Here is a 144,179-nt window from a genome sequence, read left to right on the forward strand (position 1 = left end):
ACTTGTGCTCGGGTATTGGCCAACCTCCTTCTCCAACCTTGATGCCAATCTCTTCTAGCCCATATCTCTCTTTTATACCATTTTATTGATCTTAAAATTTTTATACATATAGAAAAATAAGTCTAATATCTTCTCACATAAATTTTACTTCAATCCAACTAGTAGATTGCAAGAAATCTTGAAAACCCTCATTGAACCCAAAATTCTACTTTCTGAGAACTTGACTCACTTAAACCTTAATAATCCTCAATTCAACAATTAGATCGAGTTAAGATTCATAATACATATTAAGCACACCTATGAACATTAACCTACAAAATTTCACCTGTAGATCTATTACAAAACTCTTGAAATCACTAGAAACATCAATCCTATTTTATTTCACAAAACCCCAAGTCATCTGAAAACAACCTTGACTTTGTAAAGCTCTTACAAAGTCATAACAACTCTAAATCGTCCAAAACTTAAATTCATAGAAATATTATCTAGTCTACTATCAAATTCCACTCTCTGATTTGCCAAAGAGTCCTTGAGTTGCTGTAGGTACTCGGTTTTGTGCCTCAAGGTCTGATTTCGACCCAGGTTGATAACTAGCCCTCTTTGGGTATCAACATCTAGTTTTTCTAGATAATTTTTTCTAAAATTTACTCTTAACTTCCTCCTAAAGTTGTCTGTATTATGTATTTTTCCAATCTACCTTATTTTGCCTTATTTTTGGCCCTACAAAGTCTGTAGAAGCTACTTTTTTTTTAAAAGAGCAGTATTACTATTAAAAGTTTTATTACCTTCCTATCTTTTATCCATATTTTTCTACTTTTTTTTTAACTTGGCTCTTCTATAATAAGATCCATATTATTATCTTTCACCATATCGTCGTGTTACAACACGACAGCGGTAAGCGATCATATAACTAGTGTAGCTCCATTACCTACTTTTAGAAGGTTGCCGAGTTTAGATCTAGATCAATATTTATCACGATTCTTGACTGCATATATAGCCAATAATGGTAGAACTGAAGATATTTGGTTGAGATGGCTAGTAGCGACCTTGAAAGATACAATGTTTGAATGGTATAATGGCCAACTTGTGGACCAATTTCTTAATGGAAGGCATTAAAAAATATATTTCTAATCCATTTTTGATCCATTCGATTTGAAGAATGTCTTAAGAGAAGGTTAATGAATAGTAGAATGATATCAAAAGAAGTGATATAGTCATATTATGGACGAGTAGCAAATATCCTTTGTAAATGGCCAAATAACCAAATGTCAAAATCGTTTATTTTATCTATATTGGATAATGGATTACATCTATTATAATTGAAGATGTTTGTAAAAAAGGCACAATCGGCTATTATTGCTTCCTCATTTGAGCAAGCTAAGGTATAGGAAGAATGTCATTATGATCAATTCTTAACAACATGATCCTTTAATAATTCCAACTTAGGCAAGTTATCAAATGCCAGCTTGGAATGAAGCAGTGAACAGTTACTCAAGAATGATTGATTATGGTACAAATCTTAGTTCTAATCCATAGTGAATAGTTAATGTTGTCTCATTGTAGGTTGTACCATCAATAGCAATAGTTTTATATTTGTCATACTACTCATATCAAAACTAGTACGTACAAAAGAATAATCTAATGAAATAGTATCGAAGGATTCAAATGAGGCTTTATTATTAACTTTGAGAAAAAAATAGATAAATTTGAGACGGATCATTTGAAATATCTTGGTAAGTGTTTAGATCACTATAGCTATTATGGAATCTCTTTAAATTAAAATAAATGTTAATTTGGAACACCGATTCGTAAATTATTAAGCCACATTATCTCATTGGTTAATATAGCTACTAACTTGGATAAAGTTACTCATATATTGGCTTTATCAAAACCAAAAATAATATCGGGTGTTTGTGGTTTTGTTGGCCATGTCAGTTATTATCAACAATTTATTTATTCATTTGTAATCATATATCACCCTTTAACTAATATTTTAAAGAAACCACTATCAAATAGGTCTAGTCCAATTTTGATTAAAAAATGTATGATTGCATGTAAAGAATTGAAATGAAAATTGATATTTGCACAAGTATTAGTTGTATCTTATTAGACAAAATTACTTTATTTTTATGTTGATGCATCTAATGTTACTATTGGATCTGTATTAAGTTAAAAAAGATGAAAAGAGTTTGGATCATCTAATATATTATACTAGTTGATAATTGGTTACAATTGAACAAAATTATACTACGACCGAATGGGAAGCTTTAGAAATAATTTATTCTATTCAAAAAATTTGACATTATTTGCTTGGTTATGCATTTGTGTTTTATATTGATCACAATGCTCTTAAGTATATGGTTAATAAAACTCAATTGAATAGACACAATGCTTGATGGGTGTTATTACTTCATAAATTTACCTTTAGTATCAATATAAGACCAAGAAAGAAACATGCCAATGCGGACCACATGTCCCATTTATCCAATATATTGGATAATGAACCTATCAATGATGCCCTACTTGATGCAAAATTATTTATCATTGATGTGATTACATCCAAATATAGTGAATTGATTCAATATCTGATATTTCAAATATTTCTACTTATATATAGTAAAACATTTAAAAAAAATACTTGATTTTAAAAAATGTGTCATATACAATGATTGGTGATGACTTATATAGGTAAGAGTGGAATAGAATTTTATGCCGTTGTAGCTTTTAAAGTGAAGTGTATAGCATATTAGAAGGCTGTCATTTGAATAGTTGTGGTGGGTATTTTATTAATGATAGTACTACTCATAAAGCTTTAATTGGTGGATATTGGTGGCCAAGAATATTTTTGGATGCACTCCAATATGTCGGATGTTATGATCCTTGTCAACGAATTAGTTGTCCTATTTGAACTTTTGCCATACAATTGGTACCAATTTTGGCTCAAGCACCATTTGAGAAATGGAGTATTGATTTTGAAGGACCAATTGTACTAACCTTACATAATAGATAGAATAGATATATTTTGATAGCGACCAATTATATAACTAAATGGGTTGAGGCAGTAGCAATAAAAATTGATAATGCCAAAATAATAGCTACGTTTTTATATGAGAATATTATTTCCTAGATTTGGATGTTCTAAAAAATAAGTTAATGATCAAGAAATCCATTTTATTAATTCTATGATTGTAGCCTTAATAGATAAATATGAGGTCAAATATTAAAAAATAACTCTATATCATCCTCGAACCAATCGGTAGACTGAAAAGACAAACAATATTGTATACAAAGTTTTAACTAAGATCAAGTCTAGTACAAGAATGGATTGAGATACGAAATTATTTGCAGCTTTGTGGATGTATTAAATTGCGTATAAAGAGAATACCAATTTTACACCATTCCAATTGATGTACAAGAAAGAAGCAATATTACCAATTAAATTGGAAGTTTATAGTTTGAGAATTACATTAAATGAACATCTTGGAAATAAAAAATCCTTCCAATATTAATTCATAAATTTAAAAAAATTAGATAAAATTATGGTTATGGCTCTATTGACTATGGAAGCTACACAGCATCGTCATAAAAATTATTATAATAGTAAGTTATATCTCAAATCTTTTCATCTTAATGATCTAGTGTTTCTTTATGATAGTTAATTTCACAATTTTTTTGAGAAATTTTAAGTCCGTTGTCATATTATGTGCTTTCCTACTCAAGAACGCACTGGGTGTCTGGCTATAGAAGGTAGTATGGAGATTCGCTAATATTCAAGCAGCCTATCAATTTTTGACTGTTGGAATATAAACAATTACAAGAATATATCGTGAATCTATACGGATGTCCTTCAATTGCTCACCAAAATCCTTTTTGCCCCAGCTGATAAGTCTCTAGACGTTACAATGAACCTCAAACAATCCAATCTGCTAATTTCCGATACCGCTTTATACTCACGACCTTGTATCCACTGACTGTCTTGTTAGATTAATCCAAAAATTTTCATTCACTCCGCATATTCAATCCTATACACACTCTTTTAATTCTTCAACCACAGACGTAACTTCAATTTCACAAAAAAATCAAGAGTATTCACACCCACTTCATTAAAACCCTGATTCATCAGTACAACACTGACTTCAGCAACGATTGCCTCAGTCTTTTCAAAACCCTATGAAGAAAAAAAACCCCAATTCTCTAAATTTTTTTCCCTCCCAAAGCATGAAACTAGCTCTCCGACCCTTGAAAAATCCTGATTCTCTCCTGTCCTCATTCTTTAACCTCTGAATTTCTTCAATCTTCCGTCTTAGATCCGGAATTGGCTCCCATCGTCAGAGCTTTCTCTTCTGTTTTTTGCCTTTTAAAAGGTTTTTTTTTTGAAACAACGTTCCCTGAAACGGCACAGAGAACAAGACAGCCTGAAACAAAATCGAAACCCCCGTAATCGGGACCACATTGAGTCGCCCGACCAAATCAGGTCTCATATTGGCTAAGAGACCTATAGTAAAACCTGGATGTTCCCGTAATTGGGTCAAATTGGTCCTTCGCGTAAGGCTCGCTCAATCATCGATTTAGTTCTTTCGATTCTGTTGACTCCCACTATTTGACTCGAATGGAGCATTTCGTTACTAGTAAGTATGCCCTGACCGACTGTGACAGGGTGTTTGAATTGGCCCCTGAATATTGGCACTGGAATCGGTCGTTGCTCCCAATATTTGAGGTAACTGAACATTAATAAAAGTCCCCTTTCTATATATTTTCACGGTATACTCGTGTTACAACACGACATCCACCCCCTCTGAACTTGTGCATCCTCTGGTATGTACCAATTTACGCAATTACTGTTTGATTTATACTATATTCTCTACATCTTTGTCCAGTTTGTCTTTGTCACCTTCATTATTCAAATCACTTTCATCTTCCTGCTACGGAATCTCTATACCTTCATTAAGGTCTTCCATATTCATCTCCGCATGTTTTCGTTTAAATATTTTTACTCGCTTCCCTGTAATTGGTATTTTCAATTTTGTATCATCTAACTCCCGTAGTGAGTAAGTCGCATTATCATGAACAGTTGTTACTACATATGGTCCAAACCAACATTTTAAAAATTTCCGCAAAGTACTATGTTGATTATCCAGACTATTGTCATAAACAAGTACCCAATCACCTTCTTCAATTGCTTTAGGTCTCAATCGATGTTGCTTATCGAATTGTGCCTTGTTTTGTAACCTTGCTCTTTTTAACCTTTCCAATGTTATTTGCACATCTTCCGATCTTTGCTCCAATTGTCAAATCCTAATAGCTAGAAGTTCTTTTCTTGTCAATCCATCTTTCCATGGTAGCATACTCCAAGTAAGTACCTTTTCTTCAATCGGCATAATTGGTTTTCGACATGTCATAAGTTCTACTGGCATAAATCCTGTCACCAAACTATGTGTTATTCGATAAGCCCATAATGCAAATGGCAAAAGCCGTGGCCACTCTCTAACTTTTCCATTACAAGCTTTAACTAATGCTTTCACAATCGGTGGGTGACCACGTTCGCTTTTTACATTTCCTTCCAGATTATAAGCAGTAGTTAGTGATAGTTTAACTCCACATCTTTCGTAGGATGAAGACCATCTCGATGTCGGATATTAGAATATGATTGACAGATTTTACATGACTCTATAAATGAGAAAACATCTTGATACATATTTTTCCACCATTATCGTTCCTTGAGTTTAGCAAAAGTAGCCCAGATTCCTCTATGCCCTGTCCATAAACTATCATGAAACTCCTTTTAATAATTTTAGTTTTTCTTCCTTTTTGCCTATCACTCGTTGTGGCATCCCAATTCCTTTCTTCGGTCTCTTCTATAAGAATCCATCTCGAAGAAAAAATCCATATGCTTTTTTTCTTAATTGTTTGAATTTTTCTGTAGACCAATTTCACTGTAAACCAATTTCCCTACTTAGTCAAGGTATTCAAGTAATGATCAATATTCAATAATTCTCCTTCATAAGATTCTTCAAGAAATAGCTTGTCTTCTTTGTTGAGATTTGATATTGAATAAAATTTCAATCCTAGGTCATCAATGTCTTCAACCATTTCATCTTCCTTTTCGTATCTTGCTCGAGATAGCATGTCTGCTACTAAATTGTCCTTTCTAGTAACATGCTTAAATTCTGGATTTAGTGACTTAATATAAGCAATCCATCTCAACATTGCAATATCTGGCATTGAACAGTTAATAATCATTCCAAGCAATGGCAAGCAATCTGTTTCAATTACTACTACTGTCCCAATCAAATAGTCTTTTTCAGCTTTCATAGCTGAACAACTCCCCAAAGTTCTCTTTTGACTTGCGAATATACACGCTGACGAATACTTAAAACTTTAGCTCCAAATCAAAGTGCAAATCTATTCCCACTTGAATCATCTTCACCCACAACCCATCCAATGGCAATTGGACTAGTGTCCACAGTAAGAATCACTGGTCTATTGCACTTATAATCAACCTCCCTCAATATTAGAGGTGATATCAATAATTTCTTCAATCTTTGCATTACCTGAATATACCTTTCTTTCCATTTAAATTGATAGTCCTTGCATAATAGTTCATATAATGGATCTGCTATATGAGCATAATGAGGGATCCAGATTTGATAAAATACACATGCACCTAAAAACCTGCGAACCTCTGTTAAAGAATCACAATCCTCTTTCCTCCTTCCAATTGCATCAATTTTAGTCGGATCTGGTTTTCTTCCGTAAGATCCACATAAATGTCCAACAATCATAACCTCTTGTACTCCAAATACAGACTTCATACTCGATAATGTAAGATGAACTTCTCCAAGCTGAGTTAAAATCTTTTCACAATCTTGTAGATGATCAACAACATATTTGCGACACCCCCTCATATCTAAAGTTTCATCCTTGTCTCCTTCTCTGCACCCTTTTATAAGAACATCATCCAGAAAAGGCATAGTCTTCACGGGAATAAAATCTCTCAATACCTTATTCATCCCATTCATCATATGTATAATTGAGTTGGTCGCGCTTTGAGGAAGAGTGCACATTCTAACCAATCCAAGTTGTGTCTTCATCGTTGTCATATCTCTACTTCCTTCAGTAAGTTGAAATTGATCATAACCTGAATACAAGTCACCGATTGAATAGATCGCCCTTCCTGTAAACGCCTCAGCAAATTCATCCATAATAGGCCCAATTCCTACATTCCTGACAGTTACTGCATTCACCGGTTGCATATCTTGAATAAACCGTAGTGACCCATTCTTCTTAGGTACCGTAAACCATCGACTAGAATACGGTGCAAATGAGGGTTTCAATATTTTCATCTTCATCTTTTCTTTTAATAGTTCCACCAATTTAGATAAATGTGCCCTCGATACTGGAATCCATCTTAGATTCCAAGGTACATGCGGTACAGTGAAGATAACCATAGGTGTTATAATATTCGGATCTACACACCCAATTTCATAAGATTTGAAAGCAAACGATCTATCTTGTTTAGCCAACATCTTTTTGAAGCAAGTAATTTCCTCCGACGATAAATAACCATCAGAACCAATCTTCAATTCTTCAAAAGTCTCTTTAGTAAACTGATGTCCAATACTCATTAGATCTCTTAAACTTGCTTCTTTTGATGCTTCTCCCATTTGTCCCTTAGAATCTTCTGATAATGGTCCGATAACAGGCTTTACTTTCTTATTTGTCATTTTATATATCGTCACTACAGTGACTTCTGGTGCTTGAAAAGATTCAAGTATGGTATAAACTTCTCTCGAATGAATCTCAACAATCTTATCATTATCCTCTAACTCAATAGATGTAATCAATTCCAATGAATCTTCCAGTCAATTTTCTTCATAAATACCTAAAATCCTCTCATCATCTTGCAATGTACCTAACTTACGTAATTCTCCTTCAATATTATATAATCTTTTTCTTTCTTTTCTTTTAAAATCATTAATTTTCTTATACATAATATTTCCATTCTCCAAAATACCAATAAAACTCGCATCAAAGGCACCTTCATCTCGCAAGAGTACCTTTTCTTTTGTACCTCCATAATCTCGCTTTGCAGTGGTGCCTCCCCAAAATCCTTAAATCCTTCAACAATCTTTGGCAATGGTTTCTCCCTCAACCTATCTCGATTCCGTTCATGGTTAGGAGGTACTGTTAGAAATTGTACAACTTTCCTCTCATCTTCACTACGTACCCTTGCATAAGCAGAACCATTATCAAGTACTTTTGTTTCCATCTATGTTGCCATAATATAAGGTTGTCCTAAAATCAACGGATAAGACGTTCTATCTTGAACAAAGAAATGTTGCTCTGTCACAACATCTCTAATCCGAATTTTGACATCTGGAGAAGCTCCATATAATTCGCCCTATGTGTTATTAGTTGCTCGTATTGCCCATCCATGTTCCATATCAATTGGCCATTTTTACTTCTTATAAAGATCTTTAGACATGAGATTTATTTCAGAACCATAGTCGACTAAAGCAACAATTGGTTCTTCTATATCTCCTACTTTCACCAATACCTCAGTAGTTGCCCTTGCCCAATGCTTTCGAGTATAATGGCTCAAAGTTTCCATTTCCTTATCACTATAATCTTCGAAACGTACTCATTGATTATACCCAATCTTTTCATTTGTTGGTTGCTTGTAACCAATATCAATCTCTTCTTCATCTTTATATATTCTTGCATCAATAGCATGACTCATTCCAGTTTCGCCCATTAATTGCCTCTTTCGCTTAATGCTGTCAATGATAACATCATGAAATTCCTTCTTTGTAATTCCTAAAACTTCTTTCAATGTGAATTCCACCTTAGCGTTTAATATACGTTCTTCCAACACTCCTTTCAAATTTATTGCTGCTTCAATGTCAAAAAGTAGCTTATAAGCAATTGATTTGTCCTTATCTTTTGTCTCCCTTGTTTTTTCTTCCAATGATGCTCAGATATCCTTCATAGGTAATTCTTGTGAAGCTCCCTCCCAAGCCTTGTCTCCTCGAGTTTGCCTCTTAGAAGAATCTCCTTCTCTCGTATCATCAAAATTTCCTCATCTCTTTTCTTCCATCAAAGCTTCATATTGGTTCTTAGCAATATATGCATGAACTGAAAGAGACTCAACAGGATCCTCCCAACCTGTTGCACCTCGTATTGTAGCTGCAGTCCTCAATAATGCTTCTCGAGGTAATTTTCCTTCTTGCATCGTAGAAATGGCAAAAGCCCAAAACTCACTAGTTTTCGTACTTCCACCAAGGTCATCATCTACTCTAGCACCATAACTTGCACTTTCTCGTGATATTGATTCATGCTCTTTTAAGTAATTTTGAAACAATGCTCTCATTCTTCCCTTACGAAAATTGGTTTGAAGAAGATCCTCCCTATCTTTTAATGCTATCTTCTCATCTTTCCAGCAAATAATTTTTTACCATATCATATTATTAAATTCATTGCAATCTTTTCTACTGTGTGAAGCGTCATCACACCAAATGCATCTTTGTACATATCTTCGTTTTGAAACATTCTTCAAATTGTTTGTAGAAGTATTCTCTTCAAGTCTTGCCAATTTGATTTGAAGATCTCACATTCCTCGTATAATTTCTTCCATCCACATATCTTTCTTCTTTAATAAGGATATCGAAGGTTGAACTGTAGGCATTGTTGGTGGTGCTGTACGTACTGGAGCTTTGGGTGCTTGTACTGTCTTTGGAATATTGCTCCTATCCTTCCTCCTTTCTCTTTTTGTAAGCAACTCCACCGCATCTTCAACGTTCTTCCACTTTGTTGTCAATCCTTCATCTTCTTCTTTGTCTTCAAGAAGGAGTTCTAATTTTCCTTGCAATTCTCCATCAGCAGCTTGAAGAAATAGATCAACTTTGTCCGGCTCCAATGTCAATTTTTCTACCTTCGACAATTGAGAGTACTGCCTCTCAAATTCCCTTAGTAGCTCTGTTGCTTGTAAATTCTTATTGGGCCGTTCAATCCATTCCAAAAACAGCTTCTTAGTAACGCGATCAGCATCTTCCAAGAAATATTTGTCTTTCAATGCATGTGAATAAACCTCCCATGAATTTCCATAACGATCCGTAATCGATGTAATATGGTCTCTTATCTCTGGTATCATGACAAGTCCAAATAATTCAACCATTTTCTTCTCAGAAACCCGATTTAATTCCATTTCACGAACATAACATCTTAAATACCTTGAAATATTCTTTCTATCAAATTGATCAATTTTATTGACCACTGCTTGCAATGCTTTGGTTTTTGACTGTTGGAATATAAACGAATGCAAGAATATACTATAAATTTATACGAATGTCCTTCGACTACTCGCCGAAATCCTTTTTGCCCAAGTCGGTAGGTCTCTAGACGTTACAAAGAACCTCGAACAGTCCAAACTGCTAATCTTTGATACCACTTTATACTCACGATCTTGTATCCACTGACTGTCTCGTTAGATTAACCCAACAAATTTCATTCACTTCGCATACTCAATCCTATAGATACCTTTTTAATTCTTCAATCATAGACCTAACTCGATTTCACAAAACAGTTAAGAGTAATCACACCCACTTCATTAAAACCCCGATTCACTAGTACAACACTGACTTTAGCAACGATTGCCTCAGTCTTCTCAAAACCCTATAAAGAAAAAAAAAAACCTGATTCTTTGTCTTTTCTTTTCCGAAGCATGAAGCTAGCTCTCCGATTCTTCTCCAACCTTATTCTCTCCCCCCTCCCATTTCTTAACCTATCCTCTCCTTTAACCCTAATTCTCCCTCTCTCATACCTTAGCCTCTGAATTTCTTCAATCTTCCGTCTTAGATCCTGAATTGGCTCCGCCGTTAGAGCTTTCTCCTCCGTTTTTACCTTTAAGAGATCCTTTTACCTAAAGGACGTTTCCGGAACGACACAAAGGAAAGGACAGCCTGAAACGGAATCAGAGCCTCGTAATCGGGACCACATTGAGTCGCCCGACCAATTCAGGTCTCTTATTAACTAAGAGGCCTGTAGTAAGACCTGGATGTCCCCGTAATTGGATCGCATTGGGTTGCCCGACCAAGTCAGGTCTCATATTGGATAAGAGGACCTGGATTGGATGTCTTGAAATTGGATCCAATTGGCTCTTCGAACCAGGCTCATCCATCGTTGAATTGGTCCTTTACTTTTCTACTGACTCTCGTTATTGGAATCGAGTGGAGCATTTCAGTATGTCCCGGCTAACTGACCCTGGCCTCTCAGTATTTGTACTAGAACTGGTCGTTGCTCCCAATATTCGAGGTAACTGAATATTAATAAAAGTCCCTTTTCTTTATATTTTCACAGTATACTCGTGTTACAATATGACAGCGTTTGGCTGTAGAAGGTAGTATGGAGATTCGCTAATATTCAAGCAGCCTATCGATTTTTGACTGTTGGAATATAAACGATTGTAAGAATATATCGTAAATCTATACGGATGTCCTTCGACTGCTCACCGAAATCTTTTTTGTCCTAGCCGGTAAGTCTCTAGGCATTACAGAGAACCTCGAACAATCCAATCTACTAATCTCCGATACCGCTTTATACTCACGACCTTGTATCCACTGATTGTCTTGCTAGATTAATCCAAAAATTTTCATTCACTCCGCATACTCAATCCTATAGACACCCTTTTAATTCTTCAACCACAGACGTAACTTTGATTTCACAAAACAGTCAAGAGTATTCACACCCACTTCATTAAAACCCCGATTCACCAGTACAACACTGACTTCAGCAACGATTGCCTCAGTCTTTCCAAAACCCTATGAAGAAAAAAATCCCAATTCTCTATCTTTTTTCCCCTCCCGAAGCATGAAGCTAGCTCTCCAACCCTTGAAAAATCCTGATTCTCTCCTCTCCTCATTCCTTAACCTCTGAATTTCTTCAATCTTCCGTCTTAGATCCAGAATTGGCTCCCATCGTCACAGCTTTCTCCTCTGTTTTTTGCCTTTTAAAAGGTTTTTTTTTCGGAAACAATGTTCCCTGAAATGGCACAGAGAACAGGACAGCCTGAAACAAAATCGAAACCCCCGTAATCGGGACCACATTGAGTCGCCCGACCAAATCAGGTCTCATATTGGCTAAAAGGCCCATAATAAGACCTGGATGTTCCCGTAATTGGGTCAAATTGGTCCTTCGCGTCAGGCTCACTCAGTCATCGATTTAGATCTTTCAATTCTATTGACTCCCACTATTTGACTCAAACGGAGCATTTCGTTACTGGTAAGTATGCCCTGACCAACTATGACAGGGTGTCTGAACTGGCCCCTGAATATTGGCACTGGAATCGATCGTTGCTCCCAATATTCGAGATAACTGAACACTAATAAAAATCCCCTTTCTTTATATTTTCACGATATACTCGTGTTACAACACGTCATTGTTAGTATAGATTGTATCATATACTAGAAGATTTTCCTAATGGTTCAATTCAATTGGAAGATTTTATGGATATCCAATTTACAACACGTTGTTGTATGGCATGATTTACTATCTGGAAATACACTAGGTATCTAGCTGTAGAGAGTGTAGCTTAAACCTTTATATTAATCTTGTGTTAGCCTCCCAAAACTCCTTTATTTTACATAAAACTCAAAATATAACAAAATCCTTTCAAAACATAATCTTTCCACGAAGGATTATCTTGTCCCGAACTTTAGAAAATCATAACTCTTGATCTAACTATTTAGTTTATTTCAAATTTATAGGATAAGTAGAATTTATCTTTAAATTTAATCACAAAAAAAACCAACTACAAATTCACTCCCAAACTTTTGGCATCTAAGAAATCCTAGAAGATGCTCTAAATCCTAATTTATAAGCAACTAAACACCATTTTCATAATATCTCAAGAATCCAATACTCAAATATCATAAAACTTATGCATAAAGTTTATTAATATGAAATTACACATTTTCTGAAATTTTGAGCTACAACCTTATCATATTGCTCAAGATATAGCTCAAGAGACAACCACTTAGCAAATCGGGTTACTTACTACCCTTAGATTGCATATGCTGACTTCAAAATCCAATAACTCCTTTAGTTCAACTTAGAATCCAGCAAGTAATATGTAAAAAGTGTTGCGGCAAAAGTGCTCTCTTCAATAGCTATTGTTGATCCTCAATTGCTATTTGTACGCATGCGTTATGCCAAAAAGAGTGATAATAGCTCCCAAATCAACACCTTAACTTTGAGCGCTTGTATCTCCTTCATATAAACTCCAAACTATACAAAACTTGTACCAAAATCATAGCCAAAAACCTAAATCTTTTGGTCTTGGCCTTCAATCCTTGAATGGCTCCATGAAACTAATCCTAATCCTTAATATGGCCTCGGGTAGCCTCCTCAAAGTCCATTGGTCATTATTTTTGACCAATAAGAATAGAGATTTTCATTATTCAACTTCATTCATTTATATTGATGCCCTAATTACTCCCTTTGCTATCAAAATCCTTCTTCAATCTTTTTTTTTATAAGATTTATATAATTTATACTCTAAACATCAAATATAAGAACCAAAATAAGTTTTCAAAGGTCACCAATGTCTAACAAGGGTGATTCTAAATATTTAGAAGTTACTATCAACCAAAACCAATCTTAAAAGCCACTATCAAAAAGAAATTAAAATTATACAAATTCTATAGTAATCTTTTTAAACAACCTCTCAACAAAGTAATAATCAAATTATATTCTATAATCAACTAAAATCTACTAACATGGCTCTCACCATGTTAATAAATAAATTATATATTAAGTACATAATTATATTATTTTCATATAGTAGCGAAACCACAATACAACAACGTATCAATAGAAATCAACTATAACTTTATTATACATAAACTGGGGATGGATTTCAAAAATTAGAAAGAAGAAGACTTACCTATTAATGATAGATTGCTTATACTCATAGGTATATAAAAGGTACTAAAGACGGCTAATGGTTGGTTTTGGATACTAATACTAATTAGTGAAGAAAATCAGAAGTGAAGTTAGAATAAACTTCATAAGGGATTGTTGATTCATACCCAAATAAAAGATAAAGAGCGAGGCATTTAGTAGAAGTTTTCTTCAGCATTTCAAACATTGTTGTTTGGGATATAACTATTGGAGTATAGGATTTACTTCAGTAAGCAAGGGAGTAGTGTTAGTGTGAGTAAGGAGTGAGAAGCAAGTATTCTACAATGTCAATGGAAAGAATGAAGAGAGCTATGGACAGAGAAGAAAGTTGTCAAAATATGAGAGCTAAGAACAATTTGAGATTGCCATCTCTAGTGGTTATTATCAATATGGAACTAATAAAGTTCAAAATCTCTTTGTCTCCAAAAAAGCAAAGATATTTTAAAAATATGTAGTTATATTAGTTTTTGCAAGGGTCACATAACTTGTTGTCAATTGATGTGGAATTGGTGGAAGAGTATATAACAAATTATGATCCAGAAGGTGGTTCGAGTGTTGTCATAGGGAGCATTATTGGGATTGATGAGACTACCTTACAAAAGGTATTGTACTTCTCAATTGGTGAACTTGCATTGGATACTGAAGTGTCTAGTGATTTCAGATTGAGAAGTTATTTTAAAGGTGGCATGTCGTCATTTGAGAAGGATTAAAGTTGGTGAATGGTGGAGGTACTCACACTAAAGCTTATGGAGTAGATGTATTTCATTTAGAAAGCTCTTAAGCTTGAATTTACATACCATATATATATCCAAACAGTTATTTTTTATTATAATAGGAACACTTGAAGGTATAGTATTTAATTGGGTAGCTTTTGTAGCAACTAGAATCCATATGGTGATGGAAGCTAAGCGGTATCATATGGTGTGAATTACTATCTGGGAATACAGTGGGTACCTAGCTCTACAGAGTATAGCTTAAATCTTTATATGAATCTTATCTTAGCTTCCAAAAATTCCTTTATTTTCCATAAAACTCAAATTATAACAAAATTCCTTCAAAACATATTTTTTCTACAAAGGATTTGCTTGTCCCAAACTTTAAAAATTCATAACTCTTGATCTAGCAGTTTAATTTGTCTCAAAATTATAAGATAAGTAGAATTCACCCTTAACTTTTATCACAAAAAAAACCAACTATAAATTCACTTTAATCTTATGATATCTTAGAAATCCTAGCAAACGCTCTAAACCCTAATTTACAAGTACCTGAGCACTATTTTCTTAATATCTCAAGAACACAATATTCAAATGTCATAAAACTTATGCAAAAAGTTTATTAACATGAAATTACACATTTTTTGAAATTTTGAGCCAAAACCTTATCAAATTGCTCAAGATATAGCTCAAGATACAACTACTAATAAATCAGGTCACTTACTACCCTTAGATTGAATGTGCTGACTTCAAAATCCAATAACTCCTTCACTTCAACTTGGAATCTAGCAAGTAGTATACAAACAATGTAGCGGCAAAAATACTCTCTTCAATAGCTATTGCTGATCTTCAATTGCTATCTGTACGCATGCATTATGCCAAAAAGTGTGACAGTAGCTCCCAAATCAACACCTTAACTTTGAGCCCTTGTATTTCTTTCATGTAAACTCCAAACCATACAAAATTTGCACCAAAATTATAGCTAAAAACCAAAACTTGCTAACTTTGGCCTTCAAATCTTGAATGGCTCTGTGAAACTAATCCTAATTCCTAATATGGTCTCGGGCAGCCTCCTCAAAGTCCATTGGTCATTATTTTTGACCAATAGGAATGGAGATTTTCATCATTCATCTCCATTCATCTATATTGGTGTCCTAATTACTCCCTTTGCTACCAAAATCCTTCTTCAATCTTTTTTCTTATAAGATTTACATAATTTATGCTCTAAACATCAAATATAAGAACCAAAATAAGTTTCTAAAGATTACTAATGTCTAACAAAGGTCACTCTAAATATTTAGAAGTTACTATTAACCAAAACCAATTTTAAAAGCCACTATCAAAAAGAAATTAAAGTTATATAAATTCTATAGTAATCTTTTTAAACAACCTCTTCTCAAGGTAATAATCAAATTATATTCTACAACCAACTAAAATCTACTAACGTGGCTCTCACCATGTTACTTAGTAAATTATATGTTAAGTACATAATTATATTATTTTTATATTATAGCCAAATCACAACACGACATCCATCCCCTCTAAATCTGTGCATCCTTCGGTATGCACCAAGAAGAACTAAAGTTGTGGTCGGCATCATATTATCTCTTCAGTAATGTCTTCTTCAAAATCCAATTTTTCTTCCTCATACCTAGATAGATCAAATTCTTCTTCAACATCTTTGAGGACTAGTTCTTGATCCTATTGTTTGAAAAGTTTTATACGTTTTCATGTAATTAGAATTTTGAATCTTCTTCCATCTAATTCTCTTAACGTATATGTAGTATTATCCAAAATATGTACAACTACATAAGGTCTAAACTAACACTTAGAGAACTTTTTAAGAGCACTATGTTGGTTATCCAAGTCGTTGTCATATACCAAAATTTAATCATCTTCTTCAATATCTTTTGGCCTCAACCTGTGTCGCTTATCAAATCTATCTTTATTCTTCAAGCGCAACACCCTCAGCCTTATAATTATTTTTTTTACATCTTCAGGTCTTCTTTCTAGTTGACGAATTTGAAATACAAGTTCTTCTTTAGATATATTATCTTGCTAAGGCAAGATGCTCCAAGTAGGTATTTACTCTTCAATTGGCATAATGGACTTCTGTCCTTGCATTAACTCTGTTGGCACATATCCTATAATTGAACAGTGAGTAGTACGATCAATTAAAAGAACAAATGGTAATAATCTTGGCTATTCTCTTGCTCTTCTTTTGCAAGCTTTAACAATGGCCCTTATAATAAGAGGATGACCTCGCTCACTCTTAGCATTGCCTTCCAGATTATAAGATGTAGTAAGTGCTAGCTTGACTCGACATCTCTTAAAGAATTTTCTAGCCTCATGTGCATCTAGTTTCCCATGATCAGCAATAATTTTTCTAATACATCCATATCTACAAATTACATCTTCCAGTAAAAATCTACAAACTCCTTCAGTGGATTTTGTTCATAGAGCTCTTCCTTCTACTTGGTTAGATAAATCTTCTCGTACAAGAGCCAAGTATTGCATTTACTATATCTCCATAAGCATAGTAACTAGGTCCATAATCTATTTATAATATATTATAAGTAGATATATAGGATGCAATCCATTTCTATGTCGAATCTTTGAGTATATCTGAAAGGTTTGGCATGATTCTACAAACTTCACCACATTTCTATACATGTTACGCTACCAATATTTTTCTTTGAGCTTGTTAAAGGTGGCATATATACCTCTATGTCCAACCCACAAATTATCATGGAATTCATGGATTAACTGTTCTTGCATCTCTTTCTTGCAAACTATTCTTTATGGCATTCCACTATCCTGTTTGCATTGCTTCCATAGGTAACCACGTTATAAGAAGTAGTTACAAGCCTTCCATCTAATTTGTTTGAAATAAATATCACTCCATCTTGATTGTCTTGATAATATCTTTAAATAGCATCTAATATCAATCCATTCTTCTTCATATAATTCTTCTATAAATGATCTTGCATATTCATCCTCTCCTTATTGTGCCCTAAAATAGAAGGTAGTACCTATATCTTTAGTATCTTCAATCAAATCTTCTTCTTATTCATATCTACTCGGGATAGCATATCTACTACAAGATTATCTTTGCCTACTATATGCCTAAATTTAAGATTCAAAGATTTAATATATGCAATCTATCTTAGTATAGCAATATTAGAGGTGTTATAGTTAATAATCATTTTCAATAATAGCAAACAATTTGTTTCTACAATCATTGGTATCTCAATTAAATAATCTCTTTTGTTTTTCATAGTTGTAATCATTCCCCATAGCTCTCATTTCACCTATGGATAGTTTCTTTCTCATTCACTTAATACTTTAGCTCCAAATCTAATAGAAAATCTATTACCTTCTTCATCATTTTGTCCTAAAGTCCAACCAATAGCTATTGGATTAGTATCAACTGTAAGTATCACCAATATGCCATCTTCATAACTTATCCTTCGTAATACAGGTGGAAAAGATAGTAATTGCTTTAGCTTTTGAATTATTTTTGTGTGCTTCTTCTTCCATTTAAATCTCTTTTCTTTTTGTAACAAACTATAAAGAGGATCAGCTACATGTACATAATGAGAAATCCATATATAATAAAATATGCAAGCTCCTAAAATCCTCCGTACCTCTGTTTGTGAGCTACAAATATCTTTCATTCGTTGTATGGCATCCACCTTATTAAGATCAGGTTTGCAACCAAATCATCCAGATAAATGTCCCGCAATAACAACTTTTTGAACTCCAAAGGTAGATTTAGCTTCTGATAGTGTCAAATGAACCTCCTCAAGTCAAGATAAAATTTTGTCACAGTCTGAAATATAATTAGATACAAATTTATGGTACCCCTTTTGATCCATTGTTTCATTTTTCTCTTCTTCTACACACCCTTTTTATTGGAATATCATCCAAAAAGGGCATAGTCTTTTCTGAAATGAAATCACAAAGAATCTTATTCATCCCATTCATCATGTGAGCTACAGAGTTTGTTGCTCCTTGTGGCAATGTACACATCTTATCCAACCCTAAAAATGTCTTCATACTAGTAATATCTTTGCTTCTTTCAGCTAGTTGAAATTGATCATATCCAAAATAAAGATCTCCAATAGAGTAAATAGCCCTATCAGCAAATGCCTCAGCAAATTCTCCAATAATTGGTCCAACTCCAATATTTCTAATAGTTACTTGATTCACTCATTGCATATCTCGAATGAACCATAGTGTTTTATTTTTCTTTGGTACTATAAATCAACGACTGGAATATGGTGCAAATGATGGCTCTAGGATCTTCATTTGCATCTTTTCTTTTACAAGCTCCATAAGTTTAGGTAGATGTGCTTTAGGCACTGAAATTCCTTAAATCTCAAGGAACATGCAGAATTGTAAATATAATCATTGGTGCCATAATACTTGGATCGACACATTCAATTTCTAAAGGTTCAAAAGTAAAAGTCTTTCCATGCATACTTAATATATTTCTAAATTCCATTTCTTCAACACGCAATAAAAAATTTGTAGATCCTATTTTTAACTCATTGAGTGTGTTTTTCATAAACTTATGGCCAATTTTTTTAGGATCCCATAAGCCCTTCTCTTTCAGAGCTTGTTGAACTTGATGATTGGAATCACTAGGTAATGATATAGCTACAGGTTTTATTTTCTTCTCTACAATCTTGTACCTAGTTTCAACTTTGACTTCATAATCTTCAAATGCTTGTATAGTTGAGTAGAACTCTCTTGAATGTACTTGCACCACTTAATCTTCATTTCTTTATTCAACCTCTAAAAGTTCTTCCATAAAATCTTCTAAACCAATCTCCATATATACACCTACTATCTTATCATCTCCATCAAGCACACCCACTCTTTTTAGGTCTTTTTCAGATTTTTGCACAACCTTTTTCTCTCACTTTGGTAGATCAATAAGTTGTGTATAGATAGCAAATCCATTCTTAGATAATTCTACAATATCTATAAAATAGGTACTTTCTTTTTCATGCAAGAGTACCTTCTTTGATGTACTACTACATTCTTGCTCTATAGTGGTACTCTGCAAAAATCCGTTAACTCTTTAGTAATCCTTCGTAATAAATCACTTCGTAAATAATTCTAATTGTGCTCATGGTTTGTAGGTACTATTAGAAATTGCACTATCTTTTTTCTATCTTGACTTCTAATATGGGCATATATTGATCTGTCATTCAAAACCTTGGTCTCTATCCTCATAGTTGTAATATATGGTTGACTAAGAATCACTAGGTATGAAATAGTGTCTTGAACAAAAAAAATTTGTTCTATGGTTACATCTCTAATTTTTACCTTCACATTTCGGCAAGCACCATAAAGATCTCCTCGTGTATTATTTGCTGCCCGAATCACCTATCCATGGTTAATATCAATGAACCACCTTCTACATTTATAGACTTCTTTTGACATAATATTAATTTCAGATCCATGGTCAATGAGAGCAATTACTTGTTCTACCAAGTCTTCCATTTTTACTAAAGTCTCTGTGGTGGCTCTTATCCAATGTCCCTTGGTATAATGTCCAGGGCCCTTGTCATCATCCTTGTATTCATCCAAATCAAATTGTCTCTTTTTATTAATACAACATTCTGCCAATCCATGTTTCTCTTCTTCAGTCAAGATTGTATCCAAAGCACTAGATACAATAGATTCTCCTATCAATTGCCTCTTTTGCTTAATGTTGTCTATGATGACTTCATGAAACTTTCTCTTTGCAATGCCTAAAATTTTTCATAGAGTAAATTCAATTTTGGCATTTAATATTCTTTCTTCTAATACTCCTTTCAAATTTGTAGATGCCTCAATATCTGATTGAAGCTTATAAGTAACATGCTTATTCTTCCTTTTGTCTTTATCAACTTCCATCCTTTCTTCTCATTTCTTTTTTGGTAGTGGTGCTTTTTCAAAGTGCGATGTCCATGGTTCAACCTTGGATGGTCTATTAGCCTATAATATAGGTATTTCTTTATTTTGTGATATTTCTACATGCCTTTGAGATCTCTTCTTGTTGTTTGGCTCTTCAAAATTTTCTTCTATTTCATTTCTTCTCCTTTTTACCTCCATTAGAGCTTCATGTTGGAACTTTACCAAATAAGCATGTACAAATATAGTATCTATAGGGTCATCCTATCTTGTGGCATTTCTAATTATTATGACTATATTAAGTAATTCCTATCTTATTATTTTTTCTTTATTCATATTAATAATAGCATAATTCTATAAATTCTCTATATTTACATGCTTATCAAAACCATCCTCCTTCTCCCTTACAGCCTCAATGTTATAAGTAATAGCTTCTCTTGATGCCATAGCCTGTTGAGATAAATGCTCTTGTAAAACCTTCTTCATCCTTCCCTTTTTAAAATTGGTTTTGAAAAACTCACTTGTATCTTGCAACGCAATTTTTCCATCCTTCCATAAAATTACTCCCTGTCGTAGAATATCAGCAAAACCTCCACACTCTCTTCGAGGATGCTCCATACTATTGTATCAAATACATCTTTGTATGTATCCTAGCTTTGATACAAATTTGCTCTCAAGTAATCTTTCTTTCTCCTCTAGCTTTGCCAGTTTGATTTATAAGTCTTTCATTCCTTTTACCAACTCATCAATTGTACCTTTCTGTTGTGCAACTATAGACATAGGAATTGAAATAGTAATTATTAGTTTAATAGGTTCTGGCAGTTGCCTAGAAGATGTTGTAGTTGGTGGAGGTTTAGTCTCTTGCCTTACTACTACCTTACCCCTCCGATCCTCTCTTTTAGCAAATATGCCCACAACTTTAGAGACTTTCTTCCAATCAGTAATAAGTCCGTTGTTCTGTATATTATCCTCTAATAATAATTTCAACTCTCTTTATAAATCATTGCCAGCTGATTGAAGAAATAACTCTTCTTTATCATTTTCAAGTGTAAGCTTTTTCACTCGAGATAATTGAAAAAATTCTCTTTCAAATTCTCGAATAACTCTGTTACAACCAACCCCTTGTTGGATTTATTGATCCATTCCATAAATGATTTTCTTGTCACTCTTTTTGCATCTTCTAAAGAATACTCTTCTTTTAACTGAAAGATAAAATCCTCCCATTTCTCTCTATGAGTTTTAATAATTTTTTTTATATACTGAAAAAGCTCTAATACAATTGTAAGCTCAAATGTTAGGATCATATCTTTCTCCAGCACTTTATTGAGCTCTATCTCTCAAAAATAATATTTAAGTTACTTGGAAATATTTCTTCCATCAAATTGATCCAATAAACCAACAACATATTTTAAGGCTTTAGTAGCCATTGCTTCCTTGCATTCCACTATTTGCTGTTGTTGCATAATAAGTGCAAATGCTTGAAATATTTGAGTTGTAGTAGGATTAAGTTGCAATGGAGATTTTCCAGTGCAAATCTTACTACCACTTCCTTGCCTCCCTTCCATAATAGAAAGCCAAAAATATTTCTTCAAAACTCTCTACCCTATAAATTTTCACATTGGGTTCATCAGATCTATCATATGGTGTGATTTGCTATCTAGGAATATAGTTGGTATCTAGCTATAGAGAGTGTAGCTTAAATCTTTATATGAATCTTGTCTTAGCTTCCAAAAACTCCTTTTATTATGCATAAAATTTAAATTATAACAAAATCCCTTCAAAATATATTTTTCTCGCAAAGGATTTGCTTGTCCCAAATTTAGAAATTTATAACTCTTGATGTAGTAATTTAATTTGTCTCAAAATTATAAAATAAGTAGAATTCACTCTTAACTTTCATCACAAAAAAAATCAACTACAAATTCACTTCCAATCTTTTGATATCTTAGAAACCCTAGCAAACACTCTAAACCCTAATTTACAAGCACTTGAGCACTATTTTCTTAATATCTCAAGAATCCAATATTCAAATATCATAAAACTTATGTAAAAAGTTTATTAACATAAAATTTCACATTCTCTAAAATTTTGAGCTAAAACCTTGTCAAACTACTCAAGATATAGCTCAAGACACAACTACTAGTAAATCGGGTCACTTACTACCCTTAGATTGCATGTGTTGACTTCAAAATCCAATAACTCCTTCATTTTAACTTCGAATCCAGTAAGTACTATGCAAATAATTTAGCAGCAAAAGTACTCTCTCCAGTAGCAATCGCCGATCCTCAATTGCTATCTGTATGCATACATTATACCAAAAAGAGTGACAGTAGCTCCCAAATCAACACCTTAACTTTGAGCGCTTGTATCTCCTTCATATAAACTCCAAACCATACAAAACTTGCACCAAATCAATTGAACAATAAAAACAAGAGATATTAGCTCTACGAGATTGGCATCAAGATTGAAAAAAGAGACCGACTAATACCCAAGCACGTTTTTGAGGTTATCATCTATTTAACAATTTCGATCCTTTTCAAAAATTTTGTGCTTGTTTTCAACTTAGTTTTTAAGAATTGTAAAAAATTTGAGTTAAAATCAATGGTTCAATCATCAATTATTGAGGTTTAAATCTATTATAGAAATTACTAGGATTTAGTTAGGATTTGATTTAGTGTTAAGATTTGGTTAGGATTTGATTTAGAATTAGGGTTGATTTAGGATTAGGATTTGATTTAGGTTTTAGGATTTGATTTAGGATTTGATTTAGGATTTAGGATTTGATTTAAGATTAGGATTTGATTTAGGTTTGATTTAGGATTAGGATTTGGTTTAAAGTTTAGAATTTGGTTAGGATTTGATTTAGGGTTTAGAGTTTGGTTAGGATTTTATTTAGGATTTGGTTAGGATTTGATTTAAGGTTTGATTAGGATTTGGTTTAGGATCTAGGGTTTGGTTTAGGATTTAAAATTTAGTTAGGATTTGATTTAGGATTTAGAATTTGTTTAAGATTTGGTTTAGAGTTTAGGGTTTGATTAGGGTTTGGTTTAGGATTTAAGATTTGATTTAGGATTTAGGGTTTGATTTAGGATTTAAGATTTTATTAAGGTTTGTTTAAGGTTTAAAATTTAATTAGTTTTGGACTAAAGTTTGAATGAAGTCTAATAGGATTTTAACTAGGATTAAATTAAGATTGAATTGAGATGTATTTGAGAGATATTTGTGATTATTCTAATATTTCTTTAAGATTTTTTATTATTTCTTTGAAATTACTTTGAGGTTTCTTTGAATTTGATTAAAGCTTACTTAGCATTATTATGCTCTAATTAGAGAATTATTAGTATTCTATTAGAATTAGGATTTTGTTGTTACAATTTTCATTCTACCTTCCACAGCCAAGCGTCCGAAGCATTTTCAAGCAAGATTTCACATATTTCGACAACGGTAGGCTATACCAGAGATTTCACTAGGGTAGGTTCTAATTTATTTGGTATTTGAAATAGAAATTAAAGTTCTAGTTTTCATGGACATCAATCAATTAGCATTTCTACAAGATAAAATATCAAGAGGAATGAATCTCAACGAAGTTATATTGGCTCAGATTTCTCAATTATAGCTCACAATGAGTAAATTGGATGAGGGAGAGGGGAAAAATTTAAGGTAGCAATTGGAGGTAAGTAAAATAGAGATATTGGAGCAAATCCACCAAATTAAAGAACAGAATTAAATTGTCAAAGAAAATGTAAAATCCAAGTTGTTAATGGAGCATAAATTTGGAAAAAAATATGAAGCATGGAGAAAAAAAAAAAAAAAAAAAAAAAAAAACACTCAACATCTTCTAGAAGGCCAAAGATAAGAACATTTACAGAATTGCAGGACATGGGATTTGGAACAAGAAGAGGTGAAGTATAAATTGAAAGTGGAACTATGTCAAGTTCTGACACGATTATATAATAAAAATATAATTTAAAATAATTTTTTAATTAATATTCTATTATATTAGCTCAATAATAATTCAAATAAATTTAATAACACGTTTATGAAAGCCTCTTAGCCTATTTTTTATGTTAATAGCAAGTAGATAAAAATTAGTCAGTATTTTTACCTTTCAGGATATAGAAATTCTTTTACTACCTTAGAAAGGCCATAAATTGATAAAATCAGGTTAGAAGACCCAAATAGTCAGTATGATTCATACTAGGGTCAAATTGAGGGTAGGATTGGGCTAAAAAATCCTTAGGATAGATTAGATTGATATCCGAGGATCAACCATTTGTGAGACATGGTCAAAAATCAGACCTCTAGTCGCAAAAATGACCGCCTAGGGCAAATTAGGGATTTATTTGAAGATCAAAGGATAGGATTTGAGAGCTAGCTTGATGTTCTTTTTAGAGGCATAAGGATTGTTTATGGAAGATTTTTGAAGACTTAACAATTGTTATTGAAAGTCAGGGTTTGTATTAGTGATTTGGATTTTATATAATATAACTAGGGCTAGTAATTTTGGCTAGTTCATATAATAGATGTAGCATCTATGGTTCAAAATTTGATATTATTTGGATTATTGGGTGTACTAAGTATATACAAAAATTTATAATAATCTAATAAAGTAATTTAGAGATGTTTGGTTTTTAGCACAAGAGGGTTTTGAAAGTTGGTAATTTGGAGTTGGATAGGATTTTTGTGATATCTATAGATCTACTAGTCAGATCAAGGTGAAATTTGGCTTGGTATTGAAAGACTTGAAGATCAAGGTACACACCAATTTTGAGTTACAGTTAATAGTTGGAAAAGGAGAAATGACTATTGGGATTTTTACAAATACTATATTAATTAGTGGTCCTCCTATTTTTTTAAAATAAAGTTATTTTATTTTTATTTTTATTTTTATTATAATATTTAAAAATATCTATTAGCTTAAAAATCTTGTGAGGTCTTTAAATATTTATCAATTTCTTCAAAATGACCTTACAAGATCACAAAATCATTCTTATCAAAGTCTTATAAAAGACTTTAGAATCTATTTTATATTTTTGTGATACTTAAAATTCATTTAAATAAAAGTTTTATAGGTATTTTAGAGATTTTTTTATTATTTTTAATATTTTAGTTTTTCTCAAAGATAGTAATTTAGCTACTTAACAAATTTAATACTTTCCATGTGCATTTGGACTCTTTGATTCTTCTTTGATAGAGTAAGAAACACTTGATTTGTATTGTAATTTTTTATTTTTTATTTTTTTATTTTTTTATTTTGAAATTGTTTCAAAGAGTGATGAGGAGGTAAAAAAGTGTTGTAGGCTTTGGATTTGAAGTAAAAATACATTTGATAGAAAATACAACAATCTTTATAATATGGTACAAGATTAGTTAAAATATTTTAAGAAATTTGTAGAAGTATGTGGTTGGTGGCTTAAGAGCTATGCTATGTTATGTGATTTTCTATGAAGCTTTCAAAATAGTTTAGAAATTAAGCCATATAATATAACTTAGACTACAAATCTTTTCAAGAAGCTTCTTGAATGACTTCTTGAGACTTCTCTAATAAGTCATAAATTAGCTTATGTAGTAAGACATGAAAAGCTTCAATTCTAAGCCTTTGCTCTTCCAAGTATTATAAATAAAGACAAGAATACAACCTTCTTTAGTCTTATCAATCCATCTCTTTGATTAGTTTATTTTGTAATCTTTAGGCCCTATTGATGTTTTGATTGTCTCTCTAATATTTTGTCAAGAAATGTTTCTTCATTGTATTTTTAAAACTTAGCAAGATGAGATCATGTGTTGAATAAAAAATAATAAAATAAATGATAAATCTAACAATACAAAGTAACATAGTAAAATATAAGCTAATTTATTATACCACAAATCTAATGTGACTTAGCATCCAATTTTGCATATCATAATATTGTTGGCTTTTCTAAGTTGTTCTGTTAAAATGTATTTATAATATCTAATGCTAACTTGCAATTGATTTCTTATTCCACTTAGTCTTTCTTTTAAAGGATTAGTCATAATGCATATTGTGGTTGTAGCGATAATTTGTTTGATTAATTATTGCCACTCTTTGTATTAATTCACATTACATGTGCTTGAGGTAGCAATGCCATGTGTGTATTCTTAAATAATTAAGCAATGTAAATAAAATATTATATATAATAAGTATTACAAAATACATTGGATTTTATTAATATTTTGAATTAGTTTTGACCATATTAAAGGATATTTGTTAGAATATCATAAATCAAATATTATTTAGAATAAAAATATTAATTAAAAAAAATATATGTAGACCAAAAATATGAGAGACATCAACAAAATGATCGATTTTATTTTATTTTTTAAAAGATTTTTGCAAAAAATATATAACTTTGAAGGTTTTTAAAAGTGTATATCTTTTATTATATTTAGATTCTATATTTTATACATGTAGTACATCCATTTTTTTTCCTTTTTAAAATAATAATAATAAAAATAATAAAACAAAATATACTTATAATTATGTTTTTAAAATTACTTACTTTATTATTATTATTATTATTAAAATAGATTAATTATGATATAAAAAAGAAAATGATACTAATTATTTATGTTTATGTTTATTTTATTTGAATTTATTATTAGAAAAAATAATAATAGAAATATGCATGTAATTAGGTTCAAAAACAATATATAATTTACAATTTTTAGGATTATGTACAACTTAAGATTGAATCATAGGATGGAGTTATTGATTTAAAAGAATACAATTTCTTAGATATTATAGTGGTTGTTAAAATAGATTGTTCACTTCTATTCAATATAATTTCTATTTTTTTTACTAAAATATTTTATATTAAGAATTATGCTAAAAATTATTATAATAAATGTATAATATTAAATTTTAAGAATAATGTATAAAAGAAACAAAAAAGTTGTATGTATATATATATATATATATATATATGGATACTAAAAAATCACAATGATAAAAATATTATAACTCATAGCAAGATATAAATACCAAATATTAATTGGATTTTAGTTTTAAGAATTGAAAGGTTATAGTTGGCTATGCTTTTTAGATTGTTTTTATAATATATTTACGATGGTGGATTGTTTCAAATAATAATATATTTAAATTTATTCTAAAAACTAAATAATAAAAAAGAATGTAGATTTAAGAAGATTCAAATAAAAACATATAGATGTTTTTTTTCATAAGTAGAGTTTTATAGAAGTATCTTAAGCAAAGGAACAAAATACTAAAACTGTTTGTAAGTAACATTTAAATTCAATAAGAGCTTATTAAAGAATTTTACAAGAGGTGGTGGATTACACATTAGGAATTTTCTTAAGAAATTACCAAACTATACATGGTAGAAGAGCATTAAAAAAAATTAAATTTTGTAATTTCTTATTATTCTTACTAAACATATTTAAACGAAAAACAAACTCATATTACTTAACCAATAGAAATTTATTTCAAGTAGATTACTTTCTTGACAGCAATAGATCTTTGCCAAAAATATATATATATATATATATATATATATATATCACTTGTTAAAAATGATGTATTTATTATAAAAAAAAAAAAAAAAAAAAAAAAAAAAAAGGAATCATAATTAAACAATGATTTTAGAAGGATTGTTCTATGATTTTTAAAAGATGTTATTTTTTTCTAAATCTTTATTAAACATGATTCTGAAGTAACAAGTGGGATATCTAAAAATATATATGTTGAACTTGTGTTGATTTAAAATAACGATCCAAAAGCTAACAATAAGTGTAAACAAAAATAATAACTAATTTTAGAAATATCAATGAAAGTATATAAGTGCAAAGTAAGTAAATGGACTTGATATTTTTAGTCAAATTTATGTATTTTCTCTAATCAATATTTATGTTGGTTGTGATGATAAAATAAAATAAACATATTTCAAGTAATAATTTATTTTCTTCGTGCATTTGTGACATGGTGTTTATAATTATTATTTATTTATATTTACTTGAATATATATATATAGATATATATATATATATATATATATATATATATATATATATATATGAGATCTTTAGTATATCAAAATTCATACAAAAATTAAAATGAATGAATATTAGAAAATTTCAAAAATCAGTATAATGGAGACTATCATTTTCAATAAATACAGTTGCAACCTCTAGATTTCTTTGACGATTTAAAATTAACCAGTCTGGGCTTTTTTGGATTAAAAAGAACTTTCATATCATATTTGTTATTTTTTTCCAAGTATCAATATTTGAATTAAGAAAAAATTATGGTTAAATAATCTACATATGTGTAAGCAATACATAAATTATTTATAAAATTTAGACAAGTAAAGAATCGGCACAAAGATATAAATAAAAATATATATTCTTTACTGGATACAAAATTGCAAAAAATATTTTATAAAAATCAAAGTAAATAAACTTCAATAACCTTACAATCATACAAAAATCACTTAATATTGTAAGTTACAATAAGAACTCATAAATCTTCAAACTGAATAAGTAAAATACAATATTATATATTTATCATAAGATTTTATTGACACATTTATAAAAAAAAAAAATCCTCTAAAATTAGTTATAAAGGTTTATATTTATCTTCATACTAACATTAGTTTATCACAAGTTAAATAAAACAAAATATTTAATTTATGTGACTTTTAGTCCAATTTATTTGATATATTTAAATGTGTTTATCTTTAAATCTAAATACAAAAATAAGCAAAAAAATCACCTTTATATTCTATAAATTATTCAAATCTTATTCCACCTCTTGAAGTTTCCAATGCTTCATCTCAATAGCGAAAAAAAAAAAAAAAAAAAAAAAAAAAAAAACTTCAAAAATTATTGTATAGAATTTAATATTTTTTATTATATCATTAGATTTTTAAATATATGTATATATATAGGGATATTTTTTGGTCTTTTTTAATTTTATCTTTTAAAATAATAAAATTTTATATTTTTTTAGTTTTTTTAAATTTTAATACCTTTCAAATAACTAGTAACGTTTTTAGGATCTTTCTTTCTATGCAATGTTATTTTGTTAAAATGCTTAGTAGTTTTTTTTTCATTTGGTAAAATTTCAAGATCTATATAAATTAATAAGAAATACCAAATACATCAATTTATATAGAAATTTCTGATATGTGCACAACAATTTTAAAACACTTTTAATTCACTTAAAAAACTAAAATTCTAGTAAAGTTTCATATAAATTATTATTAAAAATTTAAAAATAGCCATAATTTTAAAAATAAACTTAAATTTAAAATTATTATCATCAAATTAAATATTATTAATTATTTTATATAAATTAATTAAATTATAAATTTCAATTTAGATTGTACATTTATTTATAAAAAATTTTAATTAGTTACAATATATAATATATAAATATACTATTAACTATGATCAATTATAATATGTAAATATATTATCAAAAACAATTATAATATATAAATATTATTATCAAAAACAATTTTGTATATTTATATATTATAAAAAAACAGACAAATATAAAAAAATACAATTTGCAAAAGTTGTGCTATTACAGAAGCTTTTTTTACACAAATAACAGACAAAATAGTCTTTCTCATTAAGATCTGGTTACTAGTTACAAACAAGCAATAAAACTGAACATACATAAAAAAGTCAAAAAGGATTTGTGTATGTGTCTGTATATATATATATATATATATATATACTTACATGCTTGTGTTTTTGTGTGTATGTATAACATGATATATAATAAATTATAACATTTACTTTTGTTTTGTTTTGTTTTGTTTTGTTTTTTTTTTATGTCATAATTCTAAAAGTTTAAAAATCTAAATAAACTACTCAAGTGTCACTTTAGTTAAAACACGAGGTCACAACACTACAATGTTCAAATAGAATAAAATTTTATGGATCATGGAATGAGTTGTAACAATAAAATGAAGGAGCAGCGATTATCGATTATTTATTTTGATTTCTTCCTAAACCACCGTCGATATCTTACCAGTGGCTTATACAGGGGATCAAAGGAGGTGCACCACTGAGCCATCACAATACAGGGTCCTGGATGGAGCGATATCGGAATTAGGTCTCGCAAGCACCCTAGCAGGCGGTCATAGGGCCCAGGCCTCTCTCCCCTGGCAATCTCCCAAGTCAAACTTGTTTGCCGCAGCCATTGATTTGAAGCTCCGAGGAATTGAGTAATCGAATCGATTCATCGATCGAGTGCAATGCTCGCCATAGGTGCTGAATCGTACTCTTTCACGCGACAATCTGCTCCGATTACGCCGCTGTATCGAATGCAGTAAGTACGCTGGAGTGTATGTATCTGTTGACACCTTTTTTGCGAATTCTATTGCTTTGATCGTAGCTGATGTGATTTGAATGCTTAGTCGTAGTGGAATAGAACGATTTTTTTATTTTTTTATTTTTTTTTTGTGCGAGAGTGGCCGAGGTTGAGATTCGAGGCTCATTTTAGAAAGCTTGTTGAAGTTTGCTCTGTTTTTGCTATGTTAGGGTTTTAGAAATTTGTTAGGATTTTCGTAGGTGCATGCATCTATGATGCGATGAGTTTAACTTTTGTTTTGACAATTCTCTTGCGAATTCGTTGAATGACAGGGAAAGAATTCAGATTGGTAGTCTAATCAATTAGAGCTCTTCTCTCGCTTGTGGATTAAGAAGGCGAAGAGCTTTGACCGCTTGTGAGAGAAGATCTGTCGTCTAAGGTTTTCAAAGAAGCTGAAGAAAAGGAGTGCAGGATAGGCTTTGGTGGTATCCAGTTGCAATGGATTTGGAGCTTGAAGAGCTGCAGAAGCTTTTTGAGCAAACTCAGAATGCCAAGGCCAAGGTTCGTCTCTCGGAACGAAATGTGGTGGAACTTGTGTCCAAGCTCCAGGCGCTCAAGCTCTTGGATAACGACCTGCTTCATACAGTCTCTGGAAAAGAGTACATTACTCAGGTTAGAGGATTACCTTTCCCCAATTCCATCATCGCGACAACTAGTATGGCGTTGCGAGACACTCTCACCATCGAGTCACAGATTGTCGATTGTAGGATATACTTTAGGTCTTTAGCAAGGGCCTTACCGTACAGAGTTCTTGCCACTTCTGTGAGGTGATTTTGTGAAACACAAGCATTCTGACGTATGTTCTCTTAACCATTCTCTTAGCGACTTGTATGGATCAATGCAGGACGAATTGAAGCGTGAGATTGAATCGGAAATCCAGCGGCTTGGTCGAGTTTCACTAGTGGACCTATCTGGCACTCTTGGTGTAGAATTGGTACATTGTGAAAGACAAGCTCAGCAGATTGTGCAAAACAATCCCTCGTTATCTTTGATGCAAGGAGAAATTCTTTCTTCCGGTTATTGGGATTCCATTGCAGAAGAAATCAATGAGTCGCTGGAAGTCGCTGGCCAGATTTCAATAGTAGAGCTTGCGCGTCGGTTTACAGTCGGAGCTGAGCTGATGACCAATGTTTTGTCTGCTCGTTTGGGGACATCGGTAAGTGGTTGCATTTGAGATAGCAAATTGGGTGCTCATTGGCATCAATTTTGGTTGCCGCAGAGACCACTTTTTGTGCAAAATGCTCAGGTAGATATGTGTTGCCCCACGTCATGCTTTAGTATTGTTGAATTGAGCACATTATACACTGAGAGTCATTGCTGCATATCACAGATCCATGGAAAGCTGGAAGGGGGTCAGCTATACACTCCTGCATTTGTTGCACGGATTCGGGCGACTGTTCGAGGCGCTGTTCGGGCTATAATGGTTCCAACATCAGTCTCTACTCTCTCCAGCTTTCTTCAACAGCAAATGCGAGAGGTTGACGAAGGACCTATTACTAAAGTGACTGCAGATGGAGGTCTTTTCCAGTCAGTTCTTAATCAGCTCATAGCGGATGGAGAAGTGAAGGGCTCACTTCGAGGTGGAAACGCTGTCTATACGCCTGCGGTATGTGGCTTTTTTGGCCACGTTTTCTGAAATTTATTTTCATACTTGAAGATCCTTTTTTAAATCCTATGAGTTAACTAAGTTTATATAATAGAATTTAAACGATGTCTTTTGTAAAATTAGTCTTGTGCTCTCTGATCTTCTTCGTTTTGTTTAATGTGCCCTACGACGCGCCCCCCTCCTACCCGCCGGTGGAACAGATTTATCTTGGCAGTAGAATTTTGCATGTTTTGAAATGAAACTGGATTATCCGACTTAAACCTATAAATAACTTGGTCCAAGCTGTTGATCTCAAGTCTCACCAGCAAATAAACACTGGTCAGATCTGAATACCTTTGGTTCGTTACCCAGGTGTTTGCAGGAGCACAGAGGGGTAGTGTGGAAGCATTCTTCTCGCAGGTTTGTTCCTCTTTCTTTCAAGACATCAACAATTTTATGATGTTAGACATCAACAAGTATTTAACTTCAGTAGAAAGCTTCTTGCTATGTTATCTTTAGTTTGATTTGTGTTGTCCAGAAGTGCTACTGATTAACTTGAGGATTTGAACAGAACGGCTACATTACTTTTGATACACTGCGGAAGCTGAATGTGCCTCAACCGAAGCAATATCTACAGGTTTTCGCTTTATCATATGGTTTGACATCATGTTTTGACTAGAAAAATTCTCGTTTTTCATGTGACTAATCTTCAATTGCTTGTATTTCCAAGTTAGGTTTTTGATCTTACAAAATCTACTTCCAGGGAATTGTTAGTTTCTGATGTTTAATAATGTTATCAAGACAAGCGGTTTAAATCCTTCTTTATTGACTTGCAGGAAATGTACAAGGATGGGGTTGCTCTGGAGGATGTCTTCGTTCACTCTTCACTCATCAGCCAGTTGGATGCGGCGGCAGAGGAGGCTATTGCTGGAAAGTCATGGTAAATGATTTTTCAGCTTCGTTTTGTTGGAAAAGTGGACAGAAGAAGTGTTGGAGGTTCCAGCAGGAGCAGAGCAATTTCTCGTCAAAAAAGATGGGCTATTTAATTAAGCTATTTATGATGTTCACGACTTGATCCTTGTTCACGTCGTGTTAAGTTAGCTTTACATATTTTATTGTGATATTTGTGGATTGGGATTCACTCATACAATTTATACCTGCAGGTTTGACGTTTTGCCACTGGTACCTTCATCCATTGGACCTTCAGATGCAGAAAAACTGGTGGTACTCTGTCCTACTGTTCAGAAAGCCCTTAAGGTAAGAACATCTAACAATTTGCATCAAATCTTATGAATGTTTACTAATGAGTACTAGTAATTTCTTAGAAACTATTGTGGTTAATAGAGAAGACGCCACAGGTGGTCAGCCTTTTGTCTCGTCTTAGCTTGTTATTAATACTAAGGTTATTAGAATTGTTACTTGCTACTCATCTGTTGCCTTTAGTTTTGAGTTTGCATGGAACTGTAGATTTCGCAGCTTCGATTTTCCTTTGACTTAAACAATGATTTTTGGAGTGAATTGCTTTGTACATTTGTCACGGAGAGTTACTGTATTCAACATTTGCTTTTCCATGTTGTTCCAGGATGGAACCGCTGTTATTCTGGCTGATACTTGTGTCCTAAGTGCTACGTTCGTTAAGGTATAGTAGATTTCATTCATACCTTAGTCACTGTTCTGTTTTCGTCACCCTACAATTTATACTGTTTCTATTTTTAGATCTGTCGCTTTTGTTTCCACTTTTCATTTCAAAGTGTAGTGCTATTTGTGAAAATATTTGGATCCCAACCTGGATCACCAGGACCTAACAATCTCTTCTTTTGGTCAGGATCTTCTTGAGAAATTAGAGAATCTGGCTCGTGATCTGACCAAGAAAAGGGTGGAAAACAAGAAGTTTAACAAAGTAAGTACTCAGTCTCTTTCTGAAGGAGTCACTGGAATTTCTACAACAGATACTGGTACAGAAGATGCCTCTGGACAGCTCAAAGGAGGAAGACGAAAGAAAGGCAATCAAAGCAACGGAGCAACTCGACCAGCACCAGAGATTGAGGCGGTTGTCCCAAAAGAGGGGAAGGGCAAAAGACGGGCTGGTAAATCAAAGGGAGAGAAGGTTTCTGGAGAAGCGGTCGCTGGTGTGTCGAAGGGGTTCAAAAGCGGAACAGGACCAAACTCAGCAAATGATGAGGACAACATATTTACTGTGGAGTTTCTGACTTCTAAAATTCTGGAGTGGTTTCCAGACTTGGAAAGTGCGGGAATCGGTAATGATCTTTTCCAGTCTGGACATCTCATTGCCGAGTCCTGTGGGAGATGTGGTGCTTGTACTTGTGTGGGATAGCTTATGAGGACAAAGCACTGATTCTATAAGTATCAATACTGTGTGTCAAATTTTGAAAGAGCTATATTTTAATTTCCAGCGCAGGGATGTTTCAGGTCGAATTCCTAATATCCATGTTTGTTTTCTGCAGCAGAAGAAGAAGTAGAAGAAGGCATTCTTGTAAAAGCCTTAGCAGATTTGCTCAAACCCAAGGTGATGGCTGCAGCAATACATGCAAAACAGGCATTGTTCTCAGCCCAGGCAGAAGACCGTCGACGTCGCCTGGACACCTTGCAGCATAAAATCGACGAGGCAAGTACTCCATTTTTTTGCTTGCCATGGGTGAGGGTCGTGAATGTGATACAGTTGCATCTTTGTTACGATATGATGTTAGTTAATTTGCTGAGCTCAGCAGCTGATCATGCTTTGATCAATCTTGCAGATCTATTCGAATTTCCAGCTGTTTTCCAAGGCACTTAACCTTTTCGAAGACAATGAAAAAACTGGAGTAAGTACCATTTAATTTTATGAGCAGATAGGAAGTGCAGGTGACAATCATACAATGAAGGTTTTGATTTGTTGGAAGTGATAGAGACATGGATCTATCCTCATTTTTTTGTATTAGTTTGTTCTGTGCTTCATCACATACCAATAACTTTACATGATTCATTGGGTTCCTTTGCACATTCACATTGGTATTTTTTGTAACTGGTACAACTGCTGTCATTGCAGAAGTATCTCTTTAACTTAATTTGCCTTCACTGTTCTTCCTCAGGTGTTGCTGCATCGACATCTCTTGCGGACAACAGGAGCTGAATTAGTAGATTTATTTCTGATTGCCCAGGTAGGCCTTTTATGCACATGTCGATGTTCTATTTGATTGCAAATGACGGTGAGAGCTTTAGCTGGTTCTGATTGTTGTATTTGTCATGCGAGGATGCAGGCAGAAGACGATATAGATGATAAAGAAGTGGGCATAACAGCTACCAAAGAAACAGAGCTCTTGAACACCTCTCAGAGAACGGCCATGGTATGATGTCGTTAGTACTTTTAGGCGAGAAATTTGGGTCGATTTCAAGTTTCAATGGTGATACTAACAGATACTTTTTAAAGTAAATTTGATGGTATCAAACGCTCAGGACATCATGGCATTAGCGTGAAAACTATTATTTTCTCCATGTACGACAGTCGCTAAACAATTCTTTGTCGCGAAGCTCAAGTCTTTCAAGTAAATTACTTTATTACTTGCTCCATGTATGCATCAGACAACTTAATAGTTCATGTGAAGGGTCTTTGTAATACTGAAGCCTTGTACATAATTTTTACTGCTTGTTAACAGTTTTTTGATATGTTTTCTGTTGACGACAATGCAGGCTAAGTCTCTGCCAGCGCGCAATTTATCTTCGAAGGCTTTGGAGCTCGTTGAAAGTTTGGAAGCGAAGGTGTCCATATTTGTTAGAGTTTGTTTAGAGAAATCTAAAAAAGGAAATAATTTATCAGAATTAAATGATGATGCTTGATTTATGTGCCACATCCATGTTTAATTATCTTGGCTTGTATTTCAATATTAAGAATGTAAGGGTGTATTTATGCAGAATGTGGATGCTTTTGAAAGGACATTCGAAGCTGCTGTGACTGAGAGGTACTGTTTCAATCGTTGGCCATCCGTCGAAATGGGTGCAGGAAGCTGAGCTGGTCGAACATATTATTTTCGTGTCAGTTTCAAGTGATTATAGAAGCAATAAGTTACTTTTGCGAAGGAAAAAAAGAGAAAGACTAATTGTTCTTATGTCACGTGTTGGATTACAGTGGCTTGCGGGTGAAGAAGCTTGACAAAAAATCTGAGAGGGCCTTGATGTTCTCCTATCGTAAGGTAAAATTTGACGTGAGTTGGGTTTGGCTGTGCCTTCTCACGTCTCTTGCACTTTTGTGCGTATTAGAATCTTCTATTTCTTGAATCAATGTTAAGTTATCAATAGCACTTGCACAACCTATGGAGATGTAGTGTTAAGCGTGTAACAAGGGATGCTTGGTGGTGATACAGGGTCTGACATCACAAGTTGGGGATGAGACTGATTCTGTAGCATTGTTACCAAAAGTTGTGGGCCTTCTATTTGTTCAGGTGAATATCTCCTTTCCATTCTCTATTTCAATTATAAGTTTTGATCTTCTTACATTTCTTTGTCATTTATTGTTCGTTACAGTGCTGTATTTATCCTCGATGCACTGTGACTGGTTATAATCCTCTTGAATTGCCACAGGTTCATAGTCGTGCTCTCCAGGCACCAGGCAGGGCTATGTTAGCAGCTATCATGCGACTAAAGGTTTGTATTCCACAATTTTCCACATTATTTTTATTCAAAGCAGTTCAGGGCCATCTTCTGAGAGTCTCTTGGTTAACTTAAACCTCGGGTACTACCATATAAGGTGGATACGAGAAGGATGCCAGCTGGTTACTTGTGTGCCAAGTTGTTACAAATTGTGCGTTGAGGCCTCGAGTTCTTATGTCCCTACTTGTATCTAAGAGTGCCATGGTTCCTGGACAATACTTCCGAGTTGATGTAGACAATTCTTCTGCTTGGGTCAATCAATTTTTATATAGTGTGTGGCTCCAAAGAACCAGGCGTTACAATGCGCCTAGAAAATCGAGTATGCAATTCATATCACGTCTGTGTTTTCTGAGGTCACCCATAGCAAGTGACGGGTTAAGGAATCTTAGGAGAGCTACTCAAGTATAAGCATACATGATGCGCCAACTTAAGATGTATATGTGTTCGTGATGCTTTCTGAGTACAGGGATCGATTCCTGATGAATTGTTTGAGGTCTTAATGGCGTATCACAACGGCACCGTGCAGCTTCTATCTTTGCAGACCTCGGCCAACTTAGAGGTTCACCCCTTTCCCTTTCACGCAATGGTTTCCTTTGTTCCTATGTAGATATAATTATCTTTTATGCCATTTCTTTCTAATCTTCAAAGAGATCATTGTTAACTTGAAACAGGAAACTGATGCTTCTAATGAGACTATCACGAAACAAGAGGAGTTAAAGACGCTTATTCCTCAGTTAAAGTCGATGGTATTACCATCTTCGTCATCTGCTTCGACCACTAACGACAAGCAACAACAATGACGCTCTGCCTTAAGAGCTCATCTGTATCTGGATCAAAGTATACTTCTTCGGGAGAGGAACAAAAGAAAAAAGGCCTGCTTCTACACGGTACAGCTAGCCTCTGATAGCAAATTGCATGGTATATCTGAATCAAACTGGTTACATGGGTTCATACTGCGGTATAAACCTACGTCAAAATCTGCTTTCTCGACTTATAATAATAAGTTGATGTCTACTCTCTGGTATCTTTGTGTGCGGGGCAAATGGTTTAGGGACATTTGACTTATAAGTGATTGTAATGCAGACCATCGGGGAACTAAAATTCATGCGCCATTCATATTAGCTGAACACAGAAAGGTATGCTAGCTAAAGAATGGCTGATGCAGGATCCTTCACTTTCCTGCTAGAATAAGTTCTGACGGGAGGCTCCGTAGATATGACAATTCAGTGTGAGAGGGCATTGTGTGCTTGTCGTCGCTATCGAGATTTTCCATGTAAACGGTTTGAACCTTTCGAAGAATGTAGGCTGGAGAGCCAGATTTCGTCACATGATTCGCTGCATAGGAAAAATTAAGCCACTCCTCTGCTGTTCCTGCAGGTACCATAGAAAATGATCGTTTGCTGCTGGAGTGCGAAGTCGTTTTAAAGACATCTCGTGAAGCGGGTCTCCGTGGTCGCCACTAGCACTTCATTTAAACTGGCATGCATACCTTTCGCAGATGACATGGCTTTTTCTTGCTTGCTGGGACTTTTACTGGGTTGATTATACCCTCGATCAACACATCCTTAAACTTCATCCATTAATCCTAAGTGTTTTTCTTCTTCTTTCTTCCCCTTGTTCATTCAATTTTTTCTTTTATTTCCCTTCGTGACTAGACGTTGTTTTGTGTGGATCAAATGTTTTGGACCAAAGATACTGCATCTATTCTTCTACTTCCAATTGATCTCAGAGATAACTGTCCTGGTTTTGAAAACTTCTCTCATTAGTCTAAGTCAAAAGCTCCCAAATATAGGTGGACATTAGTCTCAGTTTCCTTTGGTCCTCTACATGGAATCATCGCTGCCCATGTAAGTTATTTGGCCTACATTCTTCAGCTTTTCACGTAGCATGTCTTAACAGAAAAATCAGACACTGTTGGGGGCTTATCTGGAGTTGAAACTAATTACCTCGACTTTTCTGCTATTGAAGGAGAACCCTTTCTCATGTACCTAAAGTTACTGGTAATTTTGACATGTACTTATTGGCACAATCCAGTGTCATGTCATCCTACAGGTCATCTGGGGGCCCCCTTCATGCATCATTCATTTGATCCATCGGTTCGTTCACCCTGCTACCCCTCTTTGCCTCAAAAGGCTCTTAGCTGAATGGGCACCAGGGTGAATCAAGCCTCAACAGGTCAGGTACCAGAAACAGTTGTATGCAAGACTGTCATGAGATATTGACAGTACATACTAGCCACCAGTGCAGCAGCAGCAGCACACAATAATCTAGTCAGGAGAAACTTTTATCCACATTTCCAGGTGTAAAGAAGAATAATTATGGTAATCTTGGTGTACACTCAAGAACACCAATAAACCTGCATCTGTGTACTCAATCTCCCCCTTGAAGATGGCCAACAACAGAAAAAACTACAGGGGCCATACACTGCTACAATACCTTGGCCTTACTGGCTCAACACTTCACCTGGGAGTGGAACACTTTTCCCCCTTCTTTCCAACTCTTGCATACAAAGAGGGGTCAAAAGCTAAAACTACAACATAATTTCCACCATTCCTCACAACGAATGGCTTCAATACAGCACTCTGAACCATCCAAAAATTGCCCAACATTACCTTGAAAAGAGTGAAAGCTAAGAAGCAAGAAGAGAGTCAGTGAATGAGTGAGTCTGTCTGTCTGTCTTGCAATTAACAGGGAAAAGGAGCTATGCATTGAAAGAGGGAAAGAGGAAGGCATGATGCGTGGGAGTGAGGATGATTGTGTGATTTTCTTTTTCTTTTTCTTTTCTTTATGGGGGGGGGGTGTTTATCTGCAAAATTGTTGATTGATTCATTGATTGTATTGGCATGTGGATTGTATGATAATCATACCATCATGGGATAAGAAAGAGGGTGCCACCAACTAAACATGATTCATGCTGGTGGGGATATGTATTGCAGTCTCCATTATGAGAGCCAGCCCCTCACCACAGCCTCATTTGAATGCATGCATCCCCCCCCCCAAAATACCCACAAAACCCACAAAAACCTGTCCTAATTTTGTCTTTACTTTTAGGAATTCTGCACGACTTTTTAGTAAAATCAGCTAAACTTTCACTTGTTGGGGGGGGGGGGTATTGAATATGGTTACCTTTGCAACCCTAACTCAAGATTTTTTATTTTTTATTTTATTTTTATTTTTTCTCTTCCCATTTTGTTTCTTTTTGTTTATGCATGCATAAAATTGATGTGGAAGATTAGATGATAATTCATCACAGGTCAGCTCAGAGTTGATGTTGATCTATTGGATCCTTCACAAGTGAATGAAGAGTTTCTGAAAATGTATTGGATAATGCAAGTTTGGTGTTGTGCACTAGAATATTAGTGCCTTTGGATGAAAGTAGGGGTCTTGTTCAACATCCTTCTGTAAAAGGATGTTTAACATAATTTAATAGTAATAATAAATTGATGCTCCAAACATGAGTTTCTTTTTCTTTTTCTTTTTCCATTAGAATTTAGAGATTTGATGTTCTAGAAGATGCTTAGAGGAAAACTAAGGTTGCTTGGTTAATTAATTTGAAGACCAAGTTGATAAGTTTTTAAATGAATATGCTAGATCCATCAAATAAAATAAATAAACTGAATGAATGAATGAATGCAATTCAGAACATGCCCTGATAATTGCAGTGGCAAGTATTTATTTTTTTTTAAATACTGTTGCAAATCAGCAATTTGGTGTGCTATAGGAAACATTAGTAAGGATAACATATTTAGAAAATGAAATTGATTTAATTATTTTCCTTTGAGGTAAATTTACTGAAAGGAAGATATTTCAAAATACAAACTTTATATATATATATATATATATATATGTGTGTGTGTGTGTGTGTGTGTGTTTCAAATCAGAAAATACAGATTACTTCAACTACAACATCTTGAAATTATTTTATTAAAAAATAATGATCATTTCTTTATTTAACCAACTCGAAAGTTATTATGAGAATTATAGTCAGTATTGAATTATGGTCAAATTTGACCTTTCATCTTTTAAGTCCAGTGCTTGCAATGAACAATTTTAGTATACTCTTACTTTTCAAATAGTTAGTCAAAAATCTAAATTCAAACATTAATTTAATAATAAGTTGGTTCATGTTTGTATTCTTCTAAATAAAACGGGAAGACATTTCATGAACCAAAACTACTTTCAATTTCATTAAATTATTTTTTAGGTTTGTATTTAAAAGGAATGTTATTTGATGCAAGTGTTCTTCTCTAAAACATGAAATTGAAGTCCATGCTTCTTGTTACTATTTTTTGTTGATGGTCAATCATCAAAAAGATGTCTCAATTAGATTCTAAATTTTCATTCTCATTTTTAATCTTTAAAAGAATATCATTCAACATATATATACTCAAGAAACAATTACACATCAACTTTTTTAAAAAACGCAATCTAGTTTTTCACATTTTCCAGCAGACTAATGGAAACACAACTAAAATCGCATAAAAATATATGTACCTTAAACCTAAATTCAATTTATTCAGAATTATATATATATATATATATATATATATATAAGAAAATAATGCTTCACTAAATCATCAAAACAAATATCACAGTAAAAAGAAAGTGTGTAATTCCTTATACATAGAAATGTTGAATATCTAACCACAAAATTCATGTCAAATGTAAAAACATTTAATTTCATTTCCTCAAAAACCAGTTTTGCCAGCACTCAGATTAAAACCAAGTCTTATTGCAAATGTAACTGTCACATCATGTAGTGTGGCAATGAATTTGAATTTGATTTGCTTCCACTCATATTGTTTCAAAGCACATCTTCCAAAAGATTTCTTTTATGTTGCTCGAGAAAATGATAAATAATAAAGGAGGTAATAAATAAATATATATATATATATATATATATGATTTTTAGCAACAAAATATAGGGCCATATGTCCATAGAGCAAAGGAATTCCCACATTGCTTGTAAACACCTCTTCTTACATTAAATCAAATACTTTAAAATTTTACATCTAAGCCAATATTGTCAATTTTTAGAAAACATATGTTAACCACCATACATGTAATTATCTTTACAACTAAAAGCATGGCTAACATTGGCATTGTTTGATAGTATCAAAAAGATCAAGTCCATGGGATGCATCCTTCTATAAACAAAACATACCTCTAAATGCCCAAAATGTCTTTACAAGAAAAATATCCAATAAAATTCTCTCTCTCTCTCTCTCTCTCTCTATATATATATATATATATATATATATATATATTCACACACACACACACACACAAATGTGAAAGAAAATATTTATTTATTTATTTGTTTGTTTGTTTGTTTGTTTTCAAGATATGCAAAGAAAGGTGAAATTTGTGCATGGAGTTCATTTGGAATTTTCTTTGTTGAAAGAATACTTTCATTTAGAGAAAAATCTCTAAGTGGACCAAGGTGTAGGTGAATTTTAAATGACTTCCCTACATTTTAAAGGCCAAATGAAGTATCACATTGTGTCTCTAAGTCATCTCCCTGCACTTAATGTGTGCTCCAACTTAATAATTGAACTTGTATTTCTATGAAGTCCATTTCTATAATAGAGATATTATTGGTATTGAGATTCAAATATATGATTATATATATGTATGTGTATATATATATATATATATATATATATTATAAATCCTTGTTTAACCCATCTCCTGATGAAGTTACTGCAATCCCAAATTCATGTCAAACTAAATATCACTTGAAGTGCCACTTGAACAGTACCAGAATTAAATTAAGTCGTTTTTTAATATTTAGATGAAAGAGCTGGGTTCCAGAAAAGTCGATAAGATTGGTTGAACACAAAAAAAGTTATACTTCACAAGAGGATTGAGAATGAAAAAATTAAAATATGTAAAAATTGTCTGACCAATCATATTCAAATTCTAAGATATTTTGAATTCTTGAAATATAATTTGGTTTCAGAACCAGAATACTTCGTAAGTTTTAAGTTTTAAAAAATGAACAAAACAAATTCCAAGGTAAATATTAAAAGATTATATATATATTTTCCTATTGCCAGTGAATATCTGGGTCGCGTGGCCTAATGGATAAGGCGCTCGCCTCCGGAGCGGGAGATTGTGGGTTCGAGTCCCACCGTGATCGGGTTGCCTCTATAAGAATTTAAGATCATAGGAAATCTTTTGAAAGAAAGCGTAGGGGGGGGGAGGGTGCGTCCGAGGGGGAGTTGCATTGATGTAAGGCAGCAGCATTTAATTGTTGTTGATTCCCTTCCTTCTGCTCTTCGGTCATATCATCTTCCTCTTCTTATTTCTCTTTGTTTCCTTTTTCCCCCATTTAAGCATTACACAGTTGATACAGTTCCAGTCCAGGTGGGTTTGGAAGGCAGAGGAATCATGGAGAAGAACTAACAGGGTTCGGGGGGATATAATAATAATAAGAAGAATTAAACAATAAATAAGCCATGTAAACCCCTCGGAAGAACTACTTTCATCACAAGGGCTCCAATGCATGAAGAGGACAGTATGATATATGAAAATATAGAATGTATATATATATATATATATATATATATACACAATAAAACTTATTCTCATCTTTCCAGCTCAAATGATGCCCTGCCTGCCTGCACAAATATAGGTGTGAGCCTTTGTGGCTGTGTAAGCCTGTCTGTGCAGAATCAAATGGATGAACAGAATAATGTTGGGGGGGGCACTCTTTTTGCACCCTTTCATTTTAGTTCCACCCATGCTCCTCCTTGTTTGTGTGCTTAATAAATAGTCCTCCTGGAGCTTCACCGTATGCTTGGGGACAGACATCTATTGCTAAAATGAAAAATATAAAAAAAAACAAACAGTTTAACTCTCAAAAAGTGAAAGATTCAGGTCTCCAGCAAAGAAAACACACTTTACCACAAGTCTCCTCCTCTCTCTTTCCTCCTTTTTTGCATTCTTACTTTCTTAATTTTTCACCACTATACTAATGAAATGGACAGCATTTTAGTAGTTTGAGGTAATTATTTCGTCATGACTAGCATTTCTTGGGTGTGGTTGAATAGATGGATGGTTCACTTTTGCAAGACTTCAAGTCACCCACTTCAATGGCGGGATGGATGGAAGGCTGAATGGACGGATGATAACATTCGTCGTTCAAACCAAACCCCCTTCCATCCATCAATTCCCCCATAAACCAAATGGGGCAAACTGGATGGTAGGGTCATATTTGAACAGCCAATGCCACGTCCACACACACACACACACATATGTATATATGGATGAACTTATGAATATTTTCATCCTTTGTTAGTTGACCCACCATTGTCCTCTTCCTCAACCACCACACAACCACACAAACTAAATAAATAAATAAATAAATAGAATAAAAACATCTCAGTTAATGGGGTGTCTTCTCCTCCTCCTCAATGCCTACCAGAGCATACACCCCCCTACCATGATCCTTCAATTTGATGAACAACATATGCATTGTTTTGGACAGGATGTACACATACACACACTTTACTCACAATATAATGAAAGAAAGAAATAAAATTAATTAATTGACAGAATTAAAAGTTTAACAAGTGGAGGGATAGAAAGATAGATAAATGTATGATGATAGGGGAGAAGGGAGTAGTAGAGTAGTAGTACAGTAGGGGGGAGGGGGGGGGGGTCACTCAAATGGAGCCTTAGGTCTTCTTGGAAGTCATTATCTTCCCGAAGGAATGGAATGGACTGAGTAACAAAAGAGGGGACAGAAGCCAATCCTCATGACTCTACCACTACTTCTCACTACTACGACTAGGAATGAAGCAACAAAAAGAAAAAGAAAAAGGGACAAGCAAACCATGGTACCACCACCACATCACCTAAAGTGTAGTAGTGGTGGTGGTTGATGTTGTTGTTGTTACCACTTGGGACACTTTCCCAAACACACACCCAGTCTCTAACTCTACATGCATATATACATATATATATATATATATAAGAAGAAAGAAGGAGGAGGACGAAGTAGGAAGAAAAAAAAATTAACTAAACTTTAAAAAAACTAAAAATAAAGTAATAAAATAATAATTTTTGTTATTATTATTATTATTCTCTGAAAGGTGGAGAAATATTTATGAATTGTAATTGTAAGAAGAGGAGGAGGAAGTAAAAAGGTAGTTGTTGTTGCTGTTCAAAAAGTGACCCCTCAAAGGCAAGAAGAACCACAAAGAAGGAGCATACATACTTTGGTAAAAGAATATTAAAGAAGAAATGATGTGTTCATTCATCGGAAGTGGATGGATGATAACTGGATGAACAGAAGCATGAATGGCATGGTCCCAGTTGCCAGTGCCAAGTGTTGCCCTAAGGCCACGTCGGCTGACCTGGTGAGCCCTGACATCGTGGCCCTAAAAACTAGGTCTTCTTCGTTTGCCCCTTCCCTCGAGGGATGCTGTGACCGGGCCCTACTAACACTGCAAAGTCCTTCCTCTCCGTTTGTTTGGCTATGGTTTTCCAGGCTTTAGGATACTGTGAGGAAAAATTAGCACTTCTGTTTCCAATAGTGGGGAACCATCTCTTTGTATGATTGAGCCCTAACGCTGCTGCACATTCTTATGGAGGAAAATAGAAGTGGGCACAACAAGTGGGGTGATGAGAAATAGTTGTTTCTGGATTCATAATTATAACACGTAAGTAGCAGATGATTAACCTCCAGAGCATGTATTATACACCCCCCCCCCCGCCCCTTGCAGACAATCACGGAAATCCTAATTTCAGAACTTATCCTTTCCCAACCTTGGTTATCTTGATACCAATTCCATTCTATATATATATATATATATATAATTATTGTCATCTCTGTCTAAATATACAATGTATTAACACCTCCGATTCCATTCTATAAACCATTTTGGAACAGAATGGATTTTCTACACTATCCTTTAGTGGCAACATCCCCCCCCCCTCTTTATTTATATATATGTTAACTCATCTCCTTATCCTTTAAGGGAATCTGACTGTGAGCAAACTTCTGTTATTTCACAAATCGGCCTACATTAGAGTTGATTTAGGATCAAGATAGCTGCAAAATCCTTGAAAACCCAAACGGCAATAGATGGCTTTAAAAAGGGGGTGAATTGGCTCGAAAGGGAAGTCAATTTATTGATTTCGCATTGGCTTGCAAACCAAGGTTACCCAGTGACGCATTTTTTTTCTTTTACTCTTAAAATGTGTACAAAAGTTGGCACAACTGGAATGAACACAATCGACCTAGAAGTAGAAGCTTTTTATCTTAGAAGTTGATATATTAATATCTACAGTATATACACACAAAAAAAAACACACAAACACCTCTTGAAATTCAATTAGGAGGCATCTGATCACTCACGCCCAGTTTTTTTTCTTCTTTAATTCGGGTATTGCTTTATTTATTCATTTATTTATTTATTTTCCCGTTGTTCAACGACAATCGAACGTTCATCTTCGTCATTGAAGTATCATCCAAAAATTAATCAATCAAAACCAAGCACACGGTGCGTGAGGAAGAGGATATTTTGGACTTTCGAGGGGGGGTGACACCCAACGTAGGGGTTTTGATACCTAGGCAAGGGAAGCACATAGGGTAGGTATCTCTGGGGGTATTAAATGATCCCTTGCTCACCCTTGGACCTTGTGCTTGCAACCCCAAGTGCCCTCTTGAGCTTTTTTTTATGATTTGCCCAATCTAACTCTGGATATGGTTGAGAGTAATTAGTAATTACCCTTTTAACCTATTTATAGCTGTCCGTGAACCCCTTGTTCTCACCACTAACTGTTTGGGCTGGGAATATATATATATATATATATAGGGTCTGCTTGGGAAGCCCCAACGAGTATTGTATTGTATTGTATGTACTTACGTAATATTGAATTCCCTTAAGGTTTAGTTGGAATTGGCTTGCATGAGGTTTATTTTTACTTTTATTTTTTGAGGCTATGTAGATCTTCTGTTAAGTTTGTGCAGGGATAACTGCAGTCACACTTCTAGTGTTCATTTCACTATTTGCAATTAAAAATGTAAATATATCTATGCTGCATTTGTTCTGGATCGGACGTATTTAATGATTATCCATCAAATTAATAGAAACATTTAAACATTTATTTATAGAATATATGCAGAATCAACATCATGACTCTTCTTTGCAACAGAAGTTTTACTTCATATAATTGATCTGAGTAAATGATCACATCCAAACTAAATGATAAATTAAAGATAAAACTTTGAAAGGATAGAGAGCTTCAAAAAAGGTCCTACAAATCAGCACACTTGGGTCATATTATCCACAATTATGAACAACAAATTCGCTGCACATTCAAAAAGTCTCTACATCTGAGATGTTCCCAATAGTGGGATCGGATTGGGATTGTGAGGGGAACATGAAAGTGGAGCAAGTTTTCATGGGCCATGCCAATTTCATGCATTTGTATACATACATACATACATACATACATACATACACATATGTATGTATGTATGTAGATTGAAAACATGTCTAATACTAAGTGGAATTAAAATGCAAAAAAATGCAAAAAGCACAAACACACAAACTTGTTATTACTTGTAGTATGCACCCAACTTTTATTCAAGAGTGACTTGGTCTTTGTGAAATGATTTTTTCAAACATAGCAGTGACAAGTAAGCAACCTGAGTGCTTGTTTGCTATTTGAAATCAGCAGTAAAAAGAAAAAGAAAAAGAAAAAGAAAAAAAGTGTACATAATCATTGAACAGCAATTTGACTATTGTTTAGTTCCTTTGTCATCAAAAACTTAATATAGTGCACTCAACAACAGAAGCAATTACATACAACCCATGGGATTCTACAGCAAATAGGAAGATTCTAATAAAGAGTGTGGGTTTTCATTTTGAGTGTGTTTGTGCATGCACGTTTTTGTAAGTTATGTATACATATATTTATATTTATATTTACACACACATGCACTAGCGTGGAATGTTCTTCATGAACGGTCTCTTGATGAAGTTGGATGACTGCACAAAAATCTGTTCGAAAAGAGAAAGTATTACCATTCAGTGGATAAAGTGAGATTATATTCTCTCATCATCCCTCTTTGGTGTTTTTAATAAATATAAACGACCCTTAACTAAGAAGGAGGAAAAAGTCTAGAGTGTTTTTTAATCACTTTTGTGCCAAGTGTACACTGGGTGTTGAATGCAAAGGGAGCTGGAGAGATACTCTTGTTGAATAAATGGGCTGCACAAGCTTTAGTAATTCCAAAGTAATTTTGAACTGGGTTCTCAGCTAATTATTTTTTCTTGATGTTTTAATTGTTGTTGTTCCTCGGGAAACCAGGAAACAGATCGTACTTGGAATTTGTGGCACCTGGGCACAAATTGTGAGGCAGTGATTCTCTTTGAATTTTTTGCTTGATCATGTTCCTCACCTTGAAACACACATGCTTTTTTGGAGCCACACATGTTTCATTTTATCTGATTATTTGTCCTTGTTTGTGTCTGTGTGTGTGTATTTATTTATTTGTTGCCATGTAAGCATTTGGGACTATGCAAACAAGGACATACACTTGGCTTTTGCTGCTTAAATCACAGTCCTAAAACCAAGAAGTATCTGGGCAATACATATCCATGGCATTGGACTACAATATGTCTGAGTCATCAAAATACAACAAGACTAGTTGTGTGCCTTGCTCAGCCATCACACACACACACATGAACATTGGTGAGAAATGTTGCCATGCATGTTGAGCATCTTTCTGAAACACAGATAATTTAATTTGTTTTATCATATCTGATTTTCTTATTCTTTTTCTTCACAGATTGCTCTAGTTGCTTCCCCCTCACACACACATCCAAAATATCTTGAAGCCAGTTCTCTGATGCAAAGAGGCACCACCTTCTTCTCTTTCCAGCTCTCTCCTTTGACCTAAATTCCATGTATTGCATCCAAAGCAATTCACAACTGAACACCTGTTGCTTTGGTGACCACATCCTGTCACACACACACACACACACACACAAACACCAAAAATATCATTCCTATTCATCCCCCAACCTGTTTCGTCTGTCTACTCATCTGTCCATCCATATTGTGAAGAAAGGGGTAGCAATATCCATCCACAAAGTGACTCACTTTGTGAAGCCCAAGGAAGCCCACTTTCAACAAAATGGATCATTTCAGGAACATGCAGTCCCAACACACAGAATGCAGTTAATTTGTTTGTTCCTTTTGAGTTATGTGTGTAGGTGCCATAATCAGAGGTTTGGGGTGTGTTTTGTGTGTGATTAGGACACACTTTGTGATTCTCATTCCACAGTGGAAGAATATATAGATTTTTAATGGTAGTGGGGGGTGTGTGGGTATGTAGAATGGCAGAAGATTTAGAACAAATTCCAAAGCAGATTCCAAACAACATTCCACTGCCCAGTGACTCAGTTGGGTCCATAACCCAACTGCTCTTCAATTCAAGACAAGTAATCTGTACAAGCCCAGTTACCATGACATGCGCCTGACTGTAGGAAAAGTCATTTCACAACAAAAAACCAAAAATCAATAAAGTACACATTGTGTGAATAAGAATCAGTTTACATCATTCATTACATTCTTGGTTTGATTTGGAATGAAGTTTGACTTGTCCACTTACTGATATTTGGTAGACAACAAATGTCATATAAATATATACATGTATTTTTATTTGTTTTATTTATGTTATTGAATACTGTGGGTAAATGGGTATTTACAAACTGTGTTCAATGAGTCTTCCTCCATCTCCTTCATTCTGACACATGAATTTCTTTGTGTAGTCTCTTGGCTGAAGGGAAGGGGCATGATCTTTCTTCATCCATTATAGCTCCTCTTTAAAAACAGCACCCCCCCCCACCTTCCCCTTTAATTTCTACAAGTATACCTGATCTGTTTGGCATTATCTTCTGTGGGATCCTTTACAAATGTGGATTTCATTTGTCTTGTTAATGGATCCAATAATGGGGGCTGAGTGACTGTGGCTAGGAAAGAGAGGGCCCCTTTGAATGGATATGTTTGTTGTGTAAAGTTTGACAGAAAAAAGATGAGAAAAGCTCTAAAAAAAAGGCAAAGAAATAATAATAAAAAACAGGCAAAGAAGTAATGACAAATTTCTGATTTTGGTTGGTAAGAACAAAGACTTTGAAGCATAGAGTTGAATATCATGTTATGGATATGATCATTAGAATTCTTATGACCATTTCATAAGTGGAAGAATCCCACACCCAAAAAACCCATTAAAAAATAAATAAACAAAACACTAAACACATCACACATATATTCGAACCACCCAAAACGACAGTAACAAAAAACAAAAAAAGAAAAAAAAAGAAAAAAGAGAGAGTGAGAGAGAGAGAGAGAGAGAGAGAAAAGAGGTAAAATCACCATCATCTGTAGAATGCACACACAATCCCAACACAGAGAAATGGAAAATCGTTTTAACCAGGCAAGCAAAGGCAAAGGCAAAGGCAAAGCAACATCATCATCAACAACAACATCAACAAGAGGAGGAGGAGGCAGGGGCCCAGAAATAACCCAAACTGGACCCTCATACGGAATACTACAACAATAACAACAACAATACAAACAGAGTAGTATATACGAGATACGGATACGTATAACGGAAGCAAGTATATGGAGGTAAGCTGAGGCAGAAGAGGCAGTGAACGAACACCAGTTGCAGCTCCATCCGTGGTTTTGTAGTGTAGTGTTGTAGTGTAGTTAGTGTGGCAAGGCGTCGTCGTCGTCGTCGTCAAGTGCCCCACCATGGCACCTCCAGCTCCAGCTTTAGCTCCAGCTTCTTCACCATAACCATAAGGGAGGGTGCCCCACTTCGGTGCCATGCTGTTGTGTGCCTCTCCTCGAGAACCATTAGCCACGGCACTAGCCATCCATCCATGCCCTTAGGTGCTCATGTTCCTTGTGTAGTAGATGCAAGAAGAAGAAGAACAACCATCGTCCAAAACCACCTCGTCGTTGTTGAGATCAGCATCCCTCCCTGTCTGAGAAACAGGGTTGAGAGAGAGTTCGTTGGTTGTTGGGCGATTTTGTGTAATATAAGCCGGTGTTGGAAGCTGTATTCGTGCAGTGAATGAGAAGAAGAGGAAAGCCCTTGGCAATGATTTTTGATCTTGTGAAGGTCGGGTGTTGTTGTTGTTGAAGAGGACGAGGTTTTTATTTGGTTTTGGTTTTGGTTTATTTTTTGGGTTCGAAGTGGAGAGCCTCATGACCTATCGTGCTGTTACTGTCGCTTGTGTTGTGATTCTCCTCTTGTTTCTGCCGGTTCCGTTTCATGAAGCAGAACCTGCTGAGTGTAAGTGTAGTGTATATCATCGGCCATTTACTTGGAGAGTGATCGAGAGAGAGCGAGAGAGAGAGCGTGGGAGTTTGTGCGGTTTGTGAAGAAGAGTGGGGTAAGTTTTGTCATGCAGAGGAGTTTTTGACGGCAAGCGATCTGATTGTTTGTCACGGAGGTTTGGGAGTGATAGAGAGATGGTGTTTGATTAGATACGAAGGATCACTGAGGGGGTTGAGAATCGAAAGGGTTAGTTGTGCGGAGGGATTCTTCTTCTTCTTCTTCTTCTTCTATATCTTTCTCTCTTTATCACATTCAACGAAGGAAAGAGTGCGTGGTCAAGCAACAGGATGCCAGGTCTTCGATACCAGCTAGGCATGAGTCCCTTCACAGATTTTCTGGAGTGCGGTGACGTGAACATGCCTGCGTCGCGATACATGGGAGGGATCTCTCGGGATCGGGAGATGGCGCGGCCGCAGAACGTACCGCAGTCCACGAAGGCAGTGCGTCGCGCTCAGCCACAGTGGTTGAAGCCGATCAGGGAGGATTCCAGGGTTAATTTTCTAGGGACCAAACATTGGGGCTCGCCGACCGTGGTCCCGGATACGAGCTACGAAAGCGATGATCTACAAGCCATGGTACATGATTTCATCGAGAATGACTCCGCCGACTGCATGGATGGGGTAGAGGGCGATGGCGGTTCTCCCGTCCTGACGCTCACCGAAAACCTGCAGGTATTCAGATTTGATTGAGCTTGGATTCAATTTCCCAACCATTGCATGCAGCGAAATCGTGCTACTGTTTCATAGTCGGTCTTCATCAGAATGTAGTGGATCATTGGGATGGCTGTAGAGACTCCAAGCCCCACCAGGGGGTATTAATCGAGGGTTTGATCCTTCGACGATGATCTGGTCCCTCTGACCTGGTTCTTCATGTGTTGGTTACCCCCCAGATTTTAACTCAGCCGCAGAGCTCATTAGAACGGGAGCTACTGACCGACGTGCAGCGCCTATTGCTGAATCTCAACGAGGACACCGACCTAATCTGCGACACCAATGACGCCGATTGCAAAGGGACGTGTATAAAGCGCCTCGTGGTGAAGCACCTGAAGATGGCGAGTTACAGCGCCTCGGTGTGCAAATCCAAGTGGCTTAGCTCGGGGCGCGTGCCGGGCGGCGAGTACGAGTACATCGACGTGGTTTTCGAAGGGACGGACCGTCTGATCGTGGACATTCATTTCCAGACCCAGTTCGAAATTGCGAGGCCGACCTCCCAATACTCTGCAGCTCTCATGAGCCTGCCGACTGTGTTTGTCGGCACAATCGCCAAGCTCGAGCAGGTATTGCGTCTCATGTCGGAGGCTGCCAAAGTCTCTCTGGTCCAGAACGACATGCATCTACCGCCATGGCGCACGCTCGACTACATGCGTGTCAAGTGGTTGTCAGATTACGAAACCCTTGCACCGACTCCTTACAGAGGCTCTGCAAGACTTCAATGGAGGGATAAGAGATCCTCAGCTGCAACCTCCGAGGCAAGGCAGTGTGGGGACGAGCTTCGACGCACGAAGCACTCCCTGAGATTGGAGACCAAGGGATTGGGATTGTTCAATCTCTCCCGAGAACGAAGCTCCCGTGCAAACTTGCTGCTGAGATCTGCTGCTTAGGATCTCTCTGTAGATGGAAATGGCAACCCTCGTAAGGCTTCTTCCACACCATTACTCTCAATGGTGCCATAGCAGTGGGTCACAGCCATCTAGAGGCTAACCATGAAGTGTGGGTTTTTTTACTTTTTGCAATACAGAAAAATCTTTGCAGCTGCAGAGTATATTGTGGAGAGACCCCTTGCAGTAGCAAGCGATCGAGTGAGCGGCGATTAGAGTTGGATTGGATTGTCTCCCTCACGGAAACGGAGGAGCGTGTTCTGGTTCAGTCTGGCTGAGGAGTTTTTGTTTTGTGCAGAAGGCCTTTTTCAACATTTTGACGCCATTCTCTGGTACATAGTTAGATTTAATAGACTGATGTGACAGTGAGATACCTTTTTTCTCTTCTTCTTCTTCTTCTTCTCACTTGCACCACCATGCCTACACACGGGTAGTCATGCATGTTGACATCTAATACTCGGAAGAGGTAGAGGAAAGTTTTATTTATTTTTCATGTTTTTTAGAATCTAGGAATCAACCGATCAACCCCTGACGGATCAAACGATATTGTAATGAGACTCTGTAACGACGGACCCCACATAGTTTTGGAGGAGTAGCGAGCTAGGCTTCGCGGAGCCCACCGTTAGAGTGTAGTGGCTACTGTGAGCAGCAGCTATTTTGTTTGCAGATGGGTTTCTGGGATATGCTGGACCACTTTAGCTGAAAGCAAAAGCTTACCCCTTTGGCCATGTATAGACCAAGGATCCTTCCCTCAACTCTTCACGAGAAACCGAAGGAATAATTTGATTTATTACACTAAATGTGATGTTTCTTTTTTTACTAATAAACTGGAGTTTCTATTCCCCACAAGATGCCGATTCCCATTGTTTTTATTATCATTTATTATTATTATTATTTTTTTGCTGTGCTTGTGTCTGCAGAGCTCTTGCTGATGTCAAGAGATGGCATTTGTTTGTTTCTTGTTTGTTTGTGGGTGTGATTGTCGAACAGTGCTGCTGCTGCCATGGCTGCTCCGTTGTGCATAACTATGGTGAGAATCTTGTTATTTATAGTTTCGTGTTTCCTGTCAGAAGAAGCCTTCCTCCAGTCGAGATTCCTGTACAGGCCCCACCAATGCTCATACTCGGCAAGCTCTGCAGGAAACTGTTATTGTGTGTTGGCTGCAGGCAGGGTTTACGAATATAGAACTCATCCATACCGTTTTGTTTGTCAGAACTCTAGCTTTTGCTGCAAGGATATAGCATGTTGATTTCCTATCAACCTACTCTTGATTTGGAATATTTACCGTATAAAAATGTAAAAAGAAGTTAATTTATATATGTAAAGAAGAAAAATAGTTTAATGTAATATAGCAATGCAACTATATGTGCATGTACATACATATACACTCATGATTAGTAAATTCCAGGATTTAATATTTGGATATTAATGTAAATATTTTGGCAATAAATTTCTTGTACAGTTATCTATTTAGAAGTGTTGCATTGGTGGTGAGTGCAGTAAAAGCTTCAGTGGGTTGTTAAAACAAATATGTACTTTAAAACATTGTCAAATTATAGTTTTATTAGTAGGATCATGAACTATACTGATACATACTAACATTGATGGGTTGTTTATTTAATTGGAAAATATTTTCCAATTACCTACACAAAGAATCAAGGAAGGAACTGCCTTTACAATATAGTTTTTATTTATCTCATTTGTAATAAATAAATATAAAGTATATATGAGATACTTTACTATAATCAGGAAATGAAATAATATTTTCTAAATATTTTTTTTTATTATTCTTTCATTTATGAATGATTTGTGGTTAAAATTCAGAGAAAATAAATAGTACAGATCACACCTATATAATGGATGCATTTCTTCTAATTTGTCTCACCATCCTGAAATAAGTGGAGAATTAAGGGTTTGAAAACAATATAGTATATTTTAGAAGGTATTTCTTAATAAATAATGTTGTTAAAAATATATGCAAGCTAAGCAAACTAGTATATGCATGCATTATATGTATTTCTGGTTGGACACATAAAAGATGTATAAATCAATATTTCTACATTCATGTCATTAATATGTAATACATATTTTTACATCTCTGGAATTTATGATTCATCAACAAGTAAAATTTCAATACTGAAAAATGCAACTAATGTTGACAGCTATTTTGGTACCATTATTATTATTATTATTATTATTATTTATTTATTTAAAATTATCTCTATTTAATTGAAATTGTTAAACAATAGTTATGTAACATTTCACAAAAGTAAATGACTGAATAAAACTGTTTGTGAAAAGCAATAACGAAATGTATTGAATTATATATATATATATATATATATATAGAGAGAGAGAGAGAGAGAGAGAGAGAGAAAATATAGATTGAAAACTTTTAAGACTTGAAACCAATTATGTTTTTTTATTAATAATAATATTATTATTATTCATCCATCTATACAGAAAATTAAAATAATCATAATCTATAGTTCATACAATTAAGATGTATAATATAGAACATCAAGAATATATTCTCTAAAAAAAAGAAATATAAGTATTCAATTGTATGTTTTCATTTATTTTTAAGGTGGTTCAGAAAAAAACTAATTTGTCTATTCATCATACCAACAAGGCACTTTCAATGAAAAAAGTCACCAACTTATATTCATTGGAAACCATATATTAAAAGTAAACAACTTTGCCATTAAATTCAGTTCTAATATAAGTAAATAAACTAATTCATGTTTCAAGTTCAAAAAGAATAAAAAAATTGTGGAAAAATCCTCATGAAAATATATACATAGTTTTATCTTAGGGTTTTAAACATGGAAGGTTATGTAAATATGAAGGTTATGTAAATATGAATTCTAAGAATATTAACTTCCAATAGAAATAGTTATATGTCTGCAAATACCATAGAAAAATATTTATCTAAAACTTACAAATATATGATACATGTAAGATTCTTATTTTAATATATAGATATGCAATAAAAACATATTTGTATTAAATTAAGGTAAATAATATATATATATATATATATATATATACACACTAGTGAAAATCAATGCACTTGGCCACAAAAAACGTTTTAAAATCTTAATTTGTGATTGTTATGCTGTAAATTGACCACTCCTAAAAAAATATAAAAAAAAAAAGTAAAAAAAAAATATAAGAAAAAGAATATATGTCTAAGGATAAAACAATTAATGTTCCTTCATTTTAATTTACAAACATACTTTTTCATATTTCATATAAACAACAACTAAAATAACTAAGTTGAAAGAACTTCAAGATAAATTACATTCACTATGGTATTTTTGTCTTCATTATTTTTTAGATATAAGATCTTGATCATATTTGGAGATGTGCAGCACAATAGGACAACATATAATTGTATATGTACAAATACTGAGATTCTAAGATCTATTCCTACATTCTTCAATGATTGCCATTGAGATTTGTTGATAGTCATTACAAATTCTACCTTTATTGGAAACTGCCTTTGCTGCAATTTAGATAGAATCTCTTCAAATGATGGACATAATATAATTCTTGGAAGAAAAGCCAATTGTCCTTTGTAGTCTCCATATAATAGCCTTTTATAACTCAATCAATCAACTATATAATGACTAGTTGTGATCAATTACAAAGTCCTTAATGAAGAGGAATGTTTTGGAATAATATAATAAGACATCCAATCTTGAGTTCTAACCTAAATGGTAGCAATTCAAATAGATTAAAAGTATTCAAATATTTGGTTGGATAATAATTATTATTATTGGCATCATCTTCCATAATTGCTACATCTGCATTGAGATAAATACATAAATTCTAAGAAGTCTTTACATAGCATGCTTGTTTAAATCATCAATATCATAATTTTGAGCACATAAAATAGACCTATTGGTGAAATAATCATCTCCAAGTGTCCCATTATCATCCAATTTCAAATAAATAGTTTAAATTAAATCATTTGATATTGGATATACTTTCATATGTTTTAGAAGAATCATGATATTTTTCAATGGATTTACAATTGTTGATTCATTTTTGATCTACAAATAAAAAATAATAATAGATATATTAAAATAAATATTATATCATAAAAAATACTTAAAAAAGTAACAATCTTATATAATACATACCTTCAAAATTTCTTCAAAAAATAATCAATTTTTATTATAAACACCTTCTAAATATATATTTCTGGTTAACTTGCATAATTTAATATCAAACCAGATATTTTATTGTTGCAAAGAAGCATCAACAATCTCTTCTCTTGAGCCTTTAATAACAATAAGAAGAATTTGCCAAAAATATCTACCAAAGATTAGTAATTTTGCCAAATAATTTATTAGTGTTATTTATGTCTTGGAGAGTTCTATGAACTGTCGTAGTATAATGGCAATGTTGTATTGGTACTTCATCCCAAATGATAAGAATTGTCATTTTTAGCATATTTATATGTGATGCATTCTTTACAATACTACAAAACAAATCTTTATGAAGATTGAGTGTACAATCTATCTACTACTTTAAAGTTGTCCTATAATTTCTAAGGAAAAAATATACAAAATAATTTATCCATTACTTTGGAACTTCTTTGTTGATATATAATAAAAAAATGTTTTTCTACTTCATGCTAATTCTTTCAAAAAATATACTTTTTCAAGATTGTTATCCATTGAAAAAAAGATATCAAAGTATATAGTGCATTGTTCATTACTTAACTTTGGCACATGTTCTTCTATTGTTCTTTTTAGCTCGTCACAATTCCATGCCATATGCTCCATAAATATTCAATTTGCAACATTTTCATTCCAATTTCTTTCTTATAAAGGCATCAATAGAAAATTAACAAATATTTTGTTTGATTCTTGAAGAATTTCATCAAGAAGAAATAGTTCATAATCTAACATATCTCTTTGCGTAGGTCTTTTAATTCCATAATTTTGAGTTAATAAAAAATCCAAATCATTACAACAAATTTCTTTAAACTTCTTCCATAGCTCTTTTTTATGTGTAAGTGAAAATTGAAGAAAAATAATAACAAACAATGTTTTTAATTGTTTTTCCATTTTCATTACAAAGGCTTCTTTTAAGCATTTATTTCATTCTTGATCATCTCCGAATAATTCTATTTGTAAATATGAATTCTTAAAATTTGGTTAAAATATTCTATTTACAGTACTTAAATCTTCAAATAAACATGGTTTCCATACCATCATTAAAAGAAATCAAAGATAAAATCTTTCTTCCACAATAAGATTAGCAAAATATAACCTTTTAATTACAAATCTATGTTGCCTTAATGTCCATATTTTTGAGGTCTTATTCCATACAAAATATTGTCAAAACTCTTGTTATTTGTATTTCCGAGCAATCTCCATTAATTCACATTTCAAAAATTGTTATTAAAGTTATTTTTTACTACTTTCTATGGGCTAAGTTTTCAATTGTATCATCATTTGGATCAAAATTTACTTGGTGTATTCTAAGAAGAGGTAATACTAATCAAATTTGATTACTTTGATTAATCAAAGAAATTAGTACTTTCATTCTAAACAAATACTATGTTGATTCAAAAGCTCCAATATATTGCTTGACCTCATTCCGCTCATTTTCAATTTGCATTGTTGTACAATCATGCTTTATGAATATACTTGTGAATATATTTTACAACACAAATAGAAGCATAAACTTCAATATGAATATGGTAGTTATATTTTTTACTAAAAATAAGATTGTAAGGAACAATATTTCAATTGTCTACAATATGATTGCCAACATTAAAATTCATTCCAATATTTTTTCTTTGATATTGAAGATATCCATCACCATCCATTAATATTACTTTTTGATAAACTTTTAGATATTTCTTTTAGCATATTTCATCATTCATACATAGAACTTGCATATTTCAAGGTCTAAATAGACTATAAACCATGCAAGTAATAATTATTTCAAATAATAATAAAAAATTATACAAAAATAATCTTATCAAAATTATCCAAATCTCTTATTTTATTTTTTTTAATCAAAAAAGAATAAGAAGTACATGTGCAAAAGACCTTGTTTTTGAAACACAATAATATGTTCTATTTCAAGTGCATGTTCTAAAATGAAATGCTTAAAAATATCTTCAATCAATGTATGACACTTCAATTCAAATACTAACATCACCATGTTAAGACAAGCTTTGGAATATAGTCTTAGAAGGAGTGCACTTGAAATTTCTAGCTACCACATATTTGCAGTTATTATATCAAATATATTTTGATGATGAAAGTATGAAGTAATGGCTATAGATTTTTGAAAAATATCAAATAAGTTTCTTGTACTTTCAATGTGAAACAATAAAAGAATTATTCTTTATCCTAAATTTTACATATTAACTTCTTGATTTTGCATATTTCTAATAATGTTTTCTAATCTTTGATATATATATCCGCACATAATCTATTTTGATTCATACTGAAATATCTCAACCGACTTTATTTTGTTACTACCCAAACATCCACAATAAATTCTTATAAAAGCTTTCCACCTTGTAAGATAGTTGAATACTTATTATATTGTAAAAATAATCAATATGATAAGAAAACTATTTGAGTAACATATGCAATCTGCATATTATTACCTCCAAATTCATTGGCATTCATATCTTTGTATCTCATTTGGTCATGCCATCTAAATTCTCTTGAAGAAAAAAAATAATAATACCATAGTGGAGTGGCAAATATATAAGATGACCATGCATTTGTTGCAATGCATCTCCTTTCTATTGAAGTATAATATCTCTCATCACTTCTTTTTTTGTTCCATTGCTTGGCATATTAATAACAACTTCATTAGAAGTTAGAAGATTATAACACCTTCTATCAACATCTTTATTAAAGTGTAGATGTATGCATATATCATCATTGCTCTCTTCTCATTCTCTTGCTTCAGACAATATTTCACAAGCTTGTTGACAAAGTAGAAAAAATACATGTTGTTTTCTTAAATATTCTTGAAGCTCCTACATTATTTGAACTTATAAATTTCTATTACATGCTATCCTTGCTTCATGTGTAATATCAGGATCATAAATATAAAGTTGCATAAAACTTGCTTCTATACCTTATTCCAATAAAAAGATATCCATTTAATGTCAAAACTCTCCACATATGCAAAAGTTGTACAGACCATATCCTTATAATATAATATTATCAAATTTTGCACCAACAGATATAAATGCATGTGTACAATTATGTCAGCAAATAGTCTTCTGAAACTTCTTACTTTATTCATCTTATCCATCAAGTAATTATCTAATTAATAATGAGAGATTTTGAAGAAGCAAAAGTTCAATCTTTCTATAAAGAAAATATGTATCAAATCATGGATTTAATTTTGTCAATGGTATAGTTCACTCATTCATCCAATAGAGTGCATAATAATGTAGACATTGAACATCCACATTTCTAATATTATGACGGCCTTCCAATCTTTCTCTTTCATTATGATTTTCATGACAAATTTATTCCACTTGTTCACTAACTTTTCCTGCTATATCATGGTCCATTGCTTCTTCTTCTTCTTATTCTTCTTGTATATGTAAAATTGATTGATCACGTTATCATGTTGTGGTTTGGCTACTATATGAAAATAATGTAATTATATACTTAATATATAATTTACTAAGTAACATGGTGAGAGCCATGTTAGTAGATTTTAGTTGATTATAGAATATAATTTGATTATTACCTTGAAAAGAGGTTGTTTAAAAAGATTACTATAGAATTTGTATAACTTTAATTTTCTTTTGATAATGGCTTTTAAGATTGGTTTTGGTTGATAGTAACTTCTAAATATTTAGAGTCACCTTTGTTAGACAGTGGTGACCTTTGGAAACTTATTTTGGTTCTTATATTTGGTATTTAGAGTATAAATTATATAAATCTCATAAGAAAAAGGATTGAAGAAGGTTTTTGGTAGCAAAAAGAGTAATTAGGGCACTAATATAGATGAAAGGAGATGGATGATGAAAATCTCCATCCCTATTGGTCAAAAATCATGACCAATAGGCTTCGAGGAGGCTGCTCGGGGCCATATTAGAGATTAGGATTAGTTTTTCGGGGCCATTTGAGCTTTGAAGGCTAAGGTCAGCAAGTTTAGGTTTTTGGCTATGGTTTTGGTAAAACTTTTGTATGGTTTGGAGTTTATATGAAGGAGATACAAGTGCTCAAAGTTAAGGTGTTGATTTGGGAGCTACTGTCATTCTTTTTGGCATAACGCACGTGTATGGACAACAATTGAGAATCGGCGACTGCAACTAAAGAGAGCACTTTTGCGGCTACACTTTTGATGTATTGCTTACTGGATTCCAAGTTGAACTGAAGGAGTTATTGGATTTTGAAGTCAGCACATGCAATCTAAGGGTAGTAAGTGACCCGATTTACTAGTGGTTGTGTCTTGAGCTATATCTTGAGCAATTTGATAATGTTTTTGCTCAAAATTTCAGGGAATGTGTAATTTCATATTAATAAACTTTGTACATAAGTTTTATAACATTTGAATATTGGATTCTTATGATATTAAGAAAATAGTGCTCGAGTGCTTGTAAATTAGGGTTTAGAGCATCTGCTAGGGTTTCTTAGATGTTAGAAGATCGGGAGTGAATTTGAAGTTGGTTTTTTTTTGTGATAAAATTTAAGGGTAAATTCTACCTATCCTATAAATTTGACACAAACTAAATGGCTTTATCAAGATTTATGAATTTTTAAAGTGATTTGCTATCTGAGAATATATTGGATATCTAGTTGTAGACATTGTAGCTTAAACCTTTATATGAATCTTTTCTTAGGTTCCAAAACTCCTTTATTTTTCATAAAAACTAAAAATATAACAAAATCCTTTCAAAACATATTTTTCCCGCAAAGGGTTTTCTTGTCCCAAACTTTACAAATTCATAACTCTTGATAAAAACCATTCAATTTGTGTCAAATTTATAGGATAGGTAGAATTTACCCTTAAATTTTATCACAAAAAAAAAACAACTTCAAATTCACTCCCGATCTTCTAACATCTAAGAAATCCTAGCAGATGCTCTAAACCCTAATTTATAAGCACTCGAGCACTATTTTCTTAATATCATAAGAATCCAATACTCAAATGTTATAAAACTTATGTACAAAGTTTATTAATATGAAATTACACATTCCCTGAAATTTTGAGCAAAAACATTATCAAATTGCTCAAGATATAGCTCAAGACACAACCACTAGTAAATCGGGTCACTTACTACCCTTAGATTGCATGTGCTGACTTCAAAATCCAATAACTCCTTCAGTTCAACTTGGAATCCAGTAAGCAATACATCAAAAGTGTAGCCGCAAAAGTGCTCTCTTTAGTTGCAGTCGCCGATTCTCAATTGTTGTCCATACACGTGCGTTATGCCAAAAAGAATGACAGTAGCTCCCAAATCAACACCTTAACTTTGAGCACTTGTATCTCCTTCATATAAACTCCAAACCATACAAAAGTTTTACCAAAACCATAGCCAAAAACCTAAACTTGCTGACCTTAGCCTTCAAAGCTCAAATGGCCCCGAAAAACTAATCCTAATCTCTAATATGGCCCCGAGCAGCCTCCTCGAAGCCTATTGGTCATGATTTTTGACCAATAGGGATGGAGATTTTCATCATCCATCTCCTTTCATCTATATTAGTGCCCTAATTACTCTTTTTGCTACCAAAAACCTTCTTCAATCCTTTTTCTTATGAGATTTATATAATTTATACTCTAAATACCAAATATAAGAACCAAAATAAGTTTCCAAAGGTCACCACTGTCTAACAAAGGTGACTCTAAATATTTAGAAGTTACTATCAACCAAAACCAATCTTAAAAGCCATTATCAAAAGAAAATTAAAGTTATACAAATTCTATAGTAATCTTTTTAAACAACCTCTTTTCAAGGTAATAATCAAATTATATTCTATAATCAACTAAAATCTACTAACATGGCTCTCACCATGTTACTTAGTAAATTATATATTAAGTATATAATTATATTATTTTCATATAGTAGCCGAACCACAACATGACAACGTATCTTTTATCTTAATTGGACATATTTTTGAAGATTTATAGATTGAGCTATTTCTCTATTATAACCATTATTTTCATTAATTATAGCACCATCTCCTTCCACTTCTTGTTCATTTTGGTCTCTATATAATTCACCACATTCGTGTGCCTTTGTCTAAATTGTCCAATTACACAATGATTGTATATAGGTGCATCATTAATTAAGTCATTTCTATATCCATCTAGGACATCTAATCTTCTTCTTCCTAATTCTTTATGTATTTTCACATATTATTCATTAAGTTCACGTGCTTTTTATTTTTATTGTGCAATAACTTGATGATTGACAATTAACATGTTGGTTATCAAGAAAGCCAAAAATTCACGGTTTGATAATATCTTTTGATAATAATATTTTTTAATACTAATATATTTTTTAAATAATAAATTCCACTACTAAATCACTTCTTTTAATTCATGCTTGCTAATAAAACATTTTTATGCTTTTTAAAATTTTAATCACACTAAAAAATTAAACCTTTATTATAGAAGAACTATATTTTTGGGCTCATATATTCTAAATAAAAAATATAAGGAATAATTTAAATACTATTTATAAAAGTATATATTTATTATTAAACTTTATCTCAAAAATTATATACACTTCATGAATAGATGTAATCATGTAATGCTTTTCTATAACACAATAAAAAAAATTATAATAGAATGAAATCTAATTTTATTATAAAAGGTATGTTTAACCAATAATGGTTTTATAACAATGGTGATTACTTAGCACAAAGAAAAATGGCTCATATCCTATATATAATGATGCACTATAAATATGCTCATTTATTTACTTATATATCCTATATATTTCAACTACATGCTACATATATATTCATCTACTTACTTCTAGTTTTTGATCTCTATGCATCTCCGAACTCTGAAAGCTCTATATTAATGTGCATAAGGCAATGAGGTGTGAACTTGTCGGGTCGTGAGAGAGACTTGTGATGCCGTGTAGACAGCCCACCTGAGACGAACCACGCACATACAGAATAAGGTGAGACAACAGTAATCAAGCATCATGAAAACAATTTCCTTACATTCTAATGCCTTGTAGATGTAAATATTACAACAAATGCTATTATCATTCACAGCAGCTCGCATATAAACTCGGTATTTGATGCAGTGCTCATGCAGCCCTCCATCCACGGCCACCACAATTCGTTATGTGTCAAGTTGTTGAGGCACTTGGGAGTTCCAGTGCAGATTTGTGAATGTCCTTGAATCCATCGAGTTGAAAGCCTCGCCCCCAATCTTATTCAAAATGCCCACGATTCCCGCTGCCGCCAACCTTACACTGCGCATGATTACAATGTCGCAAACATTGTGCACGATCCTCCTTGCTGCCAAATCGGTTTTTTGATCCTAGATTGCACAACATCCACCGACCAGTATTCACAATCCTTCGTCGATTCGAGTAATTCTCAAAGAGAAGATCATTATGAAGCAAATCCAACAACTGAATCTTAGTAAATAAAAAGAATCTCGATTGGTATATCAAATAAAATGTCGTTAGAAACCGTGCCAATATCATTCATATATTTACGTCGCTGCAGCGATCCACGAACGGCACTGAGCCCCAGTAAAATCACTCCCTGCAGTTAACTATCGTATTAACTGTCATATAATTAAATCACGGTATCCTATAAGACGTGGAGGTTATTTTATCGGCGATCGCAGGCAAGACCTTTTCAATCATCATCTTCATGTATTCCTCCTTGTTGATCGAGATGATACATTTCGTGTTTCCACGGTGTCGGCCACTAAATTGTTGCTGCTGCTGCGGCGTAGGGCGCGTTGTTGGAAGACGAATGGGAAGATTCCGAGCTTGCCATGAAACCATTGGTTTCGCGAAGAGTCCCATCGAGAACGCGCGACAGCAGCCAAAAACAACACCTTAGCATATTGTTTTTTGATACATTTTGATACATTTTGAAACATACACAAACATCCAAATCCAAACAACCAATAATTCGAATACTTAAAAACACCGATCCGCGTCTCTGACCAAGATCGAGGTATCGAAACGAAGATCGTAAAAATCCACGCACTGAACAGATCCACGGCCCAGTCGAAACTGCATGCCACTCACTCATCAAAGGAAACCTTCCATCGAATGTCATTGAAGCCGTGTGTCTAGTTTCGAGACAATTGCACCTTCAACTTGTATATAACCTTCGCGCCGTTGTTCGCAGTGGCGGCAGAAAATGAGGGGAAGACAACAACCTGCAAACTACGAGCTTGGAGATACAGAAACAGGTTTTTGGCACAACCACAAGCAGAAACCCGTGCCAACCACTTCGCGTTCCCTGAGTTATCAAAGTTCCCTCTCAACAGCCAATCAGAATCGATTTTCGTCGCTTTAGCTTATATCTATGCTGCCTTATATAATAGATAGTGTTTGCAGTGGTAGTTCAGACTTAATTACAATGACAAGATTTTATTAATAAGTCCATTCAATAAAACAAAACATTTCCGATCATTACTTGTACCATCCCCTCATCGATGAATAAAAGAATAGAATAACCCAGAAACTGTAATCAAGTGGAGAATAAAATAAATTAAAATAGAAACAAATAATAACTAAATAATGACAATAATGATAATAATAGTAAATGATGGGATATTTGCCAGCAACCCCAGTTCTGCACTCCCAATCCTAGTCAGCAAAGGACCCTTTCCTCCGCTTGCCACGTAGAATGGAAAAGAGCTCGAAATTTGAGGCTGTGGATATTTCGCAAGAGCCGATGCACAGATGGCATGCCATGCTGGCGGTGAGCTGTGTCCCCATCGGAACCACATCAGCACGCTGAGTCAGCATCCGCGAGGCTTGGAAGGAACGCTATAAATAACACCAAGTCGCGAAGCATCTGGAAGGAGGGGGGAACGGATGGATGAACGAAATCGACGAGGCGAAGAACAGTGCTCGCGATGCTCCGTCCATTTGAGCTCATCCCTTCCCCTAACTCCGTTTATAATATATATATTTATTTATTTATGGACGTATTTCCTATTGACACGTGTTTCTCTCCCCTTGTATATGGGTGGGGGAGGTGTGACCCACTTCATTCTCATATTTCTTCAGAACCCTAATAATAACTACCCTTATAAATTACTTGACAAAAAAATTCCTTCATGTGTACATACTTAGGTACATATATGTTTTATTAATTCTTGTGGTGTAGCTTTGAATGAAAGTCTTAACCATTGATAACAACAATTTGAACGTGATACAATATAGCTTATTATGTGACGTCCAACTTTAATACACTCCAAAAATTGTAAATTGTGAAACTCATAAGTGAAGATTGAGTCCAACTCATTCAATAGTGAAACTTGTAAGTGAAATTTGAGTCTAATTCATTGTATTTTGTATTATCAAAAAATAGTAAAGTTTTGAAACATTGATATTAAAATTTTAGTACAAAGGAGCTATGCAATGATCCAAATGCATCTTTCTTACATTGTAATTTTTTTTTATTTACAAAATTTCCTTTTTATACATTACTTCATTTCTGACAAGTCTTTCCATGGGTATTGCAGAAAACAAATTTTCATCATGAAAATACCTTTAAAAGAATACTTTTAAATTTTGTATACACACATGAGTACATACTTTCTATGTATAGACGATGTTTTTGTCTCATGCATTGGTTATCAACACCAATGTACAGAATTTTGGAACCATTAGTTTCTTGTTTTTACTTAACTCATTTTTTATTTGTACAATATGAACACCGTGCATCCAATGTGTTAAAGCCCAGTGTTTTTTTATCCCTTCTTTACGAACATATTTCTTTCAACAATCTCAAAAGTACCTTAGATGTCTTATTTGTTGAAAACATGGTTTGATTCAAAATTTGTTAGATTGTCTTTTAAATAAACAAAAGTTACTTCCAAACATCAAGTTTTAAAGAAATTAAAATCATGGTGTAACACCACAACACATTTTACAATCATTCACCACACAAAATACAAACATTTGTCTAAGAAAAGTTAGAACAAAATAAAAATATTAACAACAACCTTGGAATCTCAAGATTCTATTCTATCAATAGGAAGTGCAAATTGTCAAATGTGAGATGTGTGCTCCATAACTCAGAAGAAATAATGCTTCCTTGGCCACAGTGAGGGGAGAATATTGTGACAACAACAATATTAATAGAAACAATAAAAATATTACAAATAATAGAAATAAAAAAATCAGTTTGGGAGAAAGCAATAAGAATCTCTTCACAAATTCCACGAAATAATGCTGCTCTGAAGTAGAATATTCTAAATCACATCCCTCACACACACACACACGTGTATATATATATATATATATATATATATAATTGCATGAATATCCTTTGGTTTATGGGCTCATAACTTCTCACTCAGATATGGAATGGGTGTCCGTATATGGGGTCTAAAAAATAACAATATTAATAAGGAAACAATGTGGTTTACTTCTTCATTGAGCTTCTTTTTCTTTTCTTATCTTCTTTTCCTAAAACTTATCAAAGTTGATAGAAGAACTTGTGAACGCTTGTGCAGATAATTTAGTAGTTTGGTGTTAAGATGGATGAATTGCCAAGATTTTTCAACTTCTGAGAGTTGAATCCTGAATAAAGTTGTGGCCTGTTTCACTGTGTTGGTGTTTGAACTTTTCAATGAAGATATGTTGGATAATGTTTTTGATTATTTGATTTTTTTAACTACATATTATCACTATATATATATATATATATATATATATATTTATTGGTATATGGGTGCAATTCCACCAAAAGTTCACGATTTTATACAAGGGCTTGAAAACAACCTCAACACTCAAGAAATATGCTTTACATAGGTTAAACAAAAATAGCCTTCAAATTGTGAACTAAAACTATGGAGATTCTCTACATAAGAATTAAGGACATGTGTTGGGATTATGCGTAGTTCCTTTTCCCATGTCTATTAAAAGATGTGTGGGTTTAGGGGTTTGTTTCCAAAGCACAAGTTTAATGAATCAACAAGGAGATGATTAGGAACTTGCATGCTCGGGGTAAAAGAAGCATGAGATTTTGTTTCCAAAGGTAGTCCTTCCTTTGTTACCACAAGTATTTGTAGAAGTAAAGCTAAGAAATTAAGGGGGGAGTGAGGAATTGGATTTAATGGTACTTCTTAGGGAGCCTTTTATTAATTAAAATGGGCAAACTGATAAACTATTTTAAACTAAAATCTTGCAGGTACAATGTTTGGATTCACATCACATGCCAATTAGTTGTTTGTGACCATGCTCCTCACTAATTATGTTCAAAAACTTATTTGTAATTAAATGATCAATAATGAATGAACCTCTATTTTTTTTTTATTATTTTTTTTTTTTTATAAAACTTGGGACGGGGGATTACAGCAGGTGGTGATGATTGTAATACAAAAATTGTGTTGCTGCAGAAATGAGGGGTTTTATTTGTTATAGTTATTGAACAATTGGTACCCCAATCATTCTTTTTCCTTTTCCTTTCCTTCCCTTCCTTCCTGTCTGTGCCCCTAATTTATTTATTTAGTTTTTTTGATTTGATGGTTAATTAAAGGCTTGTGTAGCATAAATACACAGCACATTGAATGCTCACATGACAATAGCAACAAGCAAACTAAGTATTGTAGTGGTAGTAAGAATATATATAAAAAAAAAATCAAAAAAATCAAACAAACCAACACTGCTCATGAAGAATATAAGTGAAAGGAGATTGTGAAATGAAGAAAAGGGTCAAATAAATAAATAAATAAATAAAACCATCCAACAATTGATTGAATGAATGAACGAATGAATGAATGAATGATGATGCATGGATGGATGGACAAATAGTTATAGAGTGTTGGGATTGTGTGGATGAATCAAGGTCACTCACCAGTTCCATTCATCCAACTGGACCTGCTTCAAACCAACGAGTTTAGTCCAGCAAAAGTATAAAACTCAACTGTGATTCTTGCTTCTCAATGACTAAAATAAACTTACTTTTATAATTAGAATTATGATGAAATTTATTTTTATTCCAATTTACAATCAGATTTTATACCACTTTAGGTTAAGAGGCACTATTATTTTGGAAATTCGTGCATACTTGTGTATCCATGTATGCTTTTGAAAAAAGAGAATGATATAATAGATTTGTTTGAGTACTTTTGAATAAAATAAAGTATATTAATAAATATTTTACATTTATACATACATACATACATACATACATACATACATACAGAAATATTGTTTATAATATTTATATTAATCTTTGTGTTTATATTTATCTAGAAATAAACAATGTGGATTCATTTTAAAATTAAACTAAACTAACATATATATATATACATATATATATGTATGCAAACACGTGTGTGCAATTGAGCACACAACTTTTACTTTGAGGATTTTTATTAAAGAATGATGACCTGAAAATGTGAAAACTGTGGCTGTTTATTTGCATGTATTTTCTTTTTCTATCGAAAACAATTAAAGACTCAAAACAGTACAAACTACAATCTAATTTGGTTTTTTGCATAAGCTTGCTTACAATTCATCATGAATGAGATCAACACATTTCATATTTTTGTAAAATTTCAACCCATTTTTGTATAAAAGTATTTTAAAATATTATATTTTTAAACATAAATATATAACTATATATAAATATACACACATATGCATATTTTATTTTATTAATTTTTATTCACATAAAATTTATGTAATTAGAATCAAATCAAATTTATATATATTTTTAATGAAATATAAATTATGAAAATACGTGTAAACATACATAAACATATAAACGTCTTTATTTCAAGTAGTCATTTGCATATGATTAAAATTAATGCATTTGATTCTCCTTTGTAACTTTTGGGATAAATATTGTTTTCATGATATTAATATTTACAATGGATAATGACCAAATACAATTTATCATTCTTGAATCATTGACTATACCCATGATTTTTTTTTTTATTCATGTTTAATAAGACTGGTTTTAAAAAGTTAATGTAAATTATTTTATTATTTTATTCTCTATTGATTTTTGTTCTTAATTTTGCTACTATGAATTCCAACGTTGCAGTACTTGTCTGACTTAAATTTTTTGACTCTCCTCACAACCACAAATGTAAGTGTTTCTTTTCTTCCAGAATTTCTCAGTTTATTATTATTATTATTGTGTCAAATTAAGTCTCATTCCATATGTTGCATTTCACAAAAAAATTAGGTCTCATTTCACTGATTCTTTTAAAATACATTTTTATGACAAATAGGTTTTACAACAAAATTATTGAATCTTACATGAATATGAGAAGCTTACTTTTTTTAGGAAATTATTGAATCTTACCAGGTTTAGGAAATTTGAGAAGCTTCAACTTTGTTCAAAATGTAGACACTTTTGTAGAAATGCAAACTCTCTCTCTTGCTTTTTCTTGAGGAACCGCAGAGATTTTTTTATTTTTATTTTTATTTGGGGGGGGGGGTACTAACTGAGCGGTTGACATGTATTAATATGGTTAATGGGATGTGACAAATGTAACTTTTAAGAAAGTATTTCAATCTTGTGATTTTCATTCTTTGCAGTAAGCTTTGATAAAGTCTAGAAGAAAAGATGAAGTATTACATTCTTTATTGAATCCAGGTTCAATGTCTTAACAATTTGTTCTTCAAATATTAACATTGGTAATCACAATGGATTAATTTTTAGTTGCAAGTGACTTTTTACAATCTAAGATATTTTAGATGTTGATGACTTTTGGGTGGCTTTAATAACATATTTAGTTTGAATAATTGACATAATTTATTGTGTCAATATTTAAAAAACTGAAGCTCAAATCAGCAGTCTTGTTAAGTTTAATAAATCTAATATCATAGCAACATGTTAACAATATTCAACTTTTAAGGATTTGTGTAAACAGTGATGAAAACGTTACAAGATTACGTTAGGTCTAATATTATACAGTACAACAATATTTATTTTCATTAATGATTATATCTCCTTTTCACTTATGAACTTTTCTTATATAATATTTATCAGTCTTTTTGATTTTGAACTGAAAGTTGCAGAAACAAAGTGATTTGTTCTTTTTAACTGTAAATTCATACAATTTAGCAACAATCATGTATATATATATATATATATATATATATACATATATATTCCGAGGCATTAATTTATATAAGATTGAATTACTTAATTTTTTTTAATAAATAAAAATAGAGTTGAATTTAAGGGATATATCATGTATAATAAATAAGACACGTAGTACTTTTAAATAAAAGAATCTTCATAAATAAAGATTTATTTGTATGAGATTAATGTTTGCTACATTATGCATATTTTATAAATATCATGACATGAATTAATTTGACATCTAATCCTGAAGCATTTGTATTAAACAAACAGTTCTGGATTTGTTCATTAAAATGGAATGCATTCTTTTTTCATTTTGGATTTAATATTCACATACGTCTAATTTTTTTATTCATTGCGACCAACTGGTATCTGTCATTGAAAATTTTCTGATTGGATAACTTTATTTTTATTTTTATGTCTGTCCTTAAATTTCGTGGATTGGATGAGTTTTTGAGAAAGGACATTATTATTTTACTAAGAAAGATTCAAGCTTAAAAATAAAAAAAATGAAATTTTATTTATGAAATAATTGAAAGGATGTTTATTCTAAACTGAAAATTTAACCTTGAATGTGCATTACAGGTTTGCACCCTCTAGAATTTTTTTCTGAAGTTCAAACTTACCTGAAATGAGAAATCAAAATTCTCAATCGTTGAAAATTAATAACTTTGTAAACATATTTTAAAACACTGTATTGATAATAGTTTATTATAATATCAAAAGTTCAACACTAAATGAACACAAATAAATAATTACAATTTCTCATATATTCATTATGTATTTTTTCAATAATATTATGCATATTATCCAAATTTTAATAATTATAAATATACTAATAAATAGCATCTAGATCTCAGAAATCATTTTAATTGCTAAATGGTTTCCTTTCAGTGTGTATATATATTAGAAAGGAGATCCATTTAGCAAGCTAGATGTTTACTAAGACCAAAAATATCTCACATAAAGGTTGGAAAATATTTCAAAAAACTCAACCAATCATACATCAATCAACATTCAATCAATCAAGAAAATTTTACAACCCGCACTAATTTTATTCAACCAATCAATGTCCCTTACTATGACTAAAAATAAACTAAAAAATCAGTGCTATGTTAGCTAAGTGTGGGTCATATTCATTTGCACCACTCCTACTATTGTTATTGCTGTTAGCATGGCCTTCTCCATCCTCTAAGCCTAGTAATTGGATAACTTGGTAGTAATTAGGTTTTACCACCCTATTATTCCAACAAATGGGATTTTTTGATGCTCCAAGCAAAAGTATGTTAGTTGATTATATATATTACTAAAAATAAAAAATATATTCTTTAATCATTTTCCTTGATTACATTTCCACAATCATATTATAATTGTTGCATTAATTTCAATGTAGACAAATTAAAAAATATATATAGAATAAAGAAAGATTAGTATCATTATCATCATCTTTACTACTACTATTATTATTCCAACATGTAATTAGTTTTAATATCTATATATATATATATATATATATAGGAGGAAATGATAAAGCGACATAAATTTTTAGTAAAGCAATCCACTCTATCTTAAGCATCATTGCACCCTTAAAACCCACATTCCTGTTTCCAACCATTGTTAGAGATGGAGGGGGGAGACTAGGAACATGACGAACAAGGGCGATGGTTGGGAATAGAGAAACGGCTAAGAATAGGGTATGTAGGTTGATTTAGTAAAACTTTGGGTTTTTTTTATCATTTTATTCCACGTATATATTTATATATATATATATATATATATATATATATATATAAACTATAGATTCAACAATAAATCACTTACCAAACCACATCACAATCTTACATTCCAATATCAATGTCCATTTATTTTCAATTTAAAATATTCATACATAAGAACAAACAACCATCTCCTAAAAAACCACATACACATACACACACATAAACCTTTAAAAAAAATACACACATGAAATAGTCCAGCAAACGAATTAGAAACTAGAAGCAAGGAAGTACAAAACCACACACACGCACATTCACTCTAAGACACAACAATTAGGACATAATGTGAAGAATGGAACTCACGGAGAACATGTGCGCTTCAACTCCCCAGGGCCGAGGGAACGCTGTGAACGGTGGGATCAAACGTAACTAACAAACGAATGGAACAAACACTGTCGACGAATGAAAACGAGCGATTCATTGTAGAGAACACGAATGAATGTGCGAACGAACGTGGCATCAGAATCTTCCACGCTACTGTACTCTACTATAGTAATATACTCTTTGTTATACCATACTCTACTCTCTAGTCTACTCACTACTCTACAGCACCGTGGCCATGGCCGAAGGGGAGGAGGGAGGAAAAGGCCATGGCCATGGCCGAAGGGGAGGAGGGAGGAAAAGGCCATGGCCATGGCCGAAGGGGAGGAGGGAGGAAAAGGCCATGGCCATGGCCGAAGGGGAGGAGGGAGGAAAAGGCCATGGCCATGGCCGAAGGGGAGGAGGGAGGAAAAGGCCATGGCCATGGCCGAAGGGGAGGAGGGAGGAAAAGGCCATGGCCATGGCCGAAGGGGAGGAGGGAGGAAAAGGCCATGGCCATGGCCGAAGGGGAGGAGGGAGGAAAAGGCCATGGCCATGGCCGAAGGGGAGGAGGGAGGAAAAGGCCATGGCCATGGCCATGGCGGTGGCCCTTGCCTTCCCTTTCACACTCGATGCTTCACTTTCTCTCCTGACGGAGGGACGGACGGTCAGAGAGGAGGAGGAGGAGGAGGAGGACGGGGGGATGCCATGGATGATGGTACAGTCGCAGCCCGGATGCAATGCAGCCTGACGGCGATGGTGCAGTGTGGTGGAATTTCATAATCAGGACTAGGAAGGAAGGAAGGAAGGAAGGAAGGAAGGGAGGAGCAGGAGGAGGGAGGGAGGAGGAGCTTGGCTATGGCGTAACTAACCAATCGGGTAGGGTTTGGAAACTCATTCGTGGTGGTGGTGGTGGTGGTGATAGGGTTGTTGCGGGGCATGGTTTAGGAATAAGGAGAGCATTGGTGGTTGGTTGCAAAGAGTGAGGGAGGGAGGGAGACAAGGGGATGGATTACAGTGCGTTGTGAATAGCAGAGGGCGTGAGGGGGAAGAATTGAGCGTCGGGGTGAAATGGCGTATGCGATGCGGCCGCCGCAGACAGGGCTGATGGGGGATCACTTGACGATTATGACGAGCGTGCCGAATATAGCGCCCTTGGCGACCATGCAAAGCGCCTCGGACATGGCCGGGGAGTCGGTAGTGACGCCGGACGGGCGGAGAGGGGTCAAGAAGGAGGACCGCATCCCGCAATGGGGGTACCACGAGACGAAGGAGTTTATTGCCATCCGCGCGGAGCTCGAGAAGGATTTCACGCAGACTAAGCGGAACAAGACGTTGTGGGAGCTCATCTCCGGGAAGATGAAGGAGAAGTCGTACCGGCGAAGCGCGGATCAGTGCAAGTGTAAATGGAAGAACCTCGTCAATCGATATAAGGTTTGTTAATTCGAAACTGTCTTGGTTTTTGTGGGTTTGTGGCTTTCGTAGGGGAGATGTTTTACTTGTAAATGCAGTCCAGTTAATTTTTTCTCTGCTTGTGATGTTTTTGTTTTTCCTCTATTCATTGGGTAATCTTGTCTTTTGATCTTTGCAGCGATCGTTGTGTCTCATTGCTTGTTGAGAAGAGTTGTTGAAGGTTCATTTGTGTTGCAATCAAACGCTCAATTTTTATATTTGTTGAGCGCTTGCTAAATACTAATTACATTTTGGGTCCACGTTGCATGTTTGTGCTGTGTCATTGGGGTTTCAACTCGATTATGGCCATTGATTGATTGATTGGTTGGTTGGTTGATTTTAATTTTTTTCGCGGGTATGTACTAGTACTTGTACTCGATGACCGAATGGAGCTTTAGCTTTGTAATTATTTGCAACGGAGGAACTTTAACCTGAGCGTTGCGTAATGTGCAGGGTAAAGAGACATCCGAGCCTGACAATGGGAGACAGTGTCCTTTCTTCGAAGAACTGCATACGATTTTTGTTGAACGAGCGAAGAACATGGATAGGTTGTTACTGGAATCTGAACCCGGCTCTCGGCCAAAGAAGAAGGTCAAGCGGGGAGAACTGAAGCTCTCTGATGAGGACACTGAAGAAGAAGAGGAGAACAAAGACGACGACGAAGATGAGCGTCTACAGCGTCGGAAAAAAAGGAAATCTGACAAAGAGCGGCAGCGCGTGACAGCCGACAAGTATCGGGCTAACAGCATGCAAGAAGTGCTGGAAGATTTTTTCCAGCAGCAGCTGAAGGCTGAGGCTATGTGGCGCGACATTCTGGACAGCCGGGAGATGGACAGGCGTTTGAAGGAGCGAGAGTGGCAGAAGAATATGGAATTCCTCGAACATGATCGGATTGCTCGAGAACATGCATGGCGAGAGCGGGAAGATGAATGGAGAGAGAGGGAGGAGCTGCGTGCCGAGAAGCAAGACGAGATTTTTGCTCAGCTTTTTACAAAATATGCGCAACGAAACGCTTCGAGATAATCCAAGTAGATATACCTTTAGTATATGGGTCTAGAGCATATTCCTAGGACACCTAAGCCATAGGGACAGCATCGCATGAATTGCCGTGTGTGGTGAAGCGCTCGAACATCTAGTTGCAGAAATGACTGTAGCTTCACTGCATCGGCGATGGGCCTTGTGGGGAGAATTGAGTCTCGACTTCCATGCTGATCCATCGCTCAATTATCTTTGCTGTACGTTGTAGATTTACTGTTCATACGAATCGCAGGACTTCAGACCACAGAATTGGATATCCCTTGTAGCTCACAACTTGTTCATGCAACGGCATGTAGTGAAATATCTCGCTACTTTGAACCTTAAAAACGAAGACTGATCCGTTCAAAGTTTTAAGAGCCATTCTGATGGGTATTTAGTATATTTTAATTCTTATGGAATCGTGCCGATCCTCGCACACAAAATAAAGTAGTTGGTGCCGAGTTCAAGGGCGACAGTAAGAATGAAATCTTAGCACTCACGCATTCCCATTCTATGTCTCAGTTCTATTCCGAATCAACAACAGCAAAGTTGCAGATCCTAAGAAACTCTGAAGAGCAAGACAGTATTGTGGTAGGGTGTTGTAGTAGAGACACCTCCTCGGGTCTAAAGCTGGTCAGTGTACCACTAACTATCCGGCGTGATCCGAAAACCAATGCTTAATCCATAGGGTGAAGGATCTCTCCATCAACTGGAAGGGTACGTTTGGAGGCGAGGTCGAGAATGCAATTTCCAAGGAAGGAGTTGGATACTTTGTAGGGCGAATCCTGGCACAGTCGCACGCCAATTTATAGGGTTGCGAGCTTCATTATTCATCGCATCGGAAATCTCGAGGTTGGAGGTATCCAGGCAAGGGTGCTTTTTCTAAACGTGGAGAAAAATAATACGTTGGGTATCACTGTGCTCACAATTACTATTGTCAGGATAATTTCATTAACATGATTTTGTGGGGATACACAGATGGCTATGTTTTTAAAACCAGAAGGGTTTTTACTGCAATTCGTATTCCACAAAATGATCAGAGCTCTGTTCGAAATATCCACGTTGTGTGAATGTGAAACGGCACTCTGTGGGTGAAAATCGAAGATCTGAGACTAAAATTACGATGATTGATGCATCTTTCCAGTGCCACAGGCGTGATGGCCGTGTCCGATTCCCTAAACAGAACTCATGCTTTGCTTCTTCACGTTGGCTGATTCGTAGAATCGGCGGGAATTGTTCAGAAATGGGGCTTACACTGTAGGAAAGGTTTGCCAGCAAAAATTTGCAAGACCGTATCACTCAGAGCAATCCTTATTTCACTACACAAGTTTGGGGTTTAGATTGCCTGTAACGGGATGAACAGCAAAGAATGTGTTGCAAGCATTAGGATTTTGAATCTCCAGATTTTGGAGTTTTCATGCAACTAATACCCGTAAAATCGACGAAGAGTGTGCATGAGAGGCTTTTGGGTAGTTTCATCTGTTCAAGAAAAACTGGTACTGAGCGCTCGAATTTTCAAACATGACGTCGATCTGTGGTGGGAACCTAATGTTTTGGTCTTCTCTTACAATCCTGCGCTGGTTGCCTTTTCAATTCGCGCGGTTCGTGTAGCCACGCCTTTTATAGCAGCAAGACTGCGGCTCCCGATTCATTTCTTTGGACATCCTCTGTCTGAGGCACCAAGAGCGAGGGATCAGTAGACCTTGTGAAGAGTCGGTTCGATCACTCTTTAGACACGCTGCAATGACATAGACAATCAGGATCCCAGTCCTGAATCCATCCCTTCGCAGCGAAAAACGGCGTTCACGAATGCACTGAGTTGTTCATCGTCGGAGTTCGAACTTTCCCGACACGTTTTCAATGTTTATTTGTATGTTTGCAACTCAAGTACACAGCTGATTGCAACGGAATCGCAAAAAAGCAGCAACTCGTGGCACCAGAAATGTAACGAGAGCGAAACATTTTTCCGTTCTTCGTACGCTGGAATCACTCGAAACACGACGCGACTCTGTGGAGCCACACACCGCAACAACACAACGCAATTTCCAGCTTCAAGAAAACGAACACCATGCACCTCCTCCATCGTCACCACGCTAGCTTTTCACCCAAAAGCAAGCTCCTAAACAACTGCGTTTCGAGTTGCCTACAACATTCAACACAGCGGGGAAATCCTTGCCATCGTAAAGCTGGCTCACGTTTCAAGATCAGTGCGTCTAACGGTTGCATCTGAAGTTGAAGTCCAGCTCAGATCGCTTCGAATACAAACCGCGACAAAAGCCCCCAGAAACCTCACATCACTGTTAGGGGAAAGGATTACGGTGACCAAGACACACCACTATCCGAAGAGAATGTTCGTCCGGTGGAACTGATCCCCACCCCACGAGGAGGAAAGGTTTGCTTGGCTTGGCTTCGCTTTCTCCGAAAGCATCACGGTTTGGATTTATCCCGGACTATTTGTGGTGATGGACGACCAAGTCACCGGGTCCCGCATTTAGAGACGGACCGATTCAACACGGGCGTGGTCCAATCGAAGCGAATTTCTCGCAGCTCAGCTCATCCCTTTGACTCCCATGGATTTCTTGTTCTGTTCCCTCGGGCAATCGAATCTCCCATGCACATACACACACACACACACGAGGACTTTCTTTCCCCTCCCCCCAGCTTTGAAAATTTCCAGCACCCCCCGAGAACTGAAAGCTTCTTGAGGCTTCTCATGCGTGGAAGGGCCAAGGGGGATGTCTTCATAGCAAGAGCTACTTGAGAGCTGGATTGCCGTGCACGATTGGCATGACGTGAATGATTGGCACGATTTCTGTTCTTTGAACGACCAGTTCTTGGGTTAATCGTTGCGTTAATCTGGTCTTTTTCTGCTTTTTTTTCTCTCATGGGGGAGAAGCTTGATTAGGTTACTTAATTCCAATAAGTGCCCAAGGTTGGTTCCTGGGTCTTCGGACCCCCCTCCCCGCAATCTGCTCCCAGCTTTTTCCGTAGTTTTCAAAATTTTGAGTGGCTCAGAACGTTGAGACTGTTCACTAGGGTTTTCCGGCCTTTTCTCTGTCCCGTTTGCGAGCTTTACCCTGGTTGTCTCTTGAAGTGAACGCCAGTCACTTTCCGTCCAGCAATGAATCAATGGTGTAGCGGCTCTGAATTCGCTCTTCCTGGAAGCTCGAGGTGCGACTGAGATTGTATAGTAATCTTGCAGCTTAGGATTGGAAGAGAAAAAGATTAAAAAAATGATATAGAGTGGGAGCGTTTTTCATTTCGAATAGCGAATCTTGCTTGGAGAGTGAAGAATCGTGGGTTGGTGCAGTAGATGTCAGCAAGTTGGAGGTGATGGAAGATGAAGGGGAAGCTAGCTCAGCGTCGGGAAGGGTTGAAATGTCGGGAGAAGGGGATGTTTGTGAGAACTCGAGCAGAGAGGATTCAAAGCTTGCCGAGGACACCAGTATTGAGCAACAAGGCGACGCTAGCGTGGAGAAGCTTACAGAGCCTGAAGTTGCTACCTCACACGTATTGCAATCCCCGTTTTTCGTTTTGTCGTTTTTTCCTATTCAATCAGCTAGAAGAATTTTGCTTGAATTTTCTTCACTCGCCAATCCGGGTCGAGGATTCGGGGGGGGGGGGGGGGGGGGGGGGGGTTGTTTATCTGGAATGGCGGGCTAAGTCAATTTGTTTTTGCAATTATCGGTAGCTCGACACAAGGAGCTCTCTGTTCTGTTGAACCAGTTCTTTGTTGAATTCGTAAATCTCCAGCCATCGCCCTCGCTTTCAATTGACTTCTATGGAATGATGTAGCAAAGATTGCTTACTTTTTTGCTTCGAGATTAGAAAATGACGTAGAATTCCCAACCACAAACTGGGTTAGAAAATGATTCCTTCAACAAACTTGGATGTGGGTTGCAGAATCCAGGGGAAAGCACGGATGCGAGTGAGAAGAAGAACTTCCCCACGTTCACATCGGGGAAGCGAAAACCCGAGCTGGAGGATCTTCAGGAAGCAAATTCCATCCGTAATGACGAGCGAGGGGATTCAGGAGGAGCTGTACATAAGAGTGAATCAACACCGATTGCTACTACTGGCAACGAAGGCAGCGCCAGTGCGACAAGGGACGCAGAGGAGGATCCAGTGCAGGAGGTCATAGAAGCTGGGTCCTTCGTGGGCACTGACGATCAGTCCGAGCGATCCCCGGCAGATGACGTTTCGGAGGCATCATCATCCTTCGTGCACGTCTCCAGAGGAGGGTATGAGGAGCGGAGCACGCCGCAGCTGGAAGACAAGGAGAGCAGCAGCAGCAGCAGCCTAGAGAAGGAATGCGAGTCTGTGGTGATGGAGATTGCGGAGCGCCTCTCGCAGCTGCGTAGCATCGGCAAGTCTGCAGAATCCGCCCGGAAGTATAACTTGGAGCCTCCAGGTATAATCCTCGCCACAGTGTTTGCTCTTTTCTCTATTCTATTCTATCCCACCAAACCCGGTGCTTGCATGCTGTTCTCGGCGTCTAGAGAGAGACTTGCAGGTCTGTGTCGGTGTTGAGGGTCAAGAAAGGTGGAGAGATGAACCCATGAACATGAATTCAACTTGTGTTTTACAAATTCATTGACCTGAGTCCCATTCCAGGAAGTTATTTTAACAGAATTGTGTCGTGTTTTTGTTAAGATGTGTTTTTGTTGTGTTTTCTTTTCAAGTCGTGTTTTTTCATTGATTGGGTTTTTATCTTGCTATTGTACAAATATTTTCTATTAGATGCAAATATGGAAGAAGTGGATTTAGACAATGATATGTCAAGTGTGTTGGGACCAAAACGACTTGATTTTGAGGTGATTGATTTTGATCAATTTGGAGTTCAACCGCCGGATTTGCCATTAAGTGAAGACTCCAAGCATGAAGGAAAAAAGACAAAGTTAAACCATGGGATGGTTAGCTTGCATGGCAAAAATGTTGGTGTCGTACTTGAGCAAGGTTGGTCTTTTGCATATTGTTATAGTGTAGTCTTAGTGTATTTTTATTTAATGTTAGGTGGAAAATATTATTGCATTTGATGTTTTGATTAAATTGATTTTTATTTTTTGATTTATAAAATATCAAATTTGTTCATTAAGGATTTGATTATGATTCTATATGTTTCTATCTACTAGAATATTTACACAAAGTAATTATGTTTTATTAACAATTGTGTTATGTGTAGGAATGAAGGAACTACATGACAATCCTAAAAGGACAAGTTCAAAGGAACCATTTGGAAAGAAGCAACTTCGAAAAGATCAAGGTATTGAACATGGTATAGATACTTGCATTATATTCAATAAAATCAATTTTAATGATTTATTGTATTTTTTATTTCAAAAAATAATTATAAATATAATTATCTAATAATTATGCAACATAATGGTTGAACAATATTGATAGAAATATATTTATAAATATAGAATTGAATTAATAATTTAATTTTTTAATTTCAATTTTTTTAATTATTATTTTTGGTATTAAGTGTAAGTGGTAAATATTTTTGGACATGGTTTTGATGATTTTCAGAGAACAAACGAGATTTGGAGTCTCGACTAAGTATTGGTAAAAATTTGGAGTCTAGATTGAGCATTGGAAGCTCCAAGCCTCGACCATTAGAAAGTACTATGAAGTTGAAGAAAGTGAATGAATCTACAATTGGAAGTAAGATTTATTCTACCTATTTATGTTCTTGTTTGATATTATTATTTTTCAATTTTTTTTTTTATAAAGTATTTATTTCATTACATTAAAAAAGATTATATTATAATACTTGTATTATTTTAGGTATTTTTGTTTCAAAGTAACATGTTTTTATTATTTATTTTTATTTTTATCTCATTTTTATAACGTATTATTAAATTGTTGTTTGGTATTTGAAAGCAATAGATAACACTTTAATTAAATTCAATTATTCATCCTAATTATTAACTTTGTCTTTTGGGTGATTATTTTTGTATAGGTCCTATAAGAAAATCAAGCAATAAAATACTTGTAACTCAAAAATCTTCTCCAATTGAAGAAACTCCAAGACGTCATATACATGTAGATCTTAATCAACTCATTCAAAAACAAGCAAGACAACTTGATGCAATTTGCAACCGAGTAGATTTATCTACTGCACAATTAAAGGAGCAATCCAAAAGACATGAAGAATTCAAACTTAAACTTGATGTTGAATGTGGAGAGCGATTACAAAATGAAGTAAAGATGATGGAGTTGCATGAAATATTGCCCACCATGGAGGATAAATTGAAGAGTTTGTATGATCAAGTATCATTATTGAAGGTACAATTTGAGGAGCAAATTGACTTAAAGAACAAGCTTGAAGAACAATTGAAAGAAGATCACAAGGAAAAGATTCATCTTTTTGTACAAATGGAGAAGGAGATTGATGTGAGGAATAAACTTGTAGAAGATTTGCAAAATGAAAACAAAGAAAGGGCATTGCATAGTGCACAATTGGAGCAACAAATAAGGTTGCATGAAGCATTAGAACACAAGCTTGAGGAGGAAAGAATAGAGCGATGGAAAAGTGATGCAAGATTGATGGTGCTTTTTGAGATGCTACCTAATATGGAGAAAAAAATGGGTGAGTTTTCTAACCAAATAGAGTTGTTGATTGTGCAACTTCATGGACAAATCAAGTTTGTAAAAGAACTTGAGGAGAAATTAGACCAAGAATGTAGAAACGGGGGACAACTTATGACAAAGTTAGAAGAGCAAAAAGTTACCTATGAAAGGTTGGTGCACAAACAAGAGGAAGAGATGAAGTTTAGGAAAGAACTTGAAGAGAAGGTGGACCAAAAATGCATGGAGAAGATGCAATATGTGGTGGAAATAGAAGAACAGAAGAAATTGCATGAAGAATTAAGACATCAATTGAAGAAAGAGATTGAATTGAGAAAAGAGCTTGAGGAGAAGTTAAATGAAGAATTTAAATTGCATACAATAAATATGAAGAACCAAAATACAATATATAAAGAATTGGCACAAAAATTAGAAGAAGAGCAACAAGAGCGGCTGAAGTGTGAAATCAACATGAAAGGATATTATGAAAGATTGTCCAACAAGGATGAACAATTAAAGGAGATCCAAGACCATGTCAAGTCATTGGGTGCTCAACTTCAAGAGCAAATAGAGTTGAGAAGGGAACTTTTAGAGAGGTTGGATCAAGATTGGGAGAATAGAAGGGAAAGTGATGCAATGGTATCCAAGCATTCAATGGCATGGTTAGAAGAGAGATTGGAGTTTGCAAAGTTTCTGGAAGAACAAAAAGTGTTGTTGGCAAATCAAATGAAAGAAGCAGGGAAGCAGAAGAATGTGCCCAAGAAGAAAGTTAGATTTCTTCATCATGTAAGCTCACTTCTCAATGAAACTAATTAGTCAATTTGATTTTCTGTTTCTCAATAACAGTCATGAAACTTCTTATTAGACATGTAAGAGCTTTATTTTTCCTCTAACCTTTCTTTTATGTAAAATTACATGATTGAAGGTAAACAATTTGGAGGTGCCATCAAATATCACAAAATCCGCAGACGTTGCAGTCAATGCTAAAGATCAAGCCATAAAGCAAGTATTGTGGACACTGTTTCAAGCCTTGGGTCTAGGTATTGGACTGCTGTACTTCATTGTTTCATACAATGATCACATGTTGATTCCTTTACAACCAACTTAGCTAAATTTCCACTTGGTTTCATTTCATTCATTTTGTCCCTGTACGTTAATTTTGTACCATATACTATACCTTCTATCAAACTTGTAAGTGTATCCTTTGTAACCAGCATAGTATAAGTTGAAAATGACTTGTGGGTTGTGTATTTTATGCAATATAAGATCCTTCAATCTTGTACTTCAATATATCCATGTCTTGTATCTGTTCTTGATGTTATACCATTGATTTTTTTCTTTTGTTTTGGGTTTTTTCAGTTTTTTTTACATGCATTAGGATGGTTTTTTCTAATGGATAAAGATCTTTGATACTTTTGGTTACATTGTATAGTACTGTAAATGCTATGCAAGTGAATCCAATTATTATTATTATTATTATTTTTGCCCCTTCAAACATTTTTGTTGCTACTATATTTTGAAATTCTACGTTTTTTAAGACTTGAAGTTCGTCTGATCATTCAATACTAGTCTCAAATATTTGAATCCTCAAAAATTTTAAACCTTTTATTATATTTTATTTTTACTTTTTATCTGAAACAAGCATGTGTACCACATTTACTCACTGTTAAATAATTTAAGTAGAATTATGGTCAAGATTGCAAGTAATTGTCATTTAATCAGTATCAGTAGTATTTGAAGGGGTCAAAATGTTTTATTCATGTTTGTGCAATTTTTGAATTCATGTTGAAAAACATATACATACATTATTCTGATTTATTATTACTATCATTATTCAATATTATATGTACTTTATATAAAGTGTCATTGTAGGAAGTATATTGTAACATCTATGAAACTATTTATTTTTTTTGAAAAAAAAATCTACATAAATATACTGAAACTTGATTTCGTACGTTTCTGTATTTTAGATGATATTTTCTTTACCCAACACTGTTTTGCAAAAAATAGTTTCTTCAAGTATGTAATTTTTTTTCAATTATGTAATAATTAAGGACTTTAAGAGCTTATATGTGTAGGTTTAAGCGACTTTAAGGATTTCTTTTAAAGAAATATGTAAGCTTGGACTGTCAATTTATCACTTAAATACAAAATATCAAAACAAAAGTCTCAATAGAAAGCTTCTATGTCCCCAATTACATTATGACAAACACCCAACATCAGAAAACATTGACAAACAAATTAATGATAATTTTAAATGTACTTTTTTTCCAACTTCCCATTTGAGTTGTAATATTTTCAACTTGAAAATTTAAATATTCCTGGATAGTCTGGATCTAATTAACAATATAGCACCTACTAATGAACAATTGTTCAAAATCAACATTAAGATACAAATGAATGACTTTATGTCCATCAAAACATCATGATATGTATACATCAAATTTGATCGAAGTATTCAATGAATTGACTACTTTGGTATGAAGCCATCTCCACTAAAGTATGAGCTACATAGCCAAAGTAAGGGTTTAGAGAACTTTGAAAGATGTGATCACAAAGATTGAATTATATCATATTTTTTGTTCTTGTATTCCTTTACCAAATATTCTTGATCTCACTATATTTTTCACACTCAATTTCAAATCCACTCTGCCTTACATCAATATTTCACCCACTTTCATTCTATTTATTATTTCATTTCTTTTTTTATTCAGCCTACTGTCATTGGTTCAGTGTGGAAATGTTTTAGTTGCTACTCTATCTGATTATTTTGGGCAACTTTGAGAGTTTTGTTCTGTTTTGTAGAAAACTTAATTGGTATACACAAAGATTTGAAAAATCCAAAAAAGGGAAACAAACGAAAGCTGTTTTGTCCATGTAGTAAATACAAGAATTGTTTTAATTTATTTTTAATGGTTTCTAACCCAAAAACATATCATCAAGGAACCTTTAAAATAATGTTTAATTTAATCCGTTTTCACAGAATCATCTACTAAATTAGCATGAAATGTTCGTACTAATGTACATGAATTATATTTTTCAATGAATGTTCAGCTTACAAACTATTGGATTTTTCATCCATCAATCAAGCAACAAACCATTTGCCAATGACCATGTAATGTGAACATTTTCTAACTTTCAAAGTTTCAAACTTGGCTTACAGATCTCCATTGTTCAAAGTTTTAATGTTTGGCAATGTTGCGAAGGTGTAAGCGTTACGTTTTGACGCTGATATGCTGTAATTCCTGTATTACACAATAAAATTGATTGTTGAAACTGTAATGAAATCAAAATAATCTTAATCGAAAGACCAGAAAACTTGCCACCCAGAAACACCCATTTGTCTCAGCTCATTATTATCCATATCACCACTCTGATGTTGGAGTTTTTACACCAAACATTTGATCATCCTGAACCTCACAGGTTACAATATTTCCCAAGAGTTGTATTGTTCCAACGTTCAGGAGATGAAAACAACCTATTCTGGAATCATCTCATGAGCGGACACACACGGAAAACCAGAGCCTAATTAACTAAATCTTCAATCTATTTTGTAATAAGATGGATGCATGTGGATTCCATCTTCCCACTGCATGAAAACTTTCATGAGGTCGGCAAATTCTACCTGTATTCCTTTTAGATGACTTCAAAATACCCTCTCTTCAATCGGCTTACTTGTGTCAACATTCGCAATAGTGTTGCCAGTGCACAGAAAACTTTTCCAGCGGCTAAATAGAATAGAGAAAAGTATTAAGAAAAGTGAATATACCACAATTTGAGCCACAATTTATACGTACACACATATATGTACATACTATTTTTTCATGTTGGATTGACTCACGGGTGGAAAGTACACTCATCTGGATTGCCAGTTGAGAAAATCGCAATCGGATACAGCGGAGTTGATACAGTTACGGATGTTGAACGCTGTTGGGAATGTGACAGTTTTCTGTTTCCACGGTCCCAAGGGTCGCATGAATGGAAATTGTCCTTTCAAGTGCCACCAATTTGGTCAAAAAGCTCCGAGACATCACTGGACATCATCGGGCTTGCCTCTTCCCATGCCCTGGTGCCTTTCGTATCCGCCAAACGATGAGTGCCCCGAATCACCATGAACCGGCTGTTGCACCCTTGCAACACCTCTCGTTCAGATGTTTTCCTCGTTCTCTAGGTTAGTTCACAACTGATGTGCTTCAACCACCAGCACAGTAGCACTTTGTTGAGCTATCCCAGAACTCATGAACCCTAAACTCGGCAAACCCTCTCATGGGCCATGAAGCATGATAGGAATCTCACCTGTAGGAATCGCCATCTTCTCATCGGTTTGAGAGCACGCTTGAGAAGCCTTGCTTGGTTCTTTTCGCCTCTTCATGTGGAGACCCGAGGTTCAACTGGCCAGCTGAGTTGATTGTAGATGATTCCTGCAAGCTTTGAACTACCATATCAATTTGGGGGCCGAGGACCACGCCATGCACTACGACTTGAACTCAGCCTGTTGCAGTCCACTGATAGAAGATTCTTAAGTGGTGCTGGAAAAGGAATGATTCTCAGATAATCCAACCATGTCAGTACAAGTTGTGATAGCACCTGCTGCCATTGCTAGGGTTACCCGTTCGTCTTGGCAAGGCTGATGAGTGGTGGCTCTACCGATGGGTACATACTCAACATCCTCTATTGATCACCAAATGCTTGAAGGATTCTGAGACTTGTTGCTGTTGAACCTCGTCACAGGTCTCTGAGGCATGTCCGACATGGGCATCCGTTGAATGGTCGTGCTCATGAGTGTGAATCCTTTTTCCTACTTGTGGGTTGCAGAAAAAGGATTGCTGAAAAACAGGTCATGTTGGATCAGGTGAACCCAAGAGCTGACAAAAAAAAATTACACGCATCCTGCTTGTCTGGTCTCATTCAAGATGTATGCCTCATTCAAGATGTATGCTGCTTGTTTATCCTTTGAGGTGGTGTGTTCAATCGCACCAGGGTGGCCCTTGCCATGCCCTTGAGAACTATACTAGACATAGCTTGAAACCCCTCGATGAGAGAAATAGGTCCATCCAAACATAAATGAATAAATAACAAAATTAACAAACAAAACCTCGTTATATCCTCCTGAATGTCAACTACACCTAGAAATCCTCCTCCTAGTGGCTCGAGAGCCTCTTTTGCAAGACCCAAGTAACGGAAACTCACAACAACACATAGATACTCCCACTAAACCTCACAGAACATGAACATGGACATGAAATGAGAATGAAAATGAAATGAAATTGGAACCGAGGGTGCATCAAATCCTGTCGACGTAGAGAATTGCATAATTAACTCGCAATCTGTTTGGGTTCCCAGTGCAACTGCTGCCACCTGCACCATGCAAGCCATTGCACTGGAGAACCTCCAACTCCGCCTACGGAGACTTCTACGTCCGCGTTCCTGCCGAGGTATGTCTCCTCCTCCTCCTCCGCCATTCTTCCTCGCCTCCCTCTATCCTCACTCTCTCCTGCCTTCCCCTCCACATCCACATGTCTGGAATGACACAACCATGTGCCCTGCAACAGCAAACCAACATGCTTGACCTGAGAAAACCCACCCCTCATAGCCAGCACCAACACCAACAATAACAACAAGCCATGCGTATGTATGTGTCTTGTCTCATTACCCACTGTATTATGAGAACATAATGAGCCTTGAATTGCAGTGCACCAACAACAACAACAACAAGGGCGTGGGTGCCGAAGCCTCCTCCAGCTCCATCTCCATCTCGAAGCCATGCTCCTCCAGGTCCTTCATTGTAGATGGCTCCACTGCAATAGCAGCAGCAGCAACATCAACAACAGCATCAACAAGGGCAGCGATGAAGGAGGTGCAGGACATGAAAGCAACGCTGGAGTGCCTGGAAATGAAGCTCCGATGCAAGACTCCCTCCAAAGCAGGCACTGTCCCAAGCCCTCTTCCTCTCTCTCGCTATCTCACTATTCCAATCTATCAATAAATAAAATATATATATATATATATATATATATATTAATATTTCTGCAAATGTATCCTCACATGTATCCAAGGTATAGATTAATTGATTGGTTTGTTAGTTAGTTCAATCAAAGGAGCAATGGAGAAGATGTGATTGCAAGCTCATGTACAAATGTGTCATGTTGAGTGCTTGAGCATGAATTGTGTGTGTATCACTCTGCTATCCAAGAGAAACGAAAAGAACATATATATATATATATATATATATGTTAGCATTGTGAGAGTGGGTTAGTGGTGGTGGTTTTCATGGGAACAAGAAATTGAATATTTTGTTGTGGAATTTGATAATGTGCTGAGTTTTGAATGAATGTGAATGGTTTTGTTGAAACTGATCTGTGATGAAAATTTTTGGTGTTTAGTAGTTGAAAGTTTGTGGTGGTGGTTTGAATTGTTATTCGTTGCTTTAAATTGACGAATGTATAATGTGTGATTTTAATAAGCTTGACTAGTTGTTATGTGGCTTTTTTCTTCGTCTTCTTCTAGTGTTTTATGATAAGTTTGCAATAATTTTTTTTTAAAATCATATTATTCAATTTGGTTGTAGATTCTATTGTACCATTGACTTCGAATTCTGATTTGGCCTTTTTTTCACCTAAAGAAGAAAAATGCAAAAATTCAAGTGTAAATTGTACATGGAAATGCAATCCAAATGATCTGATCAACAAAAATAAATATGACCAAATTGAAAAACATGTCTTCCAATCCTCTCATGAACCTATAAAAACAAAATGTATTCAACTACCAAAACAATTGATACATCCCAAGCCATGGTCAAAATCATGTATTATTAGAGAAGAAGACAATTTACTATTAAGGTATAATATGTATGTATAATGTTATAAAATTACCTTAATATAATATTATAAATAATTTATATATGTTTAAATATATTAAAAGTTTGAATTTTTTTTTTGTGGATGAAAATAACAAGAATGATGTTAATAACCAATGATTTAATCAAATGTCCATATTTGTTGTATCAATATATCTTGATATTTTAACTTCTTTACAATGCTCGTTGCAGTGAAATAATTTGTAATGAAATTTCAGATCCTTGTAGCAGTTTTAGCTCTTACAAAGGTTCAAATAAAAATGGTTCTACGAAAAGTAAACCCAATAAAACCTTGCAGTTGAATGCCAAGCAAAAGATCAAAAAACTCAAAAATAAGTCACCTGAATGTTCAAAAAAATTTCACTTCTCAAAATATTACGGTAAATTGATATCTATAACTGCTTAAGTTTAAAATCATTTTTTTAAAAAATAATAATAATAAATTATATGTATATGTAATGTGTTCCAAAAGACAATCATTTAAGTTTTACTAGTTTTTATTGTTATTATTGTCATTACTAGCATGTATTTCAAAGGACATTATGAATTTAAAATTCTTCTAGGTTTTGCCACACGAACTTTTCGTCTGTCATTATTTACATTGTATCAATGTAATTAATATTATGAAATTTTAAATAATCCTTTTAAATCTATGTGTAGAAATTTTTTCCAAAGGATTTAATCTAAATGATATTTTTCATGGAGAATATCAATGCATGTATGAAAGTTACTTAGAAGATATTTTTCCACGTGTTGAATCTCACCTGCTTTCAACTTTCGAAAACTGTTTTGCAACAAATAAAATCAAACCTCCACAGCATAAACAATGTCTAAAAATAAGAAACAAAAAGGCCAAAGATAATAAGTTTAGCTCGGATTTTATTGTTTCTAGAAATGAAATTTCAAGTTCTTTTGGAATTGAAAATTTTAATTCTAAGAAACTAAATGACAGTAAAATTCCATCTATTCTTGAAAATAAAAAAGCCAACCTATCATCTTACTCACAAAGCACCCAAACAATTCTTTTGAAGGAAGAAGATAAAACAAACATTCAACAAATCTCAAAAAAAGAAAACAATCTAAATATTCAAACAAGTTCCTCTCAACCACTTTTTTTCAAAGATGAAGATTTGAAACAAGGTGATGATAAAAGTATATTCAAACCTCAATCACCTTGTGAATTTGATAAAGCACTTAGTCCAAAAGATCAAGATTTGGAACAATATGATGATAAAATTTTATTTGAACATCAATTACTTGGTGAATTTGATGTGCCATTTGTTTTAGATAAGAAAGATTTGGAACAAGGCAATGACCAAAATTTAGTAAAACCTCAACTACCTTCTGAATTTGATAACTCATTAGGTCCAAAACATAAAGATTTGGAACAAATTGAAAATAAAAGTTTATTAAATCCTCAATTGTCTCAAGAGTTTTATAAACCACTTTACTTGAAAAATGGAGATTTGAAACAATATAATGAAGAAAAATTATTAATGCACCAATCACTTGGTGAATTTAATAATCCAATTCCTTCAAGTAATCAAGATTTAGAAGAAAGAAATAATAGAAATTTATTAACATCCCAATCACTTGGTGAATCTCATAATCCAATTTATTCAAAAAATAAAAATTTGAAAGAAGATAAAAATAAAAATTTGTTAAATCCTCATTCACCTCTAGGATATAATAATCATCTTTGCTTGGTAAATAAAAATTCAAAACAATTTGATGATAAAATTTTGATAAAACCTCAAATACCTCGTGAATTTTATAAACCACCTTGCCCAACACATGAAGATCTGAAGCCCCAACCACCTCACAAATTTGATCAACCAACTTATTTTAGAACTCGACATTTGAAACAAAGTGTTGAAAAAGATGTAATAAAATCTCAATTAATTTGTGAATTTGGTAAAACACTTGGTATAAGAAACCAAAATATTAGACAATGTGATAATAAACAATCACTAAAACCTCGATTACTTTGTGAATTTGATGTTTTTTTGAGAAAAAACAATTATACATGTGATAATTTGCCAAGCACTTCAAATGCTTCCATGAGTCTGGATGAAGTAAAAAAATGTGAGAACTGTGTAGATGTTAAATGTGAAAAAAGAGACTCGAGTTGTTATTTGGAAACCAAATTTGAACTTTTCAGAAAACATTAATCTTTAAAAATGATTTGGTTTATTTACTTTCTCTTTATAAACTTAGTCCTAAAGTAAATGTGATAATAATTTTTTTTTTATTAAAAGTATAAAATGTAGAATAAACACCTAAAAAAACCAAATTTTAAAAAAGAAAAGTACTACTTTGACAAATCATTTTATAGCACCTAAGCAATCCAAGTTATCAAGCTTTAGTACAAAATATGATATAAACGTGAACAAACTCATAATGGTTTCTAGTTTAAGAAACTTATTCCAATAAATAAACTTAAGTTATGAACTATAAATAAATATAAATACAATTCTCTCATACAGAAAAAATAAAATAAAAATAAAAATGAATGCAGCAATAATCTTCATAAACTTAAGTTTATTTACTGGAATAAGTAACTCAAGTTTAAATTTCATATAATAAAACTGAATGCAGCAATAATCTTCAAAAAATGTAAATGTAAATGCATATAATTAAATTTTAATAGCCATATCAACCGCAATTAAGTTATCTTCCAACTAAAATGTAAATTTATCTGTTTGATGCTAAGTGAGTAATTGAGAAAAATTACATACATTATCTTCTGTTTTTTTTTTCCTTTTTTCCTTATTTTTATTTTTATTTTTATTGGTGATGCTTTCAGTTGTTTCACAAAATGTATATAGCATGTCCGTATTGAGAGCTTTTTTTGTAACACATTGATATCATTAATTGACAAGATTGAGCTCATAATGAGAAACAGATGAAAGTAAAATTTTTTGTAGACTTCTAATTGTATGATGAGAATGATTGGCAAAGTGCTAACAAAAGATATTATATATATAATATATACAACAGCTTAGGTATAAGACAAAAAAGTCTTCTCATTGCCCAAACATGAGAACAAGGGAACAAGAATGAACAAAGGGAATGAATGGATTACAAAGCTAGAGATTGTGGTGCCCAATGGCATGGATTTCTGCTATTATATATATATATATATATATATATCCATACATACATGTATACATACATACATACAGGCATATTATTAAAAAATAACTAAAATTTAGAATAATTTTATAAAAAAAAATTAACCTAGAAAATTTGCACTCTTTTTCTTTTCCAATAATATGAAGTAAGGTAATTTATATTTAATTTAGTTTTAAAATCAATGTCTAACAATTGTACTACAACCATTTTGCATTAGTAAGTCTAAAAATCAACTCAATAAGTATCAAGGAAGTATTTTTTTTATGATATCATAGCTTTTTTTTTTTTTTTTTAATTGAAAAACACCACAGAATAAATTTGAAAATATATCTGAACATAATTTACAGTCACAATTATTTTTTTAAATGTTTGAAGAGTGGAAAATTGTCTGGATTGCCCTAATGTAGAAACATTTCACTACTATGCAATATAAAGTTTTTCTTTTCAGGAAGCTTAAAATTATATTTAAAGATACTAATTATGAATAATAACAATAATAATAAGAATGGTAAAAATCGTAAGACATACACATGGTGAATCCATAAACTCCCTTCATAGCACATGAAAGTCGTGCAAGTTTCTTTAAATAAATCTATTAAAGGCAAAACTCCATTATTTTTAGAACCCATCAAACCCATGTTCATAACCATGTCAGTTTTATGTTTATGTAGTCATTATAAGTTGTGGCACGGCTAATAAATTGTTTTTCATTTTAAAATACTAATACTGTTGTCATTAACTTTTGTTTACATTCTCTTCTTCATTACATCTTAAATGTAATACTACCTCAAATTTATCACAGTTTTATATGATTTATAATAGTCGTTTAAGATTTTAGAACATGGAATGTAATTGTTTCCTTGAAGGAAAAAGTTAAAAAAAATTCACAAGATTTATTGCCCTCAATGCAAAACACAATTGGCTCCCAAGTTGAGTAATTATGTTACAACTCTTAAAAGATGTTTTGAAAAAAGAAATCCTGGGGTTACTTTGTATGGTTTTAATTGTATTCAATTTTAAAATAAAAAGGTGAAAGAATAACCATAAATGTTACATCCCAAACCGCTACTGCTTGTAATTCGTCGGTAAACGAGAGTACATTTATCGGGCAGAAAATTTAATGAAACACGAACAAGCGTTTATCGTTACCTTGCATACTTCGAGTGAAAAAAGCTTGTGGTAGCGGTCAACAGTAGTCAATCCTAAGAGACCGAAGTAGAAAATTATAAATCTTTAAGACCAGGGAGTATTACCACTTCATGAACAACACAAACAACCTCAGAGCTAAACATGCACAATAAGAAAGAAAAGTTCGACTACTTTCCCTATCAATGCGTATGTCCTCAAAACCAACAACAATTGATGATCAAATCCATTAATTCAATTGCTAGGTGAGGTCAGTCTACGTGAAGAAAACGGAGTCCAATACAGAAATCACAGTAAAAAGACTACGAGGCTGTGCAATCATTCAACAGAACCTTACACAGACATAAATCTTAAAGCGATAACAAAAACTAACGGCGAGGTAGTATGTCTTGTCAATCACCCACCAACAACCAGCAAGGAAGGTCATTAGATATAGTTACAACAGGAAAGAGAGCAGATCATCAACACAACACATTTCATTCGGATAAAACAGAAACACTCCACCCTACCCCCCCCCCCCCCCCAACCCTGCAGATATGTACGTATACAGTTGTTGGTCGTCTCTGTTAAGTGCCGTGTCAATCGACTCAGATAAGCTACAGCTGGATCCTTCTCTCGTGGTATACATCAGTCTCTTCCCAAGCAAAACTGTTCCAAGGTGCAACTTCTCGCAGAATTTGATGGGGCTTTACTACAGAGCAAAATTGCAGAACTTGCAAAGGCAAATTCAAGTGGACACATGGTACAAGTATGGTACACGATGACATGGTACAGGAAAGGTACCGGAGCCGTAAATGTACAGAGAATCATATCTCTGACTGTCATAGCTCTCTGGAACCGAAGGTGGATCACCTTCTGGGAGCCCCCAGCGCAAAAAGTCAAGCCTCAAATTTTGTTAGTGGTTCTTTTTGGATTTTTTACATCATCTGGAACCTTTTGGTGAGTCCCGTCGTTCGGATTGTTGGAGAAGATCGTAGTTAATAGATGCCAGTTGGGATAGATTCTGTTCCAACGCAGTTCCAATTGCATGAGTGAATGAAAGATGAGACTTATTAGATATAACAGAAAATGAGGTATGACACGTCATCCACTTAATCGGAGCTTATGACAATCAGTAAAAACATTCACAACATATACGAAACTAAACGGACCAGAACGAATTAACAAACCTCAAACCAGCTTGAATCTAAATCACAACAGATAAATGTGAAATTGGTGGAGCAAAAAAAATTAAAAATAACATCTATTACCTTGAAAGAGAAGTTGCTGAAGGTATATTTACAGGAGGATGAACTTTCAAACTCAGCCATGTCTCCGCACTCATCCCTCTGCAAAACCAATATCGACTCGATTAACTTCAACAAAATACCGATTCAGAACGAAACCGAAAATATTTGTTTACATGTTGAAAAAACATCAGGAAAAGTCGCCTTAAAATTTTAAACTCGGTTCATTAAGAGCTGATTTTTGTTAAGTTGTGCACAATACTTTGTTAGGTTGATATATCTGACCAGCAGGAATTCGAAGTCTTGGTTTTCATTATTGATCATAGTTACTTGACAAATTGCACTTACCACAAATTTATGGCTTTTGGGTACCGCAGCGTTATTTGGGTCTTTCATTGGCTTGCGCGTAACCTAGACACATTATATTGTGACTCATTTATTGATTATCGTATACATTTCGGCTTTATTGGGACGACATCAAAACTAATCTTACTTCACAACAGAATATATTTGAGCATAATAAGACTTGAGACATGTCATTTAGGCTATGTGGTGGTTAATCTAGTTCAATTCCTCCACGTCTTCATTATTCTGAAGTGTCACTAACATGACTCATTGAGGTGACAAGGTCAAAAGTCGTCACAATGCGTGACTCAAGTCAATTATCGAATCAAAAGTTTTGAGTTTTCCAATATTTTCGCGTCGAACTGACCGCATTGACGATAAGATTCGAGCCTTACCGCTTCTTCGGGCCTATCATCAGAATCACTTGTGCTGCCACTGCTAGTGCTTTCATCATCACTTTCGTCAAAGTGAGGATCAGGTTCAAAATTGCCCTCATTAGAATTCCAAGCATACCGAGATGCGAAGTAACTGGTGTCATGCGCTCCGTCGGGACTTGGAATAAATGCAGCCTGAAAAATCAAGCCTCAAGGTGTTAACGTGTGCGCGACAATCTCAACTTACATAACACATAACTTACATACACCTAAGATATAGTAGGGGGGGGGGGGGGGGGGGGGGGGGGGGGGGGGGGAAACAAAAAAAAAAAAAAAAAAAGGAATAACGACCAGAAACACTAGCAACTGTAGAGAGGAAAGCCCTCACTTTTTGCCTGGCAAGTGTGTCCCAGTTGATATCCTTGAAGAAAGGATGAGCCTTCACCTGCAATACAATTGGATGTACATAAAAATTTATAAACTGGTAACAATCTTCAATTAGAAAGTACAACTGACAGATGTACTAATAACATTAAGTCCCCTGGAATCCTGCACTTAGCAATACCGGGTAAACGGACAACTAAAGCAGCCTTCGAACAAAATTCCAGAAAACTTGTGTGCGCGTGCACACACATACGGAGTACAAAAAGTACCTCTGCAGCACCCTTGGCACCAAGACGTTCATTAGGATCCTCGGTCAAGAGTCTGAAAATGAAGGAAACGCTTAGACTTAGATATGATAACCCTGGGTATCTGAAGTACACAACTACATTACAAAAACTGCAGCTTATAAGCTATTGGCTGGTAAGTAGAAGATGCCTACAACAACTACAAATGCATGGAGTCATAACTGAAGTTAAAATATTCATCAAACGTACTGCATGTGCACGTCTAGGTAAAAAGCGGAGTTCTGAATGTTAAGGCAATTCGTCTATTGTATACAGTTCAATCTTTAAAATACAAACGATGCTGTGTATATACTCACTTGTCGATCAAATCTTGGGCCTCATGGGACATGTATTCTGGAACTGCAGGCCAAGGAATATGTCGGTTCAAGATGTTGTCAAAGATGATCTGCACGAGTTATACACCACAACCAATCAGGTCACACATGCGCAATCCACGTAAGGTTTTAAAGACTAATTTTTTTGCTTACCAAACTTTCATATAAGAGAAAACGACCTTGTGCTTTCTAAGCAGGTATACTTCGGTTTCAATAAATACGCTCGTAAAACATTACGACCATATACCTGAGGATATTCCGCGTTAAATGGAGGAATGCCTGTTAGAAACTCAAAAAGAATAACCCCTGTGGACCACCAGTCAGCAGCAGGACCTGCGAATTCAGTAGCAATGTAAGTGCTTAGACCAATCACGCGTTTAACTACAAGTATCAGGTTTAAGTAATTGGAGCTCAAAGTTTGTATCAAAAGTTAATCGTGGTATGTTAGCATACCTCAAGCACAAAATTCAAGTCACAACATAACATATCAACATTATAAGTGGCTGTATCATAATAAAATTACACAAAATAGTTCTGTATTGTTGAACACAATACCTTACGATATTAAGGAATACAAAACCTGACTGCTGAACAACGATCAGAAACTACCAATCCAATCAGGTTTATCCAGAAAACCACTACAGTATTATGACATTGCAGGAAAGACGCCTCAACACAAAAGCATGAAGATTACACTCAGTATACTCCGAGTAGAATCATCATGCGAACTTACCATGGGAAGTCCCGAGTAAAATTTCTGGAGCTAAGTAATCAGGGGTTCCCACAGCCGAACGCTGTTGTCGTATCTTTCTTTGATGCACATGCTTAGGAGAAAGACTCTGGTTTTTCACAGATTCCTCCATAAGCATAGTCCCAGCTGTAGCAGGACCTGATAAATCATCTGTACTGTTGATAAGGCCTACTCTCGAAAGACCAAAATCTGTGAGCTGCACAGCATTAGCGGTGACTCCGTTGTAAGAACATGCAGAAATGGTTACTGAGCCAAAAATAACATCAAGAAAGTGACTTTCATTACTGCAAGTCAATGTTCTAAATTTATATTTCTGTTGTTCCAACAACAGAGATGGAAACTCAAACGGATAAAGCGGATGTGTAGAGCCAATCATACTGTTAGTATAATATGTTATCAGTGAATTACCTTGATGTGGCCGTCATGAGCAATCAAAATGTTGTCTGGTTTGAGATCTCGGTGTACAACACCTAAGGAGTGCAGACATTCCAATGCTAACACCTGACTCAACTCAAAAATAACTGGAATTAAAACAATGACAAGCAAATACTCATCCAACCACCAATAATATGTTACTAAGGTGCTATAATAGAGAAATGTTCAGAACTGCGTGATGAACATGATGTGCGCAGTCTTACCATAACCAGCAAACACTTGTAACGATAGACCAGCTTACGAAGAAGGGTGACCTTACCAGTTCTGCTACATACACACGAGCCAAACTTTCCTCCAAATATCCAAGATTTCGCAACATGGAGTACATGTCGCCACCATTCAGATATTCCATTACCAGGTAAAGGTTATCCCGACATGTGAACGAATAAAAGAATCGAACCTGGCATTTATTAACCACCCCAGACGTTACGTCAAATTCCACAAAGAGGAAATAACAGAGAAATCCACAGCCTTTGACCTGGCAAGGTTAGTAAAGACTTACCACGAAGGGATTTCGAGCAGAAATAAGGATATTACGCTCAGCTTTTACACTCTCAACAGCATTCTTACGAATCATGTCTGCCTTCCTTAGAACCTGTGAAAAGGCAAACAGGGCAAGAGGCACATATAAACCTTAGTCAAATTTATAATGAAAATTAGGGACAAAAGATTCGACAGCTCTAGAAAGTAAATTTACTACTACATAAAAGACAGAATCTTATATAAAATGCATCAACTACTCTATGAGAAGACATCGAACTTGTAAAATTGCTAAACTTTCCAAATACATAAAATGTTCTTACCAGAAAATACAAAAAACGAAAACAAAAATTACTGACGACCATACTGTGGTAGTAATTACAGACTAACAGCTTAACAAAGACCGTGTAGTGAAGCTCAGCCAAACGCGAATATAAAGCACCTTGATAGCAAATAGATCTCCAGTTGTGCATTTCCTGGCTAAAAACACCCGCCCAAATGCACCTCTGCTTATAGGTTTAATGATCTCAAAATCATCTATTGTGGTGCGATCCTTATACGATAGGTGAACGGGAGTAGACTTAAAACTATGGAATGTATCATCTTCGAGAATCTCCTCTTCTCCAGCACTGCTTGCAGCCTCTACAGCATTCGGGTCAAGGATTTCAAGGAATTTATGGTACTTCTCCCTGGCAGAAACGTTAATAAAAGTTCAGCATCAGTTCCTCATTCAGTGCAGGATGATAAAGAAAGACTTGGTAGGACCACCTTAATGGGAAAAATGTAAGAAGAGAAGGTTACATTTGTAACTTACGAATTTACTAGGTACCACATTCTTCACAAGTGCAGGATACACGATTTCGTTATCTTAAGAGGCACTTCCCAAAATAAAACTTCCTTGTGATTAGCAGATGGAAGACCAGGAAAAGTAATGAAAGACTTACATGCAAAGCTTCTCTATTCGCTTTCCAAAAGTAGCGACAGCTAGTGCCTCGACCTTGTTACAGCGCAGAACGTCTTGCAAGTCATGCAAACATGACACTATATACTCAGCGCCGTTATCAGCACCGCCTTCTTTCGGCTGAGCACCAGCTATACATCTGGCTATATCAGCAAGCTCGTTTAGCTGCAATGTCCCAATCAATTCTTCAATTCAGTGAATATCCTAAGCAAGGTGATCGTAGTAAAAATAAACATATCACCAAAGTCAAGTCAACAAACATTCTAATATATTTCAAAATTGAAAACTACAAAAAAGAAATTATACGGATTGCAAACCTGTAAAGTATCATCAACCTCGCTGAAATTGTTTCGATCTGAAAGTAATAAGTCAATCTGGCTTATCCGCGGTGTGGTAAGTGGAGAGCGGGGAGTCAGACTTCCAGCTGACGAGGCTGGACCTAGAACACTTCCATTGGATGAAGAAGTTGGAATAAATGATTGTTCAACCTTCGGACCGAATCGCGTCTTACAAGTAATTGCGTTGAAACTCCTATTATCATCACCTATGCTAGCAGCAACGATCTCATGAAGGTCTTCCAACATTTCTTCAGACCCTCGTCTTAGAAGCTCACCCCTGACTTTATCGTTGAGTGCAGAGGAGGAGTTGCATCGTTCTGACAAACCTCCATCTGAGCTACAGCCTCCGTTATTGGGGCTATATGTTTTCGCAGTCTCAGGACTACCACCAGCAACCATGCTGAAGCTTTTGGGTGTGAACGATTCAGCCATTCTCTCTAAAGTTTCCGCTATTCTTCGTAAACGATCATCAACATCAAGCCCTTGCTGATCACATCTGTAAACAAAAAACAAGAATTCAAAACTTTGAATAATCCAAGCTTGATGTGTATTGCACTTGTCTGTGCGTTCCTGGCATCATTAAGAAATTTAGCATACCCTACAAACTAAATATTTGAACAGTCAACAAACAGAAAGAGAAAGACGAAAGAAATGTGTAAGAACTCAACCTGTCAGCCAAGGCACACACTCTAGAATGTTCCTCCAAGCGTGACGTTGCAACCTCATCTTCGCATATCCTGCAAATAAAATCTAGGTTGTCATCTAAAACTTCAGTTTGATACGTCCAATGACCCCATGAAACTCGCTGGTGCCTCTTTGAGGAAGGCATACGGTGCGCCTCTTTTAACGACGCGCTGGTTCTGATACCTTCATGGGCATTTGACTGCGGGCTTCCGGATTTTTTATATACATCTGAACCTATTTCAGTCTCAATGTTTGATACCGCTCCATGCGGTTCCAGTTCGTTTGGTGGAGCAATAGTGAAATTTTTCCAACTTGCTAGCGGATCAGCCACGAGGGAATGAACTGGACTTACAGAACCACCTGGTATTTTCATAGTGGACTCTTCCCCCAATTCCACTTCTTGTTCTGTAACGTCGGAAAAAGCAGAAGTTCCTGAAGTGGTAGCTTCATCGTAAACTCTTTTCCCTGGAGATTTGGAGGCTCCATCCTGAATATGAGGCTTCGAAGATGCATTGAGCCTGGGGTTTTTACCAACGTTTAGGAGAGCTTTTCCTTTCTCTTTCCAGCCAATCACGGTACTCCAGCTTCCCATAGAAGAGCCACCTTTAGCCTGCTGCTGAAGCCTGTGAAGCTCGTCCTCATCTAAACCGTTCTCTTTTTCAAACTGAAGGAGACGTGTGCAACGAGTGAGTATGAAGAGCATCCGTGTATGTAGCCTTTTCAGGATGCCCATAGGAAGTTCTTGCCGTTTGTCATCCAACTCCTGGACGATTGCTTCACACTGCCTCCGAAATACTTGGGGATCCATGAGGGCATATTCGCGAGCCAATACTAGCAAGTCTTCTATCCTCTCTTCGTGATACGGATCCATATCAGAACAACTTTCAAGTACTTCCACCAGGTCCCCAGCAAAAACTGCCAATTCTGCATTCACTTCATCCTTCGCTGTATGAAAACGTGCTCCAAGAGCTGCCATAACCTCCTGCGATCCAAGATACCAAACATCTTCCTTTATGTTTGGATCACAAAATAGCATTTAAATGAGCTTATTAATGAATTTTTCTCAAACCAAATTTTCATAATTCCCGAGCACGAACAATATTAAACGAAAAATGAAATTAAAGATGAGGAAGGAAAAAAAAAAAAAAAAAAAAAAAAAAAAAAAAAAAAACACACACACACATACCTCCAATTCATGCAGGTTGTGAGGCCGCGGAAACTCGTAAGATCTCATACCCCGAGGGTCGAGTTCATGTGAGAAGCTCTTGATGTCAGTTGTTTTTCCTTTCCGTGGACCGCCAGTCATGCGCAGCAGTGCTTGAAATCTGGGCGACTCGATCTCCTTCGGAAGATCGGTCTGAAATAGCAGACTCTATTCAGCTCAGACAACATATGATAGAATTCACAGCTTTACCGACTTGTACAGAACAAAATCCATTCCAAAGTGGAACTATAAATCAACGCAAGTTGCACAATTCTAATGAGCCCTACATTAAGTCTGTTGCATGCCAACAATACAATTCAAAACAGAGTGCATTCATCATACCATAGTAACCTAGCGAGAGTTACACTATTCCAAGAAAACCATCGAATTGAACATACCTCGATATCTTGCATCATTAGATCACAACATCTGACCGCCTCTCCGTTGACTTTAGAGAGCCCACGAGATCTTGATTCATCGATAAACGGATCTACTTTCAAAACACCAACAAAACTGTGAGAAAAACAAGGGTACTACGAACATCCGTTTGACATACACTGAAGGACCTGCAAATCCAAAATTATCTATGATCGAACACACGCGAATCGTACCTTCAGTCGGTCGCATATCGACCACAACAGACACTTTCCTATCATGAGGCTATGGAGTTCCAAATCACGTTAACTTCAACTCGCACTTTATTACTATCCCCACAGCCAATGAGGAGGAAGGCATGCAAGCTAACATTGAGGAAGAGACACGCTACCTGCAGGGACGCTTCGCGCATGCTGAAACCCTACAAAGCTTCCTCGCATGGAATTCCTTCCGATTGAACCAGTGTCGAAATTGCTATCGATATCTACCAGACTACTAGCTGACCCTGGCTGTGAGACCTGACCAGTTGAAACTTCGTTCCTCGTACTCCCACTAGGCGATATGGCATCTTCGGATGAATGATTTGTTTCTGACAAGTATCTATCTGCAAGTTTACCACTGCCCAAGCCCAAATTCGAAACCGGAACAAATAGGGGACCAGAACTCCCTTCCGTGCTGCAGCTCGAAAGCACTTCCCTCGACTCTGCTTCCAAACATCTTCGTCCTCTACAATTGCTACCACCTTCTGTAAATGAGTCCTTGGGTGAAACAGAGTCCCTTGCGTGAACTTTTGCAGCTTTCGCAGCTTTTCGAACACCTGGCGAACAAGATGAGTAATCCTTCCCAGGCACTTCCTCACTTTTCTCGTTTCCAATATTAAATCTGCTCTGAAGAGTACCTGCGAAGACTGGACCGGATCGTGTGCTGGTAGTATACAAAGGTCCAGAGCGCGTCTTGATACGATTTAACCCCAACGCGGAGCCAAATTCGTTGCTTAAAAATGAGGTCAACTCCGCCTTTGAATCACCGGGGTTAGTCTGGACCTTCCCTGGAGCAGATGTTCGCCTACCCTTCTCGACCTTTTCACCGCTTCCTCTGCTGGAGTCGTCTTTGCTCCAGCTAAACAGCCTCGCCGAACTCCATTTCTCACCCGCATCTTTCTTGACACCATTCGTAAGGGCATCTTCATCTGTTCCCTTACTCACCTCATTCTCCTCTGCTCCTTTCTTGTTCTTATTTCCTTCCTTGCCACCAGCGTCTTTCTTTTTCCCGATATCCTTAGAAACAATCGAACCTATCACCACTCTTCCAAACGGCCCCATGGGGATGGAGTTCAAGAAACCATCCAGCGGCTTGAGTTTCCGCAAAGTTGTTATCTCATGAAACCAGTGAGGTGTAGTTTACCTCCGTATGGTGGCCTCAATAAGATGATATGACTACATTACCATGTCACAAGCTAGTTGTTGACGCTCCCACATAGGTTAAAGGGTGGAGTGCCACAAGGAATAGAGGCTGCTGAAACAGCGCATGCCAGCTCCCAAATCAGAAATCCTTACTTGTCAATATCAAAAGATAACTCGCCAAACGGCAGCATGCATAGGGATGAGAAGGCCTTATAGGTTCTAATATAGCACACAAGCAAACGCCTCGATAGACACCCAGCCTTGACCACGTGACACAGACAAGGGGGAAACTGATCCTTCTAAGGAAATCCTTGCCACATCTTCCTCTAAATTCTTCTTTCATCACCCATGCTGTACAAGAGTGAACCTGCAAACCAACAGCAGGAGGATGGAAATGTCAAAAAGTGAACTCTTAATGATAGAAGAAACCAAGGTAAAGATTGTACAAGAAACGGAAGTGGAGGAGAAGAGAGGAAAAGAACAGACTGCTTCAGGCGGAGTAAGTTAAGCTGTACCTCGAAACGCCAGGGAACAGTTAATTAGGCAGCCTACCAAGAGAATTACAGATTCAAGGCTTTAAAATAGTACCAGGGACAAGAGAAGAAGCTGAGTTATAAGAAAAGAGACACTCGTAACTAAAACTCTTTCAAAAAATCAGGTAGCCCCCAAAGCAGCGGAACAGTATGAACAGCGATGTCTCGGCGAATTATTTGATGCGCGGAGTTGAATGAAAAGTTCGAAAGAAAGGCAACTTATTAAGGCGCATGAGTGAGAATTGCTTGTTGAACGTAACGTCTTCGAGATAGACCAGAGATCAAACCGCCGAAACTCACTCGCTCGCTCGCTCGCTCGCTCAAGCTCTCTCTCTCTCTCTCTCTCTCTCTCTCGTGCCTCTCAGCCTTCTTGATCTCAAAAGCATCACTCAACCATTTTCGTTTTCTGTTTGTGCCAAATTGAACGAAGGCAAGCAGTTCCTAAACTCCGACTCAAACCGAACTCAGAAGCCCTGTAATCGTTAAAAGTGGGCTCTGATGCCTGAAAGAATAGACGCGTCTGCAATCATGTTTCATGTCTACTCTTCGAGAATAATCACAATTACGTTACTTCTGCAGTGATTGCCTACTCCAGCAACTAATACCGTTACACACATACACAGGAGAGACGGTTACGTTAATAGCGCGTTGGAAACTCACTCGCCTCGGTCTGCCCTGCAAGCGTTCTGAGAGAGACTTGTACCCTGGCCAGGCCGTATCAGTACCAAAGTAATCTTGATAAGTTCAAAGACGATACCGATACTGTTCTTCAACAAATTAACGACCAATCTGTTCTCAAGCTAGGCGTTGTAAAATTAAGACCACGCTGCAGGCGCACAATTCCGGACTATCCCACTCTGTTCAGAGGCACAATCTCCTACTTCCGCCTGACTAATTTAAACCGCAATTCTTCTGCTTCCTTCAATTTCAAAAAGAAACAAAATACAAATCCCAGCCTCACACAGCCAAATACAAAGACAACTATCTCACGAACAAATTAAAAGATCAGCAATCGCTCTCATCCTGGGTTCCGTTCCACGATTTGATCCCCTACGCTGATATGAAACCTTGACCGACCTTCACCAAGCTCTTCTCCGCAACGTTCTCCTTCATATAATTTTCACTGATTAGCCCCGACTCTCATCAATCGCAAATTTGCGTCAAACAAAGCAAGTAGCGAACGAGCATACGCTCGTGGAGCACCAAGGTCACCTTAACGAATCCCCTCATCATTTCTTCATACTACATGCCATGCCTCTCCATGTAACTTCCGCACCTCCCTATCCACCTTCAAGTTAATACACCCTGGAACGACTCTACAACACAAGACCTCGAGGACTTCAATCAACCGCCTCAATTTTGCAGTCCGAGTCAACTCTCCTCCCAATCTCCCCCTGACTCTTTCCTCAGACGCTCTTCCCCGAACCGCAACCCCATTCAACCAAAGAGCAGGAAAATCGAACAGTCCGCCACCTTCCAATTCCTACGTTCCCACCCACAACTGCTGCCACGCCTCCTCCTCCTCCTCCTCGCTGCAACTCTCTCCCTTCCCTACACCTCTACCTATCGCCCGCCTCAACTGCTTCCCATTGCAGTCACTCGCTCCGTCCTCCCATTCTTCCGATTGAACAACGTACGGCACCATACCATTGCAATCCAATTCGCCGCGACACCTCTTCCTCAGTTCCTCCTCTCACCTCACCCCTAACACGACACCACCATCTCCACCTCCGCCTACCGAAAGAGGAAAAAAAGGAGAAAAAAAAACTAAAGAAAAAATAAATAAATAAATAGCGAGTAAATTATTCTTGCTTACCGTGTCTGCCCTTACGGCGACCAATTGGCAAGTTAAACATAGGTTAAATAAGAGAAGAAATATGCGATCAAAACAATGGAAAGGGAAGAAAGGTCGGCTCGCACCTACGAACACCTGCGGTAACCAGGAAGATGAGCGAGAGCATCAAGAGAAGCCATCGACGCAACTTGGCGATTATAAAATTCAGGAGAAAAGAATGATACAGAAACAATACCAGGCAAGGCCGAGGCTAGGTGAGGTGCGCCATAGCCTTCGACAAATAGAAACCGGGAAATCAGGCACCATCGGAAGAAGAAGCAAAACTGTCTACCAAGCCCTAACTTCACATGAGGACTTTCATTTGCGTTGAAAGGATGCGTTTGGTCAGTTGGGTCCATGGATGAAATGTGTCTTCGAGCAGATTGAGGGCCTGGGTTTGGTTTCCCCTTGGCTAGTGCTGATTATTAGTTGATGGAGTTGCGTTAATGTAGGGGGTCCTAATTTAGATATAGAAGCCAAAAGGATTCACTGCAGGGTGATGGTTATCTTGTTGCTACAAATAGCAACTGATAATTCCCATTTCGCTGATGGCGGAAACAAGATCGGAGTTCATTGCAACGTGATAAAAATGGGGGTGTCAGTGATCTTTCTAGGGAATTCAAGGGTGAGTGAGCCCCTTGTGAACCCCGGACCTTTTTGTAATTATCTGTGTAAGTAAATGTTGAGTATCATTTCATTTCATAGATAACGCTTTCGATCCATCCAGTTGCGGACTGTTTTGGTGTTTCAGAGCAATAGCTACCGAATACCTCACCGGGATATGGATCCATGTGTACATTTTTGCATTTCTAGATTTTGTCGTGTGATGTAATTGCTCAAAATTGATTGTTAGAAAAAAGAACTAGTTGTCTCTAGAGTTTGAGAGCCTAAATATCATGACCAATCAATCAATCATCTCAACAGTGTGAGCGTGTTTTCTTTCATACACAGAAAGAAAGAAAACAAAGTATATGTGTTAGTTTTTAATTATTAATGTTGTATTATATTCAACGTTGCAAACTTGGATAAAAATATTAATAATGGGTAGATACTTCAGCACTAGAACTTGCACACCACTCCTGCAGAGAAATCTAGTCATGCCACAATGTGAAAAGCTAACATCCTTCTTCCTGTGTGCTAAAAAGCAGTGTTTGCTTTTTACAAACGATGCATATGGTAAATGACAATATTTAAAGTCAACTACATTTTCAACCAAGTACTAAAAAGGGCTGGCTACAGAATCAAATGGGTTTACATGAAATGTGGCATGATACACCAGGGCTAGACCAAAGTGTACCAAGTTGTTAAGGCTTTAGCCTACCATTGTCCATGTCAACAAGCCTTGAGAAGAGCAAGGAAAGCATTCCAAATCAGCAACCACACACACACACACAAACACACAAATATGTATAAATATAAATATATATATATATAGATGTGTGTGTGTGAATTTGTGTGAATGTGGCACACCAAATCAACCAAACCCCTAATACTGCACCTATTTCAAATAAACAAACGAGAAGCCCCACATTCCAAGCACAGCTCTTTTTAACAAGTCAACAACCATTGGTTACAGTTCCATCAAAGTTTCACAAAACCATTGGACACGAAGCACCCAATTTTTTGCAACAGAAGGAATGCTGTTCTCCAAATACGTGGAATCGGAACGGAACCCATGAGCCACACAAGAAATATTGTCACTCGTGGCGCACAACAAAAGGCTTAGATCATCTGGGTCCAACACTTGGTGGCTGAATCCTTCGGTGGATTGGAATATTACATGGAACATTCCCGTCGTCTCTCGCTCTCCTAGCTTCACTAAGTTAAGGAGGGTCACCAGAAGTTAGCAGGCAGCCAGCCAAAGCTGGCGGCTCCACTGCACTCCGTGTTAGAGAAATGCGGATGGCCACACCTGGATCATGCCGATGCCCCTCCTTATTGGGTGGAGCCACCGGCATACTTATGGGCTGCTAATCTCGCTTGGCTTAAGGGACACGAGGAGATTATCCACAACGCTAATCCACAGTCCTGCGTTTTGTATCCATTCCTTCATTACTCCCACACTAGATGAACCCGTGTAGTTGTCACGGAAAGTTTGACTCAAATGAAGCTATTTTTGTGAGCCAAAGAATACAATACAAATAGAAAGAAAAAAATTACATAATGGAGCTTTCATGTATGAAGTAGGATAAATAAATCCATGTTGTTATTACGAATAAAAACTATAAAAAAAATAACTGTTTCTGAAAAATTCTTTAAAATAAAAAATAATCAAAATAATAAAACTAAAAATAATTTAAAATAATAATATTATAATAATAAAATTATAATAAAATAAAATATTCTCTTAAAAATAAATATTATAAATTTTAAATATTAAAATATTATAAATAATAAATATTTTTTGAAAATAATAAAATTCAAAAATCCAATTTTATGTACACAACTTCAGTCCAATCTACATTATACCAATCCAACAACAAATCCAAACATCAAAAAAAAAAACACTCAGACAGTCAAAAAGCTAAACAAAAACACAAAAACAAAGCACTATATCATAAATCCAATAAAATACACAATAGAGCTTTCAGGTATGAAGTAGGATAAGTAAACCCGTGCCGTTGTCACGGATAATATACAAAAAAAAGTAGTTAATTTTGTTTAAAGAACTACTTATGAAAATATTATAAAAAAAAAAAAACATTAAATTATAAAACATTAAATCATAAAATTATGTTAAGACAATCAAAGATGTATCAAAGTCAATAAATCAATAAATTAAAATATAAAATATAAAAATAAATTACTAATATTTATATAATTAAAACTTCTAGAAAAACAATATTCAGTGTGGAATTTAAATTATCATTTCTAGGAAGAAGAATCTTGATAGAATGGCAGGAAGTGCATCGAGATAGTGCTACATAAAGTTGATTATGGGAAAAAATATATTGTCGTAGATCCAAACTAACATGCTTAACTGATTGCCTTTGGGATTTGTTTATTGTTATTGCAAATGGAAGACGGATTTGAAATTACTTTTTCTTTAGAATAAACGAAAGTTCTTTTATTGTAGAAGTCAATATAATCCTCGGAATAAACACCAAGTTTTTAGCAAATTTTTCTCCAATAATTCTTGCTTCAAGAACTCGATTCATTAGTCATGTAATTATCAATTGAGTTCCATTGCAAAGTCTTTGGCGAGGAGCAATATTTCTTAGTAGCATCACTAGAGTCTCAATCTTAAGACAAAGCTTTGATATGGGCATTCCAGATGAATTAAGTAACTTCATGAATTTTATTGGATAAACATTATTGTTGTCAACACCATCTTCAACAATAATTTCATCAACACTTAGATATTCTTATTCTTCTCTAGAAAATATAATCATAATCTTTTCATTAATATCCTCTATATCATCATTTTGTGTAGATAAAATGATTCTATTTCTAAAGAAAGCATCATTTGCTACATCATCTTTTGCTAGCCTTGAATAAACAATATCCACCAAAGACATTAATTGTTGATCAACAATCATATGATTGGGAAGCTTAACTACATGATCGGGCATTAAGTTTGTATCATTTCCAATCTAGCAAGTAGCAAATAGAAATATTAGTCAATAATAATGCAACCATAAAGAATTCAAATGCACCACCATTTATATATATATAATGCGTGTGTGCATTCTATACCTAAAGAAGCAAATTAATAAACTCAATATCTGCTTAAAGTGCTTTTGAATTCGACCTCATGTTTTCTTTGAATATATAGATTTTTATTTGAGGCCAAAGTATTGAACGTTGAAAAGATGCTGCTATAATTTCTTCTTGAGTTCCTTTCACAATCACTAGCAATATTTGGCAAAAATCTCTACCAAAAACTATTGTAGCTCCTCCAAATGGGTGATCAGTATCCCGAATGTCTCTAAAAGAAGAATCAATTGCCTCAGGACAATAACAATGTTGCATTGGAAGTTCATCCCAAATAATAAGGAAAGTTTGGCGAATAAACTCAGCGTGGTGAAAATTCTTAGTAATTGAACAAAAAGAATCTTCATTGCAATCTAATAGAACCTTGAATGCAGAATGGACAATTCTTCCTCCTTCAAGTAGCAATGCCGCAATTCCTAATGATGCAACATATATGACAATCTTTTGCATCAATTGAACTTTAGTCGTGAAAGTATTGTAGACAAATATCTTACAAGTTCTTGCATGTCCGTTTAAAAAAAACATGTATCCATGTTCTTCTATTATAGAGGCCACAATATCATCATATATCTTTCTTTCTTCAAGATTCAATTGGGGAACATATTGCATCAAATTTGCTTCTAATTCTTGAATGTTCCATGCTCTTACTTCAACAATAAATCAATTTCTATTAACTATTGCATTCTAATTGTATCTTAGTAATGGCATTGGAGAAAACCATGCAAGCGTTCTATTGGAATCGTGCAAAATCTTATCAAGCAAAAAAAGTCCATAATCCTTAATTTGTTCTTTCGATAGATTTTTAATTCCATGTTCTCTTTGCAAACGGGCATTGAAATCATCCAAGATGCTTTTCCTAAATCTTTTCTATAGATTTAATGGATTTAGCAAATTTTGGTGCAATAGCAAAACAACAAACAACGCCCTTAATTGAGATCCAGTTTATATTCTTGATGCTTCTTCCAAACATTTTTGGGACTCTCATAATCTTCAAGCAATCCTAAAGCTGCAAATGCACTTTCAAATGTTGGATGGAAAATCCCATGAATAGTCTTTAAGTGCTCAAATGATTGTGGATCTTTAACGTGGATTAACAGAAGCCTCAAATAATATCTTTCTCCCATTGTACGATTTGCAAAATATAATCTTTCAATAGTAAATCCACATTTTTTTAACGTCCACATCTTTCTTGTCTTATGTCAAATAAAATGTTGTAGAAACTATTGGTATGTATATTGTCGTGCTACTGCAATTACTACTCAAATCTCAAAAAATGAAGTTAATATTGTCTTTTGTCTTTCAGTATATTTTAAAATTGCAACTGCCTCGTCATTTGGATTATATACTACTTGATGTATTCTTAATAGATGAATGGCTAAACAAACAACATTTAGCATTTCTTCATGGATCTGCATGCCAAATAGTCTCTAAACAGCTTTAGGAGCTCCAATGTATCTTGCATCCAAATATTATTTGATCTTGTCTTGTTGGTTTTTAAATTGCATTGTAATGCAATCATGGCCCTTGTAGGTGTATTTGTGGATACACTTGATAGCACAAATAGATGCACATATCTCAACATTAATATAACAATTATACTTCCAAGATAGTTTTGGACAAATGGAACAACATCCATGTTACCAACAACCATTCTTCGAATTTCAAACGTTCTTCTATCATTTCTTTATCGATATTGAGGATATCCATTGGCATCCATTGTTGTTTCTTCCAGAAATACCTTTAGATAGCTCTTTGTATAACAACCGTCTTCCATGCAAGGCGCTTGAGGATTTTGCATTCTACATGGACCATGTACCATGCATTGTAGAACAACTTCAAATAGCTCTCAATCATTATTTTTAAATAGAAATTCTGTAAAAACCATACAATCTATATTTCTAGTACATCCGATCTTGCTTTCTTTATCCAAAAAAATCAAGATATGCATATGAAGTAGACCTCTCTTTTAAAATTCAATGATATAAATATAAGTAACAACATGACCAAAGACAACTCCTTTCTTTATATCTTCTATAATTGTATGTGTTTTGAGCTCAAATATATGGGCAACCAAATCTAGCCAATTTGGCAATTCATTCTGGATTTCAAACCATTTTGGATTTGTTGTCACTATCATAAAAATATCAAGATGTTCATAAAACCTTAAAATTGCCATAGAATCTTGAAGTATTTCTATCATATGTCTTACACTTCTAATATGTAATGATGGAAGTAAGATCAAGCATCCTAAATTATTTAATTCATACTATTCTTCTTCATGCCCAATATTTTGATGAGTTACAACAGCATCCACTAATCCTTGATATAAATTAGCACATAGATTTCTTTGATTGTAACATAGATATCGCAAATATGATTGCTCAACTGATGCCCATCCGTCAACCATAAATTCTTGTAATAACTTTTCTCCACCCAAAATCGTAGAATACTTGATAGGCCTTAAAAAAAGTCAATAAGAAAAATAATTCATTTGTGTAAGGTTGTTCCCTCTCCAATCCTCTTATCTAGTACCTTCTCTTTCTTCAATAATATCTATCACTACATTTTGTGCCTTTAGATCAGGATGCCATTTAAAGATTCCATGAAGAAAAAATAGAATATAATGAAGGTGCAAATAAGCTAGATGAGCCTTATGAATCCTTTCTAACAACCCATTACTACGTAGTACTACGTAGGCAAATAATAATATTACGAAGTGCATTATGCTTGGATCCATCTCCAAACAATATAATAGCAATTTCTTCAAAAGTGGTGGAAAGATTATATCGACGTCTATCGCTTTCATTCATAAAATGCAAAGAAACAATAAGATCTACTTCCACTACTCCTTCATTCTGCACATGAGATAGTATTTCATGTGCATGTCTATGTAATCCAATAAATGAATTATTTTTCTCAAATTTTTCTCAAAACTTCTCAAATTTCCTACATAGTTTGACTCAATAAGCCACAATTATGTCTCATTCTTTTATCTTATGCAAATGATGCATTGTAGATATAGAGCTATGCATAAGTCGGGTCATTACCTTCTTTTGATATGAACGCTCCTACTAAATGGCACAACTCTCTATTTATTCTAAAATTCTATGGTGCATTTTCTTGAACCACATATGGATCAATATTTGCACCTAAGGACATAAATATATGTACAACATTGTATCGACGAATATTTTCTTGGAACTCCCTTACTCTTGCATCTTGATCCTTGAATAAGCTCAAAAGTAAAGGCGGAGAAGGTAGAGATGGTAGAGAAACTTTTCCTTATCAACAACATTATACAAATAATAGAAACTTCCTTGGCAATCGAGCTAAATGTTCATCAAACCAATCCAATGCATTACAATAAGGACACAAAACATTCATCCTCCCTAGATTATGTATGGCTTTAGCACTTGTAACTATTTCAGCTTCTCTTTGGGCTCTTTCACCTTCCCTCTGTTGTAGTTGAGCAATTGCTCTTTGATTTATTGTTAAAGTTGGACCGTTCATAACAGCATAGGTGGCTTCAAAACTTGTAACTATCTCAGATTCTCTTTGTGCTAATCCAGTGCACACCTCAGCAAGAGGTAGAGCTGCACCTACTATCAGCGGCACCAACATTCTGCATCCACTCCCAACGGCACCAGCATTCTGCACCCACTCCCAGTGGCACCAATATTCAGGATCAAATTCAAGCATTAAAATTCATTCGTTTATAAAATTCATCCAATTTGTCTCAGTGCTTTGCCACACGATCACACACGATGATATCCAACCAACCAACCAGCCGGATGCAGCAGCTCAATACCGTTGATCCACCTGCAATGCGTAGCAACTACCACCTGCTCTCTCATTCACTCATCACTTGAGAAGAAGAATACAAAAGAATTCTCTGAGTCTGGGAGGCGGCACACAGTACATCATCAGTTTTGTTAAGCGCCTATGAACACCACGACTTATGATCACTCGTAATTCAACTGCAAGAGCTCATTGTGATGAATCCCTTGCATTCTTCTCCACTCCCAGCGGCACCAACATTCAGGATCATCAAGCCTTGCTCCGAACCATCTAGTTCGCCTCAGTGCTTTGCCACATGACCACACACAACAAGGTCCAGCCAACCAGCTAACCAAACGCAGCAACTCGATACCGTCGAACGCAATAGCTCGATACCAGCCAAACGCAATAGCTCTCTACTCACTTCCAACGCGTAGCAACTACCACCTGCTCTCCCATTCACTCGAGAAGAAGAATGCAAAAGAATGCTCTGAGTCTAGGAGGCGGCATACAAAACGTAACGACACAACACGTTAACATCCCGAAACAATAAGTTATTAGTTCTATTAAGGTCCTGTTTTTTCCAGATAGCGTGAAGTTTTTTTGATGAAAACAAAGCGGGGAGCATGCGGTGAAGGAGAGCCACCACTTCTCTCCTCGCACTTGTCTTCTTGAGCGATCTTAATATAAGAGATTCAACTTTTTTACGACTTTATAAAGCAGAATGAATTTTGTTCTGTGCATTTCTCCCTACTCTCTCGATTGTTTGGATGAGCTTCATTGGTACCTGGAAGCTTCGAATCTATTCATTCTATTCGGTGTTCTTGTGTGAAATTAGCTAGCTTATCTTCAACTAGTTGTCAAATATCTCCTTCACTAGTTTGTTATCTAAATAAAGCGGTTCAGTTGACACGTTTGTAGGTTCGTGAGTTTGATCAACCGGTGATATGTATTAGATTATAGTCGACGTTGTTTAATACGATTACTATCTTGTTGTATGTTTATTATGACATTTGAAAAGGTATTTTTTATCTTTTTTTCTTTTTTTCCTATTATCACAGTAGCTTTAAACTGTGCAACAATAGCAAGATTCTTGTCAGCAAGGATGAAGATTGGCAAGGTACCCAATTAAATCATACAAGGTAAGATAGCCGACCCATTTTTGATAACTTAATCATTTTAGAAACATATGTAGTGAGTATAAAAATGAAAGAAAAATACCCATGTGTAGGGAAATAGAAATCAGGAAGATTCCAGGTGTTTTCACACAATTTGGCCCAAAAATGAAATTTATATAAATATTTTAGCCGAAGATTCTCTTTGATCCAAATTTGACATGTAATCCAACCTAATTCCAGTCAGTGGTGGATTACAAAATTAAGAATCTTCTTATCCCATAATCAAGAAGTGTAGCACCTAATTATTATGCTATCAAGCTTCACTTGAATCCGTGCTACCTATGAATGTTAATGTGTGGATGAAGTAACAAAAATTCAACTAGCTCCTGTTCAACTTGGATTCCACCCCAACCAATCAACAACTGCCACCTAAATAAGAACACACCCACTCCATCTTGTGACACTTTTCCATGGTCAAAAATGATGTAAACTTAACAAGCAGTGGACCTATTTCCAACCAAAATGGTGTCAAAACTGGTCATAATGAGGATGCCAAACTTGTGGAAATACCTCACCCTCAATGTCAGAAATTGAAAGGAGGGTGATTGAGAATAGGTCAGCTACTTTAGATGAAGAAGTATGAAACTAAAGCTCAAAGTAGTGGCAGAATGGACTCCAAAGGGTGTTCATTCTAGTTTCCATTGAGCAATGTAAATGCACCTTGCCATATGGATCAGGGAAAGGGTGAAAAGAAAACAGGAGAAGAACCCGTCTGTCTCATAGTTAAACAGCTCTCTTTCACTTTCTGCACAAGCCAGGATTTCAAATTTTGATTGCATGCCTTAGACCCCCAGTGAGAAATAGGCTGTTTACAGTTTGCATTGGGATTCGCGCCCTGGATTTTCAAAATTGCTTGACAAGTGGCTCAATCTTCCTTCCCACCCATGATGATCATCACAATGTCATTTTTATGATAAATATAAACTGGGAAAGGATCTGGATGTAGATGCTAAAATGAATGTGGTCATTAGAATGAGATTAATTTTAGAAAAAAAAAAATACAAACAAACAAACAAACAAACAAATAAACAACAACAACAACAACAACAACAACTTATTCACGCATTTGTGGATTGGAAAGTGCTTTCTTTGCAATGGAAACTTGAGAACTTTTAAATGAATCAAATCAATGCATAAACCAAATTCATAGTTAAAAGGTAGACAGGGTCAATTTAATTATATTCTTTTCTCTCTAAAGACAAAACTATAATCCATTCCAAATGTAATCTTAAATCTTTGATGATATTTTCAGTCAACATGCAACTTCGATGTGTTGATTCGAGTACAAACCGAGTTGTTTGCCATTTCTTTTATTTCAATTTAAAATGTCTACAGAAACTAGGAAATTTTCAGTACTTCCTCTGAAAAGCACATTACCACACCAGTTATTTCTAATGAGCAGCATATTACAATTTCAATAATGGATGATAGCAATTGGTCACATGCTGCACAAAGCACAAGAAAATGTGCCTAGATTCTGTGGTACACTTTGAGGGCAATTGAAAAATCATTAACCAAGAAATGATCATTGGGACATGCTCTCAAAACGGATGAGAATCAAACATGAAAGATCAATTGTGCTCAACTCTAGAATACACAAAAAGAAGAATAACATTTTGGCTGTGTGAGAGATGGATGCTGAAGTTGCAAGTTTTGCAAGTTTAGGGTTGAGGTTAAATTGGACATGAGGAGGTACTCAACATTGAAAACAGAGAGATCCATAGGCTTGCAATTGATTTTGCATATTTCATATGTTTAAAGCAGTCATGTACTTGCTTATCTGTCCCAAACAAAACAAAACAAAGATTCAACTATTCAAAATTTGTTTACAAAACTTTAATTTATAACCTTCTTTTCTGCATCGCTTTTGTAAAGAAGCTCCTATAATATTAAAATGGAAATGCTTCATCTAGCCCTTTTTATTCATTTTCCTTTTTTTAAAAAAATAATTAAAAAAAAAACTCTAACACGCCACAAGCCAATTATCGATTTTCAACTAATAAAAATTAAGCAGGTTTGCAACTGTGAACTGTACCAGTGAGAGACTGACGTGTACCAAACCCCAACAGAGTTCTAAATGAGCTCCATCCACGGAATGGACGAATGAAAAACACAACGAGCAGAAACGGTCATCGCATCAGAATTCCGTTCATGATTGGGAGCGATGATAACCTCGTTCCCCGAGTATGAGCACAGAATCTTCAGCATGACTTTATCCTTTATTAGACGGCTAAATTTGTCTTTTCCTTCCTTTGTGCAGCGGATCCTTCATCAGTTGACTAGAAGCTTCGAAAGCTGGGATTCGTCCTATGTGGAATGCCAGCGAGGCATCTTGGAGTGCCAACTCAGACATGCAGAGAGAGAGAGCTAGGGGTCTTTACCCGTGGGAATAGGACCCACGGGGATACCCCAGGGGTCTTTTCCCGTGTTACTCTTTGTCCACTTGTCGTTGGCCTTCAGACACTGAACGATGCGAGGCTTAATAGATCCAGGCTTTAATGAAAGCCATGACAGTGTGAACAGGGTTCGGGATCTGAGCCGTCGGGCTTTGCAATTTGCGTTGGACGAAAGTGAGAACCTCATCCAAACCCTCTTTGTGGTTGATTACAGGATTCGCCCGTTTTCATCCGTGGATGAATGTGAAATCCGTTGTGGGTTTTGGAATTTTGGCACCCAGAGTTGTTGTTTATTTTATTTTATTTTTATTTTTATTTGATTAAAATTATTCCCCAGGTATCCACGACAGTTACACTGGTAGGTGCCACTTTAATGGCATGAATACTTGCAAATCAATATATTCCAACTTAAATTTTATCATGAGGTGAGGAACTGAACTTATGAAGGAATGAATCTCTTGCTATAAAACGGCAAGTCAGTCATGTTGAAATTTGATTGCAATCAATCAAGGAACACACACACACACACACTTCTATATATATATATATATATATATATTTAAGTATATTCAAACAAAAGATGAAACTCAACATTTAAATTGAAGATGAATATCAGAAGCTATGGTTACATCAATTGTAATATTACCAAATACTATATTATTACATTGGGAAATAAGTTACTGAATAAATATGGATACAATAAATAAATAAATATATATATATATATATATATGTGTGTGTATCATGAAACTTACATGTTGTTTAAAAGATACATTAAGAACCAAGAATACTCCTGATATGTCTTCTTTATTGCACATGGGAAGTACTTCAAAGGATGTTGAAAAATAAAAGTATTATTACATGAAGCAGTGTTGATGGATGGTCATGGAACATGTCTTTCCATTGATCTCAGAGAGATTTTAGGGTTTGATAGGATTGCCTACTCAGAGTCATGATGTAGAAGTAGTGTGATACTGGACTCATTGTTCTGTCGTTCAAATAAAATCCAATATTTTGAATGTTCCTTGTTTTATGTAATCACTGTAAATAGATTTGATGGTAGATAAATTTAAACATTAGGTTCTTTTTTCATACCAGTGTTAGAAGAATGTAACAAGCATCTTTTGTTGTTTTCTATATTCCAATTTTTTTAAAATTTGAGGAAAATTTTCTATGATCATATTAAGATGTTTGCAATTTTGTTTATTTGTACCAAACATATTAATCTTGAAATCAAACGTAGTCATCATCATAATATTATAATTTTTTCTTAGAATAATAATATAAGTTATTTTCTTAGCAAACATGTCAGAGTTCATAATGCACTAAAAAACAAATTTTATGACATTTAATTGTTTATTGCTTAATTATTGTGAAACTTGTCTTCTAGCATTACACAATATTATTTAGCCTCAAAATATACTGCAAGTGTTATGTTCCTTTTACTTATTTATTTATTTTTGGAGCATAACATTTTAGAACCTTTGATAGTTCCCGAACAAACTAAAGTATAATTTGAAGACACTATAATATTGGTAGTTGAATTAAATAATTGGAAACATTTCATATAACCAACTTTAACAAAGTAATCAATTCAAGAAAACCCAAACATACATTTACATGATTATGTGGGTAACTTGAGCTTCATTTATGATATGAGACTTACCTCACAGTTTGTCCAAGGAGAAATTCACATGACCTTACATGTGTACTCTTAAGTTGTAGAATAAAAAGCTATGCCCTGATTTTTTTTAAAATAATAATAATAAAATAGATACAGCTATGATAACATAATTCTTAAGAATTGTAAGTTAACATTTTTATTATTTCATTAACAAGTGTACATAACATTATTAAAGTAGTATTTTTAAATGATCCACTTTTAACAAGTTCATAGTAGAGATTTTGAATTGGAAAATTATTGATTTAGATCACTGAGCAATATAATGTAAAATTGCATACCATCAACCAAGGAACTTTAAAACTGCTAAATTGCCACATACACATTATACATTAATTATGCTGATTTTCTATATGTATTGAAGCAAGTCAACATGTATGATGCAGCTACTTTGTACCATATCTAAATATACTATATATACACATGAAGAGGAGTAAATGAAAATGTACTTAATGAGAAATTGTGAGGATTTTTGTTTATAATTGTAGAAGTTATCATTTGAAAAAGATTTATTGTTTTTGTTTTTGCTTTTTTTTTGGTATCACCATGCACAATTTCTAGTTTGCAAAACTTTGAAACATGCTTGAGGTAATTCTAAGCTTTTTGTTAGTATACACCATGCAATCATGACATTTTTTTCAAAGATATTCTAAGATTTGCAATTTACCATGATCAACAAAGGCCATGCACTTTCTAAGCTATCAAGCACCTTCAAAGAAAAGAAAAGAAATGAAAAGAATACCATTTCATGTTATAAGATTGTTCATCTACCATAGTCACAGCCACAAGATGTAAGTCACACACACACACACACACACACATATATATATATATATATATATACATATGTACACACACACTCTTTGAATAATGTAGTAAATGAAAGAATTGAATCCAATTTTAAAAAGGAAAAAGTTTATTTTCTTATTCTTTTACTTTTTCTATTTCTTCAAAGTTTGACAATTAAAAACATGTATATATGTATGATTGTGGTTTGCAATGATCTTAGGAACTCAAATGTAGCACAAAAATAATGACTCTATGGTGTTCAAAAAAGAAAAAAGGACAGAAAAAGAAAAGAAACAAGGAAGATAGACAAAAATCAAATCTGAAGCAGCCTCAAAGAACCAAACATACCCACTACATTGATCCCCATTTGGGATCCTCATTCCCTTCAGATTGATTCTTTATCTAAAGCCCATCAGACATTGGATACTCCCCATTGATTCTTTTTCAGTACAACCTGAACAAGGGGTTCTCTGTTCATCCACTGAAGGATTCTGAGCTCACAAACCCTAAACCCACAAACACAAGGAGTGCTATTCTTCATCCCAACATCGTGTGTACACACTCCACGTCAGCATCAATCTAGCCACGTGGATCTTGCCAACTAGGACCCCAAGGTGTGGCTACAACCTCACCACTATCTTTATTCATTTATTTGTTTATATGTTTTTTCCACTTTGGTCAAAACTCACCACTTTCTATGCCTTATCCTATTTGCCCATTCTCCTTGACTTACATTTAAGCATCTTTAGATGAATGTTCCAAACCTTATTCCCAAATGATATTCATAATATGGCACATTTCAATGTCAAGTCCCCCCCCCCCCAATCAGGGCAATGTATACAAAGCCCAATAATGGGGGGGGGGGGATCAATGCTCCACCAGTCTTTTGTCCTTTTGATTGAGCAAGGTTCTTGGGCCATGTGCTGTTCACTGATTAAACTCTCAAGCTATGGAAGAAGTATCCCATGGGTTTGAGAGCACAAGTCAAATAAATTGAGACAACAATTCCATACAGAACGCTCCTTTTTTACCAATTGCTTCAACAAAGTGTCCAATTTGAGACTGGTCCACATCACACGCAGAGAAGGACCATGCCAGCTAGGATAGAATAGCTGACTGGGATTTCTAACTAACTTCATGGGTCCTTCTTTGACTGGGAAAATGGAGTGAGAAATGAATCTACATGTGGTCAATCATTTGTGGCTTATTGAAGGGGGTAAGGTTTGCAAAATTGTTGCACTTCATGTCATTGGAGGGGGCTAAGTCTTTTTCTTTATATTCAAAACACCTTGTCCAAGATGAGCCACGTTTGGTTTCACTTTCATGTTGAAACAAAACAAGAAGGCAAGATCTTTTTACAAAATGTTCTCGACTGAAAAAGTATAAAACTAAAAATTGAAATAATGTCATGAAATTCAAAGTAATGGTATCAGGGTATGAGTCATGGAGATGGTGCTTCTTCTCATGTGTGAATTTTGCTTGGCTTCTGCACACCCAAGGGCCAAGTTGTAGATCAAGTTGGAAAGAGTTTTGGAAGATTCCCGAAGTCCTTCAATTGACCCACAAAAGTGAATCTCATGATAAAATGAGAAAGTCCCACCGTTGACTCTTCATAAAGGATATATATCCAATACATCCCAGATCTACCAATCCCCCAAGAATGAATTGGAGGAGGGTAGGGGCGAAGATGGATGAGATTTGCCGAGCATCTCAAAGTGGCTCTCCACAATAGTCTAAACTCAGACTGTTGACTTTGTAGATCTACATTAACAAGACAAAAGCCAAACATGTTCTGTTTGGTTTTTCAAACAATTTGACACAGACTTTGGTTCACAGGGGGGCAACTTGCACACCTTCGGAGAGGCAAATAGGCTTCATGTGAGCAGCAGACTCCACGAAGCTTCACCTGCATGGGGTGCATGAAAGTCAAATGTCTACAAATGGCGTCAAAAGAAGAATCTTGGATTTTTTTTTAAGTAGGGGAGACTGACTGGCCATTCAAGGAGGGGTTTTTTGTTCCTCCCCAATTCCCTTCTTGTCTGCCAAAGGCTGCGCCCACAAAACTGTTGGCCACCCTCCACCCGGTATCGCCACGGAGATTCGATCCCATCACTGTTCCCGTGAAAAGTGACTACACCATTGACGCGAGCGAGCTGCCAACCACGAACGGCAACATCACCGAGACCAGGTCGGGGCACGGAAGGGGAACCTGACCCGGCCCGGGAGGTCTGAACAACACGACATGTTCCACGCGAACGGTCCTCCAGCCACGTCGTTACCGACACCGGATCCTGGTCTTCTTCGAGGGGGCTTCTTATCCATACCGCCATTTCGTTCCCCCACATAATAACGGAAACGTCGGAGGCCACATCCGTGGGGATGTGGCAGTTAAGTCAGTCATTCAGTCAGTCAGCCCTGGCGGACCCTATTCGTGGACGAATCCCTCCTTTACAGAGAGAGCCCCCCCCCCCCCCTTCGATAACACGTTTCCACACACGCTGTGGAGGAATTTCTGCAATCGACTTCCCATTTCTATCTCATTTGTCTGTACACAAATTTTCATCTTTGTATTCGATCTTCGTCCACTATTTGTGTTCGTCGTTCACGAAGGAGTTCTTTCAGTTATTCTTTGGGTTTGTGTGTGTGTGTGTGTGTGTGTGATTTTTGTTGGAGTGATCTCATGGTGAGCAAGGAGTACACATCAGTTTCCAATGCTCTTTTCCTTTTCTAGAATACTTTTGGTGAAAATTGTGTCTCCTTCTATCACGAGAGGCACATGGGGGCACATATATCCTTATTTATTTATTCATAGTTATTTGAGTTTTTTTTTTTTTTTTTTTTTTTTTTTTCCATGGGCTTCTAGGAAGTTCTTCTAAAAAGAACACACACACCTTCTTCTTTTTTTCCGAGTTAATTTAGGACTTACCTTTATTGGGCATGCTGCATTTTATACGTATTTATCCTTTCAACCACACAAAAGGTAATGATGAATAAATAAATAAGATAAATAAATTTGATTGTAACATCCACAAAGTCACTACACAAGAAAATTCTTAGACTTGAAAGATATTTCTTTCACAAGGGACTTGAGAAGATCAAGTTGCAAAATGGTTCTAAGAAGATGAGAAAAAAAAAAAAAAAGAAAAAAAAAAAAGGGAATAACCTCATAATATCTTGCAATTCTTATACTTGTATGTAAAGGGAGGTAGACCATTTGTGTATTGTGAGTATTTCAGCTTGTAAAAGATATTTGTGGATGGAACAAGGAGCAAGCAATACATATTCTGTTGAATCAACATTTTTATTTTTCACAAAGTTAGAAATTGATATTGTTGATGGATCTGCAAGCTTTTAATCATATCTTTTATGCAAAGTGCAATCACTGATTTCAGATAACACTAAACAATGGACTTCAGTTTGCTGTATTGTTTGTATGCATACAGCAAACTGGATATGGATTGTAAGTCTCAAAAATCCTCAAGCTGAAGAAAAAAGGAAGAAGAAAGGAGTTTTACAATCCATGACTGTTGAAACCCAATGTTTGCTGTGTCAATGGTATGTTCACATTTACATCAATCAATTTTCAAATGTAAAAAACGAATTTGTAGTGTCACTGGACCAATTTGAGAGGAAAAAGGGGAGGGTTCATGAAGGGAGCATGAGAGTATGGGGGAATGGGGAGTGAGGGGGTGTGTCACCCCCATGGTGTTACTGAAAGTGTGTAGGGGGCATAACAAACTCATGCAAGTTGGTGGCTTTGTCATTGGTCCACCACTGCTCTTTGACATCACAAAATAAAACATAAATAAAAAGAATTAAAATAATATGAACCTGATAGGTTTTATGTATTATCTTTACATGTCTCTTGGACTCTTAGGAGAGCACCCAAGGTGACAAATGAATCCTACATGCCTTGCCTCTGTTTACTGTTTCTGTGGGTGCCATTCAATACTTAAAACCCATGCAGAGTTTTGGGTTCAGTCAGTCAGTCAATCAGTCAGTCAGCTTTGGTGGTGTGAGGGAAGCAGTCCACCCAACATCAAAAGCCTCACAGAAACCCCTCTCCTTCCTTGCACACCATTCTCCATTTATTTACAATTTGGATAGCAGTAGCAGCAGCATGCATGTCATGCATGGTCTCAGATAATACAGAGCCCATTTATGAAAGAGGGTGTCAGGTGGGAGAATGTGTATATATATATATATATATATATACATACATACATATGTTTTTTCTTCTTCAGTGTGTCAAACATGTGAGTGACACTGCCACCAACACTCATCTTTCCCCCAATGCTCCTAATGAAATGGACACTCTCACAAATGAAAGCAACCCAACTTCCCAGAGTAGGCCAGCCTTCCCCTTCCAAGTAGTTAGTTAGGTACTTGGTTGTCTGCTTCTGTTCCTCCTAACACACCAAGTATATCAATCTACATTTTCTGTTTGTTTTGATGTGTTGAGAATGAGTCAACCTTTGCAATTACCTGGTAGAAAGCTGCAAGAGTTGTATTTATTTGTTTTTTTCTTTATTTTTCTCCTACCGCACAAAAGCAGCTCAAAGATGTGAGAAGAGCATTATTGTTGTGAAACATTGTTCTAAGATGGATTTGCTGTAACAGAGGCAAAAAAAAATAATAAAAAAAAATACAAAACTTATAATTCATTATATTAATTAACAGTAATTCATTTTTTATGTTATTAACCTAACTGTAGTAAGACTTTGGCTTTTAGTTGTCTAAATTTAAGTGAGTAGTTTAGCCAACCTTAACAGCTAGCTGGCCACCCATGGTTTTAGTTGGCTAATTCTCCAAGTTATCATGCTGCAATTTCCCAAGTTTTTTGCTTGTTGTTGTATCTGTTTTCTTGTTATTGTGTGCATTTTGTTGTCGTTGTTGTGTGAATTTGCAGTTTGAGGTCAAGCCCAAACTTGGAGATGAGCATGTTGCTCTAATCTCAGAATCAAACAATGAATGTGTTAAGTCTAGGTCAGTCAACTCAAGCTGCAGATACCTGACTACAAATTTTCATTAGTCAGCTAGCTGTTACCCAAGCTGTACTTAGGATCTAACTACAGCAAATCATTTTAAAACTCCAATACAAATGCTCCTCAAGACCTTGTGTTACCCAACTTCCCCCTCACTTGCAGCACACACACAGGAGCAGGTCACAAGTGTGGAGAGCTTATTTAAAACCTTGGGGGAAATGCTGGTGTCCATGTTGCCAGCAAAAACCCATCCTCATGTGCATGCCTGAGGCCCTCCAATCAAGCTCTGTAACAGCCCCAGAAGCAAACACAGTTGGTGATGGAGGTGAAGCTGCTGCTGCCACATGCTTTTGCCAAGGCAAAGAGAGATATGTGTGAGGAAAATAGTGGGTGATTGAGGGAGGGAGGGAGGGAGTCTGAGTGAGTGGGCATCTTGTCTGTCAGGCCTGAGCTTTTCTTGCCAAGCAGCACCATCATCCAATCAGCACACTTCTCCATGTGAGCAAGAAAGATGCAGCCCAGTCCCATGCAGAGAGGGAACACACACACTCACACACCCAAACACACACAATTTCACACAGAAACCGTGTTCCAGAAAGCTCCACCATTCTAGCCAGAACTAGGTGCTGGAGCCTTGGTTAGGGTACTAGAATTAGGGTTCCATTATGAATTCATAGCCACAAGCAGAACATACACCATTGGGACAAACTACATATGACTATTCCCAGAGCTCCATTGCCAATTAAGCTATGCCCACATTTCTCTTTACTTATGATTTTATTTGTGATTTGATATTATGTATTTGTCTTGTCTAGTTGAGGTTGAATTGGAAGATTGGCAATGTAACAACAAATGGGAAAGTATACAAAATTTAAAATTGCAATTAATGTGGATAGCTAGCAAATTGTGGGTAAAATACAAGAACTAATCCAAGGGATTTGTTTTAGTGTTGGCAATCCAAAATATAAGGGGCAGCCCACAAGGCTCACACATTGAAGCAAGTGTGTAGTGGGTTGTGGAAAAAGCATTGCAATCCAATGGCTCTCAAAGCATCCGTAAATAGCAGGTGCCAGAGGAGTTGCACACACATCCTTTTGTTGCCTTGGTGGTCTCTGCTTGGTTGAGCTTTTAAAAGAGGAGGAAAGACACCCTGACCTGGGGAATCATGTGACAAAAAAGCTTCCTTTCACAGCAGAAATGAGAACACAAAGGAGGGGAAGCAATGGGGGTGAATAATAACTGATTCCACTTTTTTTTTTTTTTTTTTTTTTTTTTCCTGTGATGGTCTAAAGGCCAGATGGTCCTTGATTGTTCAATCATGATGTTGAAGAAAAAGACCAGCTGGCCTTTTTCCTTGTACCCAAAGTGCCCCACTTTCTTGGACCCTAAAAAGCAAAGACAAGGCCTACACCTTGACAAAGAGACAGAGAGAGAGCCCCCCTCCCCCCCTTATTTTTTCCACTAACCCTAACCCTAAACCACAGCCAACATATCATGGTCTTTGCACCCATGTGTATGTTTGTATGTTTTTTTTGTTTTTGATTTTGTTCTTTTAGTGATGACCATCACAGATTACATCATCAAAACAATACATGACTGATTGGCCAAATGATACAAGCTCTTTATTTAATGAGTATAAACATGCCAACCTGAAGTTGTCACTCTCTGCAGGCAATGGGCTCCAAGGATTTGGAAAGTCTCCAAAAAGTATTTGAGGGGGTTTAGAAAACCCTGTGTCCTTTGGCATTTTGTGATATGGCTGCCTCCTTGTTCACACTTGATAGCCCCAGAAAAAGGTAGCTACACCTACCCTTTGATTACTGTGGAGGAGGGTGCACACCAGGTTGGAAATTAAACATGGCACCATGCTAATACCACCATGCATGAATAGAACCCACTGGCTGACATGGCATCATGGAGTTCAGCCCCACCCTAATGTGGCATTCATTCCTGGTAGTAGCTTGGTAAGATAGTTCATATCAGTGAAAAAAAAAGCATTAATTTTGGAGCTAAAGAAAAGAGAGAATGAGAAAGAGAAAGAAGAAGGAACAATTGTTATCATTGATGGGAACTGGGTTGTTCTTTTGCTGGTTGTTTTGATGGATAAAACGGAACGTGGAGGCACCGCACGCAAAAGCTCTCTTTTAAATATATATATATATATATATACATATAAGAAATTCTGCGTCTCGGATCTCGGGAGCTGTCAGTTGGGTTCACGGAGAATGAATCGTCGAAGGCCTTGGGCACTGTTGCAAAGCACACAAAATTCCTTTGCGTCCCTCTCTGACAGACGGATCGCAATCCCCTGAGCTTTAGATGTGTAGTTACTGTTGGGCTTTGCGTTCTGGGGGTCCGGAGCTTGAGAGAAAGCTGATAAAAAAACTCCTTGCCTAAATGACAGTCCTATGTGAACTAGCTTCACCTATGAACATTTGGCTTCGAAACTCGGGGATTCGAGCGAGTTCCTGCATGGAAAGTGTGCATCGTTATGTAGATAGCTGTTGTTGGAGTGACGTCGTGTTGGAACGTGGTCAAAGATTTGTGACGGGAGCTTCTTGATTCTAGTGAAGACATCGGCGGGTACTGGAAGATTGTATCCAACTCTGGCGTCAAGTCTTGCAGTCATGTCTTGGTCTCGATGCAGTAGACAGTCCAGCTGCGGGCTATCTTCGGATTCTTCCGAGACCAGGTCCATGGGCAGAGGATGTCTCCCCAAAGAGCCGAGTACCGACTCCATCAAAAATTCTGCTTGACTGAGAGAGCTGGAATATGTTCTCAATGCTTTTTCTGGCATCAGTACACCATCGACTTTGTCAACAGTGTTGTACAGTAGGAATCGTTCAATGCAGTCCGCACTGGAGGCATCACGGATCCATCGATTTATGGCGTTGATTAGTTGCGAGAATGCGTATTTTCTAAGTGGGTTTGGCTTCTATTTGATGGGTCTGTGGAGCTGATGGAATTGTCCTCGGTGTTGGCTTGGCTGGACAGTGGGATCCATTCCACGAGAGGGCACACATCTCGGAGAAGACCCGTACTTGACAGTTACGATTGAGATGACGGTGCTCATGGGCGAAGAATAGGGTTTAGGTTTCAGAGCATGAATCACATGATCATAGAAAACTTGCCAAAAAGAAGTGGACCTCATCTAAACACACATCTTCAGCCAATGCATCTGATAATCTCAACGCGGTTGTGGGGTGGGGTAAACCTTAGAGCCGAAGCTATTCACATTCGAAACCAGGGCTACGCATGTCACACATATAAATCATATTGATCGACCCAGAAAACAAGATGTGACATCGACGTAGATCATTTATCTTCGATTTTACAATAGATTTGAATTTCTTTTCTAACCTAATTATAAATTTTTCCTTAATAACCATTGCCATCACTGATTTTTTCACAACGACCAGTGGTTTCCAATGGCTAGGAATCCTTCGCTTAAAACCCAGAGTTTTCTTCCATGCCTTCTTATCAATGGGAAGAAACCTCATGAAAGCAGTGAAATCTGACATTTCATACTTAGGATTTGAGATTGCACCCTTGTCATGAAAATCTAAATATCTTCGTCATGAGTAGGGTGTCCCAGTATTCGCTCAGAACTAAACATACTCCTCTACATGGAAGTGTCGAAATTTTTCGACAAAGTCATCAGTAGTGCCACTATCATATGAAGGAGCTCCGGACGGGTTTGAGCGTCCAATTTGTTACAAAAATCCTTCCGAATACATGATGAAGTTTCAAGATCAATGTTTAGAAAAGCAACAACTGTCAAGAGCCATGGCCTGTTTTACAAGAACAATCTTCAAATGATGACTACATTGAATGCGGACTTGTTTGGCAAGACTCATGTGTCGGAATGCGTTCAGCATTGATTTGAAAGTCTGAGTTTGAGGTCATTTGCCGATACATTTTACACGGATTGCAAATCATTAGCATTACTGAAGTTGACCTTTGATCCTAACTTCGCACTTTTCATCCCATTCATGTGGATATCTTCAAGTTTTACTATCGATGAATAAATTTGATGCCAATTCGTAGTATGAGTGCAAATGTTTATTCATCTATCTCGTGCTATACGATGAATTTCGTGACTATTTTCAGATCGGTTCTGATTCGTTCGTAATCTTTGGTTTACGCTAGATCTATCAAATAATTCAGAAACGAACTACTGTCTTCAAGAAATCTATAAATTGTGGGGATAATAATATGGAACTGTTATGCAAGCCTCGTTTAAGCAGAGGTCCTGGCTTTTGGTCCAAGAACATAATTCAGAACATCATGTTCAACGTATGCTCCACTGCATGTGAATTCAACCAATTGCTCGACCAACTGCGAGACTCGTATATTATACTGGAAGGGCAGTTTATCAAGATAAATATCCGCGGTCAGTTGCAAAAGATGCGCTAGTAGTGCAACATGGGCATTTATAGGGCCTTGTTCCGTTCGTGAGGCCAGACCTGAAATGGATTCGTTGTAAAGAGTGTACCCATGGAGCTCCTCAGAATTGCACGATCTGCTACTCAGTGGTACTTTATTTCGTGCCCCGATTAGGTCCATTCATCCACAGCAAGCAGGAGCCGGAACCAGATCTATATATGCATCATTGCTACGACGAAGCAGTAACAACTCTCCAAAGTTATTGAGCAGCCAATACAAGGATATGTTAAAGAAAAAAACACACTCGTTGTATGCACCCAGAATCGATTGTCGGTTTCAATCCATCATTCTGAAACAAATACTGCAGAAACAGATTCAGTTCTGAATCATGTTGTCGACACACCTGTGGAAATGAACGTGGTTGCTGACTACAACCCTCATAGTTACAAATTCTCTGATCCCTGCAACCACTCCGACAATCGAAAAAAGCTCGTCTGTTGCAACTCAAGGGGTTGCAAAGTGGGGTTCATTTTTAGTCCAAGTGTTGGTAGTGGTTTCCTGTCCACGTCCATCATCGATCTCATGCTCCCCACGCGAGAGCAGCATCTCGTGAGATCTACCGTCACAGGGCATTGCCAGGGGGCCTTCATGACTCGAAACATCGAGGAGCCTTTCTCCTATGCGATGCTTTTGGGCGATCGAGTGTGCGTTTCATAGATTCCGTTGTCGCTGGGAAGTCATTCCTGCGTTGCGAGATCGTTCTCGCAGAGAAGATCTGGACCGTCCCTTTACGATCCCATGCATGCGAACATCTACCGTTGGATGGTTCTGGACTGTCGGGTTGAAGCTGGATTCAAATGTATTAATGGTTCTTATTTTATTTATTTATTTATTTTTTGTTTTGTTGTTTTGCTTGTAACATTAACATTATTATTCTTATCTTAAAATAACAAAAAAATAAAATTTCAAGTACAAAATTTAGGATAGAAATTTAAATTTTGATATGATGAATTATTATATTTCTATTTTCTTAGCATTTTAGTTGTATTAAATTTTAAATAAAAAATAACATATAAATTATATTTTTGAAAGATTTAAGCACAATAAATAGTTATAAAATATTTTATGATATACTTTAATTTATATAAATAGCTATATATATATATATATATATATACTAGTTGCTATTGTTACAAAATCTCAAGAATTTGATTAGTGATAAGGCACTTTTATCTCTAGAAATACCTAATTGTAGAAAGAATAATGTATTGCTTTTAGAAACAAAGCTTCTATGTGGTCCAATGTACATATCTTTGTATCACCTTTATTCTTAACTGCAACAAAGATAGAATAATTGAGGGAACATGCATACAATATTATTGAGTGGCAAACATAAAAAATTAAGAATTTAGTGCCAATTATAAAAAAATGTACAAAACAAAGGTTCCTTATTAAATAGGTTTCAAGTACAACATTATCAAACAACTTATACTAAACACATTTTGTTACATAAAGTAGCTAGTAGATTTCTACTTGCAAATTTTATAAACTTAATCTTTTATTTATTTTCAATTAACACTTTTAGATGCACAACTACCCAGATGTATTGCATTGTATTTTTCAATTTTGGATCCTAGGCCTTTTCACATCTCTATACTTAAAGGCTTAGGTACAATCACAAACTAAATTATTCTACACATAATGTCCATAAATTGGCCTTGTGAATGTGTAAAATCTTCATGCCTCTTTTTGAATGAAATATTGAGAGAAAAATACATCTCACAAGCAATTAATTTTTTATTCTTATTACTTACAAGCAATAAAATAAGATTTGTAGCATTTTTCTCTACAAATTTTAGATGGTTGATCCTAAATCTCTAAAAAAGATCTTGTAAAAGATTTTAGATTTTAAGAAAAAAAAAATCAAATGTTAAGAAATATAGCTATTTTTTTATTTTATTTTTACGTCACAAAGAATAAACATTCATAAACATATTTCTCATGACAATGCTTACAAAAAATAAAATTCCATTTAAAGAAGTAAAATCAAATAGAACTTATATATTTAAGACATGGTAATTTTTGTCTTACTAATCAAGATAACTTTGCAAATTTGTAGCTAGTCCTACATACTTCTAGCTTATTAAGCAAGTTTCTAAGAAAAGCCACTGAAAAAGCTTATAGAATTTTGCAACAAAGTCTTGAATTGAAATTGCTCAAAATATCTTATATTGTATTAAGCAATGCAAAAAGTATTGCAACAAAGATGGCAAAGAAAGCTTGAGCTAAATCCAATTTTAAAGGATGTTTCCAAAATTTGAAAGCAATTGCTTGTATTTGATGCAATAGCATTGAGATCAATATAGTCTAATGTATAAGTATCTAATAATCTTTTAGCAATAGAAAAATTCTATAGAAAATATTTATTGTAAGCACTAGTCCAACATGAGTCATTGTTATGTAGATAGCTAATTAAAAATAGGCCCAATTGCAATTGCAATTCTTACCAAAATCCTCTTCATTTTTAGAAAATCTTGAAATAGAACTTACAATTTTTTTATTGATTATAATTAAAATTGAATTATTAGCCATGAGCTAATATGTAAAAATATTAATGATGAATCTTGAAGTCTAGATTTTTTTTTATTCAAAAGAATCTTTATGTACATATAAAGCAACAATAAATACAAAAATATATATGTTAATATATAGAAAAAGATACAAATTACTTGTTGAATTTGATGTTATGAAGATCAATAGTCTTTTCTTTTGTAGCATGATCTTGATCTTCTAACAAAACACAAATATTGAGGCAAAGCTTGTACTCTAGCATACTACTATGTATACCATGCAATATATTTTTTAGAGGCACACTATAGCAATTAATTGAGACAATTATAATGCAAGAAGAAAAGACAACAAAAGACTCAATTACTATCATCAACGTATATTTTAAGCCAAAATTTAGTATAAATCTTTGTGTATTTTTTAAATTTTGCAAAATCTTTTTTATAGCTGCACTAATCAATCAGACATTAAAGAGGATGATTGACTGAAAAAAAGAATAGAATACATGTTAATAAAGTTGCAGGTTGGTTGTCATCTTTCTTCTCCTTCATATCCATTGTAGTTAGTCTCTCTTATCAATTTCATTATTATTACTCCTAATTTCTAATTCTTGTCATAAAAAAATCAAAAATAAATTGATTGACATCAAATGCAAGATATACAATAGATCTTAATGAGTCAAATTAAAGCATTATATGATACAATGATAAATACAACAAATCTAAGAGGATTTTTATCTCCTCTTGTTTATCTTATATATTTATCTTGTATATATGTAAATTTGTTAAAGCCATGTTCTAATTTTGTTAAAGCTACACTCCCTCTTGTCATGTCATGATTCATTTTATACTTGTCCCATGTCTTCAATTCCATTCCTAATCCATATCCTGAATTCTATTCCTAATCCATGTCCTTGGCTCCATTTCTAATCTATGTCTCCTGTTTCTATTTTCCATTCCTAGCCAACTTTCCTAGCTACCATCCCCAGCTACTATTTCTACCTTGTTCCAACTCCACCTCCATTTCTATACATGCACACACATCCCTCTCTTTTGTCTTAAATATGGATTTTATAAATCATTCCATTTTTAATATAATTTAAAATTTTAATTACTGAAATTAAGTTCTTTATAATATGATAACATGTTGTAAGTAATCTTATTTTTTTTTATAATATCATTAATAAAATAATAAATATTATTAATAAAATAATAAATATTATTAATAAAATAATAAATATTATTAATAAAATAATAGATATTATTAATAAAATAATAGATATTATTAATAAAATAATAGATATTATTAATAAAATAATAAATATTATTAATAAAATAATAAATATTATTAATATTTATTAATAGAATTAATAATATTTATTATTTTATTAATAGAATTAATAATATTTATTATTTTATTAATAGAATTAATAATATTTATTATTTTATTAATAATATTTATTATTTTATTAATAATATTTATTATTTTATTAATAATATCTATTATTTTATTAATAATATTTATTATTTTATTAATAATATTTATTATTTTATTAATAATATTTATTATTTTATTAATAGAATTAATAATATTTATTATTTTATTAATAGAATTAATAATATTTATTATTTTATTAATAGAATTAATAATATTTATTATTTTATTAATAGAATTAATAATATTTATTATTTTATTAATAGAATTAATAATATTTATTATTTTATTAATAGAATTAATAATATTTATTATTTTATTAATAGAATTAATAATATTTATTATTTTATTAATAGAATTAATAATATTTATTATTTTATTAATAATATTTATTATTTTATTAATAATATCTATTATTTTATTAATAATATTTATTATTTTATTAATAATATTTATTATTTTATTAATAAAATTAATAATATTTATTATTTTATTAATAGAATTAATAATATTTATTATTTTATTAATAGAATTAATAATATTTATTATTTTATTAATAGAATTAATAATATTTATTATTTTATTAATAGAATTAATAATATTTATTATTTTATTAATAGAATTAATAATATTTATTATTTTATTAATAGAATTAATAATATTTATTATTTTATTAATAGAATTAATAATATTTATTATTTTATTAATAGAATTAATAATATTTATTATTTTATTAATAATTATTATTTTATTAATAATATTTATTATTTTATTAATAATATCTATTATTTTATTAATAATATTTATTATTTTATTAATAATATTTATTATTTTATTAATAAAATTAATAATATTTATTATTTTATTAATAGAATTAATAATATTTATTATTTTATTAATAGAATTAATAATATTTATTATTTTATTAATAGAATTAATAATATTTATTATTTTATTAATAGAATTAATAATATTTATTATTTTATTAATAATATTTATTATTTTATTAATAATATTTATTATTTTATTAATAATATCTATTATTTTATTAATAATATTTATTATTTTATTAATAATATTTATTATTTTATTAATAAAATTAATAATATTTATTATTTTATTAATAAAATTAATAATATTTATTAATTAATAATATTTATTATTTTATTAATAGAATTAATAATATTTATTATTTTATTAATAGAATTAATAATATTTATTATTTTATTAATAGAATTAATAATATTTATTATTTTATTAATAGAATTAATAATATTTATTATTTTATTAATAGAATTAATAATATTTATTATTTTATTAATAGAATTAATAATATTTATTATTTTATTAATAATATTATTATTTTATTAATAATATTTATTATTTTATTAATAATATTTATTATTTTATTAATAAAATTAATAATATTTATTATTTTATTAATAGAATTAATAATATTTATTATTTTATTAATAGAATTAATAATATTTATTATTTTATTAATAGAATTAATAATATTTATTATTTTATTAATAGAATTAATAATATTTATTATTTTATTAATAGAATTAATAATATTTATTATTTTATTAATAGAATTAATAATATTTATTATTTTATTAATAGAATTAATAATATTTATTATTTTATTAATAGAATTAATAATATTTATTATTTTATTAATAATATTTATTATTTTATTAATAATATTTATTATTTTATTAATAATATCTATTATTTTATTAATAATATTTATTATTTTATTAATAATATTTATTATTTTATTAATAAAATTAATAATATTTATTATTTTATTAATAGAATTAATAATATTTATTATTTTATTAATAGAATTAATAATATTTATTATTTTATTAATAGAATTAATAATATTTATTATTTTATTAATAGAATTAATAATATTTATTATTTTATTAATAATATTTATTATTTTATTAATAATATTTATTATTTTATTAATAATATCTATTATTTTATTAATAATATTTATTATTTTATTAATAATATTTATTATTTTATTAATAAAATTAATAATATTTATTATTTTATTAATAAAATTAATAATATTTATTATTTTATTAATAATATTTATTATTTTATTAATAGAATTAATAATATTTATTATTTTATTAATAGAATTAATAATATTTATTATTTTATTAATAGAATTAATAATATTTATTATTTTATTAATAGAATTAATAATATTTATTATTTTATTAATAGAATTAATAATATTTATTATTTTATTAATAGAATTAATAATATTTATTATTTTATTAATAATATTTATTATTTTATTAATAATATTTATTATTTTATTAATAATATTTATTATTTTATTAATAATATTTATTATTTTATTAATAATATCTATTATTTTATTAATAATATTTATTATTTTATTAATAATATTTATTATTTTATTAATAGAATTAATAATATTTATTATTTTATTAATAGAATTAATAATATTTATTATTTTATTAATAGAATTAATAATATTTATTATTTTATTAATAGAATTAATAATATTTATTATTTTATTAATAGAATTAATAATATTTATTATTTTATTAATAGAATTAATAATATTTATTATTTTATTAATAGAATTAATAATATTTATTATTTTATTTATTAATAATATTTATTATTTTATTAATAATATTTATTATTTTTATTTTATTAATAATATCTATTATTTTATTAATAATATTTATTATTTTATTAATAATATTTATTATTTTATTAATAAAATTAATAATATTTATTATTTTATTAATAAAATTAATAATATTTATTATTTTATTAATAATATTTATTATTTTATTAATAGAATTAATAATATTTATTATTTTATTAATAGAATTAATAATATTTATTATTTTATTAATAGAATTAATAATATTTATTATTTTATTAATAGAATTAATAATATTTATTATTTTATTAATAGAATTAATAATATTTATTATTTTATTAATAGAATTAATAATATTTATTATTTTATTAATAATATTTATTATTTTATTAATAATATTTATTATTTTATTAATAATATTTATTATTTTATTAATAATATTTATTATTTTATTAATAATATCTATTATTTTATTAATAATATTTATTATTTTATTAATAATATTTATTATTTTATTAATAGAATAATATTTATTATTTTATTAATAGAATTAATAATATTTATTATTTTATTAATAGAATTAATAATATTTATTATTTTATTAATAGAATTAATAATATTTATTATTTTATTAATAATATTTATTATTTTATTAATAATATTTATTATTTTATTAATAATATCTATTATTTTATTAATAATATTTATTATTTTATTAATAATATTTATTATTTTATTAATAAAATTAATAATATTTATTATTTTATTAATAAAATATTTATTATTTTATTAATAATATTTATTATTTTATTAATAGAATTAATAATATTTATTATTTTATTAATAGAATTAATAATATTTATTATTTTATTAATAGAATTAATAATATTTATTATTTTATTAATAGAATTAATAATATTTATTATTTTATTAATAGAATTAATAATATTTATTATTTTATTAATAGAATTAATAATATTTATTATTTTATTAATAGAATTAATAATATTTATTATTTTATTAATAATATTTATTATTTTATTAATAATATTTATTATTTTATTAATAATATTTATTATTTTATTAATAATATTTATTATTTTATTAATAGAATTAATAATATTTATTATTTTATTAATAGAATTAATAATATTTATTATTTTATTAATAGAATTAATAATATTTATTATTTTATTAATAGAATTAATAATATTTATTATTTTATTAATAGAATTAATAATATTTATTATTTTATTAATAGAATTAATAATATTTATTATTTTATTAATAGAATTAATAATATTTATTATTTTATTAATAGAATTAATAATATTTATTATTTTATTAATAGAATTAATAATATTTATTATTTTATTAATAGAATTAATAATATTTATTATTTTATTAATAATATTTATTATTTTATTAATAATATTTATTATTTTATTAATAATATCTATTATTTTATTAATAATATTTATTATTTTATTAATAATATTTATTATTTTATTAATAATATTTAATTAATAATATTTATTATTTTATTAATAGATATTATTATTTTATTAATTATATTTATTATTTTATTAATAATATTTATTATTTTATTAATAGAATTAATAATATTTATTATTTTTTTATTAATAATATTTATTATTTTATTAATAATATTTATTATTTTATTAATAATATTTATTATTTTATTAATAATATTTATTATTTTATTAATAATATTTATATTTTATTAATAATATTTATTATTTTATTAATAATATTTATTATTTTATTAATAATATTTATTATTTTATTAATATTTATTATTTTATTAATAATATTTATTATTTTATTAATAATATTAATTATTTAATAATATTTATTTCACATATTATACATATTATGGATATACATATTTACTCCAAGAATTACCTATTTGATTAGATAGAAGTAGATAAAAGTGGATTAATTTCATAATATCTTTTAAAAAAGTTTTTTAAGAGCTTTATAGATGCAACTTTGACTTTATATATATTTGTAGTTGATTGATAGATTAAAAACTTAATCAACAAGTTAACCACATGTCATACATGTTGGTAGCTTATGGAACAAGTTAATTATGTTGTACACATATAGAAAACTTGTCTTATAAGTTAAGACATGTGTCTTGCAAAGTCAACACGTGATGGAGGTCCGATAGAACATTGTTATGTAGCTCCTAATTAGATGGTATATATGGAGGTAAGAATGAAGCCTTCTTCACTCTTGTCAAAGCCTTTCTAATTTTTAGTCTTATTTCAAGTCTTTCTAGTCTTCTTATCTTTTGGCAATAACCATTCCAATTTCAATACTATATTTGTTTTGAATAAATATCTATTCTTTCTAAGTGACATAAGAATGTATTGAGTTATTTCTTTTTTTGAGATTCATATCTTTGATAGTTTAATAAGACTGTTAATTTATTGTTCTTGTCTTGATTTAAAAGTAAATAGATTATCTTACTTTTATTACTATATTTTAAAAGTTGCAGACTACCTACCTTTAAACTAATAATTTAGTTTTCTAATGTTGATTTTTTTCTTGAAAGAGAGTAGTTTATCCCTCTTTATAAAAAAATTCATTTGATATTAAAGGTTGTAGATTATCCTCTTTTAATTTAATTAATTGAATTTATTTGAATTTTCTATGGAAGGAAATATTATAGATTCTACTCTCATTAGAAGTAAAAATAGATTTGTAATTATTGCAAATCTTTACAATATTGTATTACATGTATTCTTGCTTAAGAATGTACCAAGCGCACAATTTTGGAAGGTAAGTAGAAATGTAAGAATAATCCTACCAAGTCTAATAGAATCTTAAATAATCTTAAATAAATCTTAATGATCCTCATTAAACTTTGATCAATTCCAAATAAATTTAAAAGAAATTATAAAAGAAACACAAAGAAGTTTCAAACTTATAATAATAATAAAAATAAAACAAAATAAAAAATATTTAAAAAATATAAAAATAAATCTTTAAAGAAATAATAATAATCTTAAAAAAATGCTAGAAATAAAAACCTTAAATGAAAAAACAAAGAATCCTATAGAAATATTAAAACAAAAATCTTAATATAATCCTAATTAAATCTTAATCAAACCTTAGGTCAAATCTTAGATCAAATTTTAATTGAAATTCTAATCAAATCTTAATTAAATCCTAAATCAAATCCTAATGAAATCCTAATAAAATCCTAAATCTTAAATAAATCTTAGATAAATTCTAAACCAAATCCTAAGCAAAATTTTAATCAAATTCTAAACCAAACTCTAATCAAATCCTAGATCTTAAACAAACTCTTAATAAATCTTATAACAAATAGAACCTCAACAACTAATAAGCAAATCATTGATATTAACTCAAAATTTGTATACTTCTTAATATCTTAATAAGAAATAAGCATAAGAAAGATGAAATCAATCACACATATCAATTGAGAGAAATGCAAGGTAATTCAATTGGATATTAAGAGATTTCCTACTCTAATCTAAATATTGAACTTCTAGCACTAGTATTTCTTTCTTCAAATATTGAATTCTTCCCAAATTTTACTTAAAATATTGAAAATTAAGTCTAGTATCTATACAAAAAAATTTCATTTCAATCCAATTGAGAAATTGCTGATCTTAGAAATATTCATTGACCCTCAAACTCCAATTTTTGAGACCTCAATCTATAAAAACCTTCACACATCTTTATATAATAATTCAATTAACTTCAAAATTTGCACACATATTAACAAATAGCACACCAACATATTATGCAAAATTAACTTATACATACACCACATACCACAAAACTCAAGAAACCTTCAAATTTGTAAATATATTTTTGTTTTTCAAAATCTAAATCAAACAAAAACATCAATAGTTTTAAAAATCCCTCAAAAATTCAATATTAACTTGGTTGACATAAAATGAATGCTCAAAATATTTTTTTAAATTTATTTTCAAATCACATTCTTTGATCTACTAAAGAACTTTGAAATCACCATAGGTGCATAGTTTTGTGCCTTAGGATCTGATTTTGATTCAAGTTGACAATCCGTCTTCTATTGATATTAATTCTTAACTTTTTGAGGTAAATTTTGCTAAAATCTATTCTTAATTTCTTCCACATATGCATATATTATTTTATTTTTTAATTTTAAATTTTTTTGTACTATTTATGATCCTACAAAGTAAGTAGAAGCCTATTTTATAAAACAACAGTATTAACACCCTTTAATTTTACTATCTTTTTTACTATTATCTATATTTCTAAATTAATTTTTTTTAATATTTTAAAATAAGATCTTCTATAATATATATATATATATATATATATATATATATATTTTCTCTCTTTCATTTATTAATTATGTTATATCACAATAATAAACTTATCAACATTTTTAGGATAAAAATCTCACATATTTTCAACATGAATCATGGAGGTACTATTCCTATATCCATGGAAGAAGTCAAAAATGAAGTTCAAAGTCTATGCTAAGAAGTTGTGTAAGTAAGAGAAGCAAGTAGATAAAATTCACAATTGAATTTGAGGACTCTTGTTACTATATGTAAAAGAAATTCAAGGATAAGTATGCTTGAGAAGTTTGATGGAACAAGATCAAAGTTTTGTGGATTTTTACAACAAGTAAAGCTCTATCTAAGATTGCATCCTTTTTAATATCCCGATGGATTTACTCAAGTTGGATTCATAAAAGCACTTCTCTCTAGAAGTATTCTTTTTTGATTTGTATCTTTGATGGAAAAAGATTCACAACTATTTTATAATTTGAGTTCATTCTTAAAAGTATTTATGACTATATTTGGAGAAAGAGATTGAAAAAAAGTAGCAAAGATAAAGCTCAAATTTTTACAAGGATCACGCTCAACCACCACAGATGTTGCTGAATTCTAAAATCTTGCATGCGATAGGATTGAAATGATAAAAATCTTATCAATTAATTTGAATATGGATTAAAAGATAATATCAAAGATTTATTTTTGAGTATAATAGGGTATAGATAAGATAATTGTATAGATAATTAGAACCATGGAAGTTTCTAAAATTGAAGTTAGATTAGTAGACTAGATAGAATCCATTGTGGAATATTCTAAAAAGAATTTAAGGAGATTATTCATGTGGGGCCTATCATGGAATCTTCTAAAAAAGAAGTTTAAGGCAATTATTTAGATAGAACCTACCACCTAAAAACATTATAGAAAGTCTAAGGTAGTAGGACAAGGTATAAATAGAACTGACTAGGGCTTTTTAGGACATCTGATTAGGTATGGCTTTGAACCCTTTCTTTTAGTAAAATTTGGTTTTGTATCTTTCTTTTTAATTTAATTTTGTTCTGTTTCCATTTTCTCAGTTTTGTCTTTCATGTCCTATTTTGTTTAGCTCTATTTAGTTCTGTTCTAATTTATTTTGTCTTATTTTGTGATAAAGATTTATGTTGCTGTGGATTAGAAGGATCTTGGATTATTGAGATAGTCTGGTCCTGTTTCATTGATAATGACAAGAATACATTCATTGGAACAATTTATTGTTCAAGCCATTATATGCAACAATCAATCCTTTGAAAGATGTCAAGAACAAAGATTTGATTGGAGAGATACAAGTCAAGTCATAGCAACACCTTCTAAGTTTTTGGAAGCTTACTTGTTTATGTCAAAGTTTATGCAAATTGACATGATACATTTTAAATTTCTTACTCAGTAAGAAAAAACTCGTCGTCATGAAGAAGGTTTGTACCTATATTATAGAGAATCCAAGTATACTACTCAACATTATCCAAAAAAATAATATAATCACAAAATAAGGAGCATAGTTGTCAAAGAAGATGATGGGTCAAAAAACAAATTTCTTCAGCTACAATAGGGATCTTGTGGCTAAAATATTACTTAACATCTACTAAAAGTCATATTTTCTCTTCAAATCTCTCATCTTATTTTATTATAGAAGTTTGTTTAGGACTAAAAAATCACAAAGCCTTAGCCTTGTTAGATTTAAGAGCTTTAACTTGTTTATAATCAAAGACTTTGTCAAAAAAAAAAATATATTTAATTCAAAAAACCAAATTTGTACATATAGAAATAATAAATAGTCATTTGTTGTCTTTTGAAGATGTTACACATAAAACTATTCTTTTAGATATAAAAATTAATGGTCATAATAGTTTAGTAATATTTAATGTTATTAGATCTCATTCTAATTTAATTATTTTAAAATTATCATGGCTAAAAAAAATATAACTTTTAAATAGATTAGATTTCTTGTAACTTTGGTTTTTCTTTTAATTTAATCTAAGATTTTGCTAAGTAAGTAGAAATCTATAAGACTAATACATCCAAATCATTATTCATAGGTATCAAAGCTTTTATGCATGGTACAAAAAAGTATCAATTTTTGTTATATACGCCACATCTATTATTGATGGAAAAAAGATTTCAAGAAGCATTCTCAGTGAATACTAAGATTATCAAGATGTTTTTTTAAAAAAAGAAAATAAATATTCTTCCAAAATATCATCTCTATGATTGTTCTATTGATCTTTGAGGAAGAAATTCTTTATTATTTGGACCAATCTATAGCCTAGAAAAAATTGGCTTTACTCAAGGAATACATTGATGAAAATTTGGCTAAGAAATTCATATGCCATTTTAAATTTCTTATAGAAGCTTCTATCTTATTTGTAAAGAAAAAAGATGGATCTCTATGGATGTATATATATTATTGAGGATTTAATAAGATCAAAATAGATATTTATTAATTTTAATTTTAAAACTTTTTAATCTACTAAATCAAGCAAAGATCTATATAAAAATTGATCTATAAAGAGCATAAAACTTCATATGTATTAAACAAAGAGATGAATAAAAATTTTCATTTTGAATCATGTATAGGCATTTCAAATATAATATCATGCCTTTTGGACTCATGAATGCATGAATTACTTTTTAACATCTAATAAATGATGTCTTTTGTGAGTTTCTTGATAATTTTGATATTTGTTATCTAAAAGAATTCTTAAACTACTTTAAGAACAAAGAAGAGTATGAAATTCATGTTTGTGTTGTATATTACAAAAACTAAGATATATATGATTATATGCTAAGATAAAAAAGTGTATATTTTATATTATTCAAGTTAACTTTCTAGGATACATCATTTGAAGTAATAGTCTTATGATAGATTGTAAGAAGGTCTAGACTATCATAAATTGGAAGATCCTAAAAACAATCAAAGATATGCAATATTTTTTGGAATTTGTCAATTATTACCAAATATTTATGAAGAACTTTTTTCAAGTTGCAGCTTTTCTTATATGCTTGATATGTAAAAACAAACTTGAGTGGAGCAAAGAAACAAAAGCATCTTTTGGAGCCTTAAACACAACATTTATTTATGTACCAATCTTGTATTGGATCAAATTTTTTAAGGCATTTAAAAAAAAAATGCATTAGACTTTCCTATGGATGTTATTTTGTTATAAATAAGAACAAATAACAAGCTCTACCTAATAGATTTTTATTCTGAGAAATTTTTAGCAACTAAGATTAACTACAAGATTAACTATAAGATTAATTACAAAATTAATTATAAGATTAATTATGCTTCTTAGAATTATGGATTCATTTCAAGAATGGCATCATTATCTAGAAGGTACTTTTAATTCAATCATTGTATATACAAATCACAAAAACCTTGATTATTTCATGTATTTTGAATTATTGCCAAGCTTATTGGAGCATGTTTTTATCAAGATTTGATATGAAGATTGTTTATTGATTTAAAAAACAACAAGATTTATCAAACATTCTTTCTAGTTGTTGTTATTTTGCATCAAAAGAATGAGATGCAACTTTTGATCAACAAAGAATGGTAGTTTTGAAGTCCAAGAAATTTCATCTTCAAATAATAAAATTAATATTCACTATTAATTCAATGTTTATTAAAAAAATTCAATTAAGTATGTCCTTTAATTTTTTTATTCATGATATTAAGATTACTTCTTTTAAGCCTCATGATACTTTTTAATTTGAGTTCAAGAACAATCTACTCTATTTTGAAGGTTGCCTATATGTTTTAGAAAGAGAAGCAAGTTTACGTATTTTTTAAGCTTATTATGACTTTCTAGCGGTAGGACATTTTTGATACAATAAAACTTTGGAGCTTATATCCAAAGAATTTTAGTGGCCTCAAATGTGGAAGGCTATTGAGGACTTTTTATAGTCATATAACATTTGTTTAAGATCAAAAAAATTTCATCATTAATCCTATGGATTTTTCCAACTATTACTTATATCAAATAACTATGGTCTTCTATTTCTATAGATTTTATTATAGATCTTTCAAGTTCAAGTTCATATGATACTATATTCATTATCATAGATTCTTTCACCAAAATGATATATTTTATACCATGTATTAAATCTATTTTAGGTAAATAAATAGCTAAGTTTTTTTTTAATAATATTTATCGCTATCATGGATTGTCAAAGGATATTATATTAGATAGATGAATATAATTTGTATTAAGATTTTAAAGAATATTTTTTGAAATATTAAAGGTAGATCTAAAATTACCTTTGACTTTTTATCATCTAATTAATAGTCAAATGAAACATGTGAATCAAGTTTTGAAGCAATATTTTAGGTGTACCATCAACTATTATCAAGATGATTGAATAATTATTTTTCCATTGATAGAATTTATATAAAATAATTTAAAATATTCTTTTACTCAACAAACACCTTTCTTTGCAAATTATGGTTATCATCTATAACTTGATACTTTGAATTTTTAAAAGTTGATAATCTTGTGGCAAAATATTTAACAAATTATTTCTTAGAGCTACATGCAATAATGAAGGCCCAAATAAAAGAAACTCAAGAATAACAAAAGATAAACATAATTACTTATTAGAAGAAATAACCCTAATTCAAGGTGGATGACAAGGTATAGTTA

The 144,179-nt window shown here is 33.6% G+C and overlaps 7 protein-coding genes, 2 long non-coding RNA genes and 1 other non-coding gene across 31 annotated transcripts; 6 read left to right on the plus strand and 4 right to left on the minus strand.

Annotated features, from left to right (window-relative positions):
- The first annotated feature begins 30,757 nt into the window (after positions 1 to 30,757).
- LOC112286061 (E3 UFM1-protein ligase 1 homolog) lies at positions 30,758 to 38,772 on the plus strand. Of its 3 annotated transcripts, none has more exons than XM_024527597.3 (23): positions 30,758 to 30,894; positions 31,209 to 31,548; positions 31,781 to 32,092; positions 32,267 to 32,542; positions 32,894 to 32,941; positions 33,093 to 33,158; positions 33,358 to 33,461; positions 33,685 to 33,778; positions 34,104 to 34,160; positions 34,347 to 34,779; positions 34,987 to 35,147; positions 35,278 to 35,343; positions 35,611 to 35,679; positions 35,779 to 35,865; positions 36,209 to 36,277; positions 36,431 to 36,477; positions 36,645 to 36,708; positions 36,880 to 36,957; positions 37,097 to 37,159; positions 37,632 to 37,724; positions 37,837 to 38,052; positions 38,249 to 38,301; positions 38,543 to 38,772. In XM_024527597.3, the coding sequence occupies exons 2-21, from the start codon at positions 31,375 to 31,377 to the stop codon at positions 37,963 to 37,965; spliced, it is 2,490 nt and encodes an 829-aa protein (XP_024383365.1). In that variant the 5' UTR covers positions 30,758 to 30,894; positions 31,209 to 31,374; the 3' UTR covers positions 37,966 to 38,052; positions 38,249 to 38,301; positions 38,543 to 38,772. The 3 variants fall into 3 exon arrangements, with proteins under 3 accessions (XP_024383365.1, XP_024383367.1, XP_090108791.1); XM_024527599.3 differs by having other exon boundaries at positions 34,990 to 35,147; XM_090252665.1 differs by having other exon boundaries at positions 30,779 to 30,910.
- A 4,462-nt stretch (positions 38,773 to 43,234) lies between these two features.
- TRNAR-CCG (transfer RNA arginine (anticodon CCG)) lies at positions 43,235 to 43,307 on the plus strand. The gene has a single exon. It is a non-coding gene; the product is annotated as a tRNA-Arg (tRNA).
- Positions 43,308 to 48,750: 5,443 nt separating this feature from the next.
- LOC149988487 (uncharacterized) lies at positions 48,751 to 50,651 on the minus strand. The gene is made up of 2 exons (XR_016504582.1): positions 49,897 to 50,651; positions 48,751 to 49,147 (listed from the first exon to the last, which is right to left on the minus strand). It is a non-coding gene; the product is annotated as an uncharacterized LOC149988487 (long non-coding RNA).
- Positions 50,652 to 50,849: 198 nt separating this feature from the next.
- LOC112285873 (uncharacterized) lies at positions 50,850 to 54,602 on the plus strand. Of its 3 annotated transcripts, none has more exons than XM_090252666.1 (3): positions 50,850 to 52,207; positions 52,426 to 53,167; positions 54,124 to 54,602. In XM_090252666.1, the coding sequence occupies exons 1-2, from the start codon at positions 51,824 to 51,826 to the stop codon at positions 53,134 to 53,136; spliced, it is 1,095 nt and encodes a 364-aa protein (XP_090108792.1). In that variant the 5' UTR covers positions 50,850 to 51,823; the 3' UTR covers positions 53,137 to 53,167; positions 54,124 to 54,602. The 3 variants fall into 3 exon arrangements, with proteins under 3 accessions (XP_090108792.1, XP_090108793.1, XP_073392012.1); XM_090252667.1 differs by having other exon boundaries at positions 54,204 to 54,602; XM_073535911.2 differs by lacking the exon at positions 54,124 to 54,602 and having other exon boundaries at positions 50,851 to 52,207; positions 52,426 to 53,982.
- A 9,324-nt stretch (positions 54,603 to 63,926) lies between these two features.
- Positions 63,927 to 65,503, minus strand: LOC112285491 (uncharacterized). Its single transcript, XM_024526368.3, has 2 exons — positions 64,967 to 65,503; positions 63,927 to 64,644 (listed from the first exon to the last, which is right to left on the minus strand). Exons 1-2 carry the CDS (start codon positions 65,141 to 65,143, stop codon positions 64,444 to 64,446), a joined length of 378 nt encoding a protein of 125 aa, XP_024382136.1. The 5' UTR covers positions 65,144 to 65,503; the 3' UTR covers positions 63,927 to 64,443.
- An 8,579-nt stretch (positions 65,504 to 74,082) lies between these two features.
- On the plus strand, positions 74,083 to 76,333 carry LOC112285401 (trihelix transcription factor GT-3b). The gene is made up of 2 exons (XM_024526202.3): positions 74,083 to 74,917; positions 75,389 to 76,333. The coding sequence occupies exons 1-2, from the start codon at positions 74,555 to 74,557 to the stop codon at positions 75,956 to 75,958; spliced, it is 933 nt and encodes a 310-aa protein (XP_024381970.1). The 5' UTR covers positions 74,083 to 74,554; the 3' UTR covers positions 75,959 to 76,333.
- Positions 76,334 to 78,602: 2,269 nt separating this feature from the next.
- On the plus strand, positions 78,603 to 83,810 carry LOC112285400 (uncharacterized). Of its 10 annotated transcripts, none has more exons than XM_024526196.3 (8): positions 78,603 to 79,123; positions 79,263 to 79,462; positions 79,856 to 80,363; positions 80,693 to 80,908; positions 81,135 to 81,227; positions 81,482 to 81,616; positions 81,915 to 83,308; positions 83,448 to 83,810. In XM_024526196.3, exons 2-8 carry the CDS (start codon positions 79,286 to 79,288, stop codon positions 83,628 to 83,630), a joined length of 2,706 nt encoding a protein of 901 aa, XP_024381964.1. In that variant the 5' UTR covers positions 78,603 to 79,123; positions 79,263 to 79,285; the 3' UTR covers positions 83,631 to 83,810. The 10 variants fall into 10 exon arrangements, with proteins under 10 accessions (XP_024381964.1, XP_024381963.1, XP_024381965.1 ...); XM_024526195.3 differs by having other exon boundaries at positions 79,266 to 79,462; XM_024526197.3 differs by having other exon boundaries at positions 78,603 to 78,884.
- A 1,579-nt stretch (positions 83,811 to 85,389) lies between these two features.
- LOC112285700 (uncharacterized) lies at positions 85,390 to 88,313 on the minus strand. Of its 5 annotated transcripts, XR_012218074.2 has the most exons (4): positions 88,176 to 88,313; positions 86,377 to 88,065; positions 86,148 to 86,250; positions 85,390 to 85,767 (listed from the first exon to the last, which is right to left on the minus strand). It is a non-coding gene; the product is annotated as an uncharacterized LOC112285700 (long non-coding RNA). The 5 variants fall into 5 exon arrangements; XR_016504584.1 differs by having other exon boundaries at positions 85,390 to 86,250; XR_002970787.3 differs by lacking the exon at positions 86,148 to 86,250 and having other exon boundaries at positions 86,364 to 88,065.
- LOC112285699 (uncharacterized) lies at positions 87,034 to 91,590 on the plus strand. 3 transcript variants are annotated; one of them, XM_073535927.2, is made up of 7 exons: positions 87,036 to 87,175; positions 87,338 to 87,374; positions 87,866 to 87,957; positions 88,215 to 88,449; positions 89,091 to 89,361; positions 89,571 to 89,758; positions 90,039 to 91,590. In XM_073535927.2, exons 1-5 carry the CDS (start codon positions 87,172 to 87,174, stop codon positions 89,119 to 89,121), a joined length of 399 nt encoding a protein of 132 aa, XP_073392028.1. In that variant the 5' UTR covers positions 87,036 to 87,171; the 3' UTR covers positions 89,122 to 89,361; positions 89,571 to 89,758; positions 90,039 to 91,590. The 3 variants fall into 3 exon arrangements, with proteins under 3 accessions (XP_024382478.2, XP_073392028.1, XP_073392029.1); XM_024526710.3 differs by lacking the exon at positions 87,338 to 87,374 and having other exon boundaries at positions 87,034 to 87,175; XM_073535928.1 differs by lacking the exons at positions 88,215 to 88,449; positions 89,091 to 89,361; positions 89,571 to 89,758; positions 90,039 to 91,590 and adding an exon at positions 88,075 to 88,214.
- A 2,606-nt stretch (positions 91,591 to 94,196) lies between these two features.
- Positions 94,197 to 105,484, minus strand: LOC112285698 (putative serine/threonine protein kinase IREH1). 3 transcript variants are annotated; one of them, XM_090252668.1, is made up of 20 exons: positions 103,754 to 105,484; positions 102,227 to 103,605; positions 101,859 to 101,950; positions 101,443 to 101,613; positions 100,241 to 101,238; positions 99,552 to 100,068; positions 99,218 to 99,399; positions 98,716 to 98,962; positions 98,296 to 98,388; positions 98,053 to 98,193; positions 97,767 to 97,859; positions 97,341 to 97,554; positions 96,855 to 96,940; positions 96,590 to 96,678; positions 96,258 to 96,309; positions 95,993 to 96,049; positions 95,626 to 95,799; positions 95,234 to 95,296; positions 94,910 to 94,987; positions 94,197 to 94,662 (listed from the first exon to the last, which is right to left on the minus strand). In XM_090252668.1, exons 2-20 carry the CDS (start codon positions 103,155 to 103,157, stop codon positions 94,582 to 94,584), a joined length of 4,359 nt encoding a protein of 1,452 aa, XP_090108794.1. In that variant the 5' UTR covers positions 103,158 to 103,605; positions 103,754 to 105,484; the 3' UTR covers positions 94,197 to 94,581. The 3 variants fall into 3 exon arrangements, with proteins under 3 accessions (XP_090108794.1, XP_090108796.1, XP_090108795.1); XM_090252670.1 differs by lacking the exon at positions 95,234 to 95,296 and having other exon boundaries at positions 105,245 to 105,483; XM_090252669.1 differs by lacking the exon at positions 95,234 to 95,296 and having other exon boundaries at positions 103,754 to 105,483.
- Between the last annotated feature and the right edge of the window lie 38,695 nt (positions 105,485 to 144,179).

Source organism: Physcomitrium patens, chromosome 8 (genome assembly GCF_059467195.1).
Source record: "Physcomitrium patens ecotype Gransden chromosome 8, ASM5946719v1, whole genome shotgun sequence".
NCBI classification, from domain to species: domain Eukaryota; kingdom Viridiplantae; phylum Streptophyta; class Bryopsida; order Funariales; family Funariaceae; genus Physcomitrium; species Physcomitrium patens.

Bases quoted from the DNA above. Each gene is read 5' to 3' on its own strand.
- LOC112286061 (XM_024527597.3), top strand. From the start codon at position 31,375: ATGGATTTGGAGCTTGAAGAGCTGCAGAAGCTTTTTGAGCAAACTCAG. The intron at 33,159-33,357 runs GTTTTCGCTTTA...ATTGACTTGCAG, and splicing joins AACCGAAGCAATATCTACAG to GAAATGTACAAGGATGGGGT. The intron at 35,148-35,277 runs GCAAGTACTCCA...TCAATCTTGCAG, and splicing joins TGCAGCATAAAATCGACGAG to ATCTATTCGAATTTCCAGCT.
- LOC112285873 (XM_090252666.1), top strand. From the start codon at position 51,824: ATGCCAGGTCTTCGATACCAGCTAGGCATGAGTCCCTTCACAGATTTT. The intron at 52,208-52,425 runs GTATTCAGATTT...GTTACCCCCCAG, and splicing joins CGCTCACCGAAAACCTGCAG to ATTTTAACTCAGCCGCAGAG.
- LOC112285491 (XM_024526368.3), bottom strand. From the start codon at position 65,143: ATGGGACTCTTCGCGAAACCAATGGTTTCATGGCAAGCTCGGAATCTT. The intron at 64,645-64,966 runs GTCTTGCCTGCG...TGTGCAATCTAG, and splicing joins TGAAGATGATGATTGAAAAG to GATCAAAAAACCGATTTGGC.
- LOC112285401 (XM_024526202.3), top strand. From the start codon at position 74,555: ATGGCGTATGCGATGCGGCCGCCGCAGACAGGGCTGATGGGGGATCAC. The intron at 74,918-75,388 runs GTTTGTTAATTC...CGTAATGTGCAG, and splicing joins ACCTCGTCAATCGATATAAG to GGTAAAGAGACATCCGAGCC.
- LOC112285400 (XM_024526196.3), top strand. From the start codon at position 79,286: ATGGAAGATGAAGGGGAAGCTAGCTCAGCGTCGGGAAGGGTTGAAATG. The intron at 81,228-81,481 runs GTATAGATACTT...GATGATTTTCAG, and splicing joins AGATCAAGGTATTGAACATG to AGAACAAACGAGATTTGGAG. The intron at 81,617-81,914 runs GTAAGATTTATT...ATTTTTGTATAG, and splicing joins GAATGAATCTACAATTGGAA to GTCCTATAAGAAAATCAAGC.
- LOC112285699 (XM_073535927.2), top strand. The intron at 87,375-87,865 runs GTGAACCCAAGA...TTGGGTTCCCAG, and splicing joins AACAGGTCATGTTGGATCAG to TGCAACTGCTGCCACCTGCA. The intron at 87,958-88,214 runs GTATGTCTCCTC...CTTGAATTGCAG, and splicing joins ACGTCCGCGTTCCTGCCGAG to TGCACCAACAACAACAACAA.
- LOC112285698 (XM_090252668.1), bottom strand. From the start codon at position 103,157: ATGGGGCCGTTTGGAAGAGTGGTGATAGGTTCGATTGTTTCTAAGGAT. The intron at 98,194-98,295 runs GTAAGTCTTTAC...AATAAATGCCAG, and splicing joins CTGCTCGAAATCCCTTCGTG to GTTCGATTCTTTTATTCGTT. The intron at 96,679-96,854 runs GTATATGGTCGT...TAACTCGTGCAG, and splicing joins TTAACGCGGAATATCCTCAG to ATCATCTTTGACAACATCTT.